At 36.2% G+C, this 111,669-nt stretch overlaps 5 protein-coding genes across 5 annotated transcripts; 3 read left to right on the forward strand and 2 right to left on the reverse strand.

Annotated features, from left to right (window-relative positions):
- Positions 1 to 4,911: 4,911 nt before the first annotated feature.
- Positions 4,912 to 6,720, reverse strand: LOC140159527 (G-protein coupled receptor GRL101-like). Its single transcript, XM_072183017.1, has one exon. It carries the CDS (start codon positions 6,718 to 6,720, stop codon positions 4,912 to 4,914), a length of 1,809 nt encoding a protein of 602 aa, XP_072039118.1.
- Positions 6,721 to 13,633: 6,913 nt separating this feature from the next.
- LOC140159528 (scavenger receptor cysteine-rich domain-containing protein DMBT1-like) lies at positions 13,634 to 20,020 on the reverse strand. Its single transcript, XM_072183018.1, has 7 exons — positions 19,930 to 20,020; positions 18,893 to 19,228; positions 17,086 to 17,178; positions 16,651 to 16,826; positions 15,717 to 16,123; positions 14,863 to 14,962; positions 13,634 to 13,783 (listed from the first exon to the last, which is right to left on the reverse strand). Exons 1-7 carry the CDS (start codon positions 19,994 to 19,996, stop codon positions 13,634 to 13,636), a joined length of 1,329 nt encoding a protein of 442 aa, XP_072039119.1. The 5' UTR covers positions 19,997 to 20,020.
- A 3,459-nt stretch (positions 20,021 to 23,479) lies between these two features.
- Positions 23,480 to 27,858, forward strand: LOC140159529 (ZP domain-containing protein-like). The gene is made up of 6 exons (XM_072183019.1): positions 23,480 to 23,546; positions 23,852 to 23,932; positions 25,110 to 25,297; positions 25,752 to 26,134; positions 26,469 to 26,565; positions 27,587 to 27,858. The coding sequence occupies exons 1-6, from the start codon at positions 23,480 to 23,482 to the stop codon at positions 27,743 to 27,745; spliced, it is 975 nt and encodes a 324-aa protein (XP_072039120.1). The 3' UTR covers positions 27,746 to 27,858.
- A 4,813-nt stretch (positions 27,859 to 32,671) lies between these two features.
- LOC140159530 (scavenger receptor cysteine-rich domain-containing protein DMBT1-like) lies at positions 32,672 to 37,539 on the forward strand. Its single transcript, XM_072183020.1, has 7 exons — positions 32,672 to 32,675; positions 33,004 to 33,330; positions 33,636 to 33,716; positions 34,900 to 35,087; positions 35,541 to 35,923; positions 36,266 to 36,362; positions 37,381 to 37,539. Exons 1-7 carry the CDS (start codon positions 32,672 to 32,674, stop codon positions 37,537 to 37,539), a joined length of 1,239 nt encoding a protein of 412 aa, XP_072039121.1.
- Positions 37,540 to 42,925: 5,386 nt separating this feature from the next.
- On the forward strand, positions 42,926 to 104,917 carry LOC140159023 (protein Wnt-7b-like). The gene is made up of 4 exons (XM_072182345.1): positions 42,926 to 43,148; positions 47,410 to 47,687; positions 101,031 to 101,308; positions 104,321 to 104,917. Exons 1-4 carry the CDS (start codon positions 43,078 to 43,080, stop codon positions 104,762 to 104,764), a joined length of 1,071 nt encoding a protein of 356 aa, XP_072038446.1. The 5' UTR covers positions 42,926 to 43,077; the 3' UTR covers positions 104,765 to 104,917.
- The last annotated feature ends 6,752 nt before the right edge of the window (positions 104,918 to 111,669 follow it).

Consider the following 111,669-nt stretch of genomic DNA (forward strand, 5'->3'; position numbering starts at 1 on the left):
AAAAACCAATTTAATGGCGGAACCCCTTTATTCGAAACAATGGTACCACTTTTATGAATAGCCTGTCGCAACTTGTAATCGGCATCAAACGAACAAAAGATTATATAATCTATTGCGACTCTATTTCTATTTAAAAGCTCTTTGTTTAATACCATTATAGACATGGCAGCCATGATGTGTAATCATTCAGCAGGCGCATTCAATTTATTTAAATGAAGCACCTAATGTCAGTGGGGTGACAACGAACTATGCATTCGCGGCTAATGTGTGCCTTTCGTGCTTACGGCTACTCAATCACACCCTTGGGTTTATGTATAACAATAGGTACTTTTCATTCCATTAAGCGCTTTCACGCGACTCGCATTTGATCACTTAAGGCCGGTTTACACGATGCAATTTTCCATGCAATTGCCTGTTGCACAGACCTTGGAAAAAGATTGCACCGTGTATTTTGGATTTACAAGGAATTAATCCCCCAAGCATCAGGCAAATTAATCCCCCAAGCAACAGGCAAAAAGGTAGAGACATGCTCTACTTTTAAGGTTGTTGCATGCAATCTAACCTCCTTCAGCCAATCAGCTGAATGAACACCGGCTGGTCACTGCATTCATTTGGGAATGTGTAGGGACCAGCTTGATTCACCATCCACAACATGATAAATGTGTGCACATGCTACATTATAATACACTTATGTAGGCCTATGTTGTTGTTGGTGGTGGTGTTTAGCCCTTTTGATCTTAGTTTTCCTTAGCCTTTTATTTATGGAAAATTGTATAGATATACAGGAGAGGATGGCAATCTTTTGCTTTCAGGACAACACATGAGCCATTTTGATATTAATAAGAAAATCATTAACCACTACTTTTTGAGTATATCCCAAACCTATGGCCACGCTCAAGGAATTGCAAGGCCGAACATTGCTTCGTCTATTTTGATCAATTGCACAGCTTCATGGTCAGTGAGCACATAATCTCACCCACTAAGTAATGGGCCTTGCAATGGAAAGCCACCTTAACCTGCTAGGTAAAGCGTTAATATCACTGTCGGGTCAGCTTACCGATTTAATGGTGGAAGCCCTTTGTCCCAAACAAAAGGTACCTTTCGATGAATAGCTTGTCAGATTTCAAATCGGCACAAGATTTCAATGCGTTACGTAATCTATTTCATCTCCTTTCTATATCTAACCTCCTTGGATAATACTGTACAGGGATACAATAGTTTATCATGGTGTGTGAGCATGGTGAAAGACTCATTATTGATTAGGCGCGGACATTTTAAAGGTACAGGTCCTTTGCGTGTATAGCAGAAAATTATAATAGAATGTGTGAATAGAATGTTTGGAATTTTGCAACTAAAATACTAACTGCATTCTGCATTATGTATTTATTTATTTATTTAAGCATATGCCTATTTATTTATTTACTGACTTATTTATTGATTTTATTTATTTGGTATATTAGTTAGTAGGCCTAGTTAGTAATAGGCCTACGTCGGTTTATTATTGATTGTTGATAACTTGACAACTTGATTGATTGATCAATTGATTGTCATTTCACATCATATTCCTAGTTTATAGGCCAATTTGAATAGCATCGTATATTAGATAAATAGACCTATCAGTATTGATTTATTCTATTCAGCAATATCAAGGATTACTATCAATCTTCTCATAGCTAATTGTCAGTTGGCTCAGTGGTAACGCAGTAGCACGGAATAGGCCTGGAAGCGGCGCTAGAAATTAGCATGAAGCCGCATTCATATGTAAATAGCGTATTGTTATTTAAATTTGCGCCCAGACGTATTGAGGGCGACAGTCATGTTATCCAGACAGAGAATGTCTTGATGCGCCAGGCATGTCAAATTGCTGAGTGAATGTGTATAAATCCCCTTTCTGTATAGGTAATAAGCTAGTATATTTGGTGTTCCAGTTTGTTATAACAAAAAAATAAGTATTATATTAAATATATTAAGTGTATAAACTTTAAAATTGACGTGAATTTGAAATGCAGAGCTCCAAATCTAGCTAAATCGTGTAGTGTGAAATTATGCTGTGTGACCCCCTCTGCGTGGTAGAATTATATTCATAAAACATTGAATTTAACATATAATATGGGCAGCCAACCACGATTTATCAGCATTTAAAAGATATATTAATTAATATTAATTAACAAAGAAGATAAATAATCAATAGTACAAATGACAATTTAACTAGTAAACAAGTCTGAAATCTTAAAATGTTGCCACGTGATTTCCCGAACACGTGATATGTCTACATGTGACCATTATTCAGATTTACCGAAGTATTTAGAGTATGGTGCACGGCTTGCAGGCAACTGTGTATTTCTTTACCTCCGTATAAAATCAATAATTCATGCTGGGAGCCAAGTAACATTCTGTCTGCTTAGTGCAGTTTGGTATTTTATTTTACTTGAGAGCATATAGAAATACATAAAAACGAATAAGGCGCCATGATGGAAAGCTATGGAAGGTCAGGTCGGGTATCAAAGGTTATTTTAACTTCAAATGCTACTTGTGTTTCACACCTTGCCTCTGTCACGTATTTCCTTCATATTATTGACCGCAAGTCCTAATTTTTACTTTGCTATTGCAAAATGTCATTTCATATCAAATTAGTAGACTTTCTTTGAAAAAAACATATCACTGGTGCCCGATGGGAATATCCGTCCGCCATTTCATTAAACTGGATCGTTTTCGCCTGGTTTGTGCCCAGATGTATTGGGGCGCGCTATACTCTCATTGAACAGGCAAAGTTCGCAAAACTAACAACGTTGTTATTTGCCAATATCAATTAACATGATCCAAGGGGTCGAACATGAATTATTCATAACGGATCGATAACTGGCCTCACTTTCTAGATAGTAAACCAGCGGAATTTTTCATAGGTTTTGCGTTGCTAATAGAACAACCGTGAATTTAGTGTCACCCCCTTGGCAGTAGTTTTACAACACACAGGTCCCGGGCTCGATTCCCACCTCTGGATATTTTTTGCAAGGCTGAGAAAAAAATGAAATTTCTGGACTGCAAACTTATTTGGCGCGCGATCTGAGCTGGTCCTTTTCTGGTGGCTGTGTCTGTTACAGGTACACTCCCTCTGCTTCCAAACCAGGTTCACGCTCATTTCACCTCCCTTAATATCACGAATATCCATTTTAAAAGCCAGGTCCAATTTAGGTAGTGAAGGAGGGTCGAGAGATGAAAAGAGGAGAAGCTGATGGGTGATCGAGATTGTAGGGGAGGGGCGGAAGACAAAAAAGGAAGAAGGGGAGAAGAGCGATGCAGTCACAGGGCTCTAAATTACATAGGCGTAGATCGGGGGCGGGGGAGTTCGGGGGGGGGGGGGGAAATCCATTTTAGCGCAAAAAAAAAAGAAAGGAAGAGGGTGAGAAGGAGAGAGAGGTAGATCGGGGGAGGGGAGTTGGAGGATAAATCCCCCAATATTTTGCCGAGGGGATGGTCGATATAATCACCCCCCCCCCCCATATTGACGCCTGTGTATTGGTTTCTGTCAAAATTAACCTCATATGTGGTTATTTTACCCACAAAATGCCATTTTTAGCGCTTCGCGCGAATTAATTCCACGTTTGTCCCATATTTCACCAGTTTCACCTTGTATACATGTATACAAGGATTATCGTATACGGTATACTCAAAATGCGGTATATTCACTATAAACACGCTGAATGATTACCGCATTATCATGGATATCGTTGTTTGACCTTGGTCATAATTGAATGTGTCGATAGGTTTCACGCTTTAACTACACGCGCCCTTAATTTTCAGTGATGATAGTGGGCTTTTACAGGGAGGGCGCTCTCTCATTTCTATAAACTCCATAGCGCCATTAGGCGAACGTTTACGGTATATTATAGTATATTGCAGAGAATACTTTAAATATTGGCCGGTTATTTTTCACACAGCGGCGTTAACTAGGCAATTGCCTATACTTCTAACATACACTACTTGTAGAGGTCACTCGTGAATTGTGAGAGCTCTGTGCATTGTGTATAGGAAAACGGACAGTAACTGCAGTATGAGTGCTTCAAACATCGTTTGCTCCCCCTCCTCTTTGACCTGCCAAAAATCCCTTTCCCCATTTTGGATTGCCAAAAATGTCCCCTCCCCCCATTTTACCCTCCCCAAGTGGGAAACTTGATGACATTTTCGTTATTGACAGCCATACAGTCAGACTAAACATAAAAGAAAAGAACAAACGGTAACTTTATTTCTTGGGCTTACATCATTTATTTATGATCTTCGCATATATTATTGTGTCTCGCATTGTCTTACCCCTTGCTTGGGTGAAATATATAAGCCGCCGCCTTTTTTCCTTATTTAATATACATAGTTGGCGGCTAAGATACATGAGAGAGACTACAATCAGGTGAGATTACCCCCGAGATTACGCGTGAACCCCGGTAGTCCAGTGGTAAAACTCTCAATCGGTAATCGTGAGGCCCGGGGTTCAAACCCCACAGAGTCCTCATTTTTTCGGCTCTCTCTCAATTTATTATATGTCAGCTTGCCCGAGCATCATTATAGTCATTCAAAACATATTTGTGACAATATTTTACAAACAAACATATCGTAGCTTATCATGATTATTGTGCAAATGATTATATTTGGTGATACAATATTACGAATCCACTGCAACATACATGCTGTGATAGTTTACCTAGATGTTTACGTCGAAATAATGTGCACACATTTATACATTTCAATGATTAGTTTCTTACATTATTAACATGATCACAATTAGATTACTATTAGATCTAGCCTATACGTTTTAAGCTTGAGACTAATAAAAATGTTCGTCATAAGACTTTATTTCGTGTTTATTCATGTCAGTGTTAAAACAGTAAACACTATGTTTGCTGTAGTAATATAATAATTTCATATGTTCGATTCGGCTATTTCGAGACTATCAGGTATATTCGGTAAAGGAGCAGCTTCATCATTTGCCAATTCCACACCACTCGTTCGCGATGGCATTTCACGCGGTCTAGTCCTGGGTACATCATCCCGAGAGTGAGACCCCGGGTGTGGTCTGCTTTCTAAACTAAGATTCTCCTTCCGTTTCCGACGGGTGCTTATAGCATCAGCAATTGTGTACAAATACGGGTTTATGGCTGAATTTATAGGTAATATGAATGTCACAGACCACGCGAATACTGCCGGAGGCAGAGTCAGTACCTTGGTTTGAACCAAGATCCCGAGTATGATGATCGGGGACCAGCACATGAAATCCGTGGCAACGATCGCTGCAACTTTAAGAGTCAATCGAATCTGTGTTTTCATCTCTCTGTCCAAGCCTGCCCGTTTTGAAGACACATATACTGTTCGTATGATACTCGCGTAGCACACCACTATCAGTAGATAACAACACAAGTTAAGACCAAGGAAAATTGCACTTGAAAAATACATCCCGACTTGTTTGCCACTAGGCTCTGATCGTGATATATCGACTTTGATTGTTCTGTATTCAATAGAAAACGTTTTTGAAACAACGTGTGTTGTGTACGATTCATATAATGTCAACGGTAGGCCGATGCAAACATGTGAATTGTCATAAAAGTTCAGGTTCTTCCCGGCTAGAAATGATGGGACCGTGCCTAATGTTATTGAAAACATCCAAATCAAAGCTGCTGTAACTTTGGTTGACTTGAGTCCCAATTTGATTTTAGAGCGTGGATATTTCACGCTGATGAAACGATCTATACTTATAAGCGTCACGAAGAAAACCGACGATTCGCTTGATACGATCGACAGCGCTCCTGCAAACTTGCAGGTAATACCAGTTCTCCAGGTCTCAGCTCGCATAGGAAAAGTGTCTCCAAAGTAGATATCAGCAATTGCAATCAGTATCATGTACAAACCCATAAGTAAATCAGACAGTGCTAAGTTGCTATACAGAAAGGATTGAACTTTATTTTTTTGGTTGTTTTTGTGGAACAACACAAAAGCATTTCCACCAAGTGCGTTAAGCCCAATAAGCCACATCATGCCTACCAGGACCCTATCGGATAATAATCTATCGCATGTAAGGTACGGAGATCTCATGGATGAAGCGCTGCAATTTACTCCAAATGGCACATAACATTCACAGATCTCATGTTGTTCGGCAAACATGTATACATCTATCTGCATTTCAGTAAACGCTTCGGGCGTTACATCACGCAATTCGTTGCCATTCAGATGTACAAAATTTAATTTTTCTAAGCCGCCTAAATCTGGTACTATTTCTAGTAAATTGTCTGCCAGATCCAAGTGAGCGAGATTTGGTGTGCTTGAAAATATATCAAAATCGATACGTTTTAACTGGTTATCATATAATATTAAAGTATTCAATTTTCTCAAATCAATTAGCAATTGCCTTTCCAGGTAACGCAACTTGTTCATCTCTAAATGAAGTCTTCTCAAAACTATCATACCTATAAAGATATCAGGTGGTAGGTATTCAACTTTGTTATCAGCTAGACTTAGATAATCTAAAGAGCCTAGATCTTCAAACAAGCCAGATGGCACTCTTATTAGGTTATTGTGGCTGAAAGTTAGAGCTTCTAGATGTTTTAAACCGGCAAAGGTACCAACTTCTACACTAAGCAATTGGTTACGAAATAGCCAAAGTTTTTTTAATTTTTTCAAAACACGAAATGTACCGGTATCTAAGTTCTGTAATTTGTTGTCATACAAACGCAACATGGTCAAGTTAGTTAGATTTTGAAAGACATCTTTATTTAAATTTTCCAGTTTATTTTGCGAAAGATTAAGAGATTTCAAACTAACTAAATCATCGAACACACCTGATGGTAATATCACTATTTGATTTGCGTCTAGTCTTAGAAATTGCAATTTCTTTAAACCTCGGAATAAACATTTCTAGAGTGGTCAGTTTGTTATCACGCAGCCTTAAGTCTGTCAGATTTTCTAAATTACGAAATACATCCGATGGTAGTGTATTTATCTCATTATAACTGAGATCAAGGTAAGATATGGCGTCTAATTCGTCAAACACAGCAGATTCTAAAGCTGCTAAACATGTGTCTTTCAGAGAGAGGTTGGCTAAATTTATCAGACCATCGAATACACCCGAGTGTAATTCCTGCATTCGATTATAACTAAGATTAAGATGTTCTAATCGGTGAAAGTTTGCGAATGAACCGCGTTCAATTTCAACTAGGTTATTCTCACTGATATCTAACGCAATGAGAGGAATTGGATAGACTATCAACACGCTTTCGTGATAAATTTTATCCGCCACTGCGCACCTTAGGGATACCTCTCTAAAGCTTAGCGTAGAATTGCATTTCGAGGGGAATGAGAGGCCACACAATAAATTGCTAGGATCACCGCATGTAATCACGTCACTATATTCACTTACATTACAACCCGGCAATGTCTGATTTACGTAAGAATTACTTTGGTCTTTAGCGGGACATTTCGTGGTATCAGAAGCATGGGACAACACTTCACTGATTACAACACTGATATTACCCTGCAGATGCAACTGGGTGTCTTTGTGATGTATGACGGTACTGCACAAGTCGTGGTCTCCACGAATGACTGCAACCTTATTAGAACATTCTGCCAATAAACCATTGCGTTTTCTGTATAGTAAATAGTCCTCAGTCAGATTCCCCGGGATTTGAACCAACGTCGCCAAATTCGTCGATACCCGAAGACTGCAAATATACGACGGATCGCCATACAAACTAGCGGTTTGGTGCGGATTGTCGGAATATAATGCGCAGTGTTCGGAGTCATCGCCACTTGTGTTCCACAATGGTGACACTACCAAATTAGCTATAGTTGCATTTTGTAAAAGTGTATTAAGATATAGAACAGCAATCGTAAATGCTACGGCAAATCCAAGTCTTTTCATCGTCACTTCAGATTGGATATTTCATAAGGAACTTGATGTTTCTTAGTCTGACAATTTACCAAAGAAATATCTGAATAGATATTTTGTAATGATCCCGAAGTAATGATATGTTACCAATGAACAGTCTCTTTTTTACAATATCGAACAGTTTCATCCAATGTTTATTTTTGATTTTTAAATCTGTACACATCGATAACTTCAGAGCAAATTATATGGGAAATTCAATAGGCCGATCCAAACGTGAAGAAGCCGTAACGCGTTCTGTTTGCTATACTCGCTATACTTTGCATTACTGAATAATTCCGTCGGTGGTTAACGTGACTTTGACCAATCACGAAACGGAATCCATAGCGAATTCATTTTACTTACATATACCTCCTTTCTTGGATGTCAATCAGATGAAAAAATTTACAAAATCAGATTTTTAGCTGGCGAACGTGGAAAATATAATGCAATAGGATTTCTTGCTCAACCTTGTATGGTATGCAGAAATAAATTTTTACTTTAGAATTCAATGAAATTATGCCTCAACACTATTAATAAAGGTCATCACCTAACAATTTGTGATTTTTTTTTTAATTCTTTTTTAATTTTGATGTCAAGTATATAGGCATTAACAACTGAAATCTAGGAGATCAAGCTGACTAAACTATGTTCAGACACAAGTGACCTGGTGAAGTGGGTCGCCGTAGATAACTGGTCGGGTCATTTTTACAGGAACAGGCAAGTGTAACCAACAATCGGGCTAACCGACTGCAACGAGGTCTTTATTATCATGGGTCATCTGCCCCTCCTTATCCTTTTCCAGATGAGCAACGTGGAGAGCGCAGTTTTATTTTTATTTTGGTCCTACGGAGATTTGAACCCGGGACCACTTACAGGAACAGGCAAGTGTAACCAACAATCGGGCTAACCGACTGCAACGAGGTCTTTATTATCATGGGTCATCTGCCCCTCCTTATCCTTTTCCAGATGAGCAACGTGGAGAGCGCAGTTTTATTTTTATTTTGGTCCTACGGAGATTTGAACCCGGGACCACTTACAGGAACAGGCAAGTGTAACCAACAATCGGGCTCTGGGACCCCCTGCTTGCCTTTATTATCATGGGTCATCTGCCCCTCCTTATCCTTTTCCAGATGAGCAACGTGGAGAGCGCAGTTTTATTTTTATTTTGGTCCTACGGAGATTTGAACCCGGGACCACTTGCACCAAAATCAAAGACCTTAACAAGTGTGACACGCTGTATCCTATTAATTAAAATCGAATTTAATCGAAATACTGAGCTGAGCTGAATTTGACAATTATACCTTGAATAAAAAAATTAATACAAATAAGAAATGTTTTTGGATGTTTTGTTACCCCATCCCCATAAGCACCCGCGCATAAACATTAGAAATTTTGAGACCCCAAACTCAAAATTCGTTGCAAATGTTCAAGGCCCCCGAACACAAAACCTTGAGATTTCCATGCTCAACACAAAATCCATTTGCGACGTGCTATAGAGGACCCCACTGCTTTATTCCATTTTTCAACATAGTTCTCTAAGAAATTGCGATGCAAATAAGTTCACTGTTTGACATCAAATTTGTTGTTTTCTCTTTAATTGCTTGTGAAAAAATGAAGACAATGTGTCTTTACTTTGTATATTTTTTTTCGTCCTTATTTTGTACCTTCATCTACACTGTTTTTGTAGATGGTGAAAGATAGGTACAAAATAAGGACAGGGAGTAAAATACACAAAGTGATGACAAGGGGATACAAGGAGATGGGAATTGAGAATCTGCAATATCATTCTTAATCAGCAGGACACACTACTATCTGCTGAAGATAGCATTAAATGAGCACATTGCTATCTACTGGAGATAGCTTTTCAGGCACAATTGCTATCTACTGAAGATAGCTTTAAATACACACATCTCTATCTACTGAAGCTAGCTTTACAGGCACACATTGCTATCTACTGAAGATAGCTTTAAATACACACATCTCTATCTACTGAAGCTAGCTTTACAGGCACACATTGCTATCTACTGAAGATAGCTTTCCAGGCACATATTGCTATCTACTGAAGATAGCTTTACAGGCACACATTGCTATCTACTGAAGATAGCTTTACAGGGACATATTGCTATCTACTGAAGATAGCTTTCCAGGCACATATTGCTATCTACTGAAGATAGCTTTAAAGGAACACATTGCTATCTACTAAAGATAGCTTTAAATGCACATATTGCTATCTACTGAAGATAGCTTTACATGCACATCATCATCATCATCAGTCGGCTGCGGAGCCAACTGTTGCGATCTTGGGCAAGCGAAACAATTTTGTTTGGCTGCAGCATCCCTTCAGTATCTCCCAGGAGGTGCTGTACATACTGTAAGGACAGTGTCCGCGGCCGTCCCGGTTTCCTCTTCCCATGTGGTGGAATATAAAGGGTATATTCTTTCACAGGCTCGTCATCTTCAAGACGCAGTATATGGCCGAGAAATTTGAGTTGATGAATCTTGACTCTGGCAACCAGTGGAGTGGTGTTGGTCAGGTTGTAGATGGTTTCATTTGGGATCCGATCCACACGCTTGATGTTTAACATGACTCTGTAGCAAGATGTTGCAAAGGCATTGATCTTGTTTTCCATGTCCTTGGTGGTTACCCATAGTGACACAAGTTGTCTCAAACAGCTTGATTTTAGTTCCGATTGGCAGGGATGTGCTTCTCCAAAGGCGTTCCAGTTTCCAGAAAGCGGCCCAGGCTAGTGCTTTTCTTCTTTTTAGGTCTCCAACACTAGAGCCCATCTTGGAACCCAAGTACTTGAAGTCTGTGACATGGTTGATGGTACTACCATAGACTTCAAGTGCTGGCTGGGCGTTAAAGTTTGCAGTCATATATTCTGTCTTAGGTGCGCTGATGACAAGGCCTAGATCTGCTGCTGCTGTTGCAGTCCTAGTAAGTTGTGACTGGGCCCGGGCTATAGAAGATTCCAACAGGGCAATATCATCAGCAAAATCCAGGTCATTCAGCATCCTAGCAGGATACCTGCTTGACCGACGTGGGTAGGTAACAATTCCATGCACATATTGCTATCTACTGAAGATAGGTTTAAATGCACATATTGCTATCTACTGAAGATAGCTTTAAATGCACATATTGCTATCTATTGAAGATGGCTTAAATGCACACATTGCAATGTATTGACAATAACTTTAAATACACGACACACATTGCAATATATTGAAGATAGATTTAAAGGAACACATTGCTATCTACTGAAGATAGCTTTCCAGACACACATTGCTATCTACTGAAGATGTCTTTAAATGCACCTATTGCTATCTACTGAAGATGGCTTTAAATGCACAAATTGCTATCTACTGAATCTAGCTTTAAATACACACATTGCTATCTATAGAAGATAGCTTTAAAGGCACACATTGCTATATGAAGAGCTTCGTTTCAAAACCCCTTACATCCACTTTTGGCCAAATTGAGTTATTGGCATAATATTATAGTGTGGGTAAAAATACACATTTTGGTGGTTGTTTGACCTTCATACTACCTTCCCTTCCGGAGTTATCGCATATTTCCCGTTTGGGAAATCTTAGGGAATTTCCGGAAATCTGAACTTAAAATGAATATAGAATTGTTTTGTTTTAATTTTTTGATGTATAATGGTAGCCTGGAATGTTCTTTACCTATTAAAACCAAAAGGAACTGTTTTTGGGTCACTATGTTTGAAAAAATCATTTTAATTAACAAAAGGTGTAGCTTCGGAAATCCCCAAAAAATGCCATATTCCCGAATTTAATTAAAAATTCATAATTAAAAAAGTAAATGAGATATTTCAATTTTTCTTTTGATTTTTAAAGCATTAGTCAAGTTACATAATGTAGTGCAAACAAATGGGCTCAAATTTGATTGCAAAGGTGGTTTCTAGAAAAGGGGTAAATTTATTTTGTTGCAAAACCCCTTACATCCACAAAAGGTGCGATATACAAGAAATAATAAAATAAATAGGAAGCCTTGAAAATTGTCCCAACCCTATTCTTTTAGTTTCTATTCATCAACACTTTATCCAATCCCAAATTGAATCAAATCGAACAAGTAATAATTGCACAATTAAAAAAAGCTGTTTTTCTCAAAAAGTCAAAAGTGGATGTAAGGGGTTTTGCAACAAAGCTCTTCATATACTGACAATAGATTTAAATGCATATCTAGCTTTATTGCTATCTATTGAAGATAGATTTAAAGGAACACAATGCTATCTACTGAAGATAGCTTTCCAGGCACACATTGCTATCTACTGAAAATGTCTTTAAATGCACATATTGCTATCTACTGAAGATGGCTTTAAATGCACAAATTAATATCTACTGAAGATATCTACTGATATCTAGCTTTAAATACACACATTGCTATCTATAGAAGATAGCTTTAAAGGCACACATTGCTATATACTGACAATAGATTTAAATGCATACATTGCTATCTATTGAAAATAGATTTAAAGGAACACATTGCTATCTACTGAAATATGTTTAAATGTTCACATCTACCGAAGAGAGCTTTCCAAGCATACATTGCTATCTACTGAAGATAACTTTACAGACACACGTTGCTATCTACTAAATATAGCTTTACATGCACACATTGCTGTCTACTGAAGATAGCTTTCCAGGCATACATTGCTATCTACTGATTATAGCTTTACATACAGGGACACGGTGCTATCTGATTTTTACACACACATTGCTGTCTACTGAAATTAGCTGTACAGACACATATCAATATGCTTTCTACTGAAGATATCTTTAAATGCACACATTGCTATCAACTGAAGATAGCTATAAATGCACATACCGTATTGCTATTATACTGAAGATAGCTTTACAGGCACACATTGGTATCTACTGAGGTTTACAGTGACACAGTGAACATTATACCGTATTTGCTATCAAATGAAAATCGCTTTACTGGGACAAATTCTATCTAGTGAAAAAAGTTTTACATAGACACTTTGCTATCTAATAAAAATTGTTTGTGCTTGCTTGATAGAACATCTTCTGATTGAAAGAAGCTATAATTTCTTTAGATGATATTATTATTATTTTACGTTTATGCAAATCTAAAACACAGAGGAGGCTAATAGAGTGTGTAGATTTCAAATGGAGTTGCCGATTCAGATAACCCTATTTAAAATTCACAATCCCTGTGTGGAAGATTAAGGTCATGTCTTCTACGGTGGTGTGTGGATACAAACTGAAATACGGTAGTTAATTAATGTTTGTACTGTACTTGCATAGATAAAACCTTAAAAAACAGACGTGTAAATTCAACTACAAAGTGTTTATTTCATTGGTGTAAGGTTTATTATTGGCATCCAATTATAGTTATAGCATGTACCGTATAGTATCACATGGTAATAAACATAGCATGTTGGTTATTATGTTCTATGGAGCACAACATTCAATGTTAAGAATGTAATGTAACAAATCCGGGAGGATATTCTCGTAAACCTCTGTTCTGTAAATAGCCATAATCAAACTTAAAGAGAATGCATGATAGTCCGCCATGTTATGGAGGAGTATAAAATAGTGTAAATTAATTCGGGAGTGTCAAAGATAGGGAAGATTCCGGGTTTAGGTATATGACGTGCAGAATTATTAAAAAGATATTTTATACATAAATGATTTGTTGTTAAACTATTCTTTATCACTCTATAAACAATAACGATTGAATTAATTTGATGATGCAAGGGCCATTGGTCCATGGCTACTGACAACATGAAGATCCCTCGCGCTGGTTTCAATAGATGGCACACATCCCTGTTGGCATCGAGAAGATGGGTTTGTCAAATCACACACTAACATCTCGCAATGTAGATAGACCTGAAAATAAATAGAAATGCAAGTAAAACTGATTATGCATCTCACATGTATCTGGGGTGCGGTCGTTGGTGGCTCTATTTTGAGTTCTTCCCCAATCCCCAGATAAATTGTTTGTCTGGGTTTTTTTTTTCATCAAAACCACAAGACATTGAAAGGTGTAAATTTCAAAATGTTTTAGATGCAGAGATTTTGAGATCGGAAACAATATTCTGTCTTTCACTAAGGTTTTGTACTGGTTGCAGTGGCACGCCATGGCGTAGCCAAGACTTTAAAAGAAGGGGGAACTGGGCAAGGGAGCAAAGGGGAAAGGCAACATTGAAGGTGGCACTGACAAAAATGGGCTAAAAAGTACAAAATAGTCCTAAGAATCTTAAATATCAGGGCGCTCAGTATCCCACAGGTGGGGGAAAGACTTCTCACATTAAGGGGACAAGGAGTAGCTGTCTCCATTTGCCCCACGCCTTTTGCCACGCTGTGGACTGGTTAAAGCCTTAATGTACGGTCTTTTTTTTTCAGAATATACCTTTATTTTTTTTTAAACCGATTTTTTTTTTTTTTTAAATATTTGTAACACTTACACATGTTCCAACTTAAATCTATGAGCAAACTGTCAAATTCGCCCTATTTGTAGTAAATCGGGATGATTTTCTGTTGGTCCGACATATTATCATAATTTTTAGATTATGATAATATGTCGGAACGATCTCAAATCGTAGTCTCCAACGAAGCCAGTTTGGTTGCGCTCTCTCCACATGTGTAACCAAACTGGCTGCGTAGGAGACTAACTCTGAGGCCGCACTCGCCGTCCTAATCCAAATAGTGTGAGATATTTCGAATGATAGAGGAGGTGAAGTTTATGATGTTGTTTCTTTGCGAATTCCCAATGTCTTTCGCGTCCGAATGTATTGGGAACTTTCATAATGATTGCATATTATCATTTTGGAAGAAAAAAAGAAAAATCTAAAAATTTAAAAAGATCGTAAATTAAGGCTTTAAGAGATAGAAAGGAAAAAGATGAATAGATGATGGGTGGATGAAATAGTAATACAGACATCAATGGACGAGTACATGGTTCTTACCAGAGGATCTCCTGTCTGGAAGGCAAACGCATGGAAAGAAAACTGTTGCATCACTGGGTTACCTGAGTCATAGAATTGCACAGATTCATCAACGGCACATCTGTAAGAAAATGACATTGAACAACTACATAAATATTTCTAGAAGGTGAACCTCAGGGTAAGCCAACATTGTTAAGGCCTACTAGTATTAAGGTTTTATCATGTTCGTCTTATTTTCTGAAAGCCCAGGTCTTCACATTTAAGCCCGTAAAGCATATTAAGTCCCGTATATGACTCAAAGATAGCGTTTCCTCTGTTGCGGTGGACGTCATTAACCAAATTCGTTCTTGTAAAATGCGGACTAGTTTAATGGAGCGCCCTTTTAAGGATGCCATGAAAGGCTTCATAAAACTAACGCTATTTAAAAGAACTGAATAGCGTTTTATTAAAGTAGTCTTTCAGTTTGTTTGAAAGGGTATGTTTTCATGCTCTATTTTACTCTACACCAACCTGAAGTCCTGAACATTTAACACTAACTTAAACCTTTTAACGCTATTTCCATAAATCAAGTTGGTATTTGCTGACATCAGCCTGATTTACTCGCGCTGAGTCACATATATTATACATCACTAGGTGAACGGACGTGATACCGCTCTAACCAATCAGCACTCTTGAATGGCACCAAATTGACATCTCGCGTTCACGTTCGTTCACTGTGACCTACTAGAGAGACTGCGATTTCCAAACGTAATATCAAACGCACGTAAAATCTATTCAAAATCCCGTCACAGGAGAATGATTTTGAATAGATTGAACGAGCGTTCAATACATAGGCCTACGTTTGGAAATCGCAATCTCTTGTGTGTACTACTTACCCACTATCAATGATGGTATAGTTTGTGGCATCCAAAGGATCAGAGCTGGGTGTACCCCAGCAGGTATCTATAAACAGCTCCAAATCATCCCCAGTAGTGTCTATACGCCCAGCCATAAACAGATCACGTCCAATGTTCACAGCAACTGGGTAATCTACAGGATCATACGGAACAGCAAAAGAGCCATCCTGGTAGATCTCCAGATAGTAAGTGAAGTTACCGTATGACACTTGCGTGAACTCGAAGGTACTGCCAACAAGTTGGAGGGAATCTGACATGGCCAGTCTGCGGCGTTCCATGCGGCATTCAAGAGTGACGTTTAGTTCGCGGTCCTTGATGATGGGACTGTTAGGATCTGCTTGACCGAAGAGAAGATTGTTGCGGAATATGATGTGGTCAGTGGTTTCCTGGTACATGAAATAAAAATTATCATAATAGGGCTTTAACTACTGGCTCGTAAGTGCTTCATAGTATCAAACTCCTTTCGAATTCGTTCCTTCCCGGGTGACATTATTAAGTTGAGGCGCGCAAATCAGGTGTGCATGGAGGCGGGGTTTGGAGTACCTCTGGATTCAGAGTACAGGTAAATTGGGGCGCAAATCAGTTGTAGTACCTTCGGAGCACCTATAGATTCAGAGTAAAGGAAACCAGAAGGTAACACCACACATTGAAAAGGGCAAAATGGAATTAAAACGGATCATAAAAAGGTGGTCGGTAGCCATCAGGCCTGTTACTGAAGTATACTAAAGAACAACAAGAAGACAATAGTGTTAGATTAGACTAATCAATAATAACCCATCTTCATCCCAAAAACATCTTGTTGTGTGTGTCGAAATCGGAAACTAGAAATATCATATGAGTAATCACCATCTAGATGTGGATTTGATAAATAAACCTGATCAATCTATTCACCAAAGCATAAACATTATATTACCTCCATTGTAGTACCGCATTTGTTGTAGTCCGTTTGTATGCCTATCTGGTTATCACCGTAGTCCTGTCCTACGCAGTTCTCATTAATGAGATGTACATCTGTTGCATCAGAAGTTGTTGTGGCATCTTTATCGAATACAGCAACCATGCCATTAGCCTCACAATACAAAGACAGACCTGAACGAGAAATCAATATACACAAGAAGGTGACTATATGATCAACAAATTTCCCTATAATATAAATAATTGCTGGTTTTTTTTTGTACACCAATATGTCACATATTATAACGACAAGACAATAGCGAATTTGTAGTAATTAACATTATACCGTATGTGACTAAGATTGAAAAAGGGCCCGAAATCGATCCATGAGGAACGCCTATAATGACCAAGCAATAAGCATATCAATGTAAAAAGTACCATTAAGTATATTTACCGATGATGGGTTCTCCTGTTGCTGGTGGAAGAGATGGTAGTGGATTTCTTGTTGTATATACGGTGGTTACCGTCGTTGGTACAGGGGTTGATTCTGAAATTTAAAATATTACAAAATTATAGTAACGAAAACTATATGCATTAATTTTTAGTTTAATCACCATGCATTTAGTCAGTGATGTTAGTGTAGAACGTCGGCGACAAGAAGAAGCTATTCAAATTATAGTTTACAACATTATGGTGAATGGTGGTGAACCTAAAGAAAATGGTGGTGAACCTAAAGAATTGATTGATGTCAGATCTTAAGATCGCACTGGTCACAATATCTTTCTTGATGAGTACTGCTCACTAAACAACGTGTTTCGGGAAGTACCAACACTGCAAATTTCTCAAAACAACTCGGAAGCGTTCAGGTTTCATCTGAAGTGTTCAAGAGGAAAATCTCCTGGTGGGGATTTGCCCCGGAATCAAATCACGTCCAAACTTAAGTTAATTTGACTTTATCCACTGAGATAGTTTTGGGAGTCTGTTTGTACAAGCAAGTACGACATATTATGTCCGGATAAAATTCCCGAATAAGGCGGTAACAAAATATCAGTACATGTCCAATGCGTTCAAATGTATTTTAACACGTCGGTCGCGTTCTGGAGGTGTTCAAATTTTTTCAGATTTAATTTTTATTGAACTCCAACAAAACGCGTTCGATGTCTTCAAAATCGGTTACATTTGAACACATCGGACGCGCGTTATGAATTTGGTATCGTCTTCTTTGGAAACATTTATACAGACATCTGTAGTATTTTCTTGTGCAAACAGAATCCTCAACCCATAAAGGTGTGGACAAAATCAAATAACTTGATATGATTCCTGGGTTTAATCGTGAATTCGCCATCAGAAGACTGGGCAAAAGATTTTCCTTAAGACGAATCCAGAACGGTGTATCTTTCGTGTAAGAGAATACCAAACAAATCCCAACTCTAATCCTAACCCTAACCATAATCCTACTCTAACCCTAACCCTAATTCCTAATTACCCTAACCCTAACTCTAATCCTATTAGTATTTTGTGCTCTCTTACACAAAGGATAAACTTCCAGAACCAGCCTGAGGCGTTCTGAGAAATCTGTAATGAACTATTGTGACTGTGATTTGGCGCAAGTTTCGTGATGTTGCCAACCAGTTTCTCTTCTGTGTCATTGTGGAATAACTAATATGTGACTGGACGCGGCGAATCAGCCGTAAAGTCGGCCCCGGTCAATTTTGTTTTATTTTGTATTTAGAAAATATATACCATAAGCTTTAAAATGGTATATCATTTGACTTCAAACGATATCCAAAAGCGGAGTTATGATTTGTTGAACTCTGTTCCTTCGACAAAATTGTATTTTTCATCGGTTCTACATGTTTCTCCTTTTCTACATTTCTGGTAATAAATATCCAACAGTCATAATTGGCGGTCATTTCAAATCATTCCAAGTCAACGAGGTTCAGAAATATCCTCTCATTGTTCATTGTTGATTATACATACCTAGACAAAATACAATGCTTTGTTATCTACCACTTGAACAGGATTTAGCCAAAGCAAACAAAGACAAGAACTATTCTATAGAAATAGGTAGAAGCTTATTATCCTCTTCAGCAGTAGTATTATTGATTGATTTAAACAGCGTTTGATAAGATACTTGTCGCAACGAATTGATACACCTATGAATACGACCTTCACATACATTTTACACTTTAACTCAGAATACAATTTGCCGAGTTTACGGCTGATTCGCCGCGTCCACTCACATATGTCATAAAACTTACCAATAGTAGTTGTGTAGGTCAAAGAAAATCCATCATATTGAACGGAACTATCACTCGTAAACCTGAACCACACTACACCTACACGGAAATCAATAGGATCTGGGAGAGAGTTTCCAGTCAAACTACCAATGGCTCTACCAACGTCGTTATTCTGGCCCACTCCGTAGTAGAGAAAATCATAGTTGTTTTCTACCGAGAAGAAGTTGAACACTACTTGCATGCTACTTGCTTCTGGTACCGATATGTAGATGGTGCAATCAGATTGCGACGGGTAAGATCCAGGGTAATTGGGACTGACGATGGTGCCGGTTTCTTCCGTCAAGACAGAGTCACATGCTGAAAGACCAACAATATAAGCGGAATTAGTAGATAGATAATGCTGTTAATATTATTATTTCGTGCCATCGGTTCATTTTGACATGTTAGTTCAATTGTGGACAAAATATATTCTATTTAGATTCAATTTGTTTAGAGTACGGGTTGTCTTTAAAATTAGACTGTAGAGTGTGACATTTAGGGTGTTCCTGCAAACTTAAGTGCAAAGTACTTTCAAAGAGATGTTTCACCTTCCTGTCCACTACGATGATCTCAAAGTACAGGGTTGCCTGACAGCGCTCACGTTTTTGGCATTTGGGCATACTTAAGGTCTATTTGTGCCCTTCGATCACACAGGGTCTCGGCATATCATAATGACAGGAACAGAGACACTGAATAAGTGTTGTATTGCCGAACAAAACTATATTAAAAAATGACTAAAAAATGACTAAAATAATAAATCATTGGAGAAATTCATTGGTAAAACACCAGCGCTGTCACCTTCGGAGCCTTATTTCACCCTTTTTTTTATGAGCACTCTATTGTAGTTTTCTCTTGTGAAGGTAGCTTGGGAATAGTTCCTTGAACTGTGTTTCTTCTCTTCAAAATGTATATTCTTTAAATATTAACTTTTAACGTCTATTAAAATACTCCTAAAATAATTTGAATGAAGATCAACACATGAAAAGCAAATAGTGACATTTTAATATATTTTACATTACCTTGTCCGATAACATTTGTCACCAAACAGCCGAGACAAAGTAGCAGTGTTACCTGTTGAAAACCCATGGTTGCTTCACGTGTAACTGCCTAGCCGCACCTCACAACAATGGACTCCAAACTTAATGGAGTCAAAACTTACTGTTGCAATCATTAGCAATACACACGACAATCAGGCATGGTCTAATGTAACGCGTATGCTAATTAGGCAGATTTGCATATCATGCCATTTTGTTTTATCAGTAATTCCTTACTCTTATCATTTTAATGATCATCTGAGAAAGTTACATCTGTGTATAAGAAGAATCTTGAAGTAAACACAAAGTGAAAAGAAAATAAGGTTACAAGAACTAGTGCATCTTATCTTACTGAGCTACCCCAGTTACGAATAACCCTCTGTAATATTTAACTTGATCCCTTATGTCCATAAGTGAATGTATTAAAATTCGCCATATGAGAGACAACTTTTATCTATCATCTTGAGTAGATGAAAGAATAGTTCTTATCTTATCATCATAAGATATCACCCGTATATACCATCTGCACAGTTTCTCAAAGATCTCAAAGTTCCAAAGATTATGACGTAGTTTGCGCTTGAAGAATAGCACGTGATTCTTTAGTTGCAAATCATACGTTCGTTTCCGACTCAAACCATTTGCGATACAGGCAGTTTGAAGCAGACTACTATCATGGCGTGTGGTCGGTTAATTCTGTTGCTGGTTGCCGTGTTGGGGAGTGTACAACTTGCCCGTTCACAAGGTACGTACAGAGTAATATCTGTTTGATACAAAGGTAAAAAAACAACACTCAAATTAGTCTTGCTGGTTGCATATAATCGAGAATAGCAGGAATTTGTTTAAGATGACTTCACACGTTCTTGCTCAATTTTGTCATCTTAGCTTCGTTGGTGCTTGAACATGTTGAGTTAATTGTTGTAGAACTATATAAACATCTACCCAAAAGTAATTAGGCCTACCCCATTTAAATAATGGCCATTATTCCTAAACCGTTGATTATATGCCAAATTTGAAATATGCAGTCGAAACAGAATTTATTTCTGCGCATTATGGCACCTCATTTGTTCCAATTTAATGAAAGTAACCAAGATATGAAAGTTGCAGTAAAATCCTATTGCCTTGTATTCGGTATCCATTGAAGGAAATGTTATCAGCTCTCATTGGATTATTCTTTTTGTCATTATTTACATCAGTGATCATTATTCACGTAATGTCAAATTGAAACATGGAGATTTCAATATTGTTTTCTGACTAACAAGGTCCTAATGGCCTAGAATTGCAAGTTGTCCTTTGAGTGGTTCACAACAGATGTGACCCTTGTTCTTCCACTCCTTGTGACCTTCTTGGTCACAGAAAACATTGAACTTGTAATGTTTTAATAATTAAGTAAACAATGACCACTGATATGAATAATGACATTTTTTAATGATTATTATTGTTTTGACCTTCTTCAAATTCATGAAACAAGAAGATTAATCCAATGAGCGCAGAAAACATTTTCTTCCATGGACACTAAACACAATACAACAGGACTCTGCTGCAACATTCAAATATTGAGTTACTTTCATTTTAAATGTAGATATTTATATAGCGCTTTATGCCGTAAACAGCCTCAAAGCGCTTTACATTTATTCCGCCGTTATTAGAATATGTCGGAACCACGTTTGCAGCCTACAATTGGCGCAGGGTTCGTCAGTACAACGACTGTGACTACCCCTAACAGCTTCCCATAACACCTGGGTGGGGTGAGGCAAGCGAGGCAAAGGGCCTTGCCCAACGCACGTCGAGCAAGCTCTCAGATTATGAGTCCAAGGCCGTAACCACTGAGCCACCGTGTCCTCATGTACGCTATGTCATAATGCGCAGAAATAATCTCTGCTTCGACTGCCTATTCTGAATTTGGCATACGATTATTTTTATAACCGTGTACGATTATTTTTATAACCGTGTAGGAATAATGGCCATTATAAAGGGTGGTAATTACTTTTTGGTAGCAAAACTGGGTCTTGATCAGCTTTTGCCAATAGTGTCTTTTATACAATAGACAATTTCTATTGACAATGTATATAAGACACGTCTTCAACAATAGACAATAAACAAGCAGAAATATAATGTCTTGGCTGAAGACACAATCTAAGACACATTATGCCCAGTCTTCAAGCAATTCATGTCTAACCAAAACACAGATAATCAAGACATGTCCAAACAGGCGTCTTTCATTTAGACGTATCTTGCATTTAGACATGACTTGTGTGTCTTAAATTTAGAGATGTCTTACGTAGATACGTGATTCTGTGTCTTACTCGAGAAGTGTCTCAAAACTTTTCCTATGTTTTCTATTGGTGAAGAAAATCATGTAAATTGCAAGACAGAATCACAGATTAGGGGAAGTTACACATGTAGTCATTATATGTCAGTATTTATTATCTACTGAAGATAGCATTTGTCCTCCGCAATTATACTTAATTTGCTATCTACCTTGGATAGCACAAGTCTTGATTTGATATCCAGGCAAGATTAGGGAAAGTAACACATGTAGTCATTGTATTTAAATATTTACTATCTACTGAAGATAGCATTATTTTGTCCTTCACAATTATACTTAGTTTGCTATCTACCTTGGATAGCACAAGTCTTGATTTGATAGCCAGGCAAGATTAGGTGAAGTTACACATGTAGTCATTGTATTTAAAAATTTACTATCTACTGAAGATAGCATTTGTCCTTCACAATTATACTTAGTTTGCTATCTACCTTAGATAGCACAAGTCGTGATTTGATATCCAGGCAAGAGTAGGGGAAGTTACACATGTAGTCATTATTTGTAAATATTTACGGTATACTGTTTACTGAAGATAGCATTTGTCCTTCACAATTATACTTAGTTTGCTATCTACCTTTTATAGCAGAAGTCGTGATTTGATATCCATGCAAGATTAGGACGTTACACAATGTAGTCATTATATGTAAATATTTACTGTCTTCTGAATATAGCATGTGTCATACACATACAAAATTATACTTAATTTGCTATCTACCTTGGATAGCACAAGCCCTGTAGTCATTATGTAAATATTTACTGTCTACTGAAGATAGCATTTGTCCTTCACAATTACAATCAATCGCTGAAGCACAAACTAAATTGTACCTTGCTACTACTCAGATGCGAAGAGTAACGCAGGTTCGATTCCAGGACTGTGATTTACATTCATTTTCTTTAAGATGTGTAATGACTTTCGCAAAATCATTTTCTTACCATTTGACCATTCGTTTCAGGTTGTGATGAAACCTACACTAGCTACACGGGTACTTTGACGAGTCCAAACTATCCTTCCAATTACCCAGTAAGCACTACCTGTAATTACATCATAGACACCACAGGGCTGTCTATACGAATTGAATTCAAGATGTCCAGATTGAGCCAGGCTATGATTTCCTCTACTATGGTTTGGGTACTACTCCTGATCTAGACAACTACCTTGGCGTAATTACCGGTATTACATATCCTTTGCCTGTTGATATCGGCAGTGGTCAGATGTGGTTTCAATTCACCAGTGATGATATAGAAACACTGACTGGCTTCTCCTTGACATATACTGCAAGTAAGTAACAACAGTCATAGGCATTAGGTTGCGCAAAAGTTGAAAAGTGCGGTATAAAGTTCTGAATTGTGAGAAAATGGGTCAACAAATTGCTCTTCAACGCTTTTCAACATTAAAGGCCAGCGTAATTAACCACATATTTTCCCATATGAAGAAGAGCTTCATCTCAAACAACTTCTCTCTGAAATAATTTCCTATAAACTAATGTGGCCTGTTTCGATTCTCTATTTAACACAACTCAATAACGTCAATTTAGTTATTTTGTATCACAATTTTGCACATCACTGATTTGTTCCTATGAATAGGTGACGAGCCGTTAGCTACCACTCCACCAATGTCAACAGTTCCTCCAACTAAGCCATATGCCACACCAAATCCAGTACTTGGTAAGTACGTGACAGACTAAGCATGTTATTCTATGTATATATATATAAGATCATGGTTGTTTTTTACTGTCGTCTTCGTCTACCCAGCAAACACAAAAACGTTTTAAAAACGTTTTAAATAAGTTATATTTTGGGTTTTGGTTTAGGTAAAAACGTTTTAATAACGTTGAAACGTATGAAAAAACACTACAACAATACGGTATTTTAAAAATGTTTTCAAAATGTTATTATAAACTACGGTAGTTAGTTTAGTGAAAGGTTATGTTTCGGTACCAGTAAGGGTCCGTTCACAAACACTTGTTTGGGGCCTGATGCAAAAAGGGGGGCCTTACATTTTTTGACCCTCCTAAGGAGGGGGGCTAAAATGACCTGCTGTACTGATATTGGTGAAAAAACAGTATTTTAAATGCTAATATGTGATGCGATCAAGCAAAATCAGTCGGAACTCGGAAATATTGATTTTGAGATATAGCCATACAAAGGAAATATCCCCTTTTGTTTCATGTTGTTTGGGAAACTCTTTAATTGCTCATATCTTTGGAACTGGTTGTTCAATTTTAATGGGGGTTTCTGCAAAATCAAGATTTGTAAATGCTTTTTACTATCATATAAGAAACTGAAAATGTAATATTTCCGAGTTCCGACTGATTTTGCTTGATCGCATCACATATGACGTAATAGGACCATGTTTTTGTTCAAACCTCTCGACGGACTAGTGAGATATACTGGTGAGAAGACAGCTATCTTAAACACCTGGTATTAGTAAATAAAGGGTAATACTTCTAAGAGGATAATAGTCAGGCAGCTGACTAAATATGATTTCGGTTTTAGATACTTTTTTTTGCTGAAGAGTATTGTTTGAAGATCCTGAGTGGGTGCATAAGTTTTTCTCCCAGGGTATTTCCATTACCCTTTGGGCAATTTCAGGTTCAATTTTCGAATAGCTGAAGGGTGGCAATTTCAAACCCTAAGATCTCACTTGTACCAGTCCAAAGAGCAAAATTCAGCAGTACATAATTCTGGTTATTCTGTCATCTGGAGAACAACGTCCCATGTTAGCAATGTGGTCGGTCGGACAAATATAAGTATCTAACATGTCTAACATTGTACTAAAAAACATACAGCTGAAATAGTAGACATATCTGAGTGTCCTAAATGTTTTATTATTGTAACATAGGTTTGGAACTGATGTGTGACGCAACCTCGATGACAGTGGTGTTCAACAAGGATGCGTTGTTTCCATCTGTACCTGATCCCAGTGAGGTTACCCTTACAAACACTAGCTGTGTGGGATACGCCTATGGTAACGGAACTAGTCTTATTGCCGTCACTACAGACTATAATGAGTGTGGAACCACAATGGAGGTATGGTTTTATTTTTACGGGAAGTTTTACTCTTTAGCAGGATTGTTTGGAAAGGCAATTACTACAACTTTGAGGAAAATAAAAACAGGTTCTCAATTTGGATCTATGGAACTTGGTAGTAACTTTAGCCGTTGCAGCCGCCAACATTATCCTAGCCCTAAACTGTTAAACCTAATCTCTTAATCCAATTGCTAATCCTAATCCAAAAACCTAAACCTAACTCTGAAACCTAATCCTAATCTTTGGATGGCGGCATGCAGTTAATTAGGCCTATTCCGAAGTCTTGGCGAAAATTGCATATTATAAAGAAAAATGTTCCAAGAATTTTGTTTAAAAATGTTTTTACTATATATCTTTGACACCCAAAATATAATTCATAATCGTAATTATTGACACCCATCATTGCAGCCTTCAAAATATTGATATCATTGCCTATTATTTTGATCACCAACAGGAAACCAACGACCATGTAGTATACCGTAATCGTGTCATTTACGGAATTGATCCCGAAAATCCTCAACTCGATGGAGGTCTTGAGTGCCGACTTGCCCGACATCTTCAGGCCGACGCTGTCAGTAGCCCGCTTGCCGACAACGTCCAGTTCACGCAAGTCGGATACGGCAATTTCACGTTCGACATGGATTTCTACCCCGATTCCGGTTACGGTGCCCCATACGGGCCGGACGACTTTCCACTTCAGGCAGAGGTTGGAGCAGATGTGTTCGTAGAAGCACGAGTAGCTACGAATACGAATCTCGATCTACTCATTGATGCTTGTTGGGCAACTGATTCGTCCGATCCAGATGATACAGACATGCGTTTCTTGATATCAAGTGGGTATGTATGACATGTTCAGTCTTGGTATTTTAGTTTCTCTAACTTTCAAAGGATGGACAAGAGAGGAGAAGAAAAGAAAGGCAGGGAAAAATGAGAGGAAGAAACAGTATTAGGTAAAAGACGAAAGAGGAGAGAAAAGGGGGAAGAAAATTTGCTCAAAATTTCCGTAAACATGGTAAAAAGTGGCAATTTTCGTTTAATTTTGGGTTTTTACTGTGTGAGTGCAACTGGGGAAAGAGTTCTTCTGACTGGGGAATTCTCCCCCCGTGCCCCTCTGGCGCCGCCACTGGTTACAGTCACACTGCGAATAACAAAATGGTTTTTTTTATTCCAGGTGTGCCAAAGATGACTCCGTCGTTTACTACAGTGCTCCACTGTCTTCACAGAGGTTCTCCTTTGCTACCTTCATTTTCCCAGACGGAGACCCAACGGTAAGATCACAATAGTCATGGCCGGTACTAATGGGCTATTCTAGTTGACATCCATACAAGCTCATTATTATATACACCCCCTATGGAAGATCATAAGTGTCCTTAATCGCCCACGCAGGGGGTGTAGATTTCAAATGGAGCCACCCATTCAGGTCTTTCGTATGTACAACATACTTCTGCAATGACATATTCAGGTAATCCTATTTAAAATTCACACTCCTTGTGCATGTTGTGTAGGAGATTACGGTCATGTCTTCCTTAAGTACAATATTCAAGTTGCGGTCGAGGCACTGCGCATACACTGTAACTCTTAATCGAAGTAATTTTGGTTCGCTAATTTGGTATCAAAGAATAACGACCCATCATTATATTATAACGTACATTGTCGCCAACAGAGGGCAGTATTAATTTAATTATTTAAGTATAATACTGCCCTCTGTTTATTGTAAAGATCGAGGATAGAGGGGGCAAAATTGAAAGAGAAAATCGGGAAGGAAAAGTAAAAGAAAAGTATAAGAAAAGAGGTAAGGAGCCTGTTTCCATCCAAAGTTCACCCCAATCATGGGCCAACATAGTGTAAAATACCACATTCTTGCGAGCTGCGGGCGCACATTGTCCTAATAAAGTTCTTTTTTTGGAAGCTCGAAGACTTTCACATATTACTCTAAAAAATAATACCGGATTTTGTTTTGTCTTTTCCCTCGAAAATTTTATCCCCCACCACCCAAAAAAAAGCTGGCTACGCCCTGCTAAAACTGCATGGTTTTTTACCCTTATTTCCAATCATTTGCCAACTATTAAAATTTGACTGTTACAAGTATTGCCAGTTAGAACTAACTATAAAGAATTAGGACTTAGGCTTTAGCTCTGTTTTATTTGGCAAAACAGGGTAATATTTTCCATAAGCAATTTATACACATTTTAACACCTTCGCTGAGATCACTGAATGGGCCTTTAATATTATACTTATTATAAATTCCGTTTCGCTTATTTTTCTTATCAATTTCTCTTAAATCTTCAGATCTATTTACACTGTCAGTTGCTGACCTGTGATGCCGCCATCCCCGATACTCGCTGCAAAGAAGGATGTCTGTCCAGAAAGAGACGAAGTATCCAAGATTACGAGTTGGAGCTTCATACTGTCAGCAGCAGTGGGCCTATTAGTATGCGCAGATCATAAAGCACGAAATAAAGATTTATAATATTGGAGCTTAATAATTATCTTAAGGTTTGAGTGAATAAAAGACCAGTTTGTACTTATAAAGAATTCTTCATGTCATCCCCTCTTTCAAAAAGTAATTGCAGAACACTGTTTTGATAAATAGAATAGTTACAATAAAAAGATAGCCACTGACTAACACATACTGGCCTATACTTGAGATGAAGAATAAAACAAAAATTTAAAGAATTACCAATATATTGGTGTACTGTCAATCAATACCTACAATCTTGGAAATAAGTACTTGGAACGCTTGGCACACTCTCATACTGCAGTTACTGTCCGTTTTCCTATACACAATACACAGTGCTCTCACCATTGAGCTGTGACCTCTACAAATCGTGCCACGTTAAAAGGATAGGCATTTGCCTAGTTAACGTCAATGTGTGAAAAATAACCGGCCAATATTAAAAGTACTCTCAAAACTGCTAGCAAATATATTTCTCTAACATGACCTAAAATTACAGCTGGGTTAGATGTTCAGAAATATTCGTACTTTGGTAAAACAGTGAGTGAGGGCAAAGCATAGCTAGCCAAATCCCGTGTTAATTGAATGGAGATTTGACCGAAAATTTTGGTAAACGGACCGCTCACTTCTGAAGAATGCCACACGAAAACGGTACAAGCTACATTTAAAGTACTCTCTGTTCGATCATCATGATGAGTTTGTTAAATAGTATGCCGAAATTTGGTACTGTAGGTAATTGACAAAGGGTCGTACTTCGCTGATGAGTAAGTGACAGTGAACATGAAAATCAGGGCCCATAACCCAAGTTAGTAGCTAGTTAGTGGAGGCCGTCACGGGACTGATTATTGATTATTGAAGTGCCTTATTAATAGATACGCACGATTTAGGGCAAGAAAAAAAAACCGGGACACTTTTGGAGACATCATCATCATCATCATCATCATCATCATCATCATCATCATCATCATCATCATCATCATCATCGACATCATCATCATCATCACTTTCTACATTTTTTCTAAACAACATAGGGCCTACCGTTTTAATAAGATTTGTTTCTTGAAATGCATGTAACTATAATTATTGTTTAGAGCGTGATGAAATAAAACATCACGATTTTCATCACAAAACAAATATAATGCATAAGAAATCGTTTGTTTTAGAGCGTTATGATGAAATAAAACATCACGGTTTTCATCACGAAACAGAGTAATACATAAGAAATCGTTTGTTTTAAAGCGTGATGAAATAAAACATCACGATTTTCATCACAAAACAAAGTAATAGGCCTACAAAAGAAATACATTTTTCGAGAGTGATTAAATAAAACATCACGATTTTCATCACGGAACAAAGTAATACATAAGACATCGTTTGTTTGATTGCAATCAACCGCGACAGTTCGTCTCACACACATAACAATGCACTGCGATCAAATAGGTTGATGACAACATTTGATGGACTGCACTGCGCCATGATTACGTGCACCGGTTCAAATCCTTTGTTTGGAGCCAATCAATAATTTCACGTACAGCCTCTATGCAAATTAGAGTTTACACACGCTGCAGCTGGGGTAATCGACCGAAGCTGGTTGCCGTTAGTGATCGAATGCATGAGCTTATTTGCTTTATTGAATCGATTTACTGGATTAATTTCCTGTTAACTGGGTTTAATGCCACAAAGGTCGAATCGGGCTTGCAATGGACCATAAGTGCATCATGTGCCGTAAATTCCGTGCAGAATTTCTAATGATCATGGAAATGACGTATATTGTGCTTGGGAACAAACATGACATCTCTCAACAATGATTTACCCTTCCCCCTCCCCTCAATTAATGTTGGACACATTGGGAAACCGCTGAAGACATTGGCATTTCTCAACATTGCATGGGGGAAACGGGGTGACAATTTTCCGTTATTTACATGCAAGCGTTCCAAGACTTATTTCCAAGTGGCTAAACCTCATCGGCCGTATTTTCGTGAAATCTACAGAAGATAGCAACATTCAGGTTGATAGTTTGCTTACTTCTTGCCTTACTCACCGCCCTCTGTTGACACGACAAAAGGTGCGTTTGTAGCCGAGGGATGCATGAGATGGCACTGGCCACTCCTCTGCTCTGCTGTAAACCTTACGAAAATTAAATTCGTGCATTACCACAACCTGGTCGTTAGGAGGATGGCACGAACAACAACATCATCCTCACTTCCTCACCTTTTATTAACATGATTAATAATTATTAATCATTTTCTCTGGTTTTCATGCACATAGAAAATTAACGGCCAACGGAAAAATGCCCGGCAGAAACGGTTTCCACTGATTCTTTTATCATAGCGCTTTCCCTGGACGACATTTTGAGCTACAAGATTCATGCTACATGTACAAGCATTTTCACTTTTGTATGCATCATTTTACACAGTGTTTAGTCAATGATAATGCAGTGCATAATTTAAGTGTTCACTTTGCTTTATACAAACTTGGTGCAATTAATCGTCGGCATTCGGAAAAAATAAAGTTTATATTGCGGAACGGTTAAAGCTAAATCTAAAGCTAAAGCCCGGGGCACATCATCAATTTTTGGTGGGTATGGTATGTTTCTCCAGGAATTGGAGATATAGTGGGTCTTTGGGAGTGGACAGCGTGCCGGTGAAAGTGGGTACTCTGGAACTGCGAATGGTCAAAATCAAGGGAATTCAATACTTCTCTGGTTTAAAATCGTCTAACATAGGCGTAAATCCGAAGTGATTCATTCATAATTTTCATTCGGCTGCAATCCGGAGGGATACCCCGGCCCCCACACCCATATTTTGATAAGGGGGTGGTTCAAACAATCGTCCCCTCTATGTTGACGCCGCGTGACGCCGCGTACCGCGTATCATGTGTTTTGGCCACATTAATAGCACATTTGAATATGTTAGGTTAACAAATAGCACGTTTTAGCGCACTTCGCGCAAACTTTACGTCATATTTGAATATTTTAGCTTTAAAATTGCAATTTTTTCGTACGAGAAGCGCACCTTTGTACCAAAAGACTAGATTTTTCTATCTCCTCATCCCCCAAATGTTGAAAAGAAATCTACGCCACTGAGAGGAATGAGCAATTTAAGGGTCTTTCAGAGATGAAATGTCAAAATCAGTGTTTTTTTAATTCTGGGGTTTTCAACCGGACCGGAGTTGACCCTAACCCTAATGGGCTATTGCAGTTGAAAGCCATACACCATATAGGCCTATTATGATTTCAACTGGAATAGCCAAATCCTTTTTAATGGCGACCCGGACCCCTAATTGGTTTATCAATTATTTTGAATTAAATCATTCAATATCAAGAAAGTTGTAAAACCTCACGTTTTTGCCATTAATATGATTAAGGGCTGGGGTATGAACGTTTGGACAGTATTTATTTTGGGACATTAGAGCACATGAGACATATCGAATTGCATTCTGAATACGAAGAAAGTCATTCTGATATCAAATAATTTTGATTTTTGGAAATTCGCAATTTAATACACATTTTATGGCAAATCATTAAAAATTGATATTTTTTATATTTAACAGTACTCGAAGTAAACTTAACAAATCTGATGATTTATACTTAATGTGTATGTAGGTGGGATAAAAAGCCGACGATCAATTGAAAATTTTGACCTTTCGTATTGAAGATATGGATTTTTTTCCTAAAACACCAAAAAAAATTAGGTCTTTTGGGAAAAAAATCCATATCTTCAATATGAAAGGTCAAAATTTTCAATTGACCGTCGGCATTTCCTCCTGCTACATACACTTTAAGAATATATCATTAGATTTATATAATTTACTTCGAGGACTGTTATATATCAAAAATGTGAAAAATATCAATTTTTATAATTTGTCATAAAATTTGTATTATATTGTGATTTTCAAAAATGAAAATTATTTGATATCAGAAAGACATGCTTCGTATTCAGAATGCAATTCGATAGGTCTGAGGTGCTCATGTCCGACAAAAATACTGTCGAAACATAATAAACGCTCATTTTAGATCCCTTAAGGGATCCAAAATGAGCGTTTATTGCGTTTCGACAGTATTTTTTGTGGGACATGAGAGCACCTCAGACCTATCGAATCGCATTCTGAATACGAAGCATGTCTTTCTGATATCAAATAATTTTAATTTTTTAAATCACAATATAATACAAATTTTATGACAAATTATAAAATTTTTTGATATATAACAGTCCTCGAAGTAAATTATATAAATCTAATGATATATTCTTAAAGTGTATATAGCAGGAGGAAAGCCGACGGTCAATTGAAAATTTTGACCTTTCATATTGAAGATATGGATTTTTTCCCCAAAAGACCTAATTTTTTTTGGTGTTTTGGAAAAAAATCCATATCTTCAATACGAAAGGTCAAAATTTTCAATTGATCGTCGGCTTTTCATCCCACCTACATACACTTTAAGTATAAATCATCAGATTTATAAAGTTTACTTCAAGTACTGTTAAATATCAAAAATATCAATTTTAATGATTTGCCATAAAATGTGTATCAAATTGCGAATTTCAAAAATCAAAATTATTTGATATCAGAATGACATTCTTCGTATTCAGAATGCAATTCGATATGTCTGATGTGCTCTAATGTCCCAAAATAAATACTGTCCAAACGTTCATACCCCAGCCCTTAAGTATTTTGGATAAATTCTACTATATAGATCAATTAGGGAATTATTTTGTAATTGGTCGTGAATTATTTCCAATGAAAGTTGCTTCAGTAGATAGTTAACTTGATATTCGTAACCAAAAAGATTAATTCTGAACAAGTTTTGGATTTTTGGATTTATGTCAAGATTTTGGTTTATGCCCAAGATTGTCCATCTTCCTTGTGCATGAAACTATAATAAAATATACACAGGAATGAGTGATATACAATGAAAGATCATGGGTGAGCAATATTTTATTTCAGAATTGTTTATAATTTTCTTCAACTTCGGTCAATCTTGTCGTCAGTTGTGTCGGTTTTCTATACTTATCACAATCTGAGACTAGTAACTAGTCTCAGTCACAATCAACATTTCAAAATTACACGACTCCACGCAAACGAATAGATTACAATCAATCGCTGAAGCACAAACTAAATTGTACCTTGCTACTACTCAGATGCGAAGAGTAACGCAGGTTCGATTCCAGGACTGTGATTTACATTCATTTTCTTTAAGATGTGTAATGACTTTCGCAAAATCATTTTCTTACCATTTGACCATTCGTTTCAGGTTGTGATGAAACCTACACTAGCTACACGGGTACTTTGACGAGTCCAAACTATCCTTCCAATTACCCAGTAAGCACTACCTGTAATTACATCATAGACACCACAGGGCTGTCTATACGAATTGAATTCCAAGATGTCCAGATTGAGCCAGGCTATGATTTCCTCTACTATGGTTTGGGTACTACTCCTGATCTAGACAACTACCTTGGCGTAATTACCGGTATTACATATCCTTTGCCTGTTGATATCGGCAGTGGTCAGATGTGGTTTCAATTCACCAGTGATGATATAGAAACACTGACTGGCTTCTCCTTGACATATACTGCAAGTAAGTAACAACAGTCATAGGCATTAGGTTGCGCAAAAGTTGAAAAGTGCGGTATAAAGTTCTGAATTGTGAGAAAATGGGTCAACAAATTGCTCTTCAACGCTTTTCAACATTAAAGGCCAGCGTAATTAACCACATATTTTCCCATATGAAGAAGAGCTTCATCTCAAACAACTTCTCTCTGAAATAATTTCCTATAAACTAATGTGGCCTGTTTCGATTCTCTATTTAACACAACTCAATAACGTCAATTTAGTTATTTTGTATCACAATTTTGCACATCACTGATTTGTTCCTATGAATAGGTGACGAGCCGTTAGCTACCACTCCACCAATGTCAACAGTTCCTCCAACTAAGCCATATGCCACACCAAATCCAGTACTTGGTAAGTACGTGACAGACTAAGCATGTTATTCTATGTATATATATATAAGATCATGGTTGTTTTTTACTGTCGTCTTCGTCTACCCAGCAAACACAAAAACGTTTTAAAAACGTTTTAAATAAGTTATATTTTGGGTTTTGGTTTAGGTAAAAACGTTTTAATAACGTTGAAACGTATGAAAAAACACTACAACAATACGGTATTTTAAAAATGTTTTCAAAATGTTATTATAAACTACGGTACGGTAGTTAGTTTAGTGAAAGGTTATGTTTCGGTACCAGTAAGGGTCCGTTCACAAACACTTGTTTGGGGCCTGATGCAAAAAGGGGGGCCTTACATTTTTTGACCCTCCTAAGGAGGGGGGGGCTAAAATGACCTGCTGTACTGATATTGGTGAAAAAACAGTATTTTAAATGCTAATATGTGATGCGATCAAGCAAAATCAGTCGGAACTCGGAAATATTGATTTTGAGATATAGCCATACAAAGGAAATATCCCCTTTTGTTTCATGTTGTTTGGGAAACTCTTTAATTGCTCATATCTTTGGAACTGGTTGTTCAATTTTAATGGGGGTTTCTGCAAAATCAAGATTTGTAAATGCTTTTTACTATCATATAAGAAACTGAAAATGTAATATTTCCGAGTTCCGACTGATTTTGCTTGATCGCATCACATATGACGTAATAGGACCATGTTTTTGTTCAAACCTCTCGACGGACTAGTGAGATATACTGGTGAGAAGACAGCTATCTTAAACACCTGGTATTAGTAAATAAAGGGTAATACTTCTAAGAGGATAATAGTCAGGCAGCTGACTAAATATGATTTCGGTTTTAGATACTTTTTTTTGCTGAAGAGTATTGTTTGAAGATCCTGAGTGGGTGCATAAGTTTTTCTCCCAGGGTATTTCCATTACCCTTTGGGCAATTTCAGGTTCAATTTTCGAATAGCTGAAGGGTGGCAATTTCAAACCCTAAGATCTCACTTGTACCAGTCCAAAGAGCAAACTTCAGCAGTACATAATTCTGGTTGTTCTGTCATCTGGAGAACAACGTCCCATGTTAGCAATGTGGTCGGTCGGACAAATATAAGTATCTAACATGTCTAACATTGTACTAAAAACATACAGCTGAAATAGTAGACATATCTGAGTGTCCTAAATGTTTTATTATTGTAACATAGGTTTGGAACTGATGTGTGACGCAACCTCGATGACAGTGGTGTTCAACAAGGATGCGTTGTTTCCATCTGTACCTGATCCCAGTGAGGTTACCCTTACAAACACTAGCTGTGTGGGATACGCCTATGGTAACGGAACTAGTCTTATTGCCGTCACTACAGACTATAATGAGTGTGGAACCACAATGGAGGTATGGTTTTATTTTTACGGGAAGTTTTACTCTTTAGCAGGATTGTTTGGAAAGGCAATTACTACAACTTTGAGGAAAATAAAAACAGGTTCTCAATTTGGATCTATGGAACTTGGTAGTAACTTTAGCCGTTGCAGCCGCCAACATTATCCTAGCCCTAAACTGTTAAACCTAATCTCTTAATCCAATTGCTAATCCTAATCCAAAAACCTAAACCTAACTCTGAAACCTAATCCTAATCTTTGGATGGCGGCATGCAGTTAATTAGGCCTATTCCGAAGTCTTGGCGAAAATTGCATATTATAAAGAAAAATGTTCCAAGAATTTTGTTTAAAATGTTTTTACTATATATCTTTGACACCCAAAATATAATTCATAATCGTAATTATTGACACCCATCATTGCAGCCTTCAAAATATTGATATCATTGCCTATTATTTTGATCACCAACAGGAAACCAACGACCATGTAGTATACCGTAATCGTGTCATTTACGGAATTGATCCCGAAAATCCTCAACTCGATGGAGGTCTTGAGTGCCGACTTGCCCGACATCTTCAGGCCGACGCTGTCAGTAGCCCGCTTGCCGACAACGTCCAGTTCACGCAAGTCGGATACGGCAATTTCACGTTCGACATGGATTTCTACCCCGATTCCGGTTACGGTGCCCCATACGGGCCGGACGACTTTCCACTTCAGGCAGAGGTTGGAGCAGATGTGTTCGTAGAAGCACGAGTAGCTACGAATACGAATCTCGATCTACTCATTGATGCTTGTTGGGCAACTGATTCGTCCGATCCAGATGATACAGACATGCGTTTCTTGATATCAAGTGGGTATGTATGACATGTTCAGTCTTGGTATTTTAGTTTCTCTAACTTTCAAAGGATGGACAAGAGAGGAGAAGAAAAGAAAGGCAGGGAAAAATGAGAGGAAGAAACAGTATTAGGTAAAAGACGAAAGAGGAGAGAAAAGGGGGAAGAAAATTTGCTCAAAATTTCCGTAAACATGGTAAAAAGTGGCAATTTTCGTTTAATTTTGGGTTTTTTACTGTGTGAGTGCAACTGGGGGAAAGAGTTCTTCTGACTGGGGAATTCTCCCCCCCCCCCCGTGCCCCTCTGGCGCCGCCACTGGTTACAGTCACACTGCAAATAACAAAATGGTTTTTTTTATTCCAGGTGTGCCAAAGATGACTCCGTCGTTTACTACAGTGCTCCACTGTCTTCACAGAGGTTCTCCTTTGCTACCTTCATTTTCCCAGACGGAGACCCAACGGTAAGATCACAATAGTCATGGCCGGTACTAATGGGCTATTCTAGTTGACATCCATACAAGCTCATTATTATATACACCCCCTATGGAAGATCATAAGTGTCCTTAATCGCCCACGCAGGGGGTGTAGATTTCAAATGGAGCCACCCATTCAGGTCTTTCGTATGTACAACATACTTCTGCAATGACATATTCAGGTAATCCTATTTAAAATTCACACTCCTTGTGCATGTTGTGTAGGAGATTACGGTCATGTCTTCCTTAAGTACAATATTCAAGTTGCGGTCGAGGCACTGCGCATACACTGTAACTCTTAATCGAAGTAATTTTGGTTCGCTAATTTGGTATCAAAGAATAACGACCCATCATTATATTATAACGTACATTGTCGCCAACAGAGGGCAGTATTAATTTAATTATTTAAGTATAATACTGCCCTCTGTTTATTGTAAAGATCGAGGATAGAGGGGGCAAAATTGAAAGAGAAAATCGGGAAGGAAAAGTAAAAGAAAAGTATAAGAAAAGAGGTAAGGAGCCTGTTTCCATCCAAAGTTCACCCCAATCATGGGCCAACATAGTGTAAAATACCACATTCTTGCGAGCTGCGGGCGCACATTGTCCTAATAAAGTTCTTTTTGGAAGCTCGAAGACTTTCACATATTACTCTAAAAAATAATACCGGAATTTTGTTTTGTCTTTTCCCTCGAAAATTTTATCCCCCCACCCAAAAAAAGCTGGCTACGCCCTGCTAAAACTGCATGGTTTTTTTACCCTTATTTCCAATCATTTGCCAACTATTAAAATTTGACTGTTACAAGTATTGCCAGTTAGAACTAACTATAAAGAATTAGGACTTAGGCTTTAGCTCTGTTTTATTTGGCAAAACAGGGTAATATTTTCCATAAGCAATTTATACACATTTTAACACCTTCGCTGAGATCACTGAATGGGCCTTTAATATTATACTTATTATAAATTCCGTTTCGCTTATTTTTCTTATCAATTTCTCTTAAATCTTCAGATCTATTTACACTGTCAGTTGCTGACCTGTGATGCCGCCATCCCCGATACTCGCTGCAAAGAAGGATGTCTGTCCAGAAAGAGACGAAGTATCCAAGATTACGAGTTGGAGCTTCATACTGTCAGCAGCAGTGGGCCTATTAGTATGCGCAGATCATAAAGCACGAAATAAAGATTTATAATATTGGAGCTTAATAATTATCTTAAGGTTTGAGTGAATAAAAGACCAGTTTGTACTTATAAAGAATTCTTCATGTCATCCCCTCTTTCAAAAAGTAATTGCAGAACACTGTTTTGATAAATAGAATAGTTACAATAAAAAAGATAGCCACTGACTAACATACTGGCCTATACTTGAGATGAAGAATAAAACAAAAATTTAAAGAATTACCAATATATTGGTGTACTGTCAATCAATACCTACAATCTTGGAAATAAGTACTTGGAACGCTTGGCACACTCTCATACTGCAGTTACTGTCCGTTTTCCTATACACAATACACAGTGCTCTCACCATTGAGCTGTGACCTCTACAAATCGTGCCACGTTAAAAGGATAGGCATTTGCCTAGTTAACGTCAATGTGTGAAAAATAACCGGCCAATATTAAAAGTACTCTCAAAAACTTCTAGCAAATATATTTCTCTAACATGACCTAAAATTACAGCTAGGTTAGATGTTCAGAAATATTCGTACTTTGGTAAAACAGTGAGTGAGGGCAAAGCATAGCTAGCCAAATCCCGTGTTAATTGAATGGAGATTTGACCGAAAATTTTGGTAAACGGACCGCTCACTTCTGAAGAATGCCACACGAAAACGGTACAAGCTACATTTAAAGTACTCTCTGTTCGATCATCATGATGAGTTTGTTAAATAGTATGCCGAAATTTGGTACTGTAGGTAATTGACAAAGGGTCGTACTTCGCTGATGAGTAAGTGACAGTGAACATGAAAATCAGGGCCCATAACCCAAGTTAGTAGCTAGTTAGTGGAGGCCGTCACGGGACTGATTATTGATTATTGAAGTGCCTTATTAATAGATACGCACGATTTAGGGCAAGAAAAAAAAAACCGGGACACTTTTGGAGACATCATCATCATCATCATCATCATCATCATCATCATCATCATCATCATCATCATCATCATCATCGACATCATCATCATCATCACTTTCTACATTTTTTCTAAACAACATAGGGCCTACCGTTTTAATAAGATTTGTTTCTTGAAATGCATGTAACTATAATTATTGTTTAGAGCGTGATGAAATAAAACATCACGATTTTCATCACAAAACAAATATAATGCATAAGAAATCGTTTGTTTTAGAGCGTTATGATGAAATAAAACATCACGGTTTTCATCACGAAACAGAGTAATACATAAGAAATCGTTTGTTTTAAAGCGTGATGAAATAAAACATCACGATTTTCATCACAAAACAAAGTAATAGGCCTACAAAAGAAATACATTTTTCGAGAGTGATTAAATAAAACATCACGATTTTCATCACGGAACAAAGTAATACATAAGACATCGTTTGTTTGATTGCAATCAACCGCGACAGTTCGTCTCACACACATAACAATGCACTGCGATCAAATAGGTTGATGACAACATTTGATGGACTGCACTGCGCCATGATTACGTGCACCGGTTCAAATCCTTTGTTTGGAGCCAATCAATAATTTCACGTACAGCCTCTATGCAAATTAGAGTTTACACACGCTGCAGCTGGGGTAATCGACCGAAGCTGGTTGCCGTTAGTGATCGAATGCATGAGCTTATTTGCTTTATTGAATCGATTTACTGGATTAATTTCCTGTTAACTGGGTTTAATGCCACAAAGGTCGAATCGGGCTTGCAATGGACCATAAGTGCATCATGTGCCGTAAATTCCGTGCAGAATTTCTAATGATCATGGAAATGACGTATATTGTGCTTGGGAACAAACATGACATCTCTCAACAATGCTTTACCCTTCCCCCTCCCCTCAATTAATGTTGGACACATTGGGAAACCGCTGAAGACATTGGCATTTCTCAACATTGCATGGGGGAAACGGGGTGACAATTTTCCGTTATTTACATGCAAGCGTTCCAAGACTTATTTCCAAGTGGCTAAACCTCATCGGCCGTATTTTCGTGAAATCTACAGAAGATAGCAACATTCAGGTTGATAGTTTGCTTACTTCTTGCCTTACTCACCGCCCTCTGTTGACACGACAAAAGGTGCGTTTGTAGCCGAGGGATGCATGAGATGGCACTGGCCACTCCTCTGCTCTGCTGTAAACCTTACGAAAATTAAATTCGTGCATTACCACAACCTGGTCGTTAGGAGGATGGCACGAACAACAACATCATCCTCACTTCCTCACCTTTTATTAACATGATTAATAATTATTAATCATTTCTCTGGTTTTCATGCACATAGAAAATTAACGGCCAACGGAAAAATGCCCGGCAGAAACGGTTTCCACTGATTCTTTTATCATAGCGCTTTCCCTGGACGACATTTTGAGCTACAAGATTCATGCTACATGTACAAGCATTTTCACTTTTGTATGCATCATTTTACACAGTGTTTAGTCAATGATAATGCAGTGCATAATTTAAGTGTTCACTTTGCTTTATACAAACTTGGTGCAATTAATCGTCGGCATTCGGAAAAAATAAAGTTTATATTGCGGAACGGTTAAAGCTAAATCTAAAGCTAAAGCCCGGGGCACATCATCAATTTTTGGTGGGTATGGTATGTTTCTCCAGGAATTGGAGATATAGTGGGTCTTTGGGAGTGGACAGCGTGCCGGTGAAAGTGGGTACTCTGGAACTGCGAATGGTCAAAATCAAGGGAATTCAATACTTCTCTGGTTTAAAATCGTCTAACATAGGCGTAAATCCGAAGTGATTCATTCATAATTTTCATTCGGCTGCAATCCGGAGGATACCCGGCCCCACACCCATATTTTGATAAGGGGTGGTTCAAACAATCGTCCCTCTATGTTGACGCCGCGTGACGCCGCGTACCGCGTATCATGTGTTTTGGCCACATTAATAGCACATTTGAATATGTTAGGTTAACAAATAGCACGTTTTAGCGCACTTCGCGCAAACTTTACGTCATATTTGAATATTTTAGCTTTAAAATTGCAATTTTTTCGTACGAGAAGCGCACCTTTGTACCAAAAGACTAGATTTTCTCTATCTCCTCATCCCCCCAAATGTTGAAAAGAAATCTACGCCACTGAGAGGAATGAGCAATTTAAGGGGTCTTTCAGAGATGAAATGTCAAAATCAGTGTTTTTTTTTAATTCTGGGGTTTTCAACCGGACCGGAGTTGACCCTAACCCTAATGGGCTATTGCAGTTGAAAGCCATACACCATATAGGCCTATTATGATTTCAACTGGAATAGCCAAATCCTTTTTAATGGCGACCCGGACCCCTAATTGGTTTATCAATTATTTTGAATTAAATCATTCAATATCAAGAAAGTTGTAAAACCTCACGTTTTTGCCATTAATATGATTAAGGGCTGGGGTATGAACGTTTGGACAGTATTTATTTTGGGACATTAGAGCACATGAGACATATCGAATTGCATTCTGAATACGAAGAAAGTCATTCTGATATCAAATAATTTTGGTTTTTGGAAATTCGCAATTTAATACACATTTTATGGCAAATCATTAAAAATTGATATTTTTTATATTTAACAGTACTCGAAGTAAACTTAACAAATCTGATGATTTATACTTAATGTGTATGTAGGTGGGATGAAAAGCCGACGATCAATTGAAAATTTTGACCTTTCGTATTGAAGATATGGATTTTTTCCTAAAACACCAAAAAAAAAATTAGGTCTTTTTGGGAAAAAATCCATATCTTCAATATGAAAGGTCAAAATTTTCAATTGACCGTCGGCATTTCCTCCCTGCTACATACACTTTAAGAATATATCATTAGATTTATATAATTTACTTCGAGGACTGTTATATATCAAAAATGTGAAAAATATCAATTTTTTATAATTTGTCATAAAATTTGTATTATATTGTGATTTTCAAAAAATGAAAATTATTTGATATCAGAAAGACATGCTTCGTATTCAGAATGCAATTCGATAGGTCTGAGGTGCTCTCATGTCCGACAAAAAATACTGTCGAAACACAATAAACGCTCATTTTAGATCCCTTAAGGGATCCAAAATGAAAGCGTTTATTGTGTTTCGACAGTATTTTTTGTGGGACATGAGAGCACATCAGTGCATTCTGAATACGAAGCATGTCTTTCTGATATCAAATAATTTTCATTTTTTTGAAAATCACAATATAATACAAATTTTATGACAAATTATAAAAAATTTTTGATATATAACAGTCCTCGAAGTAAATTATATAAATCTAATGATATATTCTTAAAGTGTATATAGGGAGGAAAAGCCGACGGTCAATTGAAAATTTTGACCTTTCATATTGAAGATATGGATTTTTTCCCCAAAAGACCTAATTTTTTTGGTGTTTTGGAAAAAAATCCATATCTTCAATACGAAAGGTCAAAATTTTCAATTGATCGTCGGCTTTTCATCCCACCTACACATACACTTTAAGTATAAATCATCAGATTTATAAAGTTTACTTCAAGTACTGTTAAATATCAAAAATATCAATTTTAATGATTTGCCATAAAATGTATCAAATTGCGAATTTCAAAAATCAAAATTATTTGATATCAGAATGACATTCTTCGTATTCAGAATGCAATTCGATATGTCTGATGTGCTCTAATGTCCCAAAATAAATACTGTCCAAACGTTCATACCCCAGCCCTTAAGTATTTTGGATAAATTCTACTATATAGATCAATTAGGGAATTATTTTGTAATTGGTCGTGAATTATTTCCAATGAAAGTTGCTTCAGTAGATAGTTAACTTGATATTCGTAACCAAAAAGATTAATTCTGAACAAGTTTTGGATTTTTGGATTTATGTCAAGATTTTGGTTTATGCCCAAGATTGTCCATCTTCCTTGTGCATGAAACTATAATAAAATATACACAGGAATGAGTGATATACAATGAAAGATCATGGGTGAGCAATATTTTATTTCAGAATTGTTTATAATTTTCTTCAACTTCGGTCAATCTTGTCGTCAGTTGTGTCGGTTTTCTATACTTATCACAATCTGAGACTAGTAACTAGTCTCAGTCACAATCAACATTTCAAAATTACACGACTCCACGCAAACGAATAGAGTAATCAGACAAAGCAAACCTCTTTTCATTCAAAACTATTTCCCGAAATGTTAACTGAATACATCCGACAACAAAATTACCCCAAACATCAATCTATTGAACTGGTTGTATTCACTGTTTCATAAAGTTGCTTAAACTGAGGAGGTTACCGCGTGCATACTAACCCAAAATTGCGTTTAACTATTTTCTATACTTGAGTCAAGCTCGGCTCCAACTTGACGGACTTCCAATTGGTTATAAAGTGAAGCTCGAATTAAAAAGTTAGTACGCATGTCCGTGGCATGGAACGAGGGAATCAGTAATTGTGATTCACGCATGAATGAGTGTTGGAAAATTGTTAGCTAGTTGTCGGAAAGAGGACGCACGCGTCGAGTGAGGACCACCAGGCCAATATCTTGACAAAATTCTCACAGGATATCACGGTTGAAAGAAAACCGATTCAAGATGGAAATATTTGGACTTTACTATATCTGCATTTGTACATGTTTTACCCAACTTATCTGGACCAGTTTGTGGTAAGTCATTAATTGTAATGCAAAGGAAACACGGTCTGTTTTTACTTATGAAGCAGTCTCCCTTATTTATTTGCTTTAGAAATGACATAGTTTTAAACATGTTGGAATGTTGCAGAAACGAATAAGACGGCAAGACATCTTCAATTTATCATTTTGTCTCGCAAAATGGGACTTTGTGACCTCTTTATTTAGAAATCCAAATTTAATGACTGAAATTGTTAGATACAGTATACAATATTCAACTTTAACATGTCGGATAAGTAGGTTGCAGTCATTTTACATGGGCCAATGTTGCTGATGTATAGTAGGCCTATCTGCAAGTGTAACTGGATCGGCATGTAAAATGATACATTTATTAATTTATCTTTTGAAACAATGGTGTCGAGATGAAAGTGTTTCTATACCATATTCCGTCATCATCCCCTGCCTGATAATGTTTAAAATCGTCTTAATGCGAGCCATCGTAGCCATCTGCGCGAAAATATTTACATGCATGCAGGTTAAAAACAGTAACGCTAATTAGATAAAAGCCCAATATATGATTCAATTAATGTAATTTTATCTTCGAATAAAATATATGTTCAAAAAACACATCTAAAATTTGGGATGAAAATGAACCTACCTTGAATGTAGTATATTCTTGTAGTGCGAATTTGTAAAATCTCGGAAATGCATTTGCATAAATGTTCGGGATAAGCTTAATAAATTTACATTGATTATAACACGGAATTAGGTTACATCGTTTGAATCTGTAGCAACGCTTAAAAACCTGGATTGCTACTTTAATACCAACATAAGCCTATTTTTGGCAAAACAAGTAAACAAATTATAATAATTTATACGCAATTACCGATACAAAGCGATACGAACAAAGAACCTCGTAATTGAGACAACAGCTCAAAATTCAGAACGAAGAACATCTTGCGAAATAACGAAATAAGCATTTTGTAAAATGTATCAATTCTTTCCACAAATGTGCGTGTTCATTACCCATGTTTTGCACAAATTTCTGATTAAACCCAAACAAGGAAAATCTTACATTTTAGGAGTTGGAAGTGCGTACAGATGTATACACAAACATGACAAATGTTTTTTCCCAAACATTGAAAAATGTTTTTGCAGGCTAGAATGTTAAAACGTGCCTTAAAATCGAATGTTAAAACGTGCCCTTAACATGCTTAAAATCTTATTTATTATTTATGCATTTAAAATATACCTTAGAATTACTTCATTACGTCATGAAATACAATGCCACATTGGAGTCTAGGGTAAGTTGTATCACAGAAGTTCTTCGAGAATATAGGCTACTTCAAGTTCAAATTTGTCTGACATAATTCTCTGTAATACCTTACATTGAAAGATGGCACATAAACGTGATAAACTGAACCACTTTTGACACACTATCTAGTTAATTATCCTTAGGTGGGCTCATATCAATGGTGACCCTTCAGATGGAAGTCACTCCTCGATCGCTTTCAAGATTGATCATCAGCAATTCATTTTGATTCCTGCCCATCTCACCGTACCAATTGTTCTGAATATCTTGTCGAATAAGACATACTTTTGTGGTGCAACATTTACATCCAAAATTGTAACGTTTACGATTAAAAAAGAATGGTAATTTATTTTAAAGAGGTTTCCCTTGCCAAGGTAATTCAAATAATTCTTAAATTCTTCCAAACGGGTAAATTTATAATGATGTGATGTCACGTGATGTGTAATGGCACGAATTCACATTTGAAATGTCGTAAGATCATCACCGGGGTTTATCATTGAGATTATTGAAAACATCTGACTTAAACACTGTCGAAATTAAAATTGGTAATTCATCTGGTGCTTTTCTCGTCAAAATATTTTTACAAGCAAAGACTGAAAGAGAATTTTAAGTCGAACCATGTATCAAATTCGATCAAAACCACACTTGTTCGGCAGTCGCTGAGCTCCATACCAGCGTTACATCAAACAGTAGTCGTATTGCTTTGAAAGTTTGCACGAAGCTGCACCCGAGCTATTCATTAAAATCCACATCGCATATGCGCTCTCATTACCCTATTGGCTCCTAACACGTAATACGATCAGTTGAACGAGCTAAAGCATAAAAGATAGCATTATTTTTCCTTCCAATTTAGGTTATTTGATAGCTTTTAGGAAAGAAAAGAGTGTTTTACTAGTATCTGATGTAAACTATTGCAAGCATGCAGCCTACTGGTGTACATGATGCAGGTGATGAAGACAGAATGTGTGTGGGACCCTTTCCCTCGACCTATCGCCCCATAAAACGCACTTCTTGAACTAAGATGTGCTTCTAGATTCAATGTAATGGAATAAGTTTTTTAGCGGGATTGGTTCCAAAGAAATTTTACTATTTTAAAGTTGTTAACATTGGTATCACTGGGTATTGCGCCTTATATTTGGTTATTGACACCAACCGTGCATGTGCTGACGCCTTCAAATTCCACTAGCTTTAGTAAAACTTCCTTAAACCACCCCTGATGTATTCTAGCTAAACATTTTATGTAAGAGTTAGGAATGGTGTACACAAAATGTGTTTTCCTAAACATTGAAAAGTTCTTTAGCACAAAATAAATCAAAATAATCAATAAATTTACCACGAAGCTTGAGCTCCCATGCATGGTGGAAATATTCATGATATTGCGCGCGATATAGTTAAAATACTGTTTTTACACGTGTCTTTATTTAATATAATTTTATATATACATAAAATGCATTCAAATAAGTTCAACATACCTAGTGACAGTGCCATGACTCTTCAAGTATATTAATTTGCAAGGCGATTCAAGGCATTACCTTTACATGCGTATAAGCAGGTTTGTGCATAGAATTGATTGCAAAATTTAGAAAATTCGATAGGAAAATTGCCGAAAACGGCATGTTCCCCCCATCAGACCCAGTGCCTCCCCCAATCATGGTCGGTGCCCCCTCCCCTCATATGATGACCACGTTTATACGCCACTGCATAGAATTATTGAAAGATTACTAAAAGCTTGATTATTGAGGGTGTATAGTGCATCTGCAATAGCTGCCAGGTGTTAAGTGTGTATGTCTGTATGATATAGAATGCAGAAATTGTCAAATGTTTATAGGGCAGCTATTGCAGATGGAACCTAAGATCTTGTACCAAACCCTCAATATGTAAGGTGTATATATCTTTCAAAGTAGACATCCATAAACCCAACTTCATGAACTTGATCAAGTTCCAGGCATAGTTAAGATTTCTTGTCGGAAGTTTTTAATAACGCTCTAATATTCAAGCGATAATTGGAGATGAAGCGTATTTCGAAGTGAAAATCTAAGCGAAGGTAAAGGCAGTAATCTTAATTGGCTTATTAGAATACACACCTACCCTGTCAGGAAATCTATTAAGAAATATTTGACGGCAATAAATACTGCGGCAGTATCTTGATTAAAACAATAAAATGTCATTAAATTGCTAATTTGAATGGCTATATAATATGATAGTGATCATATCTATACTGCATGCACTTAAAACTTGTAAGTGTGGGTGCCAGTTGTAGTGCGACATTCACTTTTGTGATTTATAGTTTTAAACAGTCATGTAGAAATAATGTGAATTGATATCAAGGTTTACATTTAAGAATATATTAATGAAGTGTGAATTGTATTTTACTGATTACAATAAATACCTGGGAAAATTAATCGAATCCCGAAGTTAAAATATACACCAAAAACAAACAAACAAAAACAATAACACGTATATCACTTTCGGACGATCTTGCACTAGACGACATTACATTATATCTGTCAAAACGTGTAAACTTATGTTGTGGATAATATTGTCAATGTATGCATTCATGAAATGATCATCAGATTATGTTATGCCGCTGAATTACTTTATTTTGTAAACCTTGCTATCATGGTCGGTGTATTGAATCATATTTTACAAGGAGATATTAATAATGCTCTATAATCATCTCCAGCGTGTGGATGGTCAATATTGGAAGAAATCATACATTATATAAATTAATTATTAAATATTTATGAACTAACAAAGAAGAAATTAACACACAACAAATAATTTAAAGATTGGCAGCCTAGTACTAAAACAACTGATGACATTTACATATCATCGACATTAAAAAGTGTCTTTTCCAACCGAATCGTAAGTTTCTAGAGCAGGTCTCGGGTCCGATTCCATGGATACACATTAAATGTTATATAATGACTTACCGTATACTCTATGGTAAATGATTTCTTTTATGTTTCTTTCCTACGTCTTCAGGTTGTTACCATTTGTACACTCAGCAAACAGATTCAACAGACCTCAAAATGACGTTGCCGATTGGCAGCTACCGCAGACAACTGACTATTGTCGTTCACATAACTGGTTTACACCCAGACAAAGAAAACTATGCGAATTACATCCATCATTATTACCTAGTGTTATGGAGGGTGCTATGGAAGCTATCAAGGAATGCAGATATCAGTTTAAGAACCACCGATGGAACTGTCCTGTTAGTAATGTTACTGCTGTTTTCGGAAACAGTAAATTACATACAAGTAAGTACAACTTACTGAGGAATAATAATAACTAATAACATAAATGCTAATAACATAAGAACAGTTCTCTGAATAACTGGTTGTTCAATTTAAATGGGGTTTCTGCAAATGCGTGTTACAAATTATCCAATTAAAGTAATGTTACTGCTGTTTTCGGAAACAGTAAATTAGATACAAGTAAAGTACAATTGAGCATAGAGTTGTGGCCATTTGATACCAGGAACACTTTCTGAGAGCAAAAGGTGCCACAAGATTTCTTCGTGAGGAATAATATCAATAACTATGTTTTATTAAGGAATCATAAAAACCGAATCATAAAAAAAGTCTTATAACTGCATTTTTATAAATTCATTATCATGATTTAAAAAAAAAAAAACCCGTTTTGTGCGAGGTTCCAATGGAGGTTGAGGGCAATTTAGAACCCTTTTGGCACTTTTGGAGTGAACATTTGCCAATAGATGTCCATTCCGCGGTACAGAAAGGCCGAAGATGTTTGTTACCGATGTTCATTCTCGAATTAATTCAGGTCTTTTGCATTGGATGGCTCAGGTTATACCTGATCACCGACATACTAATACTAAATAGTATAAACCAATAGTATGAACACGTAAATATGAACATAGATGCTATACCCCAGAGTTCAGAATGTCCATGTTCTCGTACACGCCATGTGCTGTTAGATGTTACTAACTATACAGTAACAGTGACCAATGCATATTCATGCGAAATGTGCAAGACAGACTAGTCTCTCAGCAGTAAGTACATCAGTGGAGGTAAAATGCTGTAATAGTAATTTTCAACCCCTTTCTGAAAGAAAGAAGATCGGTAGATTTTGTTTTCACCTTAGTTACTTGAGCCCGGGTACTTGAGGCGATTTTTTCATTCCGTAAGTCATCAATGGTGAATTCGTTTCATAGCAAATCACAAAAATATGGGTATACGTAAATGACAAATGTGATGCGATCAAGCAAAATCAGTCGAAAGTCAGAAATATTGATTTTGAGATAAAGCGAAACAAAGGAAATACTTCCACTTGTTTCCTCTTGTTTTGGAAACTCTTTAATTGCTCATATCTTTTGGACTGGTTGTTCAATTTAAATAGGGTTTCTGCAAAGGCTTTTTACAATCTAATAAGAATTTTAAAGTTGACTATGACCGACTTCAGACTGATTTTGCTTGATCACACCACAAATGTGGATCCAACTTACATGATTTAGGGGTGTTTTGCCCAAGTACAATGTTACCGAATTGTATTAGAATGCGCTACTTGCTTTTTCTTATGTATACGACCTTGCAATATTTGAACATCTACAACATAAATATTTCACTCTGAAGATACTCGAATTGTTTTAATCATGATATTGTATTTTTTGACAAATTAAACGGAAATCCACAAGAAATATGAGATTATACGCTTGCATTAAGACATGCTGTTACAATGTCCTTTATCAAGATGGCCACTCTACCATAGGAAAGGAAAAGGAAGGGTGAAAGCGAGCCCCAGCCCCAATCTTAAGCCAAGGGCGCTAGGCGTATCGGTGGTTCTTTCTGTTGATATTTTTTATTCAACCTTTGTGTACTACTTAGGCAATATTATGATACCAAATGTTCACAAGAAGTATAAGAAACCACTTTTGGATTACCAAAATGAAATACCGTAGACCTTAGCAACTTTATCAATATTATTAATTTTAAGGTAAGAAACTCTTGATATACTTGAGAACAATGCATTGTTGTTTTATTAATACAATCTAATCTCAAAGCGTCTTTGTGGGTCGCTCCCTATTGGTTGTTTTACCAAAGGCAACGTAAGAACAAGAATGCCTAGGAAAACAGCCCTACAGCATATCATTATTAGCTCTAGTATACCAAGAAAAAGTATCAGAAACAGTTTGTATGGGAATGTTTACTTATTATTTCGGACATGGTTATGAAACCACCCCTAAAGTACTAATAACTGCAGAATGGTGGCTCCAGTGTTTAAATAAGCTCAGACCTTACTTACTGTAACTAATCCCTACAATGGAACTATTTTAATGCGCGGGGTTGATTGTACGAGTTTGGAAAATTAAGCATAAAATGGGAGAAAGTGCAAATACGTTAAAATGAAACGTATAAATTAACTTGACATAGGAAATGTAATTTTTCCGTTCAGGTATGTGTCTTTGGGAACATCTATTCAATAAATATATACTGGAGGTTTAAGGCAATACACGGGGCGGAGAAGTGGGGCGGCGAGGCCAGGTGACAGAATAAACTTATAGGGGTAAAGTGGGGCCATACAGACATACATGTAATCCGGTAGTTCCTACAGTGGAGTTTGGCTGGTGCTACCAGAGCTTACCAGTTTGTAGAGTTCGGTTTGTACAATGTTGTATATTAGGGACTAAAGTTGCCTATCGTGAGAATGAACTCAACCATGTCAACGTCTCGACTTTTCCTTTTGCAAAATCATTACTGTGATTGAATTTGAATTCTATTTATGCTATTCATTTCAGTTAATCTAATTAGAATTAAAAACCATGAAATAGAAGATATCAACATACAACAATATATTTATTGTGCTTATGCAAGGTTTACGATGTAATTTGTGTTCTTTGAATTTAGAAAGACCAGAATACTTTGGAAAGACAAACATCACGGAAATCAATGTCAATTCTATTTATGCTTTGGACCAAGTTTCCAATTCAGTTAATTTAATTAGAATTAAAAACCACGAAATAGAAGACATCAACATACAACAACATATTTATTGTGCTTATGTAAGGTTTACGATGTAATTTGTGTTCTTTGAATTTAGAAAGACAAACATCACGGAAATCAATGTCATATAAAATAGTAAAACCCGTAAATTACGATCGTAGACTATGTACAGACAGAGATATAGTCGTCATAAATAGCTGAGGCAAATTGTAGAAATACAATGAATTATTATGAGATGTCATATAAGATAAAGACGGAGACAAAAGTAGGGCATATCTTCGGGGGAAGGGGAAAGCCTCAAGTAACAGAAACCTTATGGGGGAGAACTAGGCCTGGGTTCACTTCAATTCCTTAGAGATAGCACATCGTGAGTTATAACTCCAAATGCTTTTGTAATATAATTTTTTTCTCTCTTTTTAATTCTTCTGATATTTGGCACATGGCTGAAACGCGCGGCTGTTTTATTTCCCAAACTGAACAAGGTGATTTTAATGCACTTCAAGTAATAAATTGATATCCTTAAAGATAATTATGAACATATACCATAGGCCTTTCTTGAGTAAAACAAATGATGTGGATCATATCAGTAATTATCTTCTGACTGCTGATATGATCGGCATGTCGTGATATCAAAATAGTTCATTTGCTCTTAACTAGCTTTGAGTAAAATTTGTCATAGGAATGGGTATATGTGAGTACAGGCTCGTAAACCTTTGATCTCAGAACATAATCCGTGACAGCATCACAGCACCGTTTGAAATTCGAGGTGTAGAACATTGTCATAGGCGTTTTTCGGGTTAAACTTATTTTTGGAACAAATGTTTACAAATTTTTATGAAATCCTACCGTTTTAATAGACCCTATAATGTTATTAGTGCGTATACATGTATATACCAGTAAGGCTTAAAACATTGGGTTCTTGAATATCATTTATACACGTATGCCAAAATAAGGGAGTATCACCCTTTGCCCCCTTCCTCCGGCGTCATAAAAGTACAGACACAGATTCTGACATTCTAAACAACGCTGACGAATCAAGAATTATCTTTGCGTGTTTACCCATCCTTATGCTTTCTCACCTTTCCTTTCCGCGAATTCTATGATTTATTATAGACATAACGGAAAGATGTTCCAAGTTAAAATATTACCATGTTGTTAACCACTTAATTCATAGCATAACAAAGTTTATATATCCTAGCTATCATATGACCAGTTTATTTCAATATCTATCCAGACCAAGAAATCCTGTTTCAATACCCATCCAACGTTTATTTGCTACCTGAAATCACTAGTATTCCGCCATATACCCTGGAAAAGAGTCTATGATTCCGCCAACATTGAAATTTGATCGTGAATATTACAAATCTGGGACAAGCTATATAATTTGGAACATGTGCTGTCAATTTCTTATACTCAAACACGTATTATTTTAAGCTTAACGATTGGCCAACTTGAAACCCGATCAAACGTAATCAAATGTTACGATAATGTTTGTGGAAATAGAAATTAATGGAGAATTATCCCTTAATTTCGTTGATGAACACATGCATGTAATTTGGACCTTTTCTGTCTGTCTCTCTTCGTGCCCTGAGAATTCAAAACGTCATCCACTGAAAGATGTTTTCAGTCCACGATAAAACATGAAATTGTTTTGACATTTATCGATATGGAAAAATATTATAACTAAAAGGTAAATAGTTGAAATGAGTCACGAATAGTACTTAGGAAATGACTTCTTTTTGATTGTAATATTAGATTATTAAATCGGTTTTTACTATTGAAATGAGACACGAAATTCAAGACGACTTAGTCTGTACTCAAAGCATGAATTAAAACAAGAGATTTGTAATGGAAAGCAATACTTAATGTTAATCATTTGGGCATCGTTTGATTGACAATTGACGACTTGTATATTTGAAAACATGCTATTATGTCAGACCATTTATGTCAGAGATTGTCCAACTTATTCAGGCAATCATACATTTGTACCCAATGCAAGATCCCGGGTGCAACGCTTGTTGCTTTATACTTTGATAATATTCATAAGGTTAGCATGAGTGATGCCTATTATAATAAATCCATGCCATTAATAATATACCATAATCGCGTACCTTATATAAATTATATAGGTTATTCAATAGTTATAATTCTATTAGAATTAATCGATGCGTGTCTTAACGGTACACACATACCCCCACACAGTAAACATGGTAAACAGAAACCTGGAGTACCGTACTCTGGAGTACAGTATAAGAAAGGTGGACTTACTCTGGGTACATCATGATGGATATATGGATATGGATACTAATTCTCTGCTCTGGAGTACACGCGAGAATTGCTGATTCTCTCACAGCATGAGAAAAGATGGATACTTACTCTGGAGTACCGCATGAGAGAGGTGGATACTTACTCTGGAGAAATCACATGAGAAAGAAGGATACTTACACTGGACTACCGCATGAGAAAGGTGGATATTTACTCTGGAATATCGAATGAGAAAGGTGGATACTTACTCTGCATCCATTGACAATGTTGTTTTTCCGTACTGAGATATGGTAAATGGTAGAGGAATTTTACAAGAGTATGCAAGCTGTCCACATAAACATATGCAATCGAGAACACAATTGACTATATCTGAAATGGACCAGCATTGGCCGAGTTTGAGCAATTTTGCATATTTAAAAAAAAGAGATTGTATGAGTAACGTCACAAAGAAGATTTCCCTTGGTTTAACCTTCTGCCAGTTACATATAACTTCTATGTTTTAATAAATCTGAAAATACATAATGAATACGATGTAAATCATGTTTTGAGTACACCGTAAAAAGGACCATTAATAATACTTTGTATAACGCGGTTTGAAGTACTCGTAATTTCTCTGTAATTTTGGTTGGCCCTATTTCAGATATTTCTCACCTCACGCGCCAACCTAATGGCCTAAGTACATGGTTGAGAAAAAAAAAGTTTTATACACGTTTTGCATTTTGCTTGAGGCAAGATCTAAACTCCTATAACTGTCACATATATGCACCACTATAAGCAATTACCAAGTACCCATTCACACCCAAACTGGAGCCAGATTTGTGACTTTTTCAATTGTGATAACCCACCCAAAGACTTCGTTTTACGTTTTTCAAAAACGTAAAATGTTGTGGCATTTAACACAATATTGCCTGGTATAAAGGGACATATTGCGGCAGAGTCGACCCAAGTTCGTGAACTTGCCACTATTTGGTGTAATGAATCTGATTATTGGCATTAATGCAATGGATTATGATACGAATCATTGGTAGCTAGCACATTTTGATTTTTCAAGAACGGTTCAATAATTGGAAAGGCAAGTATCTGAAAAGACGTCAAATAAGCAAGGAAAATTGTCTTGGTAATAATAACTGGTTGTTTTGACGAATATATTAAGTTGGGAATGCACTACCATGTAGAAAATGAGAAAGGAGGGAAATGCCTTTAGCGAATTGAATTTGAACATTGGAAGCAGAATGAAGACTGACCATTGGGTCGGACCAAAGAGCTATAACCTGGATCATTGACGTTGCTAATGCCAATCTCTCAGCAAATCTCAATCTTTCAATAATGTAGTTGGGTTTTAATTCCTTTTATGTTACTATTAATTGCTGTTCATAGTCATAAATTTGGAAGAATAATAAGTGATAATAATGATTACTTCCCGGGATAATGTATTTTAGTATTCACGCTCCCTTGCAGCACATATGGTATTTGTAAATGAAAAGTTCATTAAAGTGGTCGAAAAATCTGGCCAACTTGTGCTTGTGTGAGAATGAGATTGTCCAGGTCTCGCTTCAATAATAACAATATTATGATCACAAAGATCTCCTTACATCTTAGGAATATTTTATTACAAAAAACGTTGATATTTTAAAATTAGTTTATGATTTGTTGTGAATTATACGCGAATTTGATATCAATAAATTTCAAATTTGGCAAGATACTAGTATCTTACAAAATAAGTAATGAGGTTCTATAGTTTGTGGCAAAGATGATAAAATCCATTTTGACTGAGGTAAGGTAAGGATTTATTACATTTATATGCTGTCTGTGAACATGGTGACTTCAGATATAATATCACCAGATAAGTTTTATAAACTTATGTCAGCACAGTTGTGATTATAAACTTTGGCCACCAAATAGTTTTGGTGGCCAATCACGAGAAAAATTTGAATAGAGTTTGTCTGGCATTACTAGATAGTACACACATACCAAAAATTCTAAGACCAAGATGCGGATGTGCGGCATGGGCATCCGAAAACTACTGTACAAAGTAAACCCAAAAATATATAAAGTTTCTGGACTTCTAAATGATTTCAATGCCAAATTAAGGTCAATTTGCCAGTAAACATGGTAAATGCCAGCCTGTTACAGTACACGCACAGATTTTGACACACAACTCGCAGACGAATCAAGAATTATCATTGCGTGTTTACCCATCCTTATGCGTTCTCACCTTTCCTTTCCTCGAATTCTATGATTTATTATAGACATATCGGAAAGATGTTCCAAGTTAAAATATTACCATGTTGTTAACCACTAATTCATAGCATAACAAAGTTTATATATCCTAGCTATCATATGACCAGTTTATTTCAATATCTATTCAGACCAAGAAATCCTGTTTCATTACCCATCCAACGTTTATTTAATTGCTACCTGAAATCACTAGTATTCCGCCATATACCCTGGAAAAGAGTCTATGATTCCGCCAACATTGAAATTTGATCGTGAATATTATTTAACTGGGACAAGCTATATAATTTGGAACATATGCTGTCAATTTCTTATACTCAAACACGTATCATTTTAAGCTTAACGATTTGATAACTTGAAACCCGATCAAACGTAATCAAATGTTACGATAATGTTTGTGGAAATAGCAATTAATGTAGAATTATCCCTTAATTTCGTTGATGAACACGCGCATGTAATTTGGACCTTTTCTGTCTGTCTCTCTTCGTGCCCTGAGAATTCAAAACGCCATCCACTGAAAGATGTTTTCAGTCCACGATAAAAAATGAAATTGTTTTGACATTTATCGATATGGAAAAATATTATAACTAAAATGTAAATAGTTGAAATGAGTCACGAATAGTACTTAGGAAATGACTTCTTTTGGATTGTAATATTAGATTATTAGAATCGGTTTTACTATTGAAATGAGACACGAAATTCAAGACGATTTAGTCTGTATTCAAAGCAAGAGATTTGTAATGGTAAAGCTACTCATTTGGGCATCGTTTATTTGACAATTTACGACTTATATATATTTGAAAACATGCCACTATCAGACCATTTATGACAGACAAATCATTTGTCACAATTGCCCAACTTATTTAGACCACAGCACGTTTGTACGCTACTATTTTGTGTTTTGTGCAATGAAAGATCCCGGGTGCTACGCTTGTTGCCTTATTTACTTTGATTATTCATAACTTAAGTTTAGATCCATGCCATTGATAATCTTATCTAACATAATCGCGTATCTCTTACAATATTGGTCATTTAATAGTTCAGTGGAATTCTTTTAGAATACCGAATTACCACTGTAGGGTATTTAACAGTGTATAAACGGATAACCGAAACGTGGATACTTACTCTATACTCTGGAGTACAGCATAAGAAAGGTGGATACTTAATCTGGAGCACAGCATGCGAAAGATGAATACTTGCTCTGGAGTACAGCATGAGAAAGGTACATACTTACTCTGGAGTACAGCATGAGAAATATCGATACTTGCTCTGGCGTACAGCATGAGAAAGATGGATACTTACTCTGGAGTACAGCATGAGAAAGATGGATATACTCTGGAGTACAGCATTAACTCTATGATAAAGTACAGCATGAGAAAAGTGGATACTTACTATGTACACTTGAGTACAGAAGAAAGGGGGATACTTGCTCTGTGCTCTGGACTACAACATGAGAAAGGTGGATATTTACTCTGTACACTGAAGTGCAGGGGAAAGGTGGATACTTTAGAATTCATGAACAATGTTGTTTTTTCGTAGACATGGTACATAGTAGAGGAATTTTACGAGAGTATGCAAGATGTCCTTACATATATACAAATTACAGTATATAAACATATGTATTAATTGAGATCAATTTATAAATGCACCTGAAATGGACCAGCATTGCCCGAGTTTGAGCAATTTTGCTTATTTACAAAAAAGAGGATTGTATGAGTAACATTTCCCTGGACGATTTCCCTTGGTTCACTCTTCTGTCAGCTACATAAAGCTTTTATGTTTTAATAAATCCGAAAATACATAATGAATACGATGTAAATCATGTTTTGAGTACACCGTAAAAAAGGACCTTTAATAATACTTTGTATAACGCGGTTTGAAGTACTCGTAGTTTCACTGAATTTAATGGGGTAATTTTGGTTGGCCCTGTTTCAGATATTTCTCACCTCACGCGCCAACCTGATGGCCTGAGTACTTGAGAAAGTTTTATACACGTTTTGCATTTTGCTTGAGGCAAGATCTAAACTCCTATAACTGTCACATATATGCACAACTATAAGCAATTACCAAGTACCCATTCACACACAAACTGGAGCCAGATTTGTGACTTTTTCAATTGTGATAACCCACCCAAAGACTTCTTTTTACGTTTTTCAAAAACGTAAAATGTTGTGGCATTCAACACAATATTGCCTGGTATAAAGGGACATATTGCGGCAGAGTCGACCCAAGTTCGTGAACTTGCCACCATTTGGTGTAATGAATCTGATTATTGGCATTAATGCAATGGATTATGATACAAATCATTGATAGCTAGCACATTTTGATTTTTCATGAACGATTCAATAATTGGAAAGGCAAGTATATGAAAAGACATCAAATTAGCAAGGAAAACTTGTCTTGATTTCGCGATATTGGTAATGACTAGCGGTTTGACGAAAACAAAGATATGGAGATTAAGTTGGGAATTTACTATGTAAAAGAGAAAGGAGGGAAATGCCTTTGGCGAGTTGAATTTTGAACATTGGAAGGAAAATGAAGGCTGACCATTGGGTCGGACCAAAGAGCTACGCTATTACAATGATTACCCGGATTATGACGTTGTCAATGCCAATCTTTCAGCAAATCTCAACCTTTATATACCAATGATGTATTTCGATGTTAATTCCATTTATGTTAGTACTAATTTTTTCTCATAGTCATGGAAGAATAAATGATTAACAACTATTTTTACCTTGATTATGTTCATACACACTTGCAGACAATTTAGTACTGTACTTGTAAATGAAACATTTTTTCAATCATGTCTATGTATGACAGCTTGTGTTAGATTGCCTGCTGGTTCTTGCTTCAAAAATAACAGTTATGAATATAAAGATCGTCTTATAAGATATATCTTGGGAATATTTTATTGCACACAAAAAACAAAACAATTTTTTCAATTTATTTTACAATTTAATGTAAAATATACACGAATTTGACAGTTGTTGGTATTCATATTAAAGTAAGATCAGTTCAGTTTTATTTTATAAAAGTACAGCACACCTTATAGAAAATGTCTTTATTAATTCAATCACACATAATGATACTTATATTTTATACTATAATTATTTAATCAGAGGCAGATGCACATCCAGTATTATGGTGCATCCAAAATACAAAAATTAGGTATACAAACAGGCTAAAAACATTATAACATACCTAATTCTATGGTAATTTATTGTTAAAAACAATTCAAAACAATTGTGGTTTACGACACTTAATGAGGTCGGTTCACTCTTCTTCAGGTCAGAAACAGAAATAGGAAGGTCAATTTATAATAATAATGAATAGTCAAAGCAATATATAAAACAACCTTTAACTATGGTTTTGCTATTGCTACAATTAATAATATCTAAAACCACTTTTAATTGCTTATAACCTGATCATATTCATCACATTTACAGACTAGCATTTACTAGTGAGGACACATCCCTTAAAAGTTCAACTTCGGGTGATGTGGATTCAGATATATTCAAACATAATACTATTGCAAACAAAAATTTGTTTTAATTGGTTTCAGTGCTATGTTGCAGTTCTTTATATTTACTCAAATCAGTCTTTGTTTTAAACTACTTATCTAGTTCTTAATGGACAGGTGGGATTATGTGTAACAGGTGAAATGAAGATAGCACATTCAAGCTCGTATAAAGATCTAGATTTTGGTTACTAGATATTTAAGTGTACTAGTGTTTCATAGAAGGGGAGATTTTTTTTAACTTTCCCCCTAAATTTGGAAAGTATAAATTTAGCAATGTGTTAGCAAAATTTATGAAAATTTTGCAGAATTTGACAAATTTACCTTAACATTGAACTGAAATAGTTATAAGTCCCAAAATTTTGAATCTCTTTTTTGTGTGTCAAATTTGGTAGACCAGCTGCTCATACACTGCGTTTATTCAGGATATGGTCATTAGATCATCCCTGTGATGACATATGCTCTTAAAGCTTATCTGATAATAATATCTTTGAGTTCACAGACAGTATTTAAAGTCTTTGTAATCTTCTATTATATCTGTGTCAAGATGATTTATTATCTTTACCACAGAAACTATAGAACCTATTTACCTATCTTCTGTAGAAACATTAGATATCGGTGCCACATTTAAAATTTATTTGTAGCAAGAAACATTGACCACAGATACACTGACAGGGATGATATAAATGTTTAGATAGGAAGGTGCCAGCCACACAATGTCAAGAAGTTTTTAGTCTAAATTTATGTAGAAGGTACCTTGTCGTAATGATTAGTATTAACCAGTTCAGCAATTTTACATACTTCTTCTGAATAGCATGGAAATAGTCTTTATAGAATCAAAGGAGATTGCCCTGATTCCCCACACTCTCACAATTACACAAATTTTATGGTAAGATAAACTTTAAAATTATTTTGTTTTTCCACCCTGTTTTGCAGTACCATAGTCATTAGTGCGCGCCAATCCGGCTTGAAATGTGGGGGGACCATCGACCTGAATTGTCAAAAAGTAGCTGAAAAGAACAAAAAATAGGTCATCATTTACCAGAAGGTGGGAGGGTGAGACATGCCCCCCCCCATCCCCTTGGGATTGACGCCCATAACCATAGTTCTGGCAGAGTTTTACATTGTCTGCATATTTTCTTGTTCATGTCTAGAAACTCTATGGTCATTGCCAATTATTTCTTCATCTTTAAGAAAATGGGGAAAAATCAATTTAAAGAAAACTAGTAGAACAGTATGATTAACAATTATATTGGGCTCAGAATTGGATTCAAGTTAATACATTCAGAATAAACCCAGCTTTCAGCAACTAATGAATAACATGTCTTTCATCAATTAATTAATACAATATCTTTCATCAAATAATGAGTAACATGCCTCTGTCTTAATGCAAGTGAATTTTTAATTAACCTACTTAACCAATACAAAGAAAGTATTACAAATATGGATTAATACACTATTAGTAATAAATGACAGCACTCAAACATACCAAGTTAAATAGTTACTGCAAATCCATATTTACTTAACAAACATTATTTTAAATGCAATGGGCTATTCCAGATGTATTCCGCACCCCCCATATGGAAGACACTTCCGAATTCGGGGCTAAATTGACAGCCGGAATTCACATGTCAGGAAAACCCCATGGAAGACCCTGCGGAATTGTGGTAATATGGCCAGCGGAATTCAAGTAAATGTAAATGTCTTCCATAGGGTTCCAGCTGGAATTAGAACATTTTTTCAGTTTCCAGCCAGAATTCAAGTAAATTGTAAATGTCATTCATAGGTTAATCGAGATGGCGACCATAAGTGAAGATCCTGCGAATTGGAGCATTTTTGACCATTTTCCAGCGGAATATTAAGAAATATGAATGTCTTCCACAGGCACATCATGGCCTTTCACAATCCCCACTCTTGTTTTTTTGTTAATTTTAGCAGCGAATTTCACCTAATCTCAATGTCTTCCATACCCTCCAGCCGGAATCTGTGTTAAAAATGACTGCTGGAATTCTAGACGCATCTCAATTCCAGCTGGAATTGTATTTTTTTTAATGTTTTAGATATGGGGGGTGCGGAATACATCTGGACAGTGCTGTACGGTGCGACCATTTTAAGCGCATTGGCAACCAGATATTTTCTGATGCGACTAAATATTCAATCCCTGGCGCCAATGGCGCCCAACTGTTGAAGCATTTAATCGCCAGCAAATGCAAAACATGTATGTTACGTAGCATTCAAGAGTACGAATGTATGCTATGAATATGCATTTATCATGATGTCTCAATGGGGACTTCCTGGAAAACATATAGGCCTACACTGTACATGCTGCGTATGAAGTATGTAGCGTTCAATGGAAATATGTAGATTGAGTACAGCAGCTATGAACATTCAACACACGTGGCTGTTCAGTTGGCACCTCAGATTTTTTACCTGGGAGCAAAATGTGGGCGCCCAAATTTATAAAGTTAGGAGCCATTGGCGCCTCAATCAGTTTTTGCACCGTACAGCACTGCATCTGGAATAGCCCAATCCATCTCAATATATGTTTTAACTAGATATTATTTGTGCAATTGATTTTGGTGATATTATTTTGAAAAATGGTAAATTTAACTTTAAATTATCAAAAGATTTATGTACATTTTATTAATGTTCTTTACATTTGTAAGATAATTGTTTTTATGTTTTGTAATAACCTGTATATAATAATGTTCTTTTATATATCTATCTTTTAATCTTGTTTTTATATTTATTGTTTTATTTTTGAACATGTAACCGTGTATAAATAAAGTGAATGAACGAATGAATGAATGAAATAATGGATATTTGGTAAAAGAAACATCTTAAATTTACCAATGTTAATTACCAAGGATGTTAATATTAATATGCATACCAGTAAAGTAAAAATTAACCAAACAATCAAATGAACAAGTTTGCACAATAGAGATACATATTCTGATAAGCAATAACCATTCTTATATACTTGTAAATAGGTCTAACACCCAACAATGTGTACCACCAAATTATGCAGGATAACAAAGGCTTACAATGAAATGTAGGAAATTAATTTCATCAAAAAATGAAAACTAGAAAATTGGTTTTAAAGTCAAATCTGAAAACAATTAAAAATCTCATTTACAACAAATCTATCAAAGGTCAAGCTTATTACTGACCTAACAATGACCATTCATGAAGTTGACAAAAGAAGTATCAAAAGTCTCCAAAGAAAGTATTGTTTGTGGCAAAACCAAGGGTAATAATAAAACAAGTGGCATAATGAATTAAAGATTTGAATTAAAGGGTCGAATTAGGGAGGTAGAGTAGAGCAGGTTGGCTTTTGAATGTAGCCACGCACCAATCAAATCAAGGTAAGACCTCCATTTGTCAAGCTGACGGCTAAGGGTAAGAGTGCATGACAAGTTGTATCAAACACTTGTGCAGTTCCGGAGGCCCTTGAATGATACGGCAATGAGTCTGGCTGGCTATTCTATTGGGTACTCTACAATTGCCTATAGCACTGATAAATTGAATGATAGGCTTGGGTTTAAAGGGGCAGTGGATACATTAGGAAATTAAGCATGTTTTGTTTCGATATCAAAAGAATTTTTTTCCAATAACAATACTTATTGTTTTAATACTAAAAGTGGACTCTGCAACAACTTCTTTAATACCTTTAACATTGGTATCTGTCAACCTTTTTTAAATAAGTAAGTCTGATCATTTGTTAAGGCAGTTAAGAGCAGTAAAAACTTTTCTGTGTAAAGTCACTTAAATAGAATAAACATGAACCCAATTCCAAATTATTTTTTCTCATATACTTTTACAGGCTTACTTCAAGGCAGTATTAACTTCTTTTAGAATACTGATCCTTTGTATTAAAAGAATATAATGTTGCATGTATAAAAACACATTTGAGAGCAAAGTATGGATAGATGTTGATTTTGGCTGGGAATTATAAGTTTATTGGTAATGAATGTTTCAACATTTATGTAAGTGTAATTTGAAGCAATTTACAAGTGCAAGGTCACATGTATATTCATTTTTTTTCATATACACAATCCACTTGAAAAGATCTTCTGATTATTTTATTTTGAAATTTATTTGTACACATAAAGTTGAACTGGCAACAGAACTGTGAAGGTAACATCATAATATGAATCTACAATATGCATAGTCTATGTGTGCAAAGTTCAAGTTCATTTACTAGTTGCATTTACTAGGTTGCAAAAATTGTAATGTTTATCTAAAATGCAGCAATAGTTACGAAAATAGTTTAATAATTTATAAATGCTAATACCACCAACGTATTGGAAAATATGCTGTCATAATTAGCAAGCAAGAAAGATAAAAATAAAACATCATGGTGATCTATTACAAACAAAAGGAAGAATCTAAAAAAATTCCAGTTACTAGTATTTTACCTTTTTTGGTAAACTTAGCACATGATAGTTCCAACATAAGAAAAAAGTCTGGTTTGATTTTAAACTTCACTAAGTATTAATAAGCTCTTGATTGACCATTAGGTCACAGTTGCACATTTAATTTTCCATATATATGCTCTGACCTATTATTTTTAACTATATTATTATCACAGTTTACCCTTCCTTGTCTAGCTAAACATAGCAAAAACTTGGCAGAAATGGAATACATCAATTAAAAATCCTCCTAATTTACTATTTTAAGTTAATAATAGCAAAACTTTTTTGTCATTATGTTTAATATAGCAAAAACTTGACAGAAATGGACTACATCAATTAAAAAATCCTCCTAATTTACTATTTTAAGTTAATAATAGCAAAACTTTTTTGTCATTATGTTTAATATAGCAAAAACTTGACAGAAATGGACTACATCAATTAAAAAATCCTCCCAATTTACTATTTTAAGTGTTTAAGTTTTGAGGCCAATAACCCCAATTGGCACTGAGACACTTGTCATAGTGTGATCCAATGTTAGTTTATTTAGTTCAGCTCCCTTTGCTATAATGTCAACCACCTATTAACTACCTACTCCTGCCTGCTATTATACAGCAAACCCCTTACCCTTGTCTTATATACAGCCCTGGTATGGTCAATGTCAATGTTGAATGGATGGAGTCTATAGCCAGCTACATTATGTCAATTGCTATCAATCAAGTGACAAAAGTTTTGTCTTTGACCGAGGGCTGTGGTAACTTCAGGAGACACGTCTGATTTGATGCCGATTAACTAGATCGATGGACTCATGTCCGTTTGGTAATAGAGCATGGTCAATTGGATACAAGCTTAAATGGTCCAGCTTGCTCTGTGTATATGGGTAAACCATTGAGTTGCTGGCAAGATTTAAAATCAGAATCAAACCTTATAAAGTGCTTCAGACTGTAAACGGTATTATTAGGAAAATCAACATTTTATGTAGTTTTTTTGAAAAAAAGTCCTGGTTTTGGTAAATAAGTTGTGACTGGCCATTCCTGCCTGCACCACCAGTGGGTTGAGCCAGCCTGTTGATTTCTTGATTTAGATTAGCTAAGGCCCTATCTTTAATAAGATTCAGATGAAGTTGGATAGTGGGCTCCCTGCCAACCACTTTTCTTTTCATTGGAAAATTCAGAAAACTCAGTTTGCATTGTTAAAGTATGAAGTTGGTAAAGTTCTTCAGTACATAGTACAAAGGTAACAATCTCCCAATTTGAAGGTGCGAACAATGAAATGACATAACTGAGTAACAGAACTAGCTACTACACACCATATATGCCATTATGGCAACCATTTCAGAAACTGCTAACATAATGCACTTGCATTACATGATCTTAAAAAATTAAGTGCTGCACCATTCCTCACTCTTCTTACTAGTGGTTCCAAGAACCTTTAGGGGTAGGGAATATAGGGAGGATCTTGGTGTGGATGTGTGGATTGAGTAAGTGGGCTTTTTGCCCTTTTTTTACTAACCCAAAAAGGGGTTTGTAGTTTTGTCTTGAGTTGTTGGTAGTTGGAGCTGCTAACTAACACTATAGTAGCTGGTATGCTGTTCCAGTCAGTTACAACTCTTTGGCAGTAGACGGTAGCAGAGGCACCTTGCATCAACTCAAATATGTTGCTTTTGAAGTTTCATTTATGGCCTCTTGTAGCTTGATATACTGCTGATCATGTCTGTTTGGTTTATTTTGTCAATTCCTGTCAATATTCTGCACGTTTGGATCCAGTGTCATAAGATGAGGCTCCTGCAGCCTTTCATGATGTGTTTTGGATTTTAATTCATTATAATGTGAACTTTGTAAGCAGTTCCTATATTAAGCTCCCATATCAGCACTTGTATTCTTTGGTTTGATGACTATGCACCTGAGATGTTGGAAACCTGCAAGGTTTAAAAGAGAGAAAATGACATAAACGAATAGACAAAATAATAATTAAACAATAACCTATGAATATATTTATACAAGGATTGGAACAAATATTTTGCTGAAATAATCAGAATTAGGTTTAAAATAAATCAGGTGGCACAGTTTGCATAGACATCACTAACTTATATATGTTGCTGGGAACAGTAAGTGACAGAAGAAAACAGAGTGTACAAACAAATTGTAAATCATTGTTGAAGAGGTGTTACCATTTGTTTAGAGCTGAAATTCCTGGACAGTAATATATTATATATGGATTTACTAGTACCCTTCATCTGAAAGATAAATGAAAAATAGAGACCATTCTGATGGTATGATTTCTGCTAAGAAATAAATTCACTGGTTTTATTATGTAAAGGGATTCAGAACTTATATTATGGCAAATTGAAGATATTGTTTGCTTTCTACATTTCAATTGATCAATAATTAAATCAATCAACAATCAATCAATGACTCCTCTGGATGATGTAATACTGAAAACTAATTTTCAAACCTCCTTTTAAGTTAGGCCAATCGTGAGGCAATATTTGTGCTAATGAATTTTCACAAAAACCTTTGAGCCACCAAGGCTACTCATTGCTAAAGCATTTTCCACTCTGATGTGGCAGTTACATCAAAGCATTGAGGCAGCTTTTTTGTGTGCACATCTGTGGCGTCTTTAATTAAGCGTGTGAGTGTATACGCCAGCGCTTTGAGTGAACACTAGCGATTTGTAGCTGTGCCCGATGAAATGCGCACTGACGTCACTGCCACATCAGGGTGCAAAATGCTTTAAAGGTAATTGTGGAAAGAAGCTGAAAGAACAGCAAGAAACAGATTTGAAGATAAAGATCAAGGAAAAGAGGACCACGCCCAACAATCAAGTGAACAATTTTGCTGTCAGCCTCTGGTTGGGTCAAGAGAAAGGAAACTACTTAATCTCAACTGCCACTGAGGCATTCATAGCAAAAATTCTCAATACATTACATATCACATCTGCAAGTTTCTGAATTGCTCCAGGTAAATTGAACTTGGCAAATGTTAACATTTGGTCAACAGGAATATACTTCCTAGTATATTAATGAATTAATATCTAACAAATTTATAACCTAACAGCTTAACATTGTTCAACCCACAATGTGATTTTTGCTTTATACATTGATCCCATTTTCCTGTATAGACAACAGTAAATGCAATGTGTACAGCAAGCTATTATTTAAAAATCAAATATCACAGATCAAAATATTTTTACTTTTAAACAAAACATACAAATCTGTACCATATAACTTAATTATGTGTCAAATTGGACATGACATACACCAGAATAGACCTCAAACAAGACAACTATGATTAGGCATTGTGGTCTTCAAATTCAAATGAATGACAACTTACATTCAATAATTGACGCTATTTCCTCACTACTTCCTCCAATTTTTTTCCTAATTACGAAAATAATGCGCCTTTTATGAGTCAAAATGATAAAATTCACACCCCCTTATTAGACATCTGGTAAATGTTGTTACTTCTTTCACATTTTCGGATATATAAGCTTAATATTTTGTTGAAGATCATGCCAACATGTATGAAGTGACCTACTTTGCAGTCACCTTTTGCTGAGTTAAATAATATTAACAAAACAAAATAAGACTGACTGGGAGAGGGGGCACTCGTTCAAAATGGGTGGATTTGAGGCCATGTTGACCCCTTTTTTTCAACCTCCTTTCATCCAATAAATCCTTCTTACATATAGTTCTGAATAGATTTTAGATCAGCTTTCTTCTCTAAAATGACCAGAATTTTGTTATTTTTCTAAATATTTACCAATTTACCAACTCCTGTTTTGATGTCCAAATGTTGTATTTCGGCACTTTTATGGAGCCCAAAAATGTATCCACACCTCACTGAATGATTCCTACTTTTAGGAGCTCATCGCCCAATGACCCCCTTTGTCAGCATCAAATTTCTTATAAAAGACCCTTAGTTTTGTATCCCTGTCCACACACCCCAATTTAGAAGTCTCCACCACCCATAAGACTAGATAACAGAAAAACTAAAGGGAAAATAAAGTAAAACAGCAAATAAACCAAACCTGAAATTTGATTGAAATGCACACCTTCATGCCATGATTGTTTTAAAAGCAGTTTCCTATTTAAAAGTAGTTTACTAGTAAGTATAAAAGTATAGTTTACTCTTAGTCCCAATGCAGCTGCTTCATCTAGTGATTGCTGTGCAAACCTGAAACAATATTGAATGCAGCTTCCTTAATACTCTTCTAAATAGCAAGGGAATCTGTTACAAGTTTCACACAAAGCTAACGGGATTGCACCCCTACAGACCCTAGTATGGGCTATTCCAATTGAAATCCATACACCCCTATGGAAGACATGACCTTAATCTCCCACACAGGGGGGGGGGGGTTCCCCTATGGAAGACATGACCTTAATCTCCCACACAGGGAGAGGGGATTTCAAATGGAGTCAAAAATTCAGGTAAACCCCATTTGAAATTCACACTCCCTGTATGGAAGATTAGGGTCATGTCAAAAGGGGGGTGTGGATTTCAACTGGAATAACCCATTTTGGAGCAGACGACACTGAATGGGGTGGCTCCATTTGAAATACACACTCCCTGTGTGGAAGATTAAGGTCATGTCTTCCACAGAGGGTGTATGGAGTTCAACTGGAATAGCCCAACATAGAAGCTTATAGAAACCAAGACTTATAATTGCATGTAGAGCCTATCAGTCCGGGGGCATGCTAAAGCTATAGGTTGGCCTAAAGGCTAGCCCAGGACCAACAGGGAATGTGTAGAGATGATATCACTGCCTGCCAGTTGTGTCCGGTGAGGGGTACATCCAATGGCAGACCTATGTGTCGATGAATGATTAGGGAAGGGGCTCTTAGAATCGCGGGAAGAATGATAGGCATGGTGCAGGAAACAACAGACTAGACGAAGGGAAATGTTGAGGTGAAGTAATTATGTATAGAGATATATTACATGAATGAATGTTTATAAAAAATACTGATAATTGTTATTTAATTAGTAACTAATCAAGGTTTTAATGATCAGGATTTTACGATGAAAGAAACATTACAGAAGTGTTGATGAGTTAAAAGGTTCGACTGTATGTATCTATCTATGACACCCATCACACACAAATGTCAAAGCTTATGTCATTCAAACTGAGCATGTTAAAATAGTATGGACGTGTTGCCTTGAGGGGGAAATGTAACATGAACAAAATATTGATGCAAAATTTATTCCTGATCCAAAAGTATGATCTTCTACCCTTTTCTGACCAGTGGCTTACTATTCTTAACCCCAGGAGAACTACTTGCCGATTGGCCAAAAAGAAGTTTTCATATGAATTGGCCCAATCAGCAACATTGTTAGAATAATTTCACCACACAAAAAAATTGGGGTGAATTATTTGCAAAGCTCCATTCTGATTGGTGATTAAAGTGAAAATATCATGTAATTGACCAATCACAGGTAATGATAGATCGGCAGGGGGTTAAGATTGGTTGACCAGATTGACAGCCTCATTCCCCCCACTTTACCCTTCCAAAATGCATATTTTGGTATCAGATGAAAGCTCATATTTTCCTGGTCCAGGGGAAATTTTACGCTTGAAATAGCCTATATTTTGTTTAGACTTAACTCAAAATTTGGAAAAAGAATGATTGGGTGTTGGGCGGCCTCCATGCCAGATAGAAAACACAATGTTTAAATTAATAAAAGCGAATAAAAATAATGCAACTTTCATTCATCTATTGCCAATTTTAAAATGTCAAGTTTGTAATGCATATGTCTAATATAACAAAAACTCAACGCAACTTCAAACCGAATCCCATCAAGTAGCATGGTACCTGGTAGCTTTTCCTCTGTGGGGAAACAAGAAAATTAAGGACTTAGCAGACTTTTCCAATAAGTCTTCATGATCTGTTAGGGGACTGAGAGATTTGTGATTTAATTCTCATGTTAGCTCTCTCCGAGATTGAAGTTATCATAGAAATGATGCATCTATATTATGAAGACAACCAGATGTTTTTACTTTAAAACAAAACATCCCAAACCAACAACAACAAAAACTCTTGTGGTTTGCCTTCAAGATGAATAAATTTGTATTTTAAGTTATTATATCATACTATACCCCAGACTTAGTGCCTGGTGAAGTAGACATACTCGATCGAGTAGACATTGCAGTAGTCTGTGTTTTTCTGCATAAATAAAGTTGGCCCCTCTATATTATTCACTAAAATCCAGCAAAAGGTCCACTCGTTTGTGGACATATAGTTTAATTCCTAATTGCTTCACTCCACCCTGGTGAAAAATAGGGAGCTGCTGGGCAGGGGGGGGTAACCATAATCTAAATTGCTAAAGAGTACCTGCACATCAGTTGCAGACTTGGTGAAGCAAAAAAGATTCTGAAATATCCTTATGGTAGCACAATAGGGGCCTAACTGTTGAAGTGTGCTGATACTTAGGTCATGCTAAGGTGAAGCGCATGTTATATCACCAACATTTAAAAAGAAAAATATTTTTATGCCCCAAAAGGTCCAAATTTTTGAGAAAATATTAGCACAGGCTACGTACTGGGACTCTAATACCTGTATGATCTTAGATAGCCAAACAACATAACAGCTATCTTTGATCATACTATACTTGAGGGGTATTATGATTTGCAAACAGAGCTAATTCTAAGAAAATATTCAATTAGGGTCTACTTTTTGGGTGAAAAGGTTCAAAACACATACCCTAAAAGACCATTTTTGAGGAATAAAAGTTTATTTTTCATAAGCATTCTGATTCGGAAGTCCCACATCACCCCTGAACAAATCTGGGCTAGCTACAGGCCTGCCCAATACTATAACTGTACATGTATATTAATAATAATAGACCCCTCAAAAGCTTTCAGACTAAATCCTTAAAGTCCTACAACCCACATGGAACATGTCACTAGTACCAGGAAATGATTGGTAACATATAAGATTCCCATATGAAATCCCCATATTATACTGTAAGCTGGTATCAGGAACTTGTGTATTACACGCTATGCCCAACCCTTTGTTTCCAATTTTGGTAATTCGTTTCTAAAGTTTTAATATCAAAATTCTTTTTTTGACTTATCATATTTTATTTAGAAAAATGTTACATTCACCATGATTTCTGTCACTTCAACTTCAATCATTCTATCAATTTTAATTTCAGGAGAGATGATTGAACTGCATATAATAATTTTTAGTCATTCCTTCCTAAAGCATATCAACACTGTTTGCTTGACCATGTTGACTAATCATAAATGGCAAAATTTTACATTCACTTTTTTCTGTTGATCAAACTCTGATCATAATTCTATCAAGAACGATGAAGTTGCACATTTTTAGTTAAGTCAGTAAGTATTCTGAATTCAACTTTGAAGACTCTTATCTGATCTAAACTATATGTCAGGTTTATGCTAAGACAGAAAAACAGTATCACATTCTCTTACTTGATATGATATTTCTTTCACAAAATACACGCTATGCCCAATCCTCTGTTTCCAATTTTGGTCATTCATTTCTAAAGCTTTAATATCAAAATTCTTTTTCTTTACTATTCATATTTTAGACAAATGTTAAAGTTTCAATCATTCTATCAATTTTAATTTCAGGAGAGATGATTGAACTTCCATATTAATTTTTAGTCATTCCTTCCTAAAGCATATCAAAACTTTTTGCTTGACCATGTTGACTAATCATAAATAGCAAAATTTTACATTCACTTTTTTCTGTTGATCAAACTTCAATCATAATTCTATCAAGAAAGATGAACTTGCACACCAATTTAGTCAGAAAGTATTCTGAATTTGACTTTGAAGACTAAATACTCTTTATCTGAACTAAACTATATGTCAGTTTTATCATTATGCTAAGACAGAAAAACAGAATCACATTCTCTTACTTGATATAATATTTCTTTCTCAAAATATCCAACATTCCTTTTTACAGTTAAGCCAAAAAATGTGAATGACAATCAATTTGGTGATTTTTGACTTAAAATGATAAATATGAACTTCAACCTATCATCTCATTATTTCGAAGCAAATATGATGAAGCTAAGCCAAGTTAACACAAAATGCACAAACATGATACATGACATGCATACCTTAGGACAATTAACCATTATTGTATACACTAACGGACAAAAAATGGTTTGCGGACTGACAAAGGTTAAGCGAGAGCATGCCATATAATTGTATGTACATCCACCTATTCATAGGCAGAGAGAACCCACTTGTTGCGCACTGACAGACTAGTTGATGATGTAGGGATTCTGGCTAAGGGGTGTTCAGGTTTGGCACAAAATCCAAAATACCAGATAAACTGTTTGCTGCACCCAGTATGGGGAATGATACACATTGGTTAAATTTTGGTAAAGAAAGCAAAATATTCTTTCATTTTTGTTCCATTATGAGATTGACAGCTATTTGGTATTTGACTGAGAAGATTGATATTTTTGAATATGTGAAAGTGTCGGCTGCAGACAACAAGTTTCAATTTTTTTGAAAATTAAAAAGAAATCAGAATTGTACATTATAATGACCATATTTGGAATCAGCATGAAAAACGCATTGAAATGAGTACAAACAAGACTAGTATTGGTTTAGTGGTTCATCAGATAGATCTTGAAAATGTCTCAAAACTTTTTACATTGAAAAATTATCAAAAATGAATTTGAAATCAAAATCACTAGAGACAGTTAAAATTTACAATATTTGAATCAAGAACAAAGTTACATAAATTAATTTGTTGGTTCTCGTCTGGAGGATTCTCATGAATTGATGTGGTTTTTTTCTCAATGCAAAATGGCAGTTGTAATTCTTTTTTGGAGCATTCTTGGTTCTTGGAAAATGTTAAGGTGCTTTTTATCTAAAGATTCTTAGGGGTAAATACGGCCGTACAACAGTAAAATGTCTACACAGACCAATGGTTTTACCATTGCAAGCAAACATCCACTATAGGGACCATTATAAACACTTATAACAGGGAGGCCTGATGCAAAAAGAATATTTTTTAAGGGCCCCCCTTTTTGACCTAAAATTGTTTTCAGTGCCCCCTTTTGTCTATGAAAAATGTACGTCAATAGAAAATAGTGTAAACTCATGTTCCATGAGAAGAATTATTGGTGGCTTTTTTAAAGGCCCTTCAGAGGGCAAAACATTTTCATGGCCCCCTTTTTGCATCAGCCCCCCTGTTACAAGTATTTGTGAACGGTCCCCATTTCAATGGATAATACAATTTTAGTAATGATCTAAGTAAATTGCTGAGGACAGAATTGATCATACAATTTCACAGAAATCAAGATGACAAGCCTGCATCTATCCTAAGAGCAATTTGCCAGATGAGGGATTCTTTCAACATATAATTTAGAAACACTCTTGGGATCCATTAGGCATGTTAGGAATACAAGTGCCAATTACTGAAGGGTTCCACCCTAAAGTCTCAAGTTATATAAAGTGCAACTTTCACATCAGTCATGAAAAGAATGCAAAATGACATTCAATTCATACAATCTTACGGTTGTTTAATCTGTAAACACTATTTTCCAAGAATGTGTATTTCTAATTTATAAAAGGAGTTAGAATTCTCTTGGTAAAACAAATTGGAAATACCAAAGTCTATTGGGTTCTAATGATTTGATGAAAAACTAGTATCAAAGTTTTGATACAACAAGTAAAACAACAAATTTGAATATCCTGTCAATTCTTAACAAGCTAAACTGTGTCTGATCTTATTGGGAGGGAGTCACCACAGAGCAGAGTGCAGTACGGTTCATTTGTGTGAATGTGTACACACTTTAAATTGCTATAGGGACGTGCCTCTGATACTAGTAATCTGCAAGTGGATCCATATTCATGCTGAATTTCCCAAGAAAACTTGACCCGATTTTATACCTGAAGACCACTGAAAATGTTGGCAAAGTTTAACACAATTTTGTGCATTTTTAAATTCCATGGTTTTTAAATTCCTTTTTAATTTAGGGGAAATAGGGAGATTGTTTTCAAAACATTTGAAAGAATGACTTATTTTATACTAAAATTGACCTAGAAAAAGTTATACCAGAGCCGAGGCCTGAAAATAAGACCAATATTTGCGGCACATTCCCATATGGTTTCCCATTTTCCCATATGGTTCCCATTTTCCCATATGGTTTCCCATTTTCACATATGCTTTCCCATTTTCACACATGGTTTCCCATTTTGCCATATGGTTTCCAATTTTGCCATATGGTTTCCCATTTTGCCATATGGTTTCCCATTTTCCCATATGGTTTCCCATTTTCACACATGGTTTCCCATTTTGCCATATGGTTTCCCATTTTCCCATATGGTTTCCCATTTTCCCATATGGTTTCCCATTTTCTCATTACTTTTTTAGCCTTTAATCTTTATTCAAAATTCCTATCACTTAGCAATTCACTCTTTATAGGAACTGTTTTTCAGTTGACTTATTGAATATGATTCTTCCTTGTGCAGTAACCATCTTCTGTATCTGTCAGTTGAGAAAAATAAACCAACCCAAAATTGTACACAATGTTTGAGCAAACATTGCAATAAATTTGTCCCAGAGTTTAAACCAATAGAATTTTGTTGAATAAATCATATTGTGATTTACTGCGACTAAATTATATTGTGATTTACTGTTGTGTTCCTTAGTAGTAACCTTAAAGGAGTATTTGTGATTCTAACATCTTCCGATTCCGATTTTGCATTTGCATGATTATGTATCATTACATCGCTCTATAAGCCACTGCAGTAATTTGTTCTGTTAGCAGGATGTAAATACAAATTTGACAGAATTTTTGCAAGTAAATGAATCTGCAAGAAATATTTTGCACACAAACATCATATAGCCAGAGGTTTCCGGTGCAGGTATAAAAATCCCATTTTTTTTTGTTGAGAAAAGTGGGGGATGAGGCTATGGATCACAAACACATTAAAAACCACTACATTTACAACATTTCTATAAAATGAACATAATGAATAAATATTTAAACTTCTGTGGGGCATGCAATACAGAATATATATTTTTTTTAATGTGTTTTAATTATAACCCCTATTAAAAAGTGTGTAGTCAAATGGCTGGCAGAGTAATTAATTTTAGTTAGAATAGAGCACTTGGTCTATCATGTCACCTTTTGGCCTATATTTGCCCTATTAGACCCATATTAGACCCATCCCTCCTGAAAAGTGCACAAAAGTGCACGGTATTAGGAATATCATTGTCTTAATTTAAGCAGTAAACTTGGTCTTACCACCAATTTCCATGGTGTCTTGAGTCAATAGGAAATAATTAATTAGTGGTTTTTATTGGAGAAACCGTAAGGAAATAGGGTTAAGGCAGGGTCTGACAATCCCTGGCTTAATTAGCCAAGACAAAAACTTTGATGAACTTTTCCCAGGAACTTTTCATAAACTGATAAAGTGTCTTTGATATTCCTAAGTCCATATAACAAGTCCATCCTATAAATAGATCCTCATGATCCTACAAAACAAGACATAGTTTTGTAACAATTTAGAACAGTTCCTTTTTTGTAATTCTCTCTCAGACTCAGATTATAATGATGGGATCCGGTATTGCTTAAAATAATATTCTGAATACAGGTAAGCCTAAGGACTGGAACTTAAGCTTCATTCATAACCTCATTAATATACGCGAAGCCTGTAATCCAATCAAAAGAAATTGATTGCCTGACCGCGCACTAATTGCGAGGTCATTAATAACTCATTAATGACTCAGGACGCGCAACAATGACTTTCTGCTGCGGTGCGTGTATAAGCTACGTGTTATGGCAACGCACACGCCTATGCGATGCCGTCGCGCTTCTGTGATTGGTAGCTCTTGTTGTCGGCGCGAATGTTATATTCGCCTGGTTGATTTTTTTGTAGGGTAGGTTACAACAATGATTAAAACTGGTTATATTTAACAGCGTTTTGTGGCATAAAATAACATAAAATGCCATTTTGATGTGTTCAAAATATTAGATACGATGGTAATGAATGACAATAATAACTTTGCACCATCTATTTTGAGGTCATTGTGTGAAATTGTCGGGTTTTGTTTTGGGCCTCGGTATTTTTCCTCGGGAGCTACCGCTTCCTCGGAAAAATACCGAGGCCCAAACCAAAACCCTCCGATTTCACACAATGACCTCAAAATAGATGGTGCGCAGTTATTATTGTCTAAGTAATCTCATGAAGTATAACCATGGCCTACATAATCAGGAATCTCACCTGTGTCAAAGCATAGATCCTATTATAGGGTCTATGGTCAAAGACAGATTAATACCAGAATGACCAAGCAATGTTTTGAACTCATAATCCCACTGAGGATGAGTCCACTCATAGTGGACAACACCCTATCTTCTGATATAACAAATGTGCTAGTCAGTCTTACCATGGTCTTAACATTCACACTACGATCCACAACATACTCATCTATCAGGGCACAGTTCTTTAACCCCAATACATTTGCACATTCATAGAATGACCTTTGAAAATTTGAGTACAAAAACTCATACTCTGCAACTTGAGGTCAAATTTTGCATTACTATTGTTTAATTGAGATTATTGGACTATGCCATTGGGTTGAGGCCATTGTGGTCCATAGTGACAGATATGGAATTAATTTTTGTGGTTAGTTGTGCCATTAATGCTTGCCCTTCTTATGACCTGTGACACAGTATGCCCATGACCAGCATTGTGTGTCACTGGTCAAAAACAGAAGATGCACTTTGTTTGACTTATGAACTGATAGGCCTGTGATCATCTTTGTCTATATCCTATGCTTTATTGCTAGCATATGATATGCCATATCTAAAGATATGCACCTCCAATTTATGACCATAATGGAAACATAAATTATGAGGAACAAGGTTTGCTGTGGGGGTTTCCTCTTATACTGGTTTTTTATAATCTCAAAAACTGATTACTAACAAGTTGGTGATTTTTAGTGTACTAGACTAGTACACCTGAGCTCACCTGAATGGCTTCAGCAGTTCTACTGCTGTCACTGAGATACACTGGAATTATATTGCTTCAAAAAGGTGCCATATTGTATGTGAAGCAACCTGTCTGATTGTGATTATCCTCTAACAGCTTCCTATATGACACCTGGGCAGGTTGGGGCAAATGAGGAATGGTGCACTGCCTATGTGCACAACATGTTTGTGTTACTAGGATTCAAACCAAAGACCTCAAGCTGTCTCACTATTCAATGAGTCCAAGTCTTAACTACTGCAACTCAGTGGACACCATACTTGTTTGTAGTGATAGATGAAAGGTTCAGCTACTATGTACACTAGTTACCGGGCCTGGAAACAACAGGGAGTTTGGGAACCTCATTCCCAGGAAATTTGGTTTTTGGAGGGAAGAGGAAATTTAATGTTTGAAAATTTAAAAAAAACATAATAGATTGAAGGGAGAGAAATTTTCTTCTTGGAGGGAAATTTAGAGTTTATATTAGTTTGAAATTCACATTTTCCCAGATCGACCTGCTAATAACATAACTTTTTGTCTACTAATAATGAAGACCTTTCATGCAAATGAGAGATTATGTGTAGATAACTTTCTTGACAATTTACTATCTCTTTTCACAAGCACTTTTTCAGCAGTATGTTTCTCATTTACAGCATCAATTCACATGAATCAGCTTGATATATAAAGTGAAGAAGTCACAGGATTCCAGCTACATCCAGATGCTATGAGTTTATTTTATCGACAAAAAATGTCCATCATCACAGTTCTTTCATATTAAATTGATCATGTCACTTCTAAATATCAACCCCCATATTTCACACATTTTGAGAAACCCAATAATAGTCATTAACAATCTGTGTGTCATTTGCCCCCTTCCCTCAGATCACTGATTACGACACAACTAATTTCCTCTGGTGTTCCTTACCACGTACTGTATGGCACCCCTAAGTCCCACTGTCTAATTGACTAATACCATAAAGTTATGTTAGTTACTTAAAAGTATCATCAGTTATGGTTTAACACAAGGTTCCATGCTTAATAAAGCCTCATTAACACCTCTGTCATTAACAGGCTAGTTGCTGAACTGATAAGTTTTAAGCTTGTCATACTAAATTGCAGAGTACAAGGTGTTAAGCTTATTCTTACCCTTAAGATAATCGATCCCTTAGGGCCTACATATTTTTATCTTGTTTAATATTATTGTGTTAAAAAAGTCTTCAAAAGTATACACATATAATCTTACTCGGTGACAGATCCACAGATCTGTAAGGAACACAGGGAGCTGATGTCACACCCGGATGTCACACTTCCAGTGCCTGGAGGAGCACAAAAACTATAATTTTTGAATATTGTCTTTTGTTTGCTTGTTTTTTTCAAAGCTTTTTGTTATGTAGGAACTTTCTGTTGTAGTTATCTGGAAACACTAATTTTACACCAAATTTATACCAAAAAAAAGTACCAAAGGTATATAGATGGTTAAATGGTCACATGTCCAGCAGTGGCATAGCTAAGACACACCATAACCATACAGCAACAACCAGGGACTTGCAGTTACGAAGCGCACACCCTATACATACCACAATAAACCATCACAGCCAGGATCTGCTTCCTGAATTCTTGTATAGATAATCATGGGGACTGCACTCAGGCTCGAACTCACACACCAATGCACTTGAGTTGAGTCTAAGACCTAATTGAGCTTAGTTGACTGCTTGTTATCATGGGCTATATGCTGCTGCAATCAACAGAGATGGATTAAACCACAGTCTGTGATTAAACAAGTCATCAGAGATAAACTGAAAGCCAACAATAACAACAGCAACGGTGTTAATGAAATGAGATCAAAACTATGCAAACTCACTTAAACCCACACAGCAGAAAAACGTACCTTCCCATGCAGCCTATGTGCGTAGATCCCGTGGCTACAATGCAACTGAAAGGTCATGTGACTATATCACTAGAATTTTCGCAAAGCATGGTGGAAGAATTGTTTGTCTGCTGTGCTTAAACCCTAACCGAACCAGAGATTACTAAAGCTCACTATTAAAACCACTGCTTGTGCATGCATTCCATGTGATGGGATGACGCAATCAGCCTAAGTCATATATACCCAGGGAATCGCTGGCCGGACCAGCGTAACACCCATGGCGATAGGCTGGTGATCTTCTGTCTGGCATGCGAACGGTCTGAGGTTCAAATCCCGGGTGTAACAAGCGACTTCTTTGTTCATCTTTTCTCCTTTTTTGTTTCATTTTCTCTTCCGATAACATAAAAAACCAAAATTAAACATGGTCATGGTTACTCGGTTAGGGTTAATGTTGACTAATTTTGAAGCTGAAATGAAATAAACAAATAAACTGGACTAAAAGAGGCTGAATCACAATCAACCTGTTATATATATGACAAGACCGTAGGAAGAGACAGTAGTTAATATCCTGCTCCATGTGACATGATGCACAGGTATGCTTACATTTGACAGGAAGAGTCACAACTTATTATCCTGCAAAGATATGATACACAAGTCATTTGGTGGCATAGATTTGACCCATCAAACTGGGGAAATGATTTGACATAAACAAACGCGTAAAATAGATCAGTGATGGCAGTTATCTGTCTGGTCAAGTATGGTCATTATATACATTGTATGATTAAAATAGGGCAAAAATCTATAAACACAATATAACTTGACTACAAGAGTTATGGTGTTGGGAGGAGGAGGTATATCTCCATTTTTGGCATGTTAAAAACCTTTCTGAGATTGTCAGATTGAATCTAGTTGTTTTGCCATCACACATTTCTGGATATCATTGTTAATTGTTAAACAGTACTCATTGAAACATGTTTTCAAAATGATTACACTAAACATACTAATTACTTTCTGACATTCCTAGAAAAAACAATTTTCTCTTCTTTTTCCTTTTCTTCCTTCTTTTATTTTGGCTGGGTATATCCTGTAGGCAGTAGAAGCACCAACAATGTTTTGGGGTGAAAGTGAATATCAGGGGGGGGGGGGGGAATCATCATATTTTTAACAAATTTTGTAATTTTGGGTTTTTACGGGGGGCACCTGGGACCAGGGACCTGCTGGGACAGAGTTCTGACTGGGGACCCCCCCCCCCACACACACACACACTCCGCATGCATCCATGGTGCCGCCACTGGTTGTAGTGAATTTGATTACAAAAATGGTTTGTCAATTGTATACGATTTTTGCCTATCCCAGAATCCTTTGCAATCCATGCACACATCGAGGTAACCATTATCACCACACACATTGAACAGTGCAGTAACAATGTGTGCATTGGCGTAACTTTAAGGTTTCAATCCCAAAAGATTTTGGGATATTTGAAATGATCAGCTTTTGATTACACAAAATGTGAAATTATCACACAACCAGTTGTGCAACAATTGAGTTCCTTTGAACCTGCTATTGTGAATTTAGAAAACAAAAAAGATCCAACAAAAATGTGCACAAACTGACAGATACCTTATCATCGCCTCAATACACTTAAAAAGAGAGTATAGAATTACATCTAGATAAGGAAGAAAAGTAGAATGAACTTTATAAATGATGATTACTCCTAGTATGAAAATTGACTTACAAGTTCAACATGTGGTTATTGGAGGTGTTAAGCGGGATATGAAAATGACATGAGAAGCTTTAATACTCTGCATGCTATCCATAGGCTTCAACATAAAAAATCCAAGATTTGAGATATTTTCTCAAAATATCAAGAGCTTTCTTAAGAACCAATGAACCAATACTAGGCTTGTTTGTACTCATTTTAATACATTTGTCATGCTGAATCCAAATATGGTCATGAAAATTTACAATTCTGAAATTTTTGAAGTTTTGAATTTTATTTTGAAACTTGTCGTCTGCAGTCGACACCCGCATGGAGAGAGTTAAGAGATGAGGGATTTCCTGGATCACTCCGTCACTTTCCCTGGGGAAGATGCGCAAAGTTATGCTTTCATGTTTCCTTAAAATCTTCTAATTACGTCCCTAGATGGTTTCAAGAAATCTAAATTGGTAATTCCATATGTTTAAAAGAACAGGATTGTGAACTGTTATTCTAATCTGGTGTCAAATGCTAGCAAAGTAGTAATGTTTATCCAGTGAGGAAATTGGACATTATTCTATCTATGGAGGGTTATAGCAAGTTACACAAAATTCACTCATATCTATTATGCGGTACATGTGTGTTTTTCATTACTGGAGTAATTAGATAGCAGTGCAAACACACAGTGCAAAAGTTATTCAGCCAATCAGATTGTTTCATTCTCTAAGAAGCTCAATATCATGGGGTGGATTGTCCCAATCAGGCCCGTGCATTTAGGGGGGGGTGTGGGGGTGCGACCGCAGCTCCACAAATTTGCAAAAGTATACAAAAAGTCCCAAAATGTGAGGATTCGCAAGCGTAGCGAGCAAAAAAATCAGTTTTTTTACGGTTTTTTGGTCAAAAAAAGTCCAAATTTTGGGGGAAAAGTCCACTTTTCACAAAATCGCCCGCCCCCTTTGGAAAAAAGTCCACTTTTTCAAAATCAGCACCCCCCAAAAAAAACGCTGCGTACGGGCCTGGTCCCAATTAAGTTTAGACTCCGACTACCGCCTTTACCTTTCTACAAACTAAACATCACTATACAAACTGCGAATGTGAACTTAGGATGCACTAAATTAAATAAATTGATTGGTATTCATATCTATTATGTGGTACATGCGTTTTTTCCATTACTGGAGTAATTAGATAGCAGTGCAAACACACAGTGCAAGAGTTACTCAGCCAATCAGATCCAATCAAATAGTTTTATTCTTTAAGAAGCTTAACATCATGGGGTGGATTGTCCCAATTAAGTTCCAATAGACTCTGACTATGGCCTTTACCTAAATTAAACTAAACTATATATATGTGAATATTTCAGGTGCATATTCTGATCTCTATTGTAGTGATTGGTATATCCTATCCACTTTTTATGTTTTGATGCATTTTTACTGTGCTACAAAATCAAAACAGGATATGTCCTACAAGTCCCACATACCATTAACATTTTCAAAGGTGTGAATAAAGCACTTTTATGAGATAATTTTTTCAATAATTAGGCCTATGAATTCATAAATGTCTTCCAACTTCCGAACATTCTTAGTCACCTGAACTTTAGAATTTCTCAAAGTGGGTCAAGTTAGATGAATGAAATCTGTTGCATGTTTATTTCAGGTTAATGGATCAGTAACAAAATATGTAAGATTCTTGTGAAAAAAATTATTACAAATAACCTAAATATTTTATGAAATAACTATGATAAAAACCTTATTTTAGTTGGCTAATAAATATGACTGATCAACAGGAAAGGGAGATCCTATTGAAGAGGTTGAGGTGTAAACAGTGGGGGGGGGCAGCCGGCCACCCCAAATCACCAAAGGCCAAAAAGGTCCACTTTGGAGCGCCAAGAGAGTGAAAAAAAAAAGTTTTTTATGTTTCTTGATCCAAAAAGTCCAAAAGTTTGGGAAAAGGTTCACTTTTTGGATAAAAGGTCCACTTTTTCAAAATCAGACCCAAATAAATTCTGGCTGAAGACATTGGCATTTCTTAACATTGCATGGGGGAGGGGAGGTGGCAGTTTCCATTTTTGACACCAAAGTGCTCCAAGACTTTTTTCCAAGGTAGTAGCTCCAAGATCAAGATAGACCAAAATTTTGATCAAAACACGTAAACGTATAAGCAATGACTAGAAAACAGTTCCTGTGTGCCACTGGTTTTGAAATTTATATCATAATTGCTAGTCAACTGATCTTAGACAACCACAGAAGCTCACATAGGAATTATGTACATTAAAAAAACAACAGAAAAGTACATTAATGTGGAACAAAGTCATGTGTCATTGCCATTATGAAATAAAATGGAGGAAAGCGGAAACACAAGTATTTGCAGCTTGTGTGTATGTACCCCCAGAAGGACTGAAAATAACAGGTCAAGACATGGAAGGAAATCAAGGGTATGGTCTCATAAACCGACAACAAAAAACTAAGTTAGATGAACAAACATTTATAAATTGTGACAATTTATCTTTATTAAAATATAAGTTAATGAACGTGTATTACTTGCTGGGAAAGAGATTAGACAAAATAATGCACACACGCTGATATTGATGCGTCTAATGCACAAGCCACGAACATGTGCGAAAGCACTGCGCATAGTACACTGAGTGCACATTATACACAATCAATGCACTCCGCATTCTTTTCTAACTGCTTTTCTGATTGGCTGCTTTGATATAGGAGTGATAAACTCTATGATAAAATCAATAAATTTTGCACAAAATTGCCACAAAAAATGGAAATTTATGTAATTTTTTGGGGTTTTGCCTCAAAGTGGGGGGGACTGGGGAGCAAGAAAAATAAATTGGGGGGGGTGTTGTTAGCACTGCCACTGTTTCCACACATCCATTAATTGATTAAATCCCATATTATATATGAAATTACAATATTACTATTACCAGCTACTGGGTGGTTGGCAAATGGCATCACTGCAAGTCAGTCCAAAATAACTACATGTATATTCATTTTCAACAGAGCACACTTTTATCTCCACAAATTGTCGCTGCAAATCAACATTCTCATCAAATACCATTGCACAAATTAGGTCAGGGAGACTCCTATATGTTACAGTTGACTGTTAAACATATTTTACGACTTCTTTCCTTCCTACACATGGGTATATTATTTTACAAAAAGAAACAAAATTACAATAATAAGAAATAAAATATCAAATATAAGGTCACAATAATGCCCCACTTATATTATATACATGTACAACAACAGTCTCCGCCAATTTTGAAAAACTCATTAAAATTGCTTTGACATTATTTATATGGGTACAACTTTTCGGTAGAATGTACAGCACATGAAACCCAACACATGCTATGATATTCAGCCTAGGAAGTCGTCTCGTTATGGTAGACATTTATTAAGGGTTTGGAAGTCCCAGTGAAACAATGAAATCAGTCCCTCAATAGGGTTTGGCTAAGGGGGACTATTCATGGATGTGATCTGTCGGCAAATTTAACTAGCAGATGTCTGTTGCAGGTGCTTTAAAGGGAGCACATATGCCATATAATATGGTATCACAAAATCAGCTCTCTATTGAAAAACACTGTAACTAGCAGATAACAAACCCAAGTTCTAAGGTCTGAGAGCAGATCCACAAAGCCAAGGGGTGTTATTCAGAGGGTCCAGCCTACAGTGCTAGAATTTTGGCAAAGAAATTGCAGGGAATCTGTAACACATGGATCCTGTGTTTCTCTACTGGTTTGTACCAAAATTCCTTCCCACAAGGTAATAGGCATATTGCACAACAATAGATACAGATCAGGTGATTAATATAAGCATATTGTTTTGTGGGTAGGAATTTTGGTACAACTTGACTTCTGAAGGACAAACCCAGGATCCATATATTTGATTCTTGCAACTTTCTCATAAACAAATTAGCATGAATCAAACACGATTCTTGTAAACTTTTTATGTTTTTACAAAGCAAAATATGCTTGATTCTCGCACAAACTTTTGAAAGAAACCCAAAGAACTTTGCATTTTGTAATTTCTTTGTTGAAATCAAGGTTACATGATAAAAATAGTAAGATTTCTTATTTTACCAAAACATTTCTGGCTCCTTTTTCATACCACAATGTGAAATTTCTTTATTTTAAATTCTAGGCATGTAGGGTGTTGAGACAAACATCCCTTTTTTCTTAGCCTTACTTGGAAGTGAATCAAAGAGGCTGTGATTGATATTGCATCATTAAAATAGAGCGCAATGTAGATTACCCAAATAATATTGAATTTAGCAACGACACAAATGTTGATCCCCTTATTCTGTCGTATTTACACCACACCTATCTAGGGAATAGAAATACTGCACAGTAGCCATTCATTCTCTCATCTCATTGGTCAATGACTGAGCATTGGACACAAATTGAAATCCAAGTTTTTAACTTACAGGAATTTACTGCTATTACCAATTGAATCACACAAATCTCTAATGACTTTTATGTCATATTTTGAGAGGAAATTTAGACGAAGGATTTCCTTACAAGTGTGAAACTAGTGCTTTTACAATCCTTCTCAAATCTTTTTCATACTTTTGGATAAAGTATTTAGTGTTCTCAAGGTCAAATAGTTCAAGTTCATTAATAGTATACAAAAGATTGTATAGGATACACACCACTAAATTCAATGCCTATTCTTTCTTGAAATCAAAAATAATGTAATCCAGAGAACAAACCCTTTTTGGATTTTGAAACATTTTCGTGAGTTCAAGAACCTTTTGTATTTGTTCCATGGCAAATCATTCTTTCAATAGAGATTCCTGGCTCAAAGCTATTTGCTTTTACTTTTCAGATTGTTTGACAGAATCTTGCTTTGTGATTCCTGAGCTTGCCAGTCTCAGACAATGATATGTCTCTGGTCAGTTGTTCTAAATACTGATAGATGATACTTCAAGTTCCTCATTTCTGAAAATGATCAAATCTTTCTCTTTAGATTACTAACTTTACTTGGCTGAGGTAGCTTTTTGGCTGCTATTTATGATAGATGATATTCTATGTGGCAGTCACAATGTTATTGAATATGTTTGCACCAGGCCTAGTTTAATGTATTCAAATAGGCAAACAAATGGTTATCGACAATGATATGTATGTATTTATTCAGGAAAGAACATCTGCTTATTCATGTACAATATCAAAGAATAAGCCTTAACTCATGTTCCAAAATTTGTACCACCAAAGGAGCACCAAAATGCAATCAATTTACTTTTATAACTTGATTATTTTTCTCAAAGACAACAGTTATTTGTTTTAAAAGAGGAATTCTGCAAATAATTTAGATAATGCAAGGATCAACTTTAAAAAATTCTGTACATTTTATGTGAAATTTCCCAAAACTTTCCAACATAACCCATATCATTCTAAAATGGGCTATATTTTCAGTTCAAATCCATACACCCCTACGGAAGACATGACCTTAATCTCCCACACAGGGGGTGTAGATTTCAACTGGAGCCACACATTTAGGTAACCCCATTTGAAATTCACATTCCCTGTGTGGAAGATTAAGGTCATGTCATATGGGGTATATGGATGTCAACAGGAATAGCACAATGCTATCTTATGAAGATAACACTATTATCTTCTCTGCGGTTCTGCACCCAAAAGACCTAACGAGACAAAACATATAGATGAAACTTACACTTGGAAAAATAGTTACAACCAGTTATAAGTTACAAAAAATATTTCATATTGTATTTCCCATGAAACACCAACACCATGAAAAACTTCAAAACACTTTAGAAAATAGGTCACAACACGTTATATCACCTTAATCAAGTTAAAGTGTCATCACACGTGTCGGCAATCATTTTACTCATGTTTGATTGGGAAGTAAGCATTAGACAAGATGGCTGCTCTTCTTTCATCTGGGTTAGCATGCATCAATTAGAAAGGAAGAATTACATTAACAAGCTTGTCTGACAGAGGAAAAGATGAGCAATATAGAGGTCAATGTTATTTTGAAGCATGTTTGTACTGATGACAAGATACTGGTGTAGTTTTTGGCAAATAAGCTTAACCTTATGAATACTACCTGCTGATTGGCTACAAGAGAGCTTAACCTCATGAATACTACCTGCTGATTGGCTACAAGAGAGCTTAACCTCATGAATACTACCTGCTGATTGGCTACAAGAGAGCTTAACCTCATGAATACTACCTGCTGATTGGCTACAAGAGAGCCAATCAGCAACATGGTACAAGCTGAAGTGGATAATTAGAAGGTGTATTTTTATTGGTCACTCAGATGAGAATATTGAACAGTTAAATCAGAAATGCTATAAGAAACTTTCTTTAGAAATGCAGTTTAACTACCTCAGGGGTTAAATGTTGTTTCCACAAAATGGGAAATGACATGTTGCATCAGAAAAAGTGAATATTGGCAATTCCATGCTTTTTATCATAAAATATTGAATTATTTTGCACCAAGAAAAAAGATAAATTAAATAATGCTTGTCATAGAATGAATAGGTCCATTAAATTTTTTGCCAGTAAATAAACAAGTTCATAAGACCTCTTGTCAAAATAGTGATCAAGTTTGTGTTGTCTCTTTTTAAGAGAGTCAATATAGTTTCTTCATATTTCTGATCATAATCAATATATTCTTCAAAGTTCTTTTTCTTTTTCTAAAAAAATGTAAGCAAGCACACAATATTCCCTATCAGAAGATACACTTTCTCCTCCCAAAGTGTAGCTAATCAATAATGAAATCCTTCCATTGCAATAATTCACACTTTGATACGTATTTCATGGCATAGACCATCAAATTTGATGGTCTATGTTCATGGTAAGGAATCTGTGGCACATTTTAGGCTCATGTTAAAAGTAATCACTTCTCCATTACATGCTATGATAGGAAAGCTGTGAGAATGTCCAACATACAAAGGAAAATGGGGAAATGTTGTCACAGACTTTTCCTTTGTATGGCAACAACAATATACTCTGACACTGTTCACAGGGGTAAGGAGTGCACATGTACTTCTGTGAATAAACAAGTGGGCTGGTTCCTGTCATAACTAGGGGGCATGATAGGGGGCATGGTAGGGATCAGTATCAAAGAGCCACTGCTTAAAGACTTAGAATGTTTATGTTTACACAAGATGTTGTTTACTTGATATGAGAGGTATGACGATTATTACGATAATGTACATAAAATTTGAGCGAAGGACGGACATCACCAAATTATGCTTCACCGACATGTTATGAAATTGACATTGCAGTGGGATATCCACAAAAGCCGTGTAAGACATGGCAAAGAAAGGCAACTGTTTTCTCAAAACACACCTGACTTAGTCTGCCTTTACCCCATGCCCCATTTAATTCAAATCAGCCTTGGATCCCATGTTTGCATTGAAATGCATATCAACCACACAATACCCCTCAAGCAAGGGGGAAAAAGTACTTGTTCATAGATATGACGTTTTGGTTAAATAGCTCAGTGTCGTATGTGTGTGTTGATAGTCTATGGACAGGATATCAAGTATATGGCCTGACGGAGCTTGGCACCTATTGGGTTTCCGATGGTGCTCTTCCAAAACGAGTGGTTTGCTGTCAGACTGTCATTACTACCCTCTTTACTATAGCATAAGCCAGGGGGGTATAGAATCGGACAGGTGGGGAGCCCTTTCACCTCCCGAGGGCTGAGACTAACCCCTGATTTAACTTGGAGGTTAGGAGATGCTTTTATGATCAGAAAAACATGATTGCTGTTGATTCTGTGACCACTTGTAAATTAGCTGTGTTTTACGAAGAAAAGATCAACTTTCTTCACACCATGATCCTACCATTCAGAAATGGGAATATCGACTGCTCAGTGCCAGAAGTAGGCAAGTGCAATAGCTGCCATGTATAGCTGCCATGTGTAGATGAGTACAATATACTCTGTGTAAATTGCCAAATGTTCACAGGGCAGCTATTTGCACTTACCCACTTCTTGCAATAAGCAGTCGATATAAGTAGCAGCCACACACAGTGGTCAGATCTCTTGTTATTAATAGCAGGGTTGGTCACCACTGAAACAATAATTGTCAAAATGCATGGCAATCCTCTCATTTTAGTACTATTACAATTTTGCATGGTAGGTTCACTGCCCAGGGTTCACTGTTTATAGTTTCTTACAAAAAGTTAATGACAACTTCTACTTCTGGCTCCAACTAATGAAACCTTTATTATCTATCAGCATCAGATATCTCAAGATAAATTTTGTGATTCTTTTAGCCAATGAATAAGCAGAGTCAATGGCAAGTTTGATGAGTAAAGCTTATAAAGCTTGCAATTTGTCAGTTTTACAAGCAGATTTGAATTGTAAGATAGTAGGAGCCAGGGAAGCTAAGAAGACAGATTGATAATTCTGTTATGAACAATAATTATTGTAAAACTCTGAAACAAAGATGGTAATGAAAGAATTCTGCCTTAACTTTTGATACCTGATAACGAACATTACCATAACCAAGTGAATGATCAAATGGGATATATCTTCCACAGGGGAGTATGTTTTTTCAAATGTAATTGGTCAGGGTTAATCATTTTGAACCCCATATTCCCCCTGTATTATGGCTTTACCTATATCTTCCATAACTGTTGTGAGTATTTCAAATGGAAGTTACCCAACTGTCTATTCTATTTGAAATGCATACTCCCTCTGTGGAAGACTTTAACTAAATCTTCCACAGGGGTAATGTGGATTTTAAAATGGAATAGCCCAATGATGCCCTGGCACACACAATGTATCTAGTTGACAGAGTAAGGCATGGGCAAGATTTCCTGCCATTTCTGTCATCGGATGAACTAATCCTACAAGTGAAGCTCTTCAGCCATTGGTATGATCCATGTGATATGTCTACACGCCCTCTTGCCCCTTTAACAGCTGTTTCTGATGACGACTTTGTGACAATTCAGACCGCGTGCTGGCCATAATTGTCTTTTGTATGATGACATGAATTGGTTGAGTGTAGTCTTAGCAGCGTCTTATTTCTTGTGATTCATATAAATTCTTAATCTTTCTTAATAGGTATTTACCATGATTACCCTAATTAGGTTTCACTGGCTTCAAGTGTAGAGGTTGGTCATGTGGCATCAACAGGCCTAGCATCGAGCTGTAGTAGGTGTAACTAGCATTTCTCAAAGAGTTTAATATTTTTTGAACTTATCATTTTGCTTAGAAATCAGGATAGAAATATGGCAAATGACCATATGTGTAAATCCCCTGGGGATGGAGGATAACCCCCAAATATTTTAATATGGGGGTGATCCATACAATCATCCCCTCCCCATGTTGATGCATGTATGTGGGTTTCTGACCAAATTAACTTCATATTTGGCCATTCTAGCCTAAAAAGTGCAAATATTTGCACTCGTCACACAAATTTGTTCCGCTTTTGCATCAGTATGGCATTTGTACCATAACCTTATTATGTTGCCAAAAGGTGCTGAAATCACTATATAAGGATTTTTTTCCAAACCCATCCCCCAATGTCAAAAAGAAATCTACATCACTGCAAATTGCAAATGGGTCCCTATTTCAATCCTAGGAACTTTATATGTGTACTTGAGATGGGACTGTATACAAAACTGAACATTCTTGTTTTCACTGATTTCACATATGTGACACGATCTGGTCCATGGGGGCCAAAGGAGGCATTTTTGAAAATTGAGCTACTATAACTATTACCTTAATATACAAACATTAGGCTATCATATACTGAAAACGCTAAAGGTCTAGCATACTTGGTTCCAAAGTTATGGAGTTTCGTGATGTCTATTTTCTTATGTATTTTATTGGTTTTTTTACTCCATATTTTTGCCTTTATCTCAATTTCAAATGTGCCGCCTTTGGCCCCCATGGACCAGATCGTGTCACACATACCCAATCTATCAAGATGTGGCCGCACAAACATTATTACCAAACAAGTCTGGTGCTAGTGAAGACTGACAAACAAACAACTAAACATTTTAAACAAACAAAAAGTTAATGAATCCTGTCCGATTTTTCTCTTGGCAAACGGCAAGTGAAGTCATCCACTGGGAATGGGTAGCTATGTGAAGCATACAACCATGAAACCATGAGGAATCATGCATGCACCCAGTGATGACTGAAGCCTCAACTTGTTCTTGTAAGTAAGCCAGAAAATGACTATGTTCAGAAGTTTGTGAACTTTCCTGAACCAGAAAATGTCTCAGAGAAAGCACATACACCCAATGGAAGTGGAACACAAGTATTTCCTAAAGTACACGCTGGAGGACTGTGAAAATAATAATTTTCAAACACCATATTTTTGCATTTCAAGAATGGTTTGTTTGAAGAATGGAAAAGCATTGTATGTGCCTTATTACCTCCTTACAACTTCTGTTCTTGTAAAGTGTGTTATAATTTCACCTTTATTTGCTTCTCTGTTTAATAATTTTCTAGACTACCCAATTTTCCTCACTTAACCCATTTTCCTGAACTCACTTTCTTAAAATAGATTTTGATCTTTATGGAAGTGAATAAAAATAAGAATTTAACTTTAATCATTTGCTTTGGGTATTTATTCTGTATAGTCACATTATTTTTTCTAGGATATGACATTGTTTTCAGCATTTTATAACCATATTCATTGTTAAAAAGACCAGAAGGTGGCATTTCTTAAAGTGAATATGACATATGTAATTAATATTCTAAAATAGTTTAAACTTTGGCTTGCCTAACATTGGATACCCACTCTTGTATGAAACTTACTGCAACACAAAAATTTCCACTTTCAAAATATTTCGGGTTGTCCAGACAGTGTTATAACATTGTTTCCTGATGACATTCTCTCTTTTTATTTTATTTTTCAATGATGAGGTCACTAACAGGTTCTCCTATTTTATGTCCTCCCAAATGCAACTTACTGCACTTCAAAAAATAAGGGACCAGCATTCTTATATTATTTAGAGTTTTATGGAAAATTTACAAAGTCCAGACACTTTGCAGCCTATGTGTTGTTCATCAAATACATCACATATTGCCCATCCCTAGCTGAGCATAAAGTTTGTATGTTTGTTTTCTGGTGACATTCTTGTCTCCAGTGATGAGTTAGGTCACTCTCAGGTCTTCTCATCTGGTCTGTGTTTCCTAATAGGAAATCTACACATATCAAATATCAGGTACTGCACCTGATGAATATGTTACAAATGCATTTTAAATGAACTTTAAGATAAAAAAAATGTATACCTTGTGACATAGTTAAATTGACATGATATGAGCATGGGGTTTGTAAAAGCATATGAAAGCAGGGTACTTAATTTATTCAATATCATTTGTAGAAGATTTTAACTAATATGAAGTAAACTATAGCAATTTCTTTATTGAATTCTAAAGTGCTTGTACCCCAAGTCAAATCATCAATTAAATCAAAACCACAGCAAAACAAATGCTTGTATGATGTCAACAAAAACATTAAGTGATATACCCAAGTAAACGAAAAAAATCTTGTTTGGTTCACTATATCTCTCAGATTCAAACCATATTACATCACACATGCCTTAGGATATGATACATTATGTAGAGACTGAGTGAATGTCCTTCAGGGGTTTACCCCCTTATAGAGGTCATCATGGGTCAATCACATCCTCACTTAAGATGGACTCTATTATCTATCCAAAAGTCATCATGCACCTGTCAACAATAATAATATGGACAGGTGGAATATTGATTGGATAGAGAAAAGATGCAGGTATTTGGCCAACTATTTACCATTTCTTTGCCAGTATCAAAAACAGGCCCATAAGCAGGGGGCTGGGGAAAACACCCCCCACATCCCCAAATGCCCAAAAAGTCCCATTTGCGAGTGTAGCTAGTGAAAAAATAGGGGTTTTTAAATTTGTATGCCTTTTTGGTCAAAAAAAAGTCCAAATTTTGAAAAAAAGTCCACTTTTTCAAAATCAGCCCCCAAATAAATCCTGGTTATGGGCCTGATCAAAAATGGCATAAAATATCACAAACAAGTCCAAAACATACCAAAAATCAAATAAAATTGTGCATTTTCATTACAAAAATTGAATTTTGCATGAAAAATGCATAAATATTAGTACAAACATGCTTAGTTATTCTTGAAATTGGCTTTGTCATTTGTTATGAATTGGCAAACCTTTGCACTTTAACCCTCTGAGCACTACCTGCCGATCTAACATTGCCTCTGATTGGTCAACTACATAATATCTTCACTTTAATCACCAATCAGAACGGAGCTTTGCAAATAATTCACCCTAATTGTTTGTGTGGTGAAATTATTCTAACAATTTTGCTGATTGGTCCAATTGATAATGAAAACTTCTTTTTGGCCAATCCGCAGGTAGTTCTCATGGGGTTAATAGTAATACCATCCTTCACAGAAAAATGATAGTGCAAAATAATTTTGAAGTTATAACACTGATTGCCCAAGACAGGTAAAGTCTAGAGGTATTATAGGTCTAGTAGACTGGCGCATTGGGGTTTTCCTGATCCACCAACTAGGTGACTCATTCATTATGGCGGACTACCTGAGAGAATTTCTGTATCAGCATATTTTCTTTAATTGCCGCAAAAAGGGGTTTATGATTTCGAACTTTGATGACAGAATTATTACCTATTTAAATTTCGTTTGGAGTTGAGTTGGTAGGTGAGAGATATTTTATAGCAGATAAAGCAGGTTATGCATGATGTTAAATAAGTTCAAGTTAGAATTTGAACATACATGTACTTGTGGATGTATATTGTCTGCCCTTCATTAAACTTCTCCTGATCGACGTTTAATTATCGATGTATCTATAATTTAAAGATATTCGAAACTAAAGCAAAGTTAAACAAAATCACTTTTGATGCTTCTATATTTATAGAATAAGGCAACTCCTATCGTAGGTAAAATGCATTTTCTGCACAATTTTACACTATTTCAACAAATTGTGGATTCTGTTTGATGGGAATGTCAATGAGTTGGGCACAATGCAGTTACATAACAAAACCCATCTAACTTGGACACGGGTCTACTCTTACATGATATATGGTGGACTTTAAGATAGTTCGTAAGAATATTTCTGGTAAGCACCGCTCATACTCTTACTACCACTTATAAGTTTGACACTTTTTCTGGAGGTTCATGTTTAGACCAACTCATCTTGTTGGCTGATCCCTGTGCAAGTATAGACCACTTGACATCATTGTTTATCAACAAAGGCGAGGGATTGGTCTGTCGATATGCCCGAACGAACCGCTTCACTGTTCAATGGCTTTCTTTGTACTATATGAAATGTGGTTGGAGATTTAAAATACACACGCCCTGAACAGACTACGATGCGCACGCACACTGCAGGGCAAAGAACAATGGAAAGTTCCATAATGCGTGCGCATACTGCCGGGCAATGACGTCACATGTCAAGTGGTCTATAGGGTATGGTTAATTGGTTATAAATGATCAACATGCATTCTCATTTGAATATATTTGATTTCCACACAAAAAATGTATTCAAATAAGTACAAACATACTTATTTTTGGTCAAGTGGCTTCTAAAATACATAACATTTTCAGAGGCTCTTAAAATCAGCTGGTTTTTGCAAAATCTGTGGATGGTACATCTAATCATTAAGTAGGAGGCTGTCTCATGACTCAGGTGTGTCAGTATATAGGGTTAAGCCATTGGGTGGAGTATGTAGCTTACACACTAATTAGCAATAAAGTGATGATATGATAAGTATCCACTGACAATGTCAAGGAAAAAGATAGTTAAGGAAGGAACCACTTAGATACCAGGCTTAAATGGATCTTCAGTAGGATTTTGATGTAGGAGGATTGATGTGGTTATTGTTATATTATAACAACGATGAGTTAGGGTGGGAACGATTTTGATGGTAGACCTTAGGTTAATAAGTGTCATCTCATTTCCAGGTATTGGTGAGATTGACAGTCCATGAACTTATACTGTAATCCCATTACACTAGGGTATATCCCAGTGGTTTTTGAATCAAACCTGCTACACCTACTTGCTTGCTCGATATTAACCCTAATACTGATGGTGCTTTTGGCGAATGGAAAGGAAGGAATGAAGCAAAAAAGAGAGAAGATGAATAAAGAAGTTGTTGGTTTCCTTCAGGATTCGAACCCCAGACCCCTTGCACACCAAGCACCGGCAACCGGTAGCTATGGGTGTTTCCCTGGCCCGGCCAAAGAAACCGTGTGAATGACTTAAAGTGATCATGTCATCATATTGCCTGGGGTGCATGCATGTGCAGTGGCTTTGTGCGCGTTAGGGTTAAAGGAAGCAACAGTACATTTACACTTTCTTCCAGGAACAAGGAATTACAAAGTCATTACAAAAATACAGCCAATAAATGAACACTATTAAAGGTGCGTGACCAGATTCACAGCCTCGCCTCCCCCACTTTATCCTATTGCAACCAAGATTTTGACATTGGAAGAAAGCTCATATTTTCTCATAATCCCACTAAAATTTTATCCCACACATCCCTGACTCATCCCCTATGGTGGTTACCGCAATACCAGCCATACTGTTCTAAGTGTAATAAAGGAAGGGAGTTATATAACTCAATTCAGAATCAATTATTGTGGTACAGGCCTCAATGTGAGGTGCAAAACACGATATGTATAAATCTGACTACCCATCTTTAAAGTGAGATATGATACCTCACAATTTGACCCTGGGACCCATCTGTTTGGAAACAGTGTATAGAATAATAACAGAGTCTTTAAGTGGGGGTAAGCAAATAATAGGTGCCTGTTGCACTCATAAAACTTTTGATCTTTGAAGCTAAATTTCCTAAAAGGTCTTTCCACAGCTATCTTGTCATGTTTGGGGAGCAGTTTGTTGCAATAATTGCAGTAATTTGCAAAATTGTTTCTTAGTCTTACTGGTCATGTGGAACTAACAAGATGTTTATTTGTTCCATTTTCATGAGCAATATAAATGTTAATTGCATCATGGTTCATCTCTTTTCTGCAATCCTGCATGTAGTATTGTTTGCCCCTATTCTATCACTGCAAATGGTCTGAGCTCTATGTATCCAACGTGAGTGCGTACAGGCACAAAAGATTTAGCCGGGGCGATGGTCACACGTGTGACTTACTTTCCTGGTGTGGTGGTTAGCACCTGAGGGGTCGGTGTTTCAAATTCAGAGTGGGGAAAACAACTTTTCCCTTCATCTTCTTCCTTTCCCTCTTACTTCCTTCCACTTAGGCAAACAGCTTGGACATTTAGGGTTAACCCTCTATTGGCATAGTTTGGCAAGAGATGCCCTACATGCTGCCTGCCCTGCACTTCTGAAGGGAATGCACCCAGGCTGTTGGGGTTTGTTGGACCACAGACCCTAGAAATAGGGTCTTTTCTCATATCCCAGAAATATGGTCTGTGGTTGGACTAAGACCCTAGGGTTAAGAACTTATATGGTTAATTTGAAATCATTCACCCCATTGCATTTTCACAGCTTTTAAATACCACTTTCACAAAACAGTGGTGTAGTCCAAAATGACATCAGAAGAGACAAACTATACTGTGTCTCATCTCAAGTTGAGAGTAACGCCATGTTGGATTTTGTAGTGGCATACTTGAATCAGTGCGTTTTTGCGATTGAGTTGCCAGCGTACAGACAAATCGCCCTTCTACGCATGTGTATACACCTCAGCGTCTTAGGTTAGAGTGCGCGATTTGAATCTACCACTAAGAAATCCAGCATGGCATTACTCTCAACTTGAGATGAGACACACGTACACTATAGTCACTATGAATTATAATAGTATGTGCACTTTATACTGAAGTCCCGGACTGAAGTAAAATCATAGATCGTCAAAAAATTGTTGACGATCTATGGTAAAATAGAACATCACTTTCTTGTTTGGCATTTAAATCACAATTTATTATGACACCTAAAAGGCGACCCTTGGATATACTAAAAAGGGATAGGAGATTACTCAGGGCTTATAAGGGTCAACACAACAACTGATTGCACATGGAACTGGGTGGAAGGAAAATTGACAGAGGCAAGGTGGAGGCTAGAGGAGGAAGTTGTTAAAAGAATACTTAATATTGATTGGATTATCATATTTCATATCTTTCCTGTGTGCAAAATTAAGCTGAGGATGAAGTGTTGTCATATTTTATAAAATCACAATTTTGAAGGGTAGTATTAGGTGAACATCTAAATTGATTAGAACATCCAAGGAGCTATAAAAAGTTCATTGGAAGCCTCAGTGCCCCTGTCAAGCACCCATTTATGAATATTTATGAATATTATTTCAATTAAAAATGTACTTCAATGTTTACAGAATATATCATCCCAATTTAGTTCCCACTTTTTGCTATTTTTTTCCAATAAAAAGGTCAAAAAGTGGGAGCAAAATTGACAAAATGTCCACCAAGTCCAAAAAGGTCAATATAGGTTTTTTTGAAAAGGTCCACTTAAGTTCCGCGCTGTTGCCAAAGGGTAGGGGTGGAGGAGCTTCCCCCTATGAGAAGTCTTGTCCCCCCTATGAGATACTGGCCACCCTGATATTAAAGATTTTTATACCTTTTTTTTGTACTTTTTTTTACCATTTTCGTTAAATTTCCCCCCTTCCCATTCGCCTCCCCCATTGGACTGGCAGTTTATACAAGTGTCCTGCTGCTCCCTCATTTACTAATGTTTAAAACATTACACACTGGTTTGTTCTTCCAGCATCTACAAAAAAAGTAACAGAAAGGTTCTCAAATGCTGTACTAGAGGACTGTCTCAGGGTTTTGCCTATGCAAAGTAATGATGAGTTTAGGATCAAGCAATTTCTCCAGATGAACAAAATGAACTGAATTGAACTACAAGCTTCTTGAGAAAAGAGAAGGGTCATTCTCACATGCAGCTGTACTTTGCCAAATTTATCACTTTAACCTATTGGAATAGGCCTACTTTGATGTAGATTAATAAGTTGTTTCACATAGACCTAAAACATAGGCCTAGCAACACAAAACCATCCTGTCTTTCATCACTAAACAAGTGGTTTCCAAAGTATGCTCACATTGTCTCTATGCTTTCAGGAGGTGCATTTCTTTCATAATCATGAGAAAACAGTAGTTCAATCACATAGCAGTCTAAATTTATACTTCAATCACTAGTAATGAGAAACTGATTTTTGACCAATGAACTGGGTTGTTCTTTCCAAAACAACCAGATACAAGCAATCTCATTGGTCAGACTTTGGTTGCTCAGCGACTTGTTGCTGGATAACAATAACACATCATACGCCCTTTTCTAAAATGTAACCTATTTAGAAAATCAACAGGGATTAATGGTCTGTATTAAACATTAATGATATTTGTTACATGTGTAACCACAATACATGATGGCTGATTATGTTGAACTTCAGACCTGTTATAGTAGGCCAACATAATTTACAGTAGGCCTACATAATTTTGTAGCCTACTACCCATAGCAGCTGAAGGGAGTATCCCATCATGCATTGCAGTATATCTGCTTGCTCCATAGCAAATATACATTCAAACCATAAGTAAGAGCTGCTTAAATATTGAGAGCTATGGATAGTTTCACAATACATTAGAGATCATATTTTTTCAAATAAAAGTCTAAGCTCCCCGATATAAGCGAGTAATTGAAAGTTGAAGTGAGGGATTTTGTGTACACTTTCTATGGCATGTGCAGTTCTACTATGGTACTGCAGAGCATGATGGGATACACCTATCAGCTGCTGTGCCTACTACCAATAGTCGTTCTTAAAAACTTCATTGGCACGTACAACATCCACGGTACACCTGTAGCACTCATTTGAGTACAGCAGAGAAAAGTCAAAACTGACATTGATGATATTTCGAATAATTTTATTACTAATCAAATTTCAAAATTCACATGATCCTGCACATAAAATGTTATGAAGAGAGTGGGATATATAGGTTTGTACACCATGGTATTAAAGGAACACCAAATAGTATAGATAGTAATCTTATTTTTACTGGGGAGTACTTCAATTTTGAAGTATATGGGGATGGGGAACATGAAGCCAAAATAGGTCTTTTTCACAAGAAATCCATAGACATGGGGATAGGTTTTTTATTGAAAATCCCCAGACATAGGCATGCCTTGACAAATTGTCCAAAACCAGCAAAAGTGGGATAGGGTTTGAAAAATTCTGTAGACATGGGTCAATGTTTTGAAACAATTGCCATAAAAGAGCAAAATTTGCCGTAAAAAGAGCACAATGGGAAGTCTACCACCACCACCAAGTTCAAAATGCCTGTTTGCTCAACATTTTTGAGCAAATTTAGGGCTGTGCAATAATTATGAGCCCTGGGGAGGGTAAAATTGGGGGGCAAGAAATTTTGGCGAGCCAAAGGGGGGCAAGCAATTTTGGCAAGCTGAGAGGGGGGCAAGCGATTTTTGGCACACATTCTAAAAGGCTTAGGAAAACAGTACGGAAGCGCTTAAATATGCAAATTTTCCTGCTACTGCTTTCATAACAGGTATATAGACCATTTAAGGTTTGTAAATTGGGATCCCAAAAATTTGGCATGCGCAAGATTTTTGGCGGGCCGAGAGGGGGGGCAAGTGATTTTTGGCAGGCCGAGAGGGGGGCAAGCGATTTTTGGCGAGCTGTTTGAAATTTTACCCCCGGGGCTCATAATTATTGCACAGCCCCTTACCCTTAGAAATGGGGCAAGTTTGAAATTTGAAATTGAGTGAAATTACAATTTGGAATTTATGTTCAGGATAAAGTAACTCTAAATATGAAATATAGTTTCACACAATGTTATATTCCTGTCTCAAATATCCACTTGCAAAATTTCTTGAAAATAAAACCATCACAAAAAAAAAGAAACAATACATTTTGTGGAAAAATTCATTGAAAAATTACTTTTAGCACTTTTCACTGACCTTAACTCAAACTACAAGTAAATTTGTGAAAGGTTCCCTCTAAAAGGTATACTGTTTCTTGGAATATGACTGTGAAGATAGCTCTAGTTTGGAATCGTGGCAAAATCCCAAGCAGTCAAGTATCAATAGCCAGTCATCATGGTACTGACCAACCTAAAGCTTTTGCGTATATGTTTTGTGCTGATGCGCTCAATGCTCCTGCTACATACTTGCTGTTTGGACGTCGTGATCAGAGGGAACTGAACCAGTTCTGCCCTTCAATGTTTTGAAAGTATGTTGTAACAAACATATCAGCGGAAATTGCTATCTTGGTGAAGTAATCAGGAAAGCAAAAGATTCTTCATTTCAATATCTATTTTTTCTTAGAAATCAACCTTAAACTGTTCTTGATTTTAACCCAATCAATCAGTTTCTTACTGATTAGTGTCTCATACTTGAGGTGCCCTATCTCAGACCTGCTTAACAAAGAACATGGGAGTCAGGGAATGGCGTCAGGGAGGAAACTGACTAAAGGCTATGGACAGATAGTATTGGATGTTTACCAAACAAGTTTACATCTTGAAAGATGAGGTTAAGGCACTGAAGCTATTATGATAGCTGAATGAATGTCAATCTATATAGTCTTTTTAAAACTTACAATGAAATATATAAAGGAATTATTTTATACATTTGACAATCTGGTTCAATATGTTCGCAGATTATACTGATAAAACACTACTAATAGGTAACATTTCACCCACTATGGGAAAAAAGATGCATAAATCAACATAAAGCACAAAAAAAAGCAAAACCTTTGCAAATCATTTCAATACGCATGAAGTGTAACAATTTTGTACTTCGTTAAACTTGCCTCATATTAAAATTACACTAAGTGCTTTTGGCATGCAAAGTCTGAAATCAGAAAAATGTAAGTAACATGAAAAAAGAAGAATTACTTTTGAATTTGTCCCCATATGAGAAAAGGTACACTACAGGATTAATATTGCAGTCACCTACACAGGTACACCGTCGCTAAGGTACCTGACTGGTGCACACAAAGTACCTACATAGTATACTCCACAGGACACACCAGCAGTAATATTGCACTGGTATCCCATAGTACCAACCAAGTACCGATGGTGCAGCTGTGCAGGCGCCCCAATAGGAATCTTGCAGTGTTAAATTAATATGAGTAAAGAAGAGTGATTGAAGAGTGCAATGTAGAATTTTATTTATTTTTTACTGCCCTAGAATAGAAGTATGTCCTAGCAACAAATTGTTATTGTGAAACTTTTAACATTTCCAAAACTGACATAAACATTTCTCATCACCCTCAGTCAGTAAATACCAAGATTATTGTGTGAGCTTGTACTGGATAACATATAGTACAAAGGAAACCCAGGATGTACATATCGCCAACACATTGGATGATTTGATCATTTCATAAGCCAGTACATGAAAGATGGATGTTACATTTATATGTATGATTGGATAGCATGATCCTGTAAACAACCAAACATGTGTCCTGCACAGTGTCGACAGCCAGTGTTATAAATATAAACTTAATACTCCGTTGGTGAGCGACGGGCGATTGGTATTTCAACGAACGCAAGAAAAGGAGGCCTACCGTATCTGATTGGCTAGAAATCGATCGCTGATCGCTCAGAGGTGTAGTACAAACTCAAAATGGAGACATGTATTCAATTCGATTGAAATCGAAATTCTATTATTGACGCAGATAAAGAAAGTCGATAATGTACATTGAATTATAGATACAGCAGCTGGATCTTACACAGGTTCCTTTGTATAATTCATTTCTCAAATAGTTGAATATATTACAATTTTTACTTTGGATTTCAAAATTTTTAATTTTTAATAAAATGCAGTAAAATATATCCACAGCAAACAGCAAGGCCCCGCTAATTAGTGTATTGCTTTTCAAGTTAGTGTACTGGAAACAAAACCTGCATTTCTCCTGACAACAAATCAAATTTTCTATAATGGCAACACCATAATGTGGTACTGATCATCATGCACAAATCATAGAATAGAAACTATGCGGCAGGCTCTGTGTGATATCTCATATCATGTAAATGGTATGCTTAGCCTGAGTCGCTCGGCCTATCTCGAACAAAATCGCCATGCGTAGCTTTTGAAAAACGAGAGGATTCGTTGTACTATCACGGCAATTTTTGACACATAGATATAGGGATGATGACGATGTGTCCTGCTTCCTCAAAATGAGTGTAAAGTCGCAAGTTGGGAGTTTCGAGATGTTCCAACTGTTGAGTTGACATGTTCTTTGCTTGATTGGTATTGGTAGTGGTATGTCCTTTGTGAATGGGGACAGAATTGAATAGAGAGTACAGCATGTCCCCATGCACAAGAGGACATACCACTGACTATACAGGTGTCTTCAAACAAAGAACAGCAACTCAACAATTGGAAGGTCTCGAAACTGACCACCAACTTGGGACTTTACGCTCATTTTGTGGGAACATGTCACATAATGTCTAAGATAAGGGAACATCGTTTTCAGGACTGGAAACAGTGCATCGAAACTTCAGTCTTATAAGATTGAAATGCACTTTATAAATGTAATTTATGTATGTATGTATGAAAATCAAGGAAGCTTACTTTTGGGAATTTTCAAGGGAAATACTATATCCCCTCCAAAAATAAAGAAAATGTACCCAAAATTGTATGCAGTTTTGCCATCTCTGTAGGAAATTTGATCCTTTCCAGCACTCATTTCCAGACCTGCTAATTTCATGTTTTCCCCCTTTTTCTTGTTTTACACCATACAGAAAACAAAGAGATAGCATTCTTACAAGCAATCACTTCAGCAGGTGTAACATTCACAGTCACAAGAGCATGTGGTTCCGGAGAAATAGTGGAATGTGGCTGTGATAACAGGATAGACACAGACTTGGAAGAAGAAGAGGGAACAGAATGGGAATGGGGCGGATGCTCCGATGACATCCGATTTGGGATGTACTTCTCCCGGGATTTCGTAGATGCATCTGAGGATGGAAAGAATGCGGCTAGCAAGATGACACTGAAAAATTATGAAGCAGGAAGAAAGGTGAGAATATGTTTCTGAAATAAAAAAAATTCAATTGTATCATATTACTGTAAAAACTTGATAGTTAGCATATGTGCTTACTATCGAGCGCTTTTAAAACATGCAAACATGAAAAGTTCCATCCACAAAGTTGTAAAGGGTTTTGAGCAAATCATCGATATACATAGTTATATGCGAACAACTAAACTTGCGAATGTGTGTCTCAATCCCATAGCTCAGTTGGTAAAGCACCAGACTTTGGTACAATTTCATGTTTTCGAAAGTGCTTTATAGTAAGCACATTTGCTAACTATCAAGTTTTTATGGTATTGGTTCGTCAATATTGTTATGAATCTATGACATTAACCCTCTGAGAAACAATTAAACTTTTTTTAGCCTTAACTCATTTTTACCAAAATGACCTTAACTTTGAAAATATGGCGCTTTTTACAAACCAAAATGCCCTCAGCTGCTGTTGGTGTGATCTTTGTATATCTTTGTTTGGAAAATGAATTACCGTAAGTGAAAATGTTCGCCTGAAATGGCAGTCTTTTCTGAGTACAACAACTCAAGATGTTATCAATTAACTTATTAAATACATAAAAGGGCGGTACCAGTCCATATCAATAGCAAAGATTTTTGCTCAAAAGCTGGCAATATAAATATCGTATTTTGCCATTTTCTTGGGGCACTGTGGCTCCAATTTGTCTAAAGTGTTATCTCACAATTTCTTTAATTCTTTACATAGATGATTTTATCAGGTTAACTAAGTGTAATAGCTTGTAATATCATAACTATGGTAAGCTTAATGCTCTGCCTGCTAGTCATAGCCTTCAACAAAAATGTCCACGTTTTGAGATATTTTTTATAATGAACCAATACTAGGCTTGTCTGTACTTAAATGCATTTTTCATGCTGATTCCAAATATGGTCATGAAAATGTACAATTATGAAATTTTTGAATTAAAAAAAAATTATTTTGAGTTTGTTGTCTGCAGAGTGAGAGACTTAATTGTGTTTTGAAAATAAAGCTATTAGTGAAATTCATATTTGACTCAGTTAGAATTGAGAGCTAGCATATTTTAAATGTTGGCTTTGTTCCCACCTAAAACAACCCATTTTGGGAAGGATTGAGCTGGGCTTCATCCAGCATTCAATTTGCTCTCAAGTGGTGGGAACATGGGGCAGAGGGAATGCCCTCACCCTCCTGCACCCCTTTCCCCCTAGTAAAAATACGAAAATCAGGGAATTGTCCATTTTGGGGTCAAAATGCCAAATTAAAGGCATTAAAAGAAATGCACCTCAGAAATTTAACTTTCCCCCTATGCCACTATTTTGCATGGATTACTGATAGTGACTTAAACATACAAAGTACAAACACACACAGTTTTGGGTGGTTCTTGTGTTCATGCATGTTTATTTGGCAGGGAAGCATTATATTGGCAACTCCTTATACGATTGTGCAGATTAAAGTCAAGTTCAAAAGTTGAAGTATTAAACCGCACAGATCATTTGATATTTCAGTAAGCAATTGGTAAGCCTCGTTAATCCAACCCCCTTGTTTGCTAATGTTTAGATTAAATCAACATTTTCCATATCTTTTCTGGATGACTAATTCCATTTTTTCCAACATGTCCAACATTAAAGGGGCACATTTTTATCCCCACTAAGTCACTAAATGCAAATAAGATTTTTGGGTGACAGTCCGATGGTCATTAGTCCCAAAATCCAGTAACTTAGTTGTAAACCCTAACCTTTACCCTGATCCTAAACTTTGCATTAACTCTAATTCTAAACATAAATCTAACCCTAACCCAAGACCTAACCATAACTCTAATCCTAACACTTACCCTAACCATAACACTAACCTTAATGCTAACCCTAACTTCATCCCTAACCTTATGCTAATCCTAACATAAAATGCCTGAAACCCTCACTTTAACCCTTTTTGGACTAATGACCCTTCAGACTAACAGGTTGTTCTAACAGCATTTTGGTTGCATCTGTTTTGATAGATACAGTCATTCTATAGTTTTATTTGTTTTACAAAAAAAAATTGACAAATTAAGTGTGTACAAAGTGGATCCTGGTTGATATGTCATTATTCTGACCCTTGTAACTCACAATGTCACAAAGACTATCTGGAAAAAGAATATTGAAATAACCTCCAAAGTGAAAATACAGTATCTACAATTAAAGAGCTTGTTGAGGGATTAGTACCAGAAAGCCCTATCTGCAATAGCTGCCCTATAACCATTTATCAATTTCTCCCTGGCAATTTCTGTATTCTATATTGTATACATCTTTAAAAAATATGACATCTGGCAGCTATTGCAGATAAGGCCTTCTTGTCCTAAACCCTTGATATGAGATACTGTGTTCTGGCTTTGTAAGTGTCACATACATAATAGGTCACTAACCATTCATAACAATTATCATTTTATCTGTACTATCTCCTTGATAAGCTCATCAATCTATTAATTTTGTCAATTAACTCAAAATTGATTACATAATTATATTAGGCATCAGTAATAAGTGTTGACAAATATGTCTGAATTATTAAATGGTCATTTAGGGGACACGGTAAGCTCTACATGTTTGTCATATACCAGGGTCATATATATCTTTGTTGTTGATTTAATTTTGACAAATATAATAGTATATTTCTGCAAGTAGTTACTACCCCACCCCCACACTATTGTAGACAGCAGGGTTGAATGCAAATTATGCACTCCCAATCCCCCCTGTCCACTTTTCTGAGTTAATTAAAATGTGCCTAAAATTGCACATTTTAAATTATACATATATGTAAGTTAGTTTATTTAAAAACGTTTTACAAATTTTTAAAACTTTAAAAAAAGTCTACTTCTTAGAAATTTCCTGGAAAAAAAAATCCCAGCTTAAGTCCTGAGGATTTGTAAGGATTTCTCAATCTTATATCATCCATCAAAGTGAATCATCCATAGCATATTGATTCTCTTCAGATCAGACATTCCCTTAATTCCTTTATTATATTTCTTATTTTCTTTATAGGCCATAGAACAGAGCATGGAAGTAAAATGCAAGTGCCATGGTGTCTCTGGATCATGTACGTCTAAAGTATGTTGGAATTCTATGACTAAATTCCGTCTTGTTGGAGAACAAATCTACTCCAAATATCAACAAGCCTACCATATGAGATACTCTAAAAAACGTGGCGTGTTACGGCCCATCCAAGAGCGCAATCGCAAACCTGGCGCAGGAGATCTTGTGTACCTCAGAGCAGGCCCGGATTACTGCGAGCCAAATTCACGACACGGATCTTTGGGAACGCACGGAAGGTTTTGTACGGACAATTGCGATGAGATGTGTTGCGGTAGAGGCTACCAGACATTGGAGAGAAGAGTGACAGAAAGCTGTAACTGCAGATTTCATTGGTGTTGTGAGGTGGAGTGTGAAACCTGTAATACTGTTAGAGAACTCAGAGTATGCAATTGACCTATAATATGACTGAGCCAACTCTTGCATTTTTATTGTTGATCTTTTTCAACATTATTTATTTGAATTTTGAAAATAGTTTATGCATATCAAACTGGGACCAACATTTTGCTCATCAGGTTCTTTTTGAAGTGTACAAGCTGTTCTTTATATGTGGTGTGATCAAGCAAAATCAGTCTGAAGTTGGGTATATTCAATTTTCAGTTTTAACATGATTGTTTAAAGCATTTGCAAAGCTACATTTTGCACAAAACCTTCATTACAAATGGACAATTTGTTCCAAAGATATGAGCCATTGAATGGTTTCCAAAACAATAGGAAACAGAAAGAATTTCCTTTGTTTGGCTATATCTCAAAATCAATATATCAGACTTCTGACTGATTTTTCTTGATCACATCACATATGATGGTAAACCCTCATAAGGCCAAAAAAAGTATGTCTCAGAGCTTTGAAGATAAAATAAATGTGAAATGCTTGAAACTTTCAAAATGTACATGTATTCTTATACAGATAAATATTTTCACTAATTTGAAGTATTTTAATCACACAATACTTCCAACCAAATGCTTTTACAATATTTTCACCAATATTTTTGTTAGAATATACAAAATGTAAAAAAACCCAATTGGACAATTTCTCTTAATAAAGGCAAATATGTACCGAAAAATGAACTTGCAGTGGCATGCGCAGGTTTGTTAAAAAATGTTTGACTCTCTTTGCTCACCGTAATCTATAATTTTCCCTTACAAAAGTGGGGGCTGTAGCCTCACTTGGCCTCAGCCACCCTTTGCACATTAGCCACTGTAATGCAGCTCTGAGACAAACTTTTTTGGCCTAATAACATCACATCTCACAGCAAAAACTATCTTTCTACATACTTTGTTTCACGTCAAGCTTGGTAGTGACACAGGTCCGTAATTTGCAGGTATCAAATCGCATTATCGTCTACAAGGGTGATTTTTCTGCATGCTTGTTGTGCAACTGCATAAAAGCACTAAAGTCACTTCCAAATATGTGGTGAAACACAAAATATACAGTCTATGTCTGCATTCTGCAATTTAAATAGGACCCAGAGTTAATTTAGAGTATGATCAAATAAGTTCTAAAGTGGAAATGGAAGATAACAGGTAAAAATTGGTACTGTCAGGTGAACTAGAGAGTAGGCAGAATATTTTGTTCTTGCTTTTATTTCAAAGAATTTTAAATGAGGGCTAGTGCTAGCCTAAAATATTGTTTGATTGGCATAACATGATGTGTGGTGTGTTTTTTGAAAAGTTAGAGGAAAATGTTTTTTTCTAGGGTTGGCAACTAAATTGTGATTAAATAAATCATGTCAACCTGAAACACTTTTTGGTTCATGTTATTACCGATGTTGGTAACTAAAGTCAACTTTGTCACAACTGGAGTCACAACTTTCAATTATGACCTGATGATAGTTGACTGTCTATATCATCAATTAGGCATTTGTGAGATTTCTTTGTTTTTCTCTCAAATCAACATGAGAGGAAGGAATCTTAAAAGATTTCAGAGTTCAGACATTATAGCAAGAATTGTGCAACCCTAGTATTCCCCCTCACATAAGTGCCTGCTATGCCAATCAGCAATGATTGTTTTTAGGCCTATGATATTAGTAAACCATTCTGTCTGTGGATTTCCCAAGAGTTCCCTGTCAGCATTTCACTCTGGCATCAAGCAGATTGATGCAACCATCTTGCAAAGAAAGTAAATGAGCATATATTGCAGTAACTATAGCAAGGCTGCAAGTTTCTGATATAGACCTCAACAGTTGCATATTGTGCTTGTGGAAGTGTGTATAAGTTTGCCTGGTCAACTGGATGGGTCTTTAATTTGCTGCACAAAGAGAGATCAAATAAAATGCAGGATTCCTGTTACAAAATATGCACACTTTAAATCTGCAACTATGGAACTGAAGTCAAGTCCCTCCATTTAAAGGCAGCTCTCTGATTGTCAGTTTGAGCCTCTATCAGTGGCATAGTGTGAGTCATCCTATCGGGGGGGCACAGACCCTGATGGGGGCAATTTTCATATGGGATTTTCAAAATTTACAAATTGATGGGGGCATATGTTCCCCCTTGCCCCTATGACGCTCTGCAACTGGCCTATACATCTTGATGCATAATTTTGCATGGATCCTGGCTCATGCTTACTTCTACTCCCTGCTTGTGTGAAGATTTGACTTTCTAAAAATAGTAAAATGAATTACTTCACATTGTATTGATTTACATGTACTCAGGATCTAGATGGAGGAAACATGTCTGTAGAAAATTCAAACAAAATTAGCCGGCATTGGCAATTTGCACATAAACAGTATCATTGAAATAAGCTTAAAAAGAAGGACAATACTGTGATTAGTGGATGTAAAATATATTTTATATAAAACATCTTGTGTTATAGACAGACTAATGTATATTTTGTTGTATTATAATGATTATATAATTTTTACGTTGTACAAGGAATATCAACGGGGTAGTTATAAGGACCATTAATGGCTGAAGGTTGTTAAAATATATGTATTATTATGTCTATTTATTGTTACATAACAATCTGGTATCGGATTTTCCCAATACCGTAAACCCTGTCTACAAGCATATATAGTGTTTTTTATAAAAGCTTAATTAATTCGAAGCAAGAGTTAATATACCAATACAATAGATCGGTCTTAAAATAATACTTGTTTGTATATGCTTGGATCCGTAATTTATTTGCTCAAACTCCATAATGGCGACTGGATTAATGTAGCTTGCATCAGAAGCACGCTATATGCTTGTAGACGGGGTTTTACAGTATGTACAAAATATTTGGGGAACATTTTAATTTTGGTTTAGAGCCTTTTAAATCATTTAAAGATCAAAAGCACCAGAAATTTATTTTCAAATGTATTACTTTTAAAAGCTAAAAATTGTTGCAAAATCTCAAAATAATTGAACAAATCTCTGCTTCTATAAAGTAGAAAGGGTTCTTTTTCAGATCCAGTTATTCTGGTACTTACTCAGAAATATTTCAATTCTTATCAGGAATCTTGATCACTCTGTTGTGGTGTTTCTAGATGTTTGATGTTCTAATTTTTATTATTAGCAGAAATATCTTCAACTATTTTTAGAATTTTCAAAGATTTGTAGATTTTAAAAGTAATGTCACTTTGTAGCACAGGTACAAATTTTATTTCATTAATATCTTTGTCTCTTGGCTAATAGCTAAAGTAGCGTAAATACTTTCTTTCTTCAATTTATCAGTAATTTTTGAAAAGAAACTTTTCATTCAATTGCCATTTTGCATTTTTACCAGCCACTACAGTCAGTCTACTCTGAAGTACAAAGTACTGACGCAGATGCACACACTGTACCGAATTTGAAGGCACGTATACCTGCAGCAGAGACACAGCACTGCGCACTGTTTACGCGCGCGTTGTCACTTTGTACTTCAGAGTGGACAAACTGTAGTAGATGATGTTAGTCCCTGAGTAGAAAAGGTGCAACCTTTTAATTGCCACCACATTCTGTGAGTAGCAGAGATTATTATCTTTTAATATCTTTTAGGGAACACGAAGTGGCATAGACAAAAAACACTGCCTTTCAAGGTTTTGGTTTTTTTGATGACCACTTTGCAGCAGAAGTGCATTTGAAATTGTCTTCCATTTTTTGTACACAGATTTGTGCCTTTTTCAAAAGTCTTCTACAATCCCGCGCGAAATGCTTGGGACAGTTTGTTTATTTTACGCATCCCGCTCCCCTTATTCAATGTTGAATGCTGAAAAATAGTAAAAAGTGGTTGCGCTCAATGTCTGCTTCAACATTGTTTCCAGGGGAGGGGAGGGGAGCAAACAAGTACAGAATGTGAGCTATGAAACATATCATGTATTTTCAGCTTTTATGTTCAATTCACAGGAATTTGATCTATAAAAGATCATCTGTCCCAACGATTTTCGCACAAGATTGTAGCTAAAACACTGAGTAGCAGAAGCTATGTCTTCCTGACATCTTCACAGGATACCTTATTCAAAATGTCATTAAATAGTGCCAAAATTTAGGGGTTGGGCTGTAGTTCAGCTTAATCCCTGGGTAGCTGAAGTGTTCTCCCAATCACAAATTGGATTTTGTGTTACAATCGTAATTCACTTCAAAATACTCTGTATTCTTGTATTTTTATGAATATTTCAATTTGTATAAATAGAAATTGTGTATAAATGTAAATCAATATATTATAAGGAATTGTAAACTATTATTATGAATTTCAGTTCCTGCTGTAAATATATAACATGATAAGGTAAATTGGTACATTGTATATCATCAATATGTGTGACATGATGCATCAAAGTGTACCCCCATGTTGGCCAGACTTGTTTTGTGATAAAGGTGATGAAATCTAACAAAATAAACAAATATTGTTTTTTGTTTTAACAACTCTACAGCAGAATCTCAGTTAAACAAAACAAGGTATCATCCTAAAGATAAATGGTTGATGTTTTAACAGTTTCCTACGCACAACCCATAAATGGGAATATTACATCACCTGTGCATCCAAGATGGCCCCCGTGGCATCTTGGATGTCCAGTAACAGTGAATGAGAAATGAGGAATAATCATTTATTTTATTTATTTGAAATGATTATGAAATAATGAATATTTTCCCAAGCTTCCCAGTAAATGTGACATTTAAGACAAACGACCCCTAAACCTAACCCCTAACATATGGTGATGTTTCTGTCTTAAATGCCACATCTATTGTTTTCCCTCCAAGATGGCCACCATCAGCTTGTGCTATGAGCATGGATTGGGTCATCAATCAGCGCATTTTTGTACCGCGAGCGAAGGAAGTTTTAAAGACTTTAAACTCTACAATTTACACATATTTTACACATATACAAATACCCTATAAAAAAGGTACTTTTTGATGTAACATATCACTTTTTACTGTTATGTAAATAAAAAAAATAGTTCCTTTTTATCAACATTACCATATAGAAGCTAAAGCATGAACAAAATGGATAACAACAAGGATAAAAGTTGTTAATGTTAGGGCAAAAAATCGTAAGTTTGATGACGTCCTATAAATATAAACGAAAAATCCTTTTGTCAAGGGGTATGTTTGTAAAATATCAGTCGTTGACTATTCAGGTTGAATTGTCAACATTTTAAGGGAGGAAGGGGTCAGCTTCCTAGCAGACTTTCCTTTATAGGACATCATTGAACTTTTGGTTTGCTCAATTAGGAACCAGCAGATCTTCAGTATGTTAGTATTCAGTAGATAGAAATGATATAAACTGAATGGAATTGGGTCATGATTTCAGGAGGGAATGAATAAGGTCAGTAAATTTAGGTTAGTCAATAGTACCAAGGGAATATAATGATCTATGTGTCATCACGTTGTCATTGGTGTGTTCATATCAAAATATCATCATCGATCTCAAGAACTGCTATACCTATTGTGAGCATATTGAATTATTTTTTTAAAGTATCTTTTATTACATATACAACAATGTGAAACATTGACAAGTTTGAAATTTGTATGAAATGTTTCTGTAATGTGTGCATGGCAATGTTGTACACTATGACCTATTTCTGCAATGATGCCATAATCAATTCCAAAAACAGTAAGATACTGACATCTCTGATACTGATGCCTACTGCTGATATATTTAATACTCGGAAACTATAAATTCATCAAATTTTGATACAAGTCACAAGTTAAATTATTTTTAATTTCATCACTTTTCTTTGAAGGACCAGCATTCAAAATGCTATACCTGTACAGTTTTTGTAGTACCACTGCTAATTTCAAAAGAATAATTTGTGTTCATTGTAATTTGGAACAAAATATAAATTCACTTCAAGATGAAATGATTCCACTCCTTTTATTTTACACGGCGAGGAGGACAATAATAGCATTTCTAAACAGAAAACTTCCATCAAATTTTAATTCGAAAGAGGGAGAGGGGAAAATATGGATGAAGGTGACAACACCAATTCCTTCAAACTTCCATAAAAGTATGTTATTGGGTTTTCTTTAAACGTTGCAATAGTAGAATTCAATTGGAAGGAAACGTTATTAGCCACCACCCCAATGCTTATCAGTATTGCCATGAGCTGAGGCATTACTGAAGGTTATTATTTATTCCATTTGCAAATTAAAGATTAATTCTGCTTAATCTGACAGATGCTATAATATAGGCCAAATGTAATAAGGTTAAATGTTGCTATTTGGCTATGATATGGACTAAAATAGCATTAACATTGGATATATTTTCAGTTTATTACCGTAAGTCAAATAAATGTAACTCGTTTCTGAGCCAGGAAATAAATTATAATGACCTCAACAATGGAAATTTTGATTGTGTGTTTAATTTCTCATCACTGCAGAGATGCAAAATTTGTTCAAAACCATGATTTGGTGCTTCTGATTAGATATTTGGACATCACATGTTGCTGACCTGGCCATTAGGCGGAGGCGCCATATTTAGTGTTAGCTTTGGATATTACGGGTGGAAAATAAAGAAAATAATTAAATGTCCAAAGCTAACGTTAAATACGGCACCTCCGCCTAATGTATTGCCCAATAAAGCAATAGTTGGTATACAATAAAACTGTAACTATTTCATAAGGGAGTAACATATATTTTGGAAGGCTTAGAACCACAACTGGCTATGTCCATTAGCGAAGTGCATTATTTTACCATGTACTTTCATTATTTTCTATTCCAAAAAGTGTATTATATCCTGTATTTCAAAATATTAAAAGCTGAAAGAGAATAGAACAACATTTCTGATTCCACATAGATTCACATTTCAAAGTCATATTTTTCAAAAAGTAAACTTTGGGCATGTCCAGTTCTGGTTCTAACCCTTATTTTAATGTAAAGCTACATACCTCAATGATCTCCTCTGTAAC

The sequence above is a fragment of the Amphiura filiformis genome, chromosome 8 (assembly GCF_039555335.1).
Source record: "Amphiura filiformis chromosome 8, Afil_fr2py, whole genome shotgun sequence".
Classification (NCBI taxonomy): domain Eukaryota; kingdom Metazoa; phylum Echinodermata; class Ophiuroidea; order Amphilepidida; family Amphiuridae; genus Amphiura; species Amphiura filiformis.

What these genes read in the sequence shown, in the direction of transcription:
- LOC140159528 (XM_072183018.1), bottom strand. Translation starts at nt 19,996, where the DNA reads ATGGGTTTTCAACAGGTAACACTGCTACTTTGTCTCGGCTGTTTGGTG. An exon ending in AACAGGAGAACCCATCATCG is followed by an intron (nt 16,827 to 17,085) that starts GTAAATATACTT and finishes TTTCTCGTTCAG; the next exon opens with GTCTGTCTTTGTATTGTGAG. An exon ending in TATACCATCATTGATAGTGG is followed by an intron (nt 14,963 to 15,716) that starts GTAAGTAGTACA and finishes ATTTTCTTACAG; the next exon opens with ATGTGCCGTTGATGAATCTG.
- LOC140159023 (XM_072182345.1), top strand. Translation starts at nt 43,078, where the DNA reads ATGGAAATATTTGGACTTTACTATATCTGCATTTGTACATGTTTTACC. An exon ending in CTTATCTGGACCAGTTTGTG is followed by an intron (nt 43,149 to 47,409) that starts GTAAGTCATTAA and finishes CTACGTCTTCAG; the next exon opens with GTTGTTACCATTTGTACACT. An exon ending in AAACAGTAAATTACATACAA is followed by an intron (nt 47,688 to 101,030) that starts GTAAGTACAACT and finishes TACACCATACAG; the next exon opens with AAAACAAAGAGATAGCATTC.
- LOC140159527 (XM_072183017.1), bottom strand. Translation starts at nt 6,720, where the DNA reads ATGTTGCGTTTGTATGACAACAAATTACAGAACTTAGATACCGGTACA.
- LOC140159529 (XM_072183019.1), top strand. Translation starts at nt 23,480, where the DNA reads ATGTGGTTTCAATTCACCAGTGATGATATAGAAACACTGACTGGCTTC. An exon ending in CACACCAAATCCAGTACTTG is followed by an intron (nt 23,933 to 25,109) that starts GTAAGTACGTGA and finishes ATTGTAACATAG; the next exon opens with GTTTGGAACTGATGTGTGAC. An exon ending in TCCCAGACGGAGACCCAACG is followed by an intron (nt 26,566 to 27,586) that starts GTAAGATCACAA and finishes TTAAATCTTCAG; the next exon opens with ATCTATTTACACTGTCAGTT.
- LOC140159530 (XM_072183020.1), top strand. An exon ending in CTCCTTGACATATACTGCAA is followed by an intron (nt 33,331 to 33,635) that starts GTAAGTAACAAC and finishes TCCTATGAATAG; the next exon opens with GTGACGAGCCGTTAGCTACC. An exon ending in TCCCAGACGGAGACCCAACG is followed by an intron (nt 36,363 to 37,380) that starts GTAAGATCACAA and finishes TTAAATCTTCAG; the next exon opens with ATCTATTTACACTGTCAGTT.